Below are 120,115 nucleotides of genomic sequence, written 5' to 3'. Positions count from 1 at the left end.
AAAAAAACTATTCTTCTAGCTGTTAAAACCAAATAAAGTAGAACACTCGCACATTAAATAGCTTAGGCCAATATTCCCTACATTTAAGAGTGGGAATTTGGACACAGCCCACTGGAAGAACCCCAGAGGAACCATAGAAACCAGTCTAACCGTCAACACGGGTCCGTCTCATTTTCAGTTCAGTTGCTTCCTCATGTACTCACCTTCATAAATGATTTACATTTAGGACGCGGAGTCTGAGGCACACTTCGGGGGGAGGGGGGAGAATGCGGGAATGAAAAAAAGGGTTTTTAACAAGCTTCAGTAAACATGGTGTTTTGCATCATATACATTAAGTTTGTGGATACAATTGACTTGAAGTAGGATGTTTCTCTCAGCATATCCCTTAGTTCTGAGGAGCTCAAAGAGAGAGAGAGAGAGACCACCAGCACGGTTTGAATGATGGCTTAAGGTGGTCTGGTCGGCCATTAAAGGGTTAACTGGAGCTGGAGAAGACAAACCAGAGACACACCGAGAGTCTGCAGTTCGTCCCTGTATCGTTACTGGTGAAACACACCATAAATAAAGCTGATGTGGAGCGGTTGCTGGTCGGACAGGGATTTATTTACTGTTTTTAATTCGTGTTTTTTGGGAATAATATCCTCTCAGCCAACAGTTAACGGCTCCAGCTCGCGACTGTACTACACCAAAGCCTCGCCGTGTTTTGCGCTCTCCTCCGCGGCGAGAAGCAGTGAAGCGACCCGAGCAATGTGGAGATAAGCGGGAGAGAGAGGATTTAAACTGAGGGAAACTTTTAGGAAAGGAAAAAGGACAGGTGCTGGTCTTTTCCAGACTGGAATTGATACGTTGTTAGAACTCATGCTGTTGCTGAGAGGGTAGAAGTGTTATATTCACTGAAGAAGTCCGTTTCACCTGGACAACGTTAACGGCCAAATTGAACAGCGCGCTTTTGGATGCAACAGCGACGAGGATTTGAACCGCTCCCAGACATTGGACACTACTTTTAACGGTAAGTCCGAGGCGTTTAAAGTCCGTTCTCTGCAGGTGTGAGCTGTTTTGGAGGTGGTGTAAGGTGGTTTCTGAGGGCGGGTGTGAGCTCGCTGTGTTGGAGCTGCACCTGTTGGCGGAGTGTGGACACTGAAGGACACTGGAGTGACCAATTAAGGTGCTGCCTTTATTAACAGCCCTTAGGTTTAAATAAGGAGTGCTCTTCTGCTGTCAGTGCTACCAATACATTTAATTTAATTCCCCCTCACCCTGCTGCCAGCTAACACAATTACTGGCTTATTAATAACGCCATTGTACCGTTATCTGGGTTCCAGTGTGAATATTTGTACAGTTTAAATATATAGGTTATGTACATGGTGTATGTATACATGTGTATGAAAATACACACTGTGTCCAAAAGTGTGTAGACACCCCTTACAAGGAGTGAGTTCAGCTTCTTTAAATTACACTCGTTGCTGCGACACAGAATTTGTTGTGCACACTCAGCTTGAATGTTCTCCATTGAAAAGCATGGAATGACATGGGAGCCAAGCATTAAATCTCCATCCTTAATTCCAATCCAGAGAAATATAAAGCCCCCCTTCCTAGCACTGGGCTGTGGAGTAGAGGAACTGCAATCTCTGGAGTGATGGAGCTCCATCCAGTACCTTTTAGGGCGAGCTGAAGTTGCGAATGTGATCCAGACCTGTTTATCCAACGTCAATCCCTGACCTCACTAAGGTTTTCAGAGCTGAATGTCACTAAAATTCTCACTGAAATATTCCAGTGTCAAGTAAATACTTCTCAGAGGAGTAGAAGCTGTTGCTGCAGCAAATGGGGACCTACCTATCCATGTGCTTAATTTCAAAGGATGAGCAAGTGTCTGCAAACATTTGGTTGTATTTTGTATATATGTGTTTGTAAGTTTTTTCTTTCTATTTTTTAAAAAAGCATTAAATATAATATTGTGATATTGAGCACTAATGTGGTTTTCTAATGTTTATAACAACAGCATGTCCAAAACAAAATGTTTTTGGATACCTGCCTGTCCACACTTCCCCTTTGCTGCATAGTTTCTCTTCTAGGATTTACACAAAATGTGGCAGCATTTCGATGAGGATTTGATGGCATTCAGCCAGGAGCATTAGTGAGTTTCCGTACGGATGCTGGATGATTAGTTCTGGATCACAAACACCACCCCACTGATCTTAAAGGTATTGGATTGTGCTTTATCACTCCAGATGGAGTTGTACAGTTCTGCTGCTGTACAGCCAAATGCTGGGGGGCTTAATTGGGCATCCTGCGGCACAGCCTCTCATTTTCTTTCATTCTTTTCTAGGTGTGTGTGTGAGAACTATTGAACATTAATGGTGGGTGCACCATAATGTTACAGAGAACACTACAGATATGAAATAATTAACAGTCGATGCATATGGTCGCTGCCTAAAGAAAAATACACATCTCATAAATAGTAACTTTATAAGAGAAGGAATATACCTTCTAATTTTCAGTGGAAGTCAATGTAAAAAAAAAAAAGAATTATTCCAAGTTATTTTGGAGCATTACTGAATATATGTATAATGAATAGAATGTACATTATGAATAATGAATTGTACATAGAAGAAGCACCAATTCTCTTTTCTAATTAATGCCATCTATATTTACATTATAGTTTACAATAAATGTTTCTTCTATGTACAATGCTCTCAACCTTTATTGCTAGGGGAGGGAATATGTCTGGCTTTGAACCATCAAAAAAAGAGAAATTATATATATATAGATAGATGGATAGAGAGAGAGAGATTCTGGGTAGGCTCCGGCCCCACCGTGACCCTGAATTGGATAAGCGGTTACAGACAATGAATATATATAATATATATGAGAAAGAGGGAGAGGTAGGGAGGTGTGTTTAAGCCATCAAGAATTTATATATTATATTTATATATTTTTTTTTATCTCTTCAACAGTAAAACTCATGAAATGGAAGTTTTATGACACGCGGTCCTGATGTGTATAACACATTTCCCAAACCATTCGAACTAATGCTGCTTCCAGGTGACACTGTCCCATCGATTTCTCTTTGCTGGTGATTACAGCTCACAGCTCTAGTGGGCTTGTGTTATAGACTGCCAACGAGTGCTCTGACAATTACAGGAGTGTGCTGTGCGAGAGCTGGAAGGGGAGAGAGCCTTTGTTCACAAATCACTATGGAGCGATGTGTCTTGAGGAGCAGGAGGGCTCTGTGTGCCTCTGCTCTGAGGTGCATAGGGAGAGCTGCTAATGCTCTTGAATTCCTCTAATCAACCTGCTGCTGCTGCTGCTGTGCAGAGTGATTGGAGCATGAGCGAGTGACTGACGGAGCGCAACATAGAGGACTCTACCTTGTCCAGGCTGCTGAAATATTTACAGTGGCTTTGCGGGACACAGCTCGATGCTGCTGCTTCAGGAGTGGAGCGAGTCCAGTGGGCGGTCAGGCTGAGCTGACTGCTCGTTTCTCTGGAGCCGGAGCAGGACAGGAGGTCCGCTGTCAGATGGAGGTCACCGGCGCGGACCCCCGGACGCAGGAGGAGGACTCTGAGGGAGACAGGACTCCCGAGAGACGGGACATAGAGGATGGGGAGCTGCAGTACCCCACAGAGTGTGATCAGAATGGGTAAGAAAGAGCAAGGAGGGCAAGAACTGTGTTAGAATGTGGGCAGCAGGATGTTTGTTTAAGTGTGAGAGAGGTGGGGTGATACCCCCACTTTAAGAGGGGGTAAGCGAGGTTACTTTTTTATGCTTGAGCACTGATGCTTGATATGATGGAGGAGATTACTGTGGTTATTCTCTTTTTCATCCTGTGCTTGCTCATATCTGTAAATGTGACTGGCTCTTAATTCCCTGAACTGTCCATAATCATGCAGTTTAGAGTCCGGCTGATTCAGTTCAACTGCTGTCCTTCGGAAAGAGCCTTTTTCTAGTTCAGAGAGATGACATTGAGGGAGGATTGGACTTTTTCATTTGGATTCTCTCTGTGTTGAAGTTAATTTGTTGCTGCTTAGTTTTGTCCTTCAAAGACAATCGTATGCAGTTAAAATGAGCTTTGTGTCACTTCTTTGCAGTCATTCTGTGTTCTGTCCCTTCTGTATCACTTGAAAATGAGAACGTTTATTCAGACATGTTACTTACTGATTACTTATCGATGTTCCTTGATTAAACAATGCTAAAACAGAGAAGTTGATGCTAGCAGTAAACAATAGTTTGCCTCGAAAGGTAATTTTTTTTCTTTCTCTTCCTTAACCAAACAACTACCAAATGCCTGTGATCAGTGTGGCTTGTCTCTGTTCACTTTCCTCTTTGTTGCTAAATATTCCATTATCCCTCATGAACCACAGCATGGATCAATACGCTTTTCCATTTTTTTTTAAGAGTATACATTGGAATCACTGGCCTCCCCCTCTCAAAAGTGATTGCTACTTATACTTCTTTTACTACTGTGAACCTTGTAACTATATGCTGTATTACGCTGATGGCAGGTGGATTAGTCATGCTGTGTTCGTTATTCCCTCAGGACACCAGCTAGCTCATGGCCATGTTCCCTCACACCCTGCCTCAGTGCTCTGCTCTTTGCACCCTGTTTGTACACGAGTGCTACAGAAAAAAGCACTGAAAAACGGTCTCAGCATGCCATGCCCACAGAGTACTGTGAAAGATAAGAAATGGAAGCAGTAATGTAATCAACCAGCCAAGACAGGATGTTGTTTTTTTTTTTGTTTGTTTTTTTTTGCTGGAACTATAACACTGCTAACTGTGTTTAGCACCATGCAAACTAATGTCTGTCACACACCAGCCTCACAATGCTATTTGTTAAATTATTTCAAACAGATTTGCCGATTTGGTTTCTAACACTGAAAAATATGTTGATTGGGGTTAGAACAAATATTCACAAATGTCAATAATTGATTTGATTTGAAAATGTCACACATTGTAACAGAGATGAGAGACGAACCAGAAAGTGAATACCCATAACTGATACCCATTAGTTATACATTAATTTGTGTATTACAGGTAACGTTGTTACATGTATATTCATTAACACTGGAATTTTCTCTCCATGAATAAGCATTATAATTTTTTTCTGTAGAGCTTTAAGCAGAGTAAACCAGTGTTATTGTACAATAAATTCTTCTGTTACACAAATATTTTGCAACAATTATCTGCTAATAACAATATATTCCATTTTGATTTTTGGACGCTACCTGCACACCACAAAGAGGAGGAAAAAAACCCCACAATGATTTATGGTTTGCATTTTTACAAGTTAGTGAAAGTATAGAATTGTCAGTTTTTTTTAGCTTCACTGGTTGGTAGCTAGATGGTATGCTCTTAGCTGTGTATTTTACATATAGACGAATATCAGCACATAGCAACTAAATCCTGCTTCAGCTAGCACAACATCTAAAATAAACATGCCATCACTTAGACTCAGTTACATAGTGTGGTTTCTGCAGTGCTGAGCCCAGAGGAACAACAGTATTCCTATTACAGCTCGGTGGAACATAGCAATGATTTTGAAGCTGTAATTTTGAGGTAAAAATTTTACTTTGTGTTCCTTTTTGGAGAGTTTTTTTTCTGTTTTGGAAACAGGCTGCTTCTCAAACTGTATTTGAGGCACATGTTTTTGTGCCTAGACTGAGAATTTTGTCAAGTTTTAGAGAAGAGAAGTTTTTTATTTTAATTAACTTGGCCACACAGTGTTGTTTATTTGCTAGACGTCATATCATAAGAAAACTAAACAGCCATTTCTGCTTTGAAACCACAGCATTTCAAATGGGCAAATTCAGACAACCAGAGTTTCTTACCTCATAAAACTAAGGAACCAGTGTTGTCAACTTGGACGGGGCTTTCAAGCTGCAGTCAGACAGCGGCAGGGTGTGTGGAGGTAGAGGAGGGGACTCATTGCATATTCATAGATCTATGAATACAGTAGGAAGGCAAAGGTGTTACATCTAAACCACTTTTAAGGCTTTAGGGGATTTTTCCTTGGAAATAACTTAAGTGACTGTATTAATCATTTTGATGAACAGAGATGGATTTTTAGGGGTTTAGTCGATGACCGGAGGGAGAATTTAATAACCTGTTCATCAGCTATGAAGATACTCGACAATTCTATAAAGAGGTTGTCACGTGCTGCATTGTTAGCTTTCACAGTGATAACTTTACAGTTAGATTCTCACCGGATGCAGTTAGTTTGTTTTTTTTACAAAATTTTGAAATGGAGGAATGTGCACATGTGATTTCATGTGTACAAATCCTGAATGTTCCGTTTAATCATGTGTTGCTTTTTTGTGCCTGATTTGTTGGTTTTATGTTGAGTCCCAGATGATGATATGATTAATGATGTGTTTGTTCCCTGTGTTTTGGCCTGGGATTTGAAGCATATGGTTGCTTGTTCTTGCATGCAAAGTGATATTTTGCTAGGTATGCCATGAACCAAAATGTGTTTAAGTGCCTTTTGTCTATTAAGCTGCTGTATTTTTTATTTTTATATTTTTTTCTTTAGGTCAAATATGAGGTGCAGCCAATAGCAAATTGATTACTACTTTTGGAAAGCTCTTGGGAACCTGCAGGCATCGTGATAATTAGCTTAATTAAATGTGCCGACCCAAAGCGCTCAGCTGGGCTGTTATCATTCCAGGCCTGTGATTTATTCCCCCTTTTAAATGTTTGGACAAAACATACACAAAGTGTATTGTAGTTTATGGAGAGCACAGAGCACATTTAAAAAAAGAAAGAGGACTTGGAAGCTTGTAATGTAAAGCTTCTTTGATGTTGAAAATGAAGAGAGACTCTGTTTTGTTCTTTATGATTGAATGCCGCAAGTCCCAAGCGCTAAGGAGCTGCCAAAACAACTGTATCCAGCAACAGCAGAGCCCTTACTAAGCACAGTGGTAGCATAGAGCTACATTTTAGAGTGCAGTCTTGGTGAATGGTTCAAACAATCTGCTGATGCAGCCTGTCCATGGGGGAAAAAAAAGAAAAAGACCTCAGATATTGGCTTCACCAGTAAATATACTCACTATTAGTGAGTTAGTGTCATCATCTGCTTACTGCAATCTTCCGCAGTATCGCTCTTGAGAAAGCCAATATTCTGACACTGATTAACAAACAATTTGCAGCCCTACTGTAGGACAAACTAATAAGAGTTTGACTGGAAAAACATGCAACATAAGCATAAATAATCAAAGGATTCATTGTATTCTAGAAAAGCAGATTTTATCAATGCTGCTTTTGTTGTTCCACTTTCTACTGCTCCTGGAAAGGGTCGCCACAGCTGATTACCCGCCAACCTGGCTGATGATTTGGAAAGTAGACTTGGCACAGGTTTTTGCCCAGACACACTCCTGATGCAACCCTTCCACATCACACAGGCTTGGGACCTGCCCCAGGGAGCACAAGTGTAACCCCAGCAGCTGGTTAGCGGAACCAGATAGAATTCACTGCTCCACACAGAGAGGGATCAGTGTCGAGACTTAAACTTAGGACACACAGAGGGACCCACTGTATCGCACACTATCATTCACACCACTGTTGGATGGCCTTTAATGCAGCTAACTGCATTAATTGTTAGATGGCTAAGCATCCTCCACAATCCTCCACTCGTCACTGTATACAAGATACACTAAAACATAGCTCTGTTATCCTGACGCTACTTTAAAAATCTTAGCTTCAGTAGGTGGGTTGGTCAAACTCTGTTAAAGTACAAACTTCACGTGGGTCCTATTAAACTTTGAATACAGCTTCTGATCATATTTAAATTCTGATAAATTAATTTGACAGTGCTGACAATAGTTGTGGAAAAGAGGAATGAGCTAAGACTTGCTAGTGGAATGAAGCTGGTCCAACTTAAATGGGCAAAATGAAAATTTGTTTTTGAGTTAGTTGTTAAGCTGAATATATATATATATATATATATAATTGTGATTCTTTGAATCAATGAAACCTCAGTCTTCTTGGTCTTAGAAACACCTAAAATTAACTTTTACACTAACAAAGGACAAAATGAAACTACATTGGATACTAAACTGATGTCCAAATGCTGCTAATTTCTTATTAATGGATTTCGATTAATGAACAATTGTTGTTGTTTGTTTGTTTTTTTTACACATTGTTTACTGATGAGGCTGGTACTGTAAATCTGGTCAAGTATTTAAGCCGGCATATTTGTTTTCTAATTTCACTAGGAGCTTGTCAGTCTCTTTTTTTTTTTTTTTTTTTTTTTTTAGCAATGGTGGTGTGCTTCAAGTGCTGAAACAGACCGGCAGGGTTAACTTTTGTAGCCAGAACTGTTTTTTTTATTTATTTTATATATTTCTTTGTTAGGTCTTTTGACTTCTTTATGTTCAGTGTCTTCTTCACTAAAATGTTCAAATGACACAGTATTTTCCTTTGGTACAAGCTGCTTGATTTGCTCGGCTGGCCTCAGTGCTTAGGTTCTCCAGGTTGGCAGATTGGATGATACAGAATCATGACTACATGCACGGCAGTAAGGTTTTAAGGGGACAGTTCATGAACGCACTGTGGTGGTTATATTAACAAAATAAAAAAAGGTGAACAGAGTGAAGTGAAAAATAGATATAAACAAGGTTACATCAATTAGAAGTTGTCTCATTTTCAGTTAACTTCACAACTCAATGTTTTATCATGTTTACAAACACTTTACATGAATACTTTAGTGTATATGTATATTTGAAAGAGACTAATAACAGGAACCATATTGAGAGCATAATGAACTTTACTGAGAAATTGTTTCACTGCAGCAGTCGATGTCTCTGAACTCATGCTAATTTACAGTTGCCATTTCCGTTAGGTCCACCTGGACTCCTGTAGGTTTTGTGACCACATACTTCTTTTCGGGCAGTGGCCAGCAATTAGTTGAATGTCCTTCACTGGGCCAGTGGTCGTCTGGACTGAGTTTATTGGCTGTGTTTTACTCTTGTGATTTGGATCTGGCTGTGACCCAGTGCCCATGATGGATCTCTTCACTGTGTATAGACTCTAGTGCCAGAACATAGTGGTGTGAGTCCTCTATGCTGTGACCTCTCCTTCAGAAGACCGTTTCTGAAGACATTGATTAGTTTCCCACACTGAGTATCATCTTTGTCTTTTTATTCCAGTGAATTAACTTAACTGTACAGTTCAGCTGATTTTCCACTGACCTATGAAGGTTTTTATAGATCTCAATTGGCATGAGTTCACTGTAAACAAAATGATGGGGCAGGATATTTGCTGTTCACGTTTCTCGTTTTTCCCTGCTTGTAGTTACTGGACTAGGTGAGATTTGGTATTTTTCCTCTTGGGCTCCCTCCACAAGTCCAGAGCACTAGAAAAAATGTGTGTTAGCCATGGCGAGTCAATTGGCAGTGAATTCAAGTTCTCCCACTTTATAGTAGTCAGTGTCTCGTTCCAGTTTTCCGCTCCACCTTAAATGGTGCCGATTGTGTTTTAACAGTGATAAAGGTAAATAAAACTGAGAAAAGTCAAAAGTTCCCTGAATATAAGTAAATAAATGCCCTGAAGGTAAGGTAAAGCAGTATTTCCCTGTGCACCACTACCCCACATCAGCGGAGAGGAGGAGTCAATGACCCAGGATTCTAGGAGGATATCCATGATTTCAGAGTCCAGTTGGAGCCTTTTATCAGACCTTAGTTTTCTCAATACTGGAAAAGTCGGTCCAGCGTTGATTCTGGTCTTGTCTCCTTCTGTGTTAGTGGCTGTTTTTATGGAAGAATGGGTTTTTTTTTTCTCAGTGTAGGAACATTTGATGTACTGAAAATTTGGTAGTAGAATCTGCCGTTTTGCTTACAGAAAGTTTTGTGGGCATTGCCCTTTCTCATTGGGGAGGGCAAACAAACATGCGTAGGGCCCAGATTTCCAGAGGGCCAGCTTATCTGTTATATTATATTGAGGCTTTGGGAACAGGCTTCTTTCTCTGCTTATGATACATTTACTCCACTACACCTTTACATTGAAAAGAGTGGGTTAATGTATACAAACTCAGACAGTGCACCTTTTATACTTTGCACATAGTACATTGCAAATGTAAAAGTGGTGCTTGTTTGGTTGTCTTTATTCATTTGATGTGTCAAGTTCTTCAAGCACTTAAGACCAGGGTGTTTTAAAGGATTCCAAATCATATTAAAGTCAAATATGTGAATTTTTTTTTTGAAATTTATAATAAAATTTACGTATTGCCATTTCTGCTGTGCTGAGCCCAGAGTAACAATGACAGAGGCACTATTCTCCCTATTGCATGTCATTGGAGAATCACAATGATTTAGCTATAATTTTAAAGTACAAATATTATGTAATGTTCCTTTAAAGGCAGGATATTTAAACCATGTTAATTTGAAATATGGATGATTTTTTTAGATGTCATCATCATGCGGGAGTTGTGTTTATTGATCACTTGAAAAAGATCGTTTCTTTATAACACTGGTCAATGAATGGTATATAAGAAAAGCCATTTGAAGCTGTCAAGAGGTTTTGTTACCAGCTGAACACCAGCAGAGTTCCTGTTATCAGTGTGCATGAGGAAAGTACAGCTTTTGTGCTGCAGAGACTCTGTGGTTTAGGAGAGTGTCTTGAAAATATGAAAAGAGGTCCAGGCTGACCTCAAATGTTCTGAATAATGATGACCCATTGCTTTAAATGTGTACTATCACTGTTCTTACAGGGTCTGGAGCTCATCTGCTCTATGTAAAGACTGACTTTATAGTGTTTAGATTCCCCTGCCAGAGCAGAAGACAGTTTGTGTTCTTCTAGAGCCGAGGTCTTCAAATCCAGACCTTGGATCCAGGTTCCAGGCCATAATTTCAAAACAGCCGGCTGGTATGAAGCTATACCTGTCCAATCAGGTGCATTAGCAGTTGCAGCTATAGAATCATACCGAGTAGTCATTTTTAAATCCCAGCCTGGAACCTGGGACCATGGTCCAGATTTGAAGACCTTTGATCTAGAGTTCCAAACTGATTAAACAACATACAGACAAATGAATATACATTAAATTAACACTTAGTGTTCATTTTGATGCAGTAAGACACAAAGCAGTGCATCAACACAAAAGACACAGTTTGGTTAATGTTGCCCTCATCCCAGATCTACTGATGTTGGTACACCACAAGACACCAAACATCAGGGCACCTTAGCACAAATCATTGGAACTGTATTGGATTCTCAGAAATGATGGCTGCTCTGGCAGTGTTTGGATGGTGGTGTAGAACGCTATCCATCATGATGTTCAGCTTGGTTGAGCACATGATTTACCATTATTCATTTCCATATAACTTTGTAGTGCTTTGCAGTGACCCCTCTTTCTGTGGACCTGGGGATGAGTGGTACCCACAGTCTCAAAATATTAACACAGTATACAGTAGTATTGTGTGTGTGTGTGGGGGGGGGGGTACACTGTCAGGCTGAATGAGCTTCATATCTGTGTGTACTAAGCTGAGTGTAGGGTTTTCGGCACTGTGACTGTGCAGTTCAGCTCAGCACAGCATGACAGTGCACACCAACACACATTGAGGTCAGTGACTGGTACTGGAGGAATAGAGATAGGAAGTTAGAAAGTAAGCTGAATAAGACGGGCTCTACACTGTTTAGATGCATAGCTGGCCAGATAACAGGAACACAGCAGATGGTTTTCAAATCACACATATTTACAGAATAAAGCTGAGTATTCTAAGTATTTTGTCTTTTTTTCAGCTTCATTGCTTTCTTTTTTAACCCAAACTCAGAGCTGCGGTGGGCTACTTGGCTTTTTCATTAATGTAACATCATTAGTCAGTGAGCATCCACAGCGCCCCTCCCTTTGGATCTCTTAAATGCACATGTATGCACAAGATTTGGTACTTAAAAACACAGAACAATAATTTGACACAACACACACATCAAAATTTTGAAGTACCACCCTCATTTTGAGATTCCATTCATATTTTTATTACTGTGGTATGCAGTGTTACCATTATACCTTCAAACCCTAGTTCTCAAACCAAGCTCTGTTCATGTACACCTCACATACACTTGTCCATACGGTAAATATGGCGAGTGGTGTCTCATCTGAACATCACATTTTTGTGTCTCTGCTGCTGAATGTTCTGAAACTGTGAAGCTGCTTTGTGACAACGTCAGTTGTAAAAGGCGCTATACAAATAAATTTGATTTGATTTGATGAATGCATATGGATTTTGGAACTCTGAAATTTGCATTAGATTTTGTAAATGAGTGGTTTATACACTGCAGCTCTACTGAAATACACCTTTCTATCTCTATGTAGCTGTGTTTATTGACAAAGGCTGATCATGCCCTACATTACTTGAAGAACGGTGGCTTTTCTTTGTTTTGTTTTTCTTTTATAACACACTAATGCCTGAGCGTCTCACTCAGTTATCAGTGCTTTCAATGAAACCTTCCAAAGGTAATTGCTCAAGATTTCCCCCATAAATGTCACATGCAGATGCAACTGTTACTTCATGTTGAAACACTGGATGTTTTAGCTATCTTAGTGTCAGAAGATTATTTTTTGTCTTAATTAAGCTTAACTGAGTTCAGCATGCCACAGAGCATCTTATGATGTTAATTACTTGTTTCTGTGTTATATTTATTCTAAATAAAACTGCTTGTTACCACATGAAGTAATTAGCTAGGGTTAGTTTGTTTTTTGTTCACAGTCTGTGAAGTTTGAGTGTGTTCTCCACATGTCTGAAAGAGTTTTCTCAGATGATTGTAGATGGATTAGCTGTGCAAAATTACCCACAGCTGTGGGTGACAGGGTGGGAGAATGGTGTCCTGAGATGCCTAGGCCTGTCATGATAACCATTTGTTTGTGGTGGATATATTGTCCCAGAAATAAATTTGATAAATTATATTATTGTCATTTAAGATAAAGATAATATTGTACATAATAATGCACAATATCCAATATTATATAATAGTAAACACAATATGCAATATTGAAGTGAGCAACAATGATTGAGGAAATGTCCATAAATTGTAAGATGCATTGATAATGGAATTATTGTGACTGGCCTAGTGCCCTGCTTTAGAGTGTGTCCCGCCTTGGGCCCAATGATTCTTAGTGGACTTTGGATCCACCACCACACTGATCAGGATGAAGCAGCTATGTGAATGAATGAACTGATGAGACATTTACACTTGTGTGTCTGTGACGTATTATTTATTTTGTTTAACTAACAACAGCAGTACCAGCCAATTTTAAGCCTGAATATGTATGTTTGTGTACTGTATGTAGTTAAATGCCACTTGACAGGAAGACACTGACGTGTCAAAAGCACAGACACCAATCGGATATGTTACAGTGAAATTGTGCAAATTGTGTTTTTCTCGCTTCAAACACTGTCTGCTGTAACTAAGCTCTGGGCATTTTGCTGTGTTGTGTGCACTTGTATCATTTACATAAAATTTGATATGACTTGTAGTCTCGCAGATGTATTCTGTATCTTGCATCATTTGTTTACCAGTTCGTGATTCAGCTGAGCTCATTTGGTTCACCAAACGGCTGCTAAAAGAATTTTGATGATTGCTCAGTAAGGGTTAGTGTGTGGTTGGCAGCAGTTATTTTGGCCAGTGACCAGGAGCTGCACGACTGCCTTTCACGGACTATATGTATTAATAGTTGCAGGACACAAGCCACCCTGAAGTGCATTTTTTGAAGTTCAGGATTTGTAATTTAAGAATTGTGAAAATGCTTTGTTTAATGTTACTTCAGGAGCTTTAGAATGAAAATATGAAATAGAGAATTGCAGTATCTATGCATTGTGGATTTGTTGTAATGTTCCTGCTAAGAGTAAGCTTCACATGTAGGAGAATGTGTTGTAGGTGGTTCGCAGGGTCTGTTGCTGTTTAAAACCTGTTCAGTTATGTGTTTGCCTCTGTGATTGATGGCAGCGCATGGCAGGAAATCTTTTGTTTGGGAATTGATTGTGATGTACTGCTTTGATATTGAATGTTCTCCTGTACACAAGCCTCTTTTAAGTCCAGCTTCAGTGTAGAATTGAGTCTTGCTGGAAGAAAAAAATAGCCTAAGAGGCATTTTTTGAGAAGCATTGATGTGGGTACAAAAAACTAAACCTTGATTTTCTTTTAGTTACTATACTGCAAGTTTACTGCACCTGTCTAACTTCTGGTCTGTTGGTTTGCTTTTAGGGAGAAGATGCCCTTCCACCATGTGACGGCAGGGCTGCTCTATAAGGGGAACTTCTTGAGTCGTTCTCTGTCTGAACGCAGTGAGAGTGACCAGCTTGCTAGCATCTCTGTGGAGGAACTAGATGGTAAGCATGAGTACTGGGCATAAACTAAACCAATCCAAGGCCTTTAATATAGAGTACTGATAGTTATATTTAGTACATTACACTTAGTAAATTCACTAAAACCAATTGTCATATAGTACAGCGATTTTCAACAAAGCTGTTGTTTGAACAGCAGGAGTCTTTAGTTTCTGATTTTAAAGCATTTTTGGTAAATTAAGGGTGGGGGCTCGGTGCATGGTGTCATAAATATGGGGATCTGGAGCATCTACCAACTCAAAAGCTGTGAAATATAATGACTCTGTCTGAAACATGGGATAAAATGGGTCATTCTGGTTTTGCACAGCATCTTACATAGAGTGCAGAGACTTTAGCATTGTCCCGCCTCCTCCTCAGAGTCTCTCCAATCACAGCGCTGGACCCACGTTTATGAGAATGCACAAATTGGAAACAAGAGAACTGATTACAAATGTAGAAGAAGGAGAACCAAGCGAAAATGGATGAAAACCTGAAAACCTCACTCCTCACTCCTGGGCTCTCGCATTGAACTGAGCTGGTGCTCATTCTCCTTTAAATGAACAGATGCTTAAACTGGCCGTTCTCACCAGAACTGTTATTTGGAGGGGTCACAGAGTGTTTTAGTAAATATATTGTGGTAGTGCCTGCTCTGCATATATTGGATGATGCTGTTTAGCTGCTGTTGTGCTGCATCACTCAGATATTGTGTTCTGTGAGTTGAAGTTCAGTGTATCTTACATCCAGTACATTTTTCCCAAATAAATTGCTTTGTTTGGGTGTACTACAGAGCTTTTTCATTTGCATCCATAGTCCATTTCTGAATGCTCCTTGGGCCACATTTCTTATACCAAAATATATTTTAGAATATTTATAATTAACTACTTCAACTGCTCTTGCCTTTTGTAAGAGTTGGATTGGCTTGTGTAAATCCAAAATTGATAACCCAACATTAGTAGCTGACTTCACCTTCTCTCTAATGACATGGTTTCATCAAATCCTCACCAAAATATTCTAACAATTCATGCTAAGACTTTCCAGAACATTAGAAGCTGTTACTCTATCAAAGGGGGACATAATCCCAATAATATACTTGATTTCAGAAATGTTAGATGAGCAGATGTGCCATGAGTATGTAACATACATCTTAAAGCACTTTGCGTATTTCTAAATGGGGATATTTCACTATTAATAGCATTTAAAATCAACCTATGCACCTGGAAAAATAACAATTTCATACTGCAGGCATTTCTGAAAATGTCTCACTGCTGCAAGTTGGATAATGATACATAATGTCTTTTTATGGCACCTTTATGACACGGACCTCAATAGAGCTTAAAAGTAAACTTAACAAAACTTTGGAAGTGGATATTCCTGGATAGTCAGTCCCAGCAAGGCGTTTTTCAGACTGTAACTGAACAGTTTTTCTTTTTGCATTAAACAGCATTGGAAAATGTATTTGTGACTTGAATTGGAGAAAAGTGGTAATAATATTGATAAGAACAAATTTTTGAAGCAAATACAGTCATGTCAGTCAGTAATACATTTGTTTCTGTAATTTAGAGATATTCTTTTTATTTCCTTTCATTATTATGATGATATTGAGGGTTTATGTTCAAATATTTTTACTTCAGTAATACATTATGATTTACTGCTGGCCTGAACTTTGATTTATTCCGTACATATGTTAGCATGTTACCTCATTGATTCAATCCCAGCATCGTATTTGTTTAATGAGCAGTTTTATTATTCTGTGCTCTTGGTGTTTGGATTTTGTTTTATGATCTATTGATGAAACATTTTTTAAACGTTTTCGTATTACTCAGCATTTATTTTCACTGGAGTTGCTTTCATCAGCACAGGGTTCATGAGAGGTAATGAAACAAATGCTCCAAGGTCCAATTACCAACGTTAGGAAGGAGGACTGGGTGTCCAGGGGCACTGTGGATATATAGCACTTGTACAAGTCATTTACATAGTTGGAGATAGTTGAAACTTTTTACCAGAATGATATTGATCAAATATAAACGAGTCTTATCACAGGGGCAGTAAATAAATGATTCTTATACGATAAGCAACATTATAAACAATTCTTATGTGTGTCAGATTCTCTTATGACAAGTTGAAATTTCTAATTTATTTGCTCATTCATTCTGGGTTGTGTGAGGTCCAGAGCCTACCCAAATTCACTGCAATGCAGCAATACACTCAGGAATAGAAGAATGAATATAGACACCCCCCCCCACCCCCCAAAGATTATGGCTACATCCTTATTTCTACACCCACTGATCATCCTACAGGACCACTCTGTAGTTCTACAATTACAAACTTCCTCTATTCCATCTGTTCCTCTAAGTACATTGTAAGCCTCTTTCACCCTGTTCTTCAATGGTCAGGACCCCCAGAGGACCACCACAGAGCAGGTATGATTTGGGTGGTGGTTAATAATAATAATAAAAAATAATACTTTTAATTTATTTAGCATGTTTCTTAAACTCAAGGACACCTTCCGTAGAATAAATTGGAAAAAATATGAAGTTCAATAGTTCAAGTTCAAGAGTCTTTATTGTCATTTCAACTATATACAGAGTACACAGTGAAATGAGACATCGTTCCTCCGGGACCATGGTGCAACACAAGACATGAGTGCAACAATGAGATGATTACATGTTAACAATAAAGACAAAGGATTTAAAAGCAGAAGGTGAGAGACAAAGACTGAGAGACTGTGGCAAGGTATTCCACAATTCTGGGGCTGAAATGCTAAAGGATTTACCACCTGCTGAGGCCAATTTAAATTTAGGAATGGACAGAAGGCTGTCAGAATTGGATCAGACACAGCAGTGTTGCTGGAGTTGTAAACCCCTCACTGTCACTGCTGGACTGAGAATAGTCCACCAACCAAAAATATCCAGGCAACAGCCTCCTTGGTCCACTGATGAAGGACTAGAGGATGACGAAAAAAAACTGTGCAGCAAAAGATGAGTTACTGTCTCTGATGAGGTAGGTGTGTCTAACAGAGTGGACAGTTTTTTAAAACCTACAACAGCACTACTGTGTCTGATCCACTTGTACCAGCACAACACACCACCATGACAGTATCACTGCAGCACTGAGAATGAGCCACCACTCAAATAATTTTGCTCTGTGTTGGTCCTGTAGGGGTCCTGACCACTGAAGAACAGGGAGACAGTAGGCGAAGAAAGTTTGCACCACAACATGTGGATAACAGTCTGTAATTGCAGAACTACAAAGTGCTCCTGTATGATCAGTGGTGCAGAGAGAATGAACAGTGAGTGTAGATACGTGATGTCTATAATATTATGACTTTGTTTGTTGTTTTCCTTTAAAAAATAAACACACACTCAGACAGGAGCATCATAAAGTGTGGATCATTTAGAGGGAATAAATAGCCAGAAGTGCACATTGGCAGAAAAATCTAAATAAAGGATTCAATAATTTTAGAAATTTTGTAAAATACAAGGTAGTGTAAAGAATAGTGTTAAAAACCATCCAGTGTTATGCAAAAGTTTGGGAGCCATTGATGAATTTACTTATTTTGTTGAATTTCTAAGTGAAATAAAGTAGAGCTAATCTAAACAGACCACTATTCTGCATTTTCTGGTGATCACATGCTATTTTAAGTCTATTCACTGCAGCATTTGTTAACAGAGCAGGTGCATTTAAGGGTTTTCAATGTCAGATACGACTGTATGTCTTTAGCCTGCATTGTGTACTTAATTTGTGCTATAGAAATAAATAATTGTAAATTGTAGTCATTTATATAAAATAATAATAAATTGAACATTGATTTATAATGAGAGATGTCTAGAGAATCCCACCTCTGATGTGTAATGTCTTTGTGACTCGTCATTTTCAATGTTAATATAATTTATTCAGTATACCTTTTTAATAACTTCAGTTCTAATAGCGCCACTAATGTGGCAGTGAATTGAGAAAGCTAAACTGATTATGAATATTAGATCTGCTTGTGTTTCAGAGAACAGTGTACAGAGAGCTCTGAAGGCAATTTTGAGAAACCATTTGTTGATACTGCGGTCACAATTGCCAGGAAATGCAGATCAGTGTAGGATTAGAATCACTTTCCTTTGATCTGAACAGCACTTTTACCTTTCCGTGTTGTTACTTGTCTGCTGTGTTCCTTATTGTTTTTTTTTTTTGTTTTGTTTTTTTAATGCTATAAAGATGTGCAGTGTCACTCAGTTCTGAAAGTAGACTCGTGGCATCCAAATGTTGGAAGACAGCGTTTGTAGACAGAACAGTGTGTTTGGCAGAGGATTTGCCGGAAGCTGCAAAAAAGAGAAAAATGTGCTGCTTTTAAACAAGAGTTAGACACAAACGGCTCGACTCACTGATGCCGCTTATGTATATATTCATGAGCTGCTTGCCTCTATGTAGACAAATAAATCGAAGGCCTTTGATGTTTGTACACACTTGCGGGGACAATAACGCTGCTGTTATACTCTGCTGCTGTGTGGAATGACAATAGCGGGATTGGCTATGTCTCGCCAGATGTTCTGGAGCCGCTCTGAAGAAGAGTGTTGATGTAAATGTGCACAGTGATGATGTAGGGCCATCTGCATGACTGGCTGTGCCCTTTTATATTTGAGGTGCTTGACGTTGTGAAGTCTGGTTGAAAATGATGTTCATCTTCCACTTGACTAAGACTTGTTAAATACCTGCTGAATTAGTCTTACAGTGGTAGCTTCTTAGCATTGTGTAAGAAGTTGTTTTTTTCCTTCTGATTTATTTATATTTTTTACTAATTTAAGGGGGCATAGAGGAGACAAAGACATTCATTTGTGAATCCTAACAACCCACAAACTTCAAAATGAAACAATGCAGTCAGAAAACATGGAATTTAATGATTTTATTTTTGGTTGCCATTTATATAGAGTTCAGAGGCTTTAGAACAGTCTCACCTCCTTTTCTGAGTCTCTCCAGTCACAGCGCTCTATCTGCATTTGTGTGAGTGCGCCAAGACGAGGTAAAATGGGGCAAAATAAACCCAGACAAATTAGCTTGCTGATTAAACGTGGAGAAGACAAGTATGGAGAAGAAAGAGAACAGAGTGTAAATGTCTAAAAACTTCTGTTTTAACTTGTGGAACAGTGTAAAATATGCCCCCCTTTAAACCAAGCAAACAGATGATGTTGATTTTAACCCACAGTGTGTGCTGTCCAGAATCGACCGTAATGCATTATTCCCTTAAAGGTAGACTAGGTAGTATTTTTACCTTAAAATTACAGCTTCAAAGACATTATGGTGCTCCATGGACCTGTGTTAGGGACAATGGCTACTCCACGTTCAGCACTGCAGAAACGGCACTATAACTTTTGGCGGGGGTGGGGGGAGCTCAGGTGCAAAAATAATAAATGAGTGTTACTTTAAACTGTTTATTTCATGGTTTATATGTTTACATGATCACATGAATGTAAATGAATAACTGTGGGTTTTTTAAAGGGAAAGTTTCATTAGAGGATGTTGGGAAGTTAAACACAAATTAAAATATCAAATGTGTAAGCTGTTAAAAAATGGCTGTGATGTCTCCAACATATATTTGATATTAAATTATCTTTATATCTTGAGACCCTCAAGTATAAAAATAGGGGAAAAAAACATTTAGATACAATGTTTTCAGGATTTTAAAATGTTTGCCCTCATTTGTACTATCCATTCCCTCAGTTTAAAAGATTGTTGATATCCCAGCTCCCCCTCTATGTCCTAACTCAGTCTTCTGGTATATTAAACTGTTCACTACAATTAGTAGCTTAATTATAATAACACAATGTACTGCATCTGTGCTTACAGACCTATGTCCTACATCCCTGCATTTACAGAAAGCGGAAGCCCTGCCCAAGCAATCTGTCTTGACGTAAAATACGCTGAAGTGATGCCAGAGATAAAACTCCTTCCCACATACAAGCCAAAACCCATGCATTGAATATCCTAAAACATACAATTCAGAATTGAGGAGCAATTAATTATATATCAAGGAAATTGATAAGAAGAGAAATTGATGTACAAAACTGATGGGATTGATTTATGTTTCTAAATTTTTGTCTTTTTGTTTTGATATTTTAAGAGAAATTAATGCATGAATATTTTCTTTAAGGTTTGTTTAGTTTAGTTTGTCTTTTATTTTCTAGAATGTTAGTCTTTTTGGCGATGAGCGCTTGTCCAGCTGATTTTGCCAGGAGCACATCAGTCTGAGCACCAACTTAACCCATAAGAGCTCAGACTTGATTCACCATGAAGCCAAATTATGTGAAAAATAAAACGGACCAAAGAAACCACATGGAACAGATTTTTTCACATTTCTTGCCACATTCTGTAATTATTTTTAGCTAAAATCCCAATGTAACATAGACATCACAACAACCATTTTGTAACTTGTATTCCAACATTTTGTTCTTGAAATGGGATCAGAAAATATCGTCAAGTTACTAAAGCATTTGAATGGTTAAAAAGGCTGGAACAGACCTTTTAGAAACAAAGATATGCATATTGTCATGGCCTCTATTGTCAAGCACAACAATCTCCAATAATCTCCTGTTTTTGCTTTCTTCCTCTTGTCAATCAGAATCAGATTTTTCTCGATTGTCTAAGTCTTTAAGGATGAGCTCAACAAGATAAAGAGCTGCAGATTCTTCGATTTCAACATGTTTCTGTCTTTTATCTAATCCGCAGGAGGTATCTGTCCGAGCAGTTCTTTAGTGTGTCCTGTAAGCTTGTTTTCCAGATGCTCTTTTCTTTGACTCTCACAGATGTCCCTACATTAAAAATCTATTCACCTTTTTTTTTTCCCTCTCTCCACATTTTGGGTGCCAGTTTGCCCCGTGATAGTCACAGACTATTGTAAAACCACATCTCAGGCATCAGTAAGCTTACTTATAACGAATTCACACATTAGCTGATGGTAAGTTAGAGGCATTACTATTTTTTGGCTCTAATCCTTACCGCTGTAAATGTTTAATTTTGGCAATTCACATCAGAACCATTTAAATGGTTTGTTTAAATGTTGATGTTTTATTTATGCTGAAAGTATAGAAAAATCAGTGGAATTCCAGGTTGGGTTTGTATATATATATGTGTGTGTGTGTGTGTGTTCGTGCTGTGGGCTGGAACAAGGGTTAGCACTGATCTCACTCTTATGTAGGAAAGCTAAACAAAATCCACACTTATCTCATGGATCAGCTCTGTTTAATCCGAGTGCCTCTGTTTGATCTGTCTTCTCATATCAGAACCGCATTATGTGGTGTCATAGAGGAGGAAGCCTTCTCCTTTTTTAGTCTTGTTTGCTCTGTGTTTAGACCAGGATTCCTCTAAAGCTTCTTTGTGTCTGTGGCAGAGCGGCCCAAATTAAACTGAACTGAAAGATTGTGGTCATGTTAGCCTTTCAAAAATGTTATATTTTTTACTATGTTACATTGCGCAAACTAATGCTACTGAGCTGGGGCAGGTGTATGCAAAATCTGACACTGATCAAACGAGACATTTTGGTGATTTTTAAAGTGACCTCAACAGGAAACAACATATATAATTTCAGAAAATTTAGAGCAAAATGTGTGTGTTTTGTTAGTTTCTGAAAATGTAATACATAAATGATAAAAAGAAATTATGCATTGAAACGTGCTGAACAGAACTATGTTTCCTATGGATCCATTATTGCATTATTTTCACTTAGAAAAGAAACTACTTTTGCATCTAACTCTATAACTAACCTGCCTTCGGGTCCTTGCACTTCTGTCTTCTGTCTAGCGTTCATTTGACAGATGCAGGGTTAGCTTTTGTTCCAGTGTCTTGTAGGCATGCTGTTGAATGTGAATTGGCTTGGTTGGAAATTGTGTTAAAGAAGGAGCTGATGTAAAGGCATTACATAAAGTCTTGAAAATGTCAGATGCAGATGGTCTTAAAGACTCCCATCTCCCATCATTACTTGTAGTTGTGTGTTGGTACTGCAATCATCCTTAACTGCTCTGAAACCACTCATTATGAAATAAAGTTCATACCTATATATTAAAATAGCAATATTGATTACTAGGTGGAATGGTGGTGCAGCAGATAGTGTTTCAGATATTTATAGCCATTCTGGTTACTAACGCACATAATAGGAGCATTTTGTTAAACATGAATGAGTGAGTGAGTTCCATAGGTTGCTTCACATCTTATAACACTTAAAAATGCTCAGAGGAAACTGTACAGTAAAACGGCTCACCAGCAATTTGCTGGTGTTTTTATTTTGACGTCAACATGCTTGCGTTATGGGGATATAGTTATATTGTTCCAGACTAAATGAGCCCTTGTTTTGTACTAGCATATTTCTAATGAGATGTTTGGCAGTGAAAGTTGATGCAGCTTCACGCACTCCAGGTCTGTTCAGATAAGATTAAATACATACGGACTTGGGGGAATTTCTTATTTTATTTATTTATTTATTTGTTTTTCTTTCACCCTACAATCCATAACAGCAATCGCTGTATATTTCTACCCCTTACCCAAGAAAACTACAACCCAATTTACCTCATTTATTTATTTTTTTTAAATAACCAAACTCTCCTCTCATCTTATAATATCTGGTTATGAAATAATAGGGTGCAATATGATTCCGAGTAGGCCTTGGATCCACCACCACCCTGAACTGGATAAGTGGTTCCAGACAATGAATGAATGAGGATGAACTAAACTTATTCTGGAAGGAGATTAAATGAATACTCTATTTATTGATTTCTTGTATTTTAGACTCAAGAAAAGTAATAACATTGTATATGTTTTGCTATGAGACATATCATGTGGTCTGTCATATATGTTGGGCTTTCTGCTGACAGTCATCTAGGTGATTTCTGATTGTATGGTGGATGTTTTAAAAATTCTGTCCCATGGAAATCTAGCACCAAATGTAGGCTAGTAAAATAATTCAGTGCTTTTATATAATAACATCAATTGATAAAATTGTACCTTGCTACCAAAGACACTTGCCAGCCTTGTGAAAAAATACTTGTCATTCAGATTATGCCACAGTATTTTAGGGATGCATGAAAAAAGGCGCTGGGAGATTAAATAAATGTATAAGTCTGATATGAACCGTGTGATGGAGGCAATTTTTGAAAACCCTGTTAAGCCAGGTTTCATACAGAATGACTATAAAATACATTTAAAAATACAACATATTAATGTTCATGACTAAGTAGGAACTAAGTTGTTTTCAGCCTCCAACAGGGGAAAATAAATATCGACTTTGGATGAGTTCCTTATTTGCAAAAGAAATAGCCTATATAATTAAAAATACAGCGTTTAAACAGACATTTGTGTTTCTGTTTGTCCCTAATGCTGATTATGAGCACTTAGCACTAACCAGGCTTTGATTAAATTAAAGCTCTTTTCCCATCCTTTTAATTCTCTCACAGCAGAGGAGTTCAGGTTTAATCTGATCGTCCATTTCTTCCAAACATGAATGCTGGGGCAGTGGACATTTGAGCTCCCAGTTATCATCCCAGTTAACACATCATCAGATGACTAGATCAATTGCAGTTGTTAACTTATAACAATTCAGACTCTTAGTTTTTTGGGTACCACTTTAGAATAAGACTATACTTAAAGAGTTATACATGGTTTAAAATCTGATCATTAATTTTGTTGTTAATACATTAAAACTAATTAACGATTATTCATAACACAGATAGAATGGGCAACAGTGGCCTGTTGTTTGCCAGATAGTGAGCCCACATCCGTCTACACAGTTAAACCTCAGATCTTGCAGAATACTGGCCAACCGTTGTCTTCTCCATCAGTTAAAATTAAGCCTGATAATGTGGTGTTTACCTTGTGAAATGACTAAATTCACATTCTCAGGTTTTAGCTTAATCCTCCCTTAGATATTTTCAGTAGGTTATAAGACACTTTTATCTTTAGACAAAAAAGAGGTCACTGTCACCCTTTCTATCTGTTAACAATGATTATTAATGACCTTTAAGATATTTACAACCTAATTAATAAAGATAGATTCAGCAGGCTTTAAACCAATATTAAGAAGACTATCACCAACAAGGAATATATAAAAACAAGGAGTTTTTTATGTAACAAATTAATCTGGAGTTATGTAAATTAATCTGGAGTTATTTTTATGAATGCAGAATCTGTGTTCAGAATATTTTTCAGTCCAGGACTGGGGTTAATTCCTGTCTTGAGCATACTGTATTTTTGTAGTAACCCTTGAATTTAGGAAAGATTGATATCCACATTCATAGGTCTAAAGCAGCAGTGACCCTTTGCCTATATCAGTACAGTGGTAAGCAACATCCTATGTTACAATGGTTTCATTAGGGCCACAATAAAGAAAAAATAAGCCCACAGAAGTTTGGAAAACACATAATTTGCATGCATTAAAAAATCACTGCATAAAAATTATGCTGCAGCTGAAAATAGCAAAGTAAAATATGAGGACATAGGATCTCTCCACGTGAACCTGCCTTGTGTTTAGCAGAGACTGCAGAAGAGAAACATTTAGAGCAGATTAGCAAAATCTATAAATGCAGGAAATGTCTGCAACAAAATACTCAGTTAAAAAACATTAATTTTTAAAAGTGCAACCATTACAGAGTGATGCACACAAATCCTTCTGTGTTACTAGAATACAGAGCATATGCAGCAGGTGGAACCAGAATGCATGCACCCCCTTTAGTTTAATTTAGATTTTTGTCTCTTGCTGCAATAGAAATGTGTGTAAATGGTGAGTTTAGTGAGAAATGATAATTGGTCGATGAGTGTATACAGGATAGTTATTTATGTGTGCATTGACATCAAACAACCTCCATGTGCCACTGCTCTCTGTGTCCCTTGGACACATGTCAAGATCCCCAAAAGGAATGGTGGCCCCAGGTTCGGAACCCCTGAATCAGACAAATTACACAAAACCCTTGATTGGTCGGTCAGTTGAATTTGGTCTCGGGTGGTCAAGGGCGGCGAGGGCCGGAAGTGTGTGTGTGGTGGTGGCGATGTCGTTCCCCAGATGGCCGGCTGAAACTCATCTATCACCCAGGCCGAATTATTCAGTGTTAGGCCTGGAGCACGAGCAGCCTGCGCAGTCATGGTGTTCTTTAGCAGTGTGACACTCCGCCTCTATTTAAAAACAGCCTTGCCTGCCGCAAGCGCTTTCTCTCAGAAAGAGCTGGTTATGAAATATGTATCTGAACAACCGAGCCTTCGCCAGTGTCCCAATCAGAGAACCCTCTACCCATCAGTAGATGTGGGGAAGTCAAAACGAGGCAGCAGCCCGGTCCTCAGCAGTGTATAAATATCTTCCAAAAGAGTGGTTTTGGCTGTTCTTGGTTTGTTGCATACAAGTTCACACATTCTCTCTGAGTCTCTTTCTCTCTCTCTCTTACTCCCCCCCCCTTCTCTCTCTCATTCTGCCCATCATAGATTCTATCTGTTAGAGATAATGATAGGTATAGTAGGTCACATACACTCATCATAACATTATGACCGCACTGAGCCATAACATTATGACCGCCTCCTTGTTTCTATACTCATTCTCAATTCTATTAGCTTCACTGACCATACAGATTTGTATACTTTGTAGTTATACATTGCAGAGTGTAGTCCACCTGTTGCTCTGCATACTTTGTTTTCTCATTCTGTTCTTCAGTGCTAGGGACCACCACAGACCGGGTGTGATTTGGCTTGTGGATCATTCTCAAGGCCCCAGCGGCACCGACATTTTGGTGTGTGTTGTGCTGGTACAAATGGATCAGATACAGCAGTGTTCCTGGAAATTTTAAAGCCCTCAGTGTCACTGGTGGACTAAGAATAGTCCGCCAACCCAAAAAATATCCAACCAACAGCGTCCTGTGTGAACTGATGAAGGACTAGAGGATCACCAACACAAAATTTGCAGCAACAGATGAGCTACTGTCTCTGACTTTACATCCACAAGGTGGGCCGACAATGTGGGTGTGTCTAACAGAGTGGACAGTGAGTGGGCACAGCTTGAAGTAATCAAGGCAAGGCAAGTTTATTTATAGAGCACCTTTCATCCACAAAGGGCAATTCAAAGTGCTTTACAAAATCAGCTCATTAAGAACAAGGAGTAAAAACATGTGTTTAAGACGTTTAAAATAGTCGAGGCCGAGGCTCTGATGGGAGAAGCAGCGTGTCTGCAGCAGGAGGACTCACTACCTAGACTATGACAAAATGAGTGCGAAAGCAGAGTAGCAAATGGATTGTGTTAACTGGAGTCAGCTCTGCTCAGTGGTGTAAACCCAACCCCATAAAGTACAAGCTGGAGTGATGTGGGGGTGAGGGGGAGACAGGGATGCTGAATCGTCTGATTGTTTGTTTTGGCAGAAATTCGCGAGGCCTTCAGGGTGTTGGATCGCGATGGCAACGGCTTCATCTCCAAGCAGGAGCTTGGCATGGCCATGCGCTCCCTAGGGTACATGCCCAGTGAAGTGGAGCTGGCCATCATCATGCAGAGACTGGATATGGATGGTGAGTTTTTCTTTTGAGAACTTGTGTACACATACATATGCATGTAAGCTATATATGTAATAATAGTTGTGTCCCTCAAATGGATTATATATATGTAAATACCAAAGTGTATATATATGTAAATAGCCAAAAGTGGGATATGAAGCCCCACAGCACTGAACTGTAGAGCATTAAAACTGCATCATTTGAAGAGATACAGCTCTATCTGAGATCAGCCTGAATGCTGCTTTTAATCCAGAACTCAGCTAACATCAGTACCTCAATATGGGACTTTTCAACTGCATAGTACCTACTCTACTCGATTCGGTTCTTCTCTGCTTTTTTGCTTTTTCATTAAGTATATTTGGTACCTGGAACCAAGAACCGCAAGCTCTAGAGAGCCAAGTAGGGACTTAACATGACATGTAAACCTTGCAGAACACTGATTTGACAGAGAGATTTGACCATCACAACGAAATGCAAATTATCTGTTTGTAAATATCTACAAGTTACAGTTGAGGTCAGGTTTATTGTTATCTGAGACAAAATGTCAGCTTGTAACTACACTGTGGTCTTTTGGAGAGGTTCAAACACTTCTTGGATTAGTGGCTGAAAAAGAATCCAATGAGAGGTGGATGGTGCATCAAAGAACAGAAAAACTACACCCATATGTCTAAACTGATGAGCAGAGCTGTGCTTAATGTCACCCCCGTCATTGTCGTAGTTTCCAAAACCTGTGTTTCTTGCTAGAGATGGTGTTTTGCGACATCACCACCAACCTTATGGGGGAGCCATTTTAGTGGAAAACCTACCAGGTACCTGTGGCCATAAAGCGAGCAGAGCTGTGTTCATTCGAATAGAGTATGTAACATGACGTGGAAAAGTGGCAATAGAATTTCTTTTTGCAGATTGTCTTTGCACCTTTCAAAGGTTGGGGTATATCAGGCAGTAAGTGAACAATATATTCCTGAAGTTGATATAGGAAATTAGGAGGAATGGGCAAACCTAAGGATCTGAAAGTCTAATGTCCTATCTGGGTGATAATTTCCAAGCAGCAGGTCCAAGGGTTCCAAAGAAGGACATCTTGAATCAATTCTTGAATCATTTTGTAGTGTGATGCTCTGGGCAATGTTCTACTGGGACATAATGAGCCCTAGTGGAGGTTCCTTTGCACACACACCTGCATAAACATTGTTGCAGACCAGTCATGTATTTTCATATCAGTTGCCTCTTTCAGCAATTGTTTATGAATGGTTTGCGGAAAATGAGAAAGAGCTCAAGGTGTTGACTTGGGCTTCAGATTCCCCAGATCTCAATTTGATCAGTGTGCTGAAAGAAAAAGACTGATCCCTGGAGCCCCCACATCACAACTGCTAATGTCTTGTTGCCAGATACTACAGAACAGAACACATTTAGAGGTCTCCATGGGTCAGAGATGTTTTGGCAGCATGAGGGAACCTACATAATAGTAGACAGGTGGTTTTAATCATATGACTGGTGTATCTTTGTGGTATATGTGCATAAAGGTGCTGTTCTCACTCTGAGGCAGAATCTCAGTCAGAGCACACTTTATGATAATTTGCTTGTGATTTCTACATGCAGTTGACTGTTACCATAAAGCATCTTTATTCTTTGCTTTTCTCATTGGCGTTGTCCCTTGTAGCTAAATAGCGATATAAAGAACGGCATACAGCTAACGACTTACACAATGAGAGTGCATATTTGAGCAGGAATCACAAAAAGTGACACCTGGTCCTACAAAAGTGAAGGGAACACACTGTGACTGTAAACAATCATCTTTGTCTCCCTAAATACACAAGCCTTAAATCTGGAAATTTACACACCTCACAGAGCACTGTGCAGAAATCAAAAGACTGCTTTTCTTTTATGTATTTTCCAGTCAAAATAGTAAAGTATTACTGAACAGATTAAATAATCCACCTGCACCTGAGGAAAGTCCAAAATAAACAGAAGCTTTATAAATTATTTGAAAATATAGAGATGGTGTGACTAACAACAGCCCAAGCCCTGGTAGACCCTCGTCCCTATCAGAATAAATGTCTTCATCTATAGGAGATAATCAGAATTTGCTTTAAACAAGACCAGGCAAGCCTAGTTTTACCAACATGCCATTGGCTGCAAAGCATTTGACACACAAGGGGCATAGATATTTCAGTACTGGTGAGGCAGTCATTTATGTGAGTCCAAAATAAACACCCTTCTTATTGCTTCTTAAGTGCTTACAGAGAGTACTTTAGACTCGTGTATCACATCCTGTTTTGTCAGAAATGGCATAAAATGTGAGCTCTATTATGTTTCTTGCAGCTTGTTTCTTTACTGTTTCTTTACTGTGTTTCAATCACAGTAATATGATTTTTATATACATTTTATTATTATTTACTGCATTTGTCACTGACTGATGGCCAGTTTTAAAGTTAATTTAAAATATTGATATTGGTAATGGTGATGTCATTTTGCTTTCAGTTCTTGTCAGAGTTTTTTCTTGTCAGTGGCTTTTTTATTGTTCATATTGATATCTGAATTATATTGTACTGACTGATACGAATAAATATATTTTGATATATACCTTGGCCATATCGTTCAGCCCTATTTGCAACGTTCCATGTGACTCTGCATCAGAAAAGATGCCAGGTTTTTCTTTACAGCCTGAAAATGTAGACGATAGATTTAAATCCAGAGAGGAGAGGATATATACAAACATTTGAAGGGAATTCATATGTTGTGTTTTGTTTTGATGATGTTACATTGTGAAAAATTTAGCTTTTAACATAGTAGCATAGGATGGTCACCAGCTCCTTGTTTCTACACTCACTGTCAGTTGTCTTAGTTCCACCGATCTATTGTTTGCATATTTTGTTTGGCCTATTCACCCTGTTCTTATGGATCCTGTGGGTGGTGTCCTGTGTTCACTGATGAAAGACTAGTGGACAACCAACACACACTGTGCAGCAACAGATAAGCTTCTGTCTCCGACTATACATCTGAAAGTTGGACCTACGACAGTGGTTGTAAACTCCAGCAGCACTGCTGTGTCTGATCCACTCATACCAGCGCAGCACTGTCACTGCAGCGAACTTACATCAGCAAAAAAAAATGTCTTTTAACCCACTGCTTTTTGGCTGCATTTTAAGGACACATTGTATGTTGTGGGAAGACAAACAGCTGACAGGTTTGATCAACTCTATTGCATCAGGATCAGAAACCAAAAGTTCTCACAAAGACCAGAAACCACCCTGTCATCCATATTTGCGAAATAGAGATATCCTGCACCCTGTCTGTTTTCTAGCTTTCCTTAGTAGTTGTTTCCTTAGTAGATGTATCTGTCAATCTGCTGTGAGAACATGACTCAACACTACACAAAAAAATAGTACTGTACAAGTACATTATTGTCACTAAAAGTGTAAAGGTTTTCACAGTTCATTTGTGTTCTGTAATGGTGCATTAAATTCTCTTCTCCAAAAATGGTGAATATTTGTAAGCTGTCTTTCTAGAACTGTGTAAAATAAAATTATAACAACAAAATGTAGTTCTGTAGATGAAATGGGGCATATGAATCAACACAACTTAAAAAAATTCAATTAAAGTAGAATGTGGTACAATTATGTTCTCTCACTAAAGGTACTGTACCCTTGAGGGTGAGTATGGAAAGATATGGAGCTGTGAAGACACTATAAATGAGAAAAGGATACATGCATACATTCATTCATTCATTATCTGTAACCGCTTATCCAGTTCAGGGTCGTGGTAGGTCCGGAGCCTACCCAGAAACACTGGGCACAAAGCAGGAACACACTCTAGAGGGGGTGCCAGTCCTTCACCGGGCAACACACACACATTCACTCACACCTATGGAAACCTCTGAATGCCCAATCCACCTACCAACGTGTGTTTTTGGACCATTGGAGGAATCTGGAGCACCTGGAGGAAACCCACACAGACACAGAGAGAACACACCAAACTCACAGTCATCCGGAGTGGGACTGGAACCCACAACCTCCAGGTCCCTGGAGCTGTGTGACTGCAACACTACATGCTGCACCACCGTGCCGCTTAGAAAAGGAAACAGACAGAAACAAAAAGACGAACATTTGTAAATCAGTCAAAAAGTGCTGGTGCATTCTGATGTGGAATATCAATGCATCACTGTAATTGGTTTGTGTGAATCTGTAATTGCAACAAACTGCTAAGACTTTGTAAGCAATAAATAATATCCCTGTGAATTAGTTAGAAAGGCTGAAATCAGGTGTCTTGATAATAATTGATGCTGGAATAAAGGTAACAGTTGGATTAAATAGAAAAAAAATAGAAAATGTAATATGTTTTGCTCTTAGTGTTTTTTGCTTATGTTTACTTTAGCGTCATATTTTTTTTCTTACCTCAACTCTACCTGGGCCTCCCTTGCTTTCTGATCAGCCAGAATGCTGTTGTGAATCACAAAGGGTCAGGATGATGCTCTAATTTACAGTGTGAGTGTTTACAGCCACTATGTCGGCTGTATTACTCATAAGCGACTAGGTGAGTGTACGTTCTGGGTGTGACTTGTCATAGAAGACACGGTCTGCCTGCTGCTTCTTTGACTTTAATATAGAGAGCTGGGTCTTATTCCCACTGCTATTTACAAGTCCTGCAAGCAGAAATGTAGAGAGAAGACAGCATTTTCTCACTGTGTGTTTGACGGTGCCTTTGGAAGTTAATGGTCTGTATAATGCGAGAGTGTGAAGGCTGTGCGTGGGGGAGAAAGCTGGGGGTCAGTGGCCTCATCATTAGCAGAAGGCTACACTCGTTTACACCTGCTCTCTGTGCACCCGCAGTACCCATATTGCAACGGGCATCTATAACCTGCACCCCAGTGACATTTACAAATAAAAAATAAATAATACAGCTGCAACATCTCATTCAACACCACACAAGACTAAATCTGGTGTGGCTCATGTGGATGATTTTGTGGCTTAATCCTCAGTGAGTAACCGATGCACATTAAAATCTCATCCAGGGATGCACTGAATAATTTTAGCAAAAAAAAAAAGGGTCAGATATACTCTTTCAGATCAATATAATTACTTCACACTTAAAAATGATGCTTAATAAAGAAAATGGTTCTATGTAGTAAGAATAGAAGAACCCTTTTTGGTGCCCTAAGGAACCTTTTTCAAAAGGGTGCTACATAGAACCATCTATAGCATGTTCTCCAAAACTCCTTAATCATTTAATCAAACTTTAATCATGCAAAATGTTCCTTGAGTGTTCAGGGTACCATATAAAACCATTTTCTTTATTAAAGAACCCTTGTAGAACCATAATTTTTAAGTGTGTTCAGTGACAAATAGCAAAAATAACTGGATAAATTCTGGATAGACAGAAATAAAGGGCAAAATGTAACCAGTAAATGATATAGCTGATGTCTTAACTTAATATTCACCACATATTTATTTTGATTTTCCATTCTTCCTTAAAAGTGCAGCAGTTACATTCTTGTGCTACAAGAAATTTAAAGGTAACATTCACGATTGTAATGTAAAAACACTTTTTTTTTCCTCTAAAATTCAGAATGTTTCCTGACCATTTGCTCTCTTCAGGAGACGGATAACTGCATTACCAAAAGTGCTATAAAACTAAACAACTCCAGTTAGAAATGAGTTTATTTGATCATTCACAGTGTTTAAAAACTTACATTTAAGTTTAGTTTCAGCCAACTACATGGCTTGTTTGACGATGAAAAATAAACAACAGTAAGTGGTTGACACTTACTGTCTAGGTATATATTATTTACCTTTAATTAGGGAACATATTCGTACCATATTTTAATTGTAAATTTTATAATTGTACTGTAATACTTCGAACATACCTTTTTTCTTCTGCAAAAAAGTGTGGAAACTCACTTGTAACTCAAATTTAGTTTTCAGTACTTTCTGTCTGTCATTACCTTCATGCAGTTAGCACCCTCCCAAAGTTGGAGTCAGTTCCACCTTAAAGGATACTATGTAAGGATTGGCTTTTTGTCTCTTGAGACAAAAAAACCACCTGCTGCTGAGTGTAATTCATGTTTACAGTAAAAGCCTCATGCACACTTCTCTCACTCATACACACACGACCGGCTCTTGGAGCTTCTGTTAATACACACTCTCTGTTTCTCTCTCACAGACAAACACACACACTCACACACACACACACACACAGAATTTCTGCCGAGCCGAGGGATATTAATATCAGACACAAGCGGCTTGATGTTGAGTCAGGGAAAGTGTGTAACCGAATTAAATGATGTTGACTACATTGATAAAAATATTTCGCTCATGATTTATACTGAACCATGTTATTACAACCAACATGAACCAATCCGGCTAAATATCTCTCTCTCTCTACTAATGACCATACTGGGAATACCAAGCTAGGTAACCACCTGTGAGATTTGTGCCATAAAGTATTGCACATTTCTCGTGTGAGCCTTTTGCCCTGTGATTCAGAAGTTGCTTATTCCAATAAACCAGCAGTGGACTGGGGAAGTCACAGGCCCTATTCTCCCCATTACAGTTCTGTGGAACATCACAATCATTTAGAAGATGTAATATTAAGGTAGGGTATCTTGGTGGTCTGTCTGCGAGGAGTGTGTTCTCCCTGTGTCTGCGTGGGTTTCCTCCCATGGTTCAAAAACACTCAAAATGTGTCCATATGTGTGAGCCTGTGTGTGTGTGTGTCACCCTGTGAGGTGTATTCCCGCCTTGTGCCCAATGATTCCAGATAGGCTCCGGACCCACCGCAACCCTGATTTGTATAAGCGGTTACAGACTATGAATGAATTAATATTAAGGTAGAAAAATGACATGGTGTTCCTTTGAGTAATAAGAAAGTGCAAAATTAAATCAGTATTATCCACCTATGGAGCAGGAATCTCAGTTTATGCTTTTCAGCATTTGGAAGTCTCTCTGCTCTCTAAAAACTTTCAGATGCTGTTTGTCAGACATGGCTAATTGAATGAAGCAGAGAGAGAAAGCCTGTGCTTATCGGACTGAGACCCTTCTTTTTATTAACTTATACATTTATTAACTTAGACATTTATCCAGTGCACAGATAAACTGGAGAGGTAGCAAATGGTGAGACAACATCCTGAATTATATTAGAATTTTTCTTTTTTTATTATTATTAAAATCTTGAACATCACCTACAGTTTTTCAGTGTTTTTAATAATTTCTGCTGCTGAAGTTTATGGTACAGCTGTCCTGTCTTATCCACATAAGGCTGGCGTGACTGCAGGTTTTCATTCCACCCCAGCGGAAGCACATCACTTGATTGACTGAGCCAAAGTGATTCTATCAGGGGACACCTGCAACCACACCTGCACTTTGTGAGGAAGATTGGAGACCACTGAAGTATATACTTTTGGAATGTGAAACTTAATTAAGTGAAATACCTAAATGGAACAGCAGTCATTAAACTTAGTAATATTTGTTACATGATGAAGTTTCTGGGTTGGCTGAGACTATTGTTCTGACATTTGACTGAACATTTATCAATAATGAAAACTATTAGGCAATGCTGAGAGTTTTGGTGGTCTTCTTAGTTCTACATGCCTTTACAGAGTCCAATCATCTTTAAATCTTATGCTAATTTGTTTTCATTCAAGTCTGTGCTTAAACAAATTAAATGAAGGGTTGTGTCAGACTACTGCCCAACACTGCATCTGTTTTCTGATCATTAAAACGTGAGGTAAATGTCTCCAAACCTTTGTCAAGCCTTGTAAACGCTTTGATCTTGCCTTCATGGTCCATTCCTGCTTTTTAGATCAGCCAGGCCCTGCGGCTCATCGCACTGTCTGCGGAGATAAAGGTCTCAGTGTCTTGGTAATTGTCACTCGGAAGCTGGCGGACAGTAGGTGAATTTGACCAATCAGTGCAGTCAGATGGATGAGCTTCTCTGTGCCTGAGGAGCCGCTTACAGTGGCAGAATGAAGCTGAATTAAGTGCGGTTGACTCATTTTCTGAGAAGAGCAAGAGATGAGGCAGAAGTGACTTTGCTCAGGTCAGCGCCAGAGGAGGAGGAGGAGGATGCTGCATTGACATTTAAAAAAGCACCGTACCCCTGTTTATTTCTCTGCTCTTTACCTCTTCTGCTTATGATTCATCAGCACTGGCACACAATCAGGAGATGGAGCGAGGGCCAGCACTTGAGTTTAAGGTCCTTACTTAAGAACTGAACACTCATAATGCATGGCTGCCTGCAGGTGATGGGGAAAAAAAATAAAAAAAACAGCCTGTGTTGTTTAATGTAAGCATTTAGATTCTGTGACTAGCTGTTACAGATACAAGATGCAGAATTTTGTATATAACTGGTCATATTAGTTTTTCATATACATTTTTAAAATTCAAGCATTCTCCCACTATTTTGTCATATTATGGTAACGGTTGCGGAGGAGTATAATATGTCAATTGTCAAGATATTAATCTGTTATGTTCCTGATTGCTAAAAGTGAAATCACCATCTTTAAATTGTCTAAATCAGCGGTTCTCAAACTTTTTAGAAGAAGAACAAGAATAAACCCCTTTATTCATCACCTTAGGGAAATTGCTTCTCTGCATTTGACCCATTGTGGTAGTGAACACACAAACACTAGAGACAGTGAACACACACAAAACCAAAGCAGGGGCTGCCCAGTGAGTAGTTTGGGGGCCTCGCTCAAGGGGCACTTTAGCCATTAATTAATTGTTCCTTACCGGTCCCGGAACCGGCAACCCTCCAGCTTCTCTCACCTCAAGGCCACGGCTTCCCCCTTTTAGACCAGGTACCACCCATTATCAAACCAAAACCTCCAAGTACCACCTATAATCATAACTCAGAAGCACACACTTCACACACTCAACTTGTGCATAATACATATACGAGCATGAACCGCTTACCATTTTAGTGGATGGACTGAGCCTAGCCATGCAGTGGAAGTAACTAATACAGATCTGGCTCAGGATCCATTTTGTTATGATATTGGTCTTGGTTTTATCTGATTAGCAAATGATAAACAAAATTCTTCACCAGTGTTGTATGTCTTACTTGTATGTATGCTTTTGTAGTCCAAAAACATAGTAAGATTTGGAAACTTGGATGGCCTTTATTATGGATCTGCACTATTTCAGACCTTTAAGTTGATATTTGCCCAGATGGTTTTTTGTTAATGAAAAACACCTATTCCTTTTATTTAAACAAAATTATCCAAACTCTGAAACAGATTGTATATTAGTGAATGCAGTAAATTTTCAAATGTCATATGACATACCACCCCTGAATGCTGTGTGTAACACAGTTTGAAAGCCACTGGTCTAAATCAATACTTGTACATACTTTTGGATACAGTCTTATCCCCAAGGACAGGACAAATCGATGCAGATGCTTTTGCAGTACTTTTGCTTTGATGGATTTCATAATGAATGCAGTGACCAATAAATATAATAATAATAAATAAGATTGTATAAGAGCTTCTCTTTGAAATATGGATGTGGGCAATTCTGGCAACAAAAAAGTGCTGATTAAATGGAAATTGTTTTTAAGTCAAACATTATCAATGATAAAGGGCACTGACTAAATGTAAACATGTTTTAGATTGGCAACTATTCACATTGATGCAGCTTTGGACAGACTAGGCATGCTCCCATAGTCCACTTAGGATACTTTTCCAACAAGCTAGAAATTCTCTATACAATACGTTTTGCTATAATGGCAGCCCTGGTAAACATGAACAAAACTGATAATTATTTACTGTTTTACTCTTTATATTAAAGGAACACTAGGTAGTGTTTTTACCTTAAAATTGAAACTTTAAATCATTGTGATGATCTTGTAATAGGGACAGAGGCTTTGTTGTTAATACTCTGGGCTCAGCACTGCAGAAACTGCACTATGAGGACAGGAAATCACACCCACTCCTCCCTCCTCACCTTTGATTTCAGCACAGTTTCAAGACAGCTGAAAAAGTGAATAACCCTCTGCATCTATAGGAGGAGCCCAGGAGCAAAAGTACAAATTCATATCTAATGTTTTTTAATACAAATGCATAGTATGCTGAATGGGGTTCATGAAGACTACTGTTTTTCTTTGTTCATCGCAGGAGACGGACAGGTGGATTTTGATGAGTTCATGACGATACTGGGCCCCAAGCTCTTGTCTTCCGAAACGCGAGAAGGCTTCCTTGGACAAACAATAGACAGCATATTCTGGCAGGTAAGAATCTATAGATTAAGACTTACACCTCTTCAGAAAAATGCTTGTGTTGAGAAAAATGTAAAAATAAGCATCTACAAAGCTTTGCCTGAAGTATTTGCTGATCATGCTTGTGTATGATTGTCAACTTTAAAAGCTAGATATATGCTATTAGTGCTGAAAGGCTTATCAGGGATCTGCAGGATCTATGGATGATATAGCCACATCACTGCAGTGCTGAGAGGGTGCTCAGCATCAGTGATCAGTTATTTTGATACGGCTGGGTAATTCCTGCAGGCATGGTGAGACTTGACTGCTCAGGCCCAGTGATGGATGTGTTTAGTAGAAGCATGCTGGGATAGAATCAAGCATGCTGAGAGAGCAGAGACGCTATACTTGCAGCCACAGCTTTAGGTTCAGAGCATGATGGAGTGCTGTATGATGCTATCAGGCAAGATGAAATGCCATGGCTGCTAGGCCCAGTTGTGGAGAAAGGTGCCCCTGACCTTGGTCGAGTTGTCAGGACATGTTCAAACTGTCTTATTAAGCGACAGACCGCAGAGGACACGAAGACCATGTCCATATTCTGGCAAGAGCTTAAATTGTTATGTTTTCAACAACGTTTTAATTTGGGAAATTTAATGTAACACATAACCCTTGAACTGCCATTAGATAAGTTAGACCAATCAGAAACAACCAAACACCCATGTGCTTTTGGGGAGCGTGGGGGGGGGGGGGGGGGGGGGGATTGCTGAGCTCCTGCCCCTCGCTGCCGTTGTATGTTTAGCTGAAACTATGTGTGCTTTTAGGTCCTTTACACCTTTATTTGCTACACATGGGAAAACATGTGAATTTCTTTTTTAATTCATCCGAGAACTTACATTTACGTTTCGGTATAGCTGCTCGAGATGAGGGTGGGTACACGAGCTTTGCCTGACGTAAACAAGGACTACTGACGTGCAGACTGACCAATTAAATGTTTACAGAGAAGGTTATCGACCAATAACGGTAGCTCCACAGTCAGACCGTCCAATCAGAAGATTTTAGGCTACTTCACCACGCCCCCACCACTACCAAACGGAGGGCGGGACTAGTTTGTGAACAAAAGGCTTCTCGAAATTCTATGTAAGCTCTAGAAAAACAAAATCCCGGATGTTTGTAAAATTCCGCCCGGACATTTTTTTAAGTCTAAAAAGTAATATTCTCTTGTTTCCCTAAAGCCAGATTTAGATCATGCAATTATAAACACCATAATACTATTCCAGACAGAAATCAAAGTTTAAATGGGTGGTTGTTAATGTTCTGGCAGTTTTTGGTCCCTGTCCACCACAAAACCTGGTTTTATGACTTGAGTAATTCACTGCATATGGAATGAGGAACTTTTGGAATTTGAGCCAGAGACATACATGCTGTGTGACGTCAGCATTTTTGAAAATCTACATTTTGCCTGTAAACACGACGCCACTGACAACAGACTTTTCAAAAATCTCCACCCTTGGAGAGGTTCAAAAACCTAATAAGCTATTTTTCATGTGGTCAGGAGGCCAAAATGCAGACGAACCCCTTTGTTTTTAAAAATATCTTGATTTGGGTAGACGGGGCCTTAGATTTCTGTTCCAAAACCTCAATGTGACACATCTAGGAGACTTGCTTAAAGTCAAGCTTGGACTGATGCCAAAAAGACATTGTCATTTTCCTCATGGTGTATAGTCTTGTAAGAGTTGAAGCACAGGAACATTTTTAAACATTAATTTGAGTGATGTTATACTTTCATGTATTATATGGTGTTGTAAGCCTCGCTGTTCAGTAAATTCAATTTCTTATTAGTTTAAAGGAACAAAAATGGGTTTACTAACATTGTCATCAACATAGTTTAAATAATAATATGATTAAGCTATGTAGAAACTATAACTAAGACAAATAAAACATGAGAATACTACCTGAAAACATTGTCAATAATAAAAAAATCTATGGAAGCAAATCTGTCTCATCAGACTTTGAAATATTACCACCTTTGAATTCGTAGCACTGAATTTTTTTGCACTGAAATTATGTATCTGAATATAATTGCTCTTGAATAGAACTCGTGAATTTTCAAGAACACATTGTCACTGTTATTATTCAAGGTTAATAAATTCTGATAAAAAAATCAAGCTTAAAAACATTCACACAATATATTGTGAAGTTGCTCAAATTTGGTAGATGAAATTCAGAAACCAAAATACAAGTTACAAAAAATTCAGATACACATCCGGGATACAAAGGATGAGCAATCGGTTCATTAGGATTTTCTGTTTCACCTTAAATGCTGCACTAGTTGCATTCTGTCGCCGCTAGATGGCAACATACGAACACAGCTTCCACACCGCGGAAAAACTACACGTTTAGCTTCCTTCCACGGATATTATCTCTTTATTTTCAAAGTGTCTCAAAAATCTGAAAGTCTCACTAAAGACACAATATAACAGACTATTGATATCCTGAAGATGAAGAAATTTTACTGTGGAATTTTTGTCATGGCCCTGTGAATGTAGCATGTGATATGACAGAATATGTGGAATTTCACTGCAAAAAAAAATCAGTGCTACAAATTCAAAGATGGTAATATTTCAAAGTCTGATGAGACAGACTTGCTTCCATAAAAATCTTTCAGCAAGGACAAATCACCAAACCAATTTTACTTAGGAATGAGAATGAAAATGTATTCTGCAAGCACACACTCATTTTATCAATGACACTTTCTATTTTTGTCGTTTCCCAAAGTCTGTTTGTTTCCTGCATTTTATTTGTAATTTGAATGATCTGTTTTCTTCATCAACATACACATTCACCATTCAGGTGAGGTTATTATAGATACCATACATAAGAGTCATGCACTGACCATATACTGAGCATTCATTATTCACATGGTCTCTGGAACCCCTGCAGAGATCAAGATATAATCTCATTTTACACACGCATGGTAACCCAGAAAATTTACAGAGTTTACCCAGAGGAGCTTTATGTGTGAATGCACCTGTTATATTTTTCCAGATTTTATGTTGACTTTTTCCACCTATTGCCCTAGTAAAGGCTCAGGATAAAATCAGAGTGAGTGCATTTATGAACAGAGCCATTAATGTTCCAGAGCATCTCTGGAGTATCTCGCTGGAATTTCTCCCACATTTCTCCAGAGTTTTATTGTGATAATTGCTATATATTCCATAGCATAGCAAAAAAAAAACTGCTTCTCCGGCATCATTGATATAATTCAGAAGCCCTTTAATCAATTTAATACCACACACAATAATCCTTCACACAAGAACAAGTTCATCAAAACATTGATATGAAGATTTCCACCACAAAATTGTTCTGTGAATGTTTGTTTTTTGAACTTTGTTTGTATAATGCTCATGTGTCGGTATAGGCATGAATTATATGCTAGCTTTATTAGGCTTTTAGTTAGATTTGTTTTGGAAAAACCTACAGTTTCCTCAGTAAAACATGAACATTCTCCTACCTGTATAAACCAGATCAGTCTAACTGTATCTTATACTTTGCTTTGCCTATTTGTCATATCCTGGTCAGTCCTTAAAAGGAGATGTAGTTAAAATCTGTCATTGCATGTTGTTTGCCTTTGGAACAAGGTGTTTGGATGATTCCCACAGGGATCCAGTGCGATTAAAGCCAGCAGTTGACTCTCCTCTTTACATTTACAGCTTGGGCCATCTGACTCATTCAGTGCTCCTTTAATGCACAATAGTGCGAGTGATGACTAAGCTGTGCCCCCTCCGAGCTCTGTCTGCTTCAGCACTCAGCGCTGAGGGGCTGGTGGTGGGTGTTCTCAGCTCAGACTCTTGCTTTTCTCGCCCAAGAGCTCAGTCGCAACATCTGAGACGTCTAAAGGCTGTTCCTTTTGTCTCCTTTTGTCTCAATGGTGCAATAGGGCATGTGTCTTTCCTTTCCCACGATAACAGCCTCTGCTCTTCTGGGAAGGATTTACACTAGATATTGGAACATTGTGGTGAGGATATGACTGTATTCAGACACATAAACAGTAGTCAGGTCCAGGTTCTGATGTTTGATTGTCCCCACAGCCCAACTCTTGGCTTTGGGAAGGTTGATTTTGTGCAGATGTTCAAGAAGGTTCCATTTCATTTCCTCCATTAGTAGGAGACAGCTGTGTATGCAAAATCAAACCGCTGTGTGTACACCTACAAGTGTCTTTAATTCACCACTTATAATGGATATTTAAAATCTTTTGAGCATGTAGTTAGTAAATTATTTATTCAGGGATCAAAAATACGCAGCTACACTATCACTGTGGTGGTACAGGAACATAATATACCTTAGCTTATTCTATTAGAATTGTAGAAATTGATTTCAAATCATGTTGATTTTATACTCCCCAATTCATATTCTTTTATTTTACACAGTTCTGTAATGAAATCTTACAAATATTCACCTCTCCTTCTGGAGAAGAGAATGTAATGTGTCTTTAGGGAGTTGTACATTTAAAGATACATTTACACTCTTTGTACCTTTAGTGACCAATAATGTCCCTCTACCGTAACGTTTTCTCTTAGAGTGTAGAAATCTGACTACCTTTGGCTTGCTTGGCCAAAACACATACTCTAACATTGCTAATTTGATAAAGATAACAAATCATTTGAAGAAGAATGACAGGAAGAGAACACTTAAGAATCAAAACAGCTGGATATGGAGAGGTTTGGTATGGAATTATTACAAAATATTGCACACGAGGGCGTGCTATAGTGTGAGTTATTGACACAGATCATGCTGCAGTCCTAGGCAAGAGATATAGCATTTTTCCATTAATAGCTAGGCGTATACTTGTACATTTGTCAATATCAATTTTTTTTTTAATGTGTCACAGATGCTTTTCCAAAGTCAGTCATTCTGTAGCACTCCCTTGTGTGCTATAGCAGGAGAAATATACTGGTTTCAATAAAACATTTTATTTATTTATTTTTTGAGACAAAAACTCATTAAAAAGGCTTGATACTTTCCACAAAGAAAAATAGGTCCAAACTGGTGCTGCTACGGAAACTTTAATTGTGCTTGAAAATATGAGAAGTAGTTAGTCTACAGACATATCAGATAATAGCTTGATAACATTAGCACATGTTAAAATATCATCCATTTCCATTATCTGTAACCGCTTATCCAATTTAGGGTTGCGGGGGGTCCAGAGCCTACCTGGAAACATCGGGCGCAAGGCGGGAATACACCCTGGAGGGGACGCCAGTCCTTCACAGGGCAACACATTCACTCACACACTCACGGGGAGAACACACCAACTCCTCACAGACAGTCACCCGGAGCGGGAATCGAACCCACAACCTCCAGGCCCCTGGAGCTGTGTGACTGCGACACTACCTGCTGCGCCACCGTGCCGCCCCTTAAAATTTCATCATTAGTTCAATTAATGTCTTCATAGAAATGATAGAAATAGTCATACATCTCTTTTGTCTCTGCCTCATGGCTTAGTTTGTCCTTGCCTCTTTTGTGGATAACATTGCCATGTTTTAATGAAAAGCAATGGGTTGAACATTATATAAAGAGACAGATGTACACTTTTTCCATAAGTTAACACAGTTTCACATTACTACAGGGATCAAATAATATTTCTTTTCAGCTGCATGGTACCTACTCTACTTGACTCTGCTCTGCTTGGGGTTTCTTGCTTTTCCATTAGGCAACTTTTGTACCTGGAACAGAGTAATTTTTGTACCTGCTCACTCATGGTTCCAAGCAAACTGAGATGGCACTAAAACGCAATGGGTAGCTAAATCTTGTAGAGCACTGATTGGCCAAAGAGACTTGTCAATCATTACTTCCACTTTCGGTTTGTCACTTGCTGGAAATTATGGACACTCATTTTTAAAGTGGCCAGGTTGAGTGATGCTTTCAGATACAATTGGATTGTCATTGTTGGCCCTATTGGCATCGGCTTATTACGTTTTTTTTTTTTGTAATTATTTGTCATTGTACAATGTACAACAAAATGTGTCTTTCACATTTAACCCATTTGTGGCAGTGAACACACACACACTAGTACACCAAGGGCTGTGAACACACACCCAGAGCGGCGGGCAGCCCTTCCTGGAGCCCGGGGTGCATTTGGGGGTTCAGTGCCTTGCTCAATGGCATTTCAGCCATGGATGTTCCTGCCAGTCCTGGGGATCGAACAGACAACCTTCCAGTACCAAGCCTGGTCCTCTCGGCCAAGCACATTGCAAGGTCAGATGTAACTTGTATATTACTAAAATATGTCTTGCATTTTCTTTACTTTTATTTTCCCTAACCCAGATCACTCCGACCTGTCAGAATTAAAGCATAAATCACCTGATCGTAATTAACTCAGCTGTTAGCTTTTTCGATCATTTTTAACAAACAGAAGTTCTGAGTTCTGACTTGTGTTATAACAGAAAATATTAATGTTGGGTTATTTTAGCTGGATCAATGTCTGTCTTCTGTTGGGAGCTACTAAATACCTACAGCACAGAAAGTTTGAATGTGGCTGATAGGCTGGCAATAGCTACATGTTCTGATAGGTATTGATCACCTCAGATGAATGAGGCCAGACATCTTAAGATGACAGATTGATTTGATGCCATAAACTAGTAGTTATTGTCAAAACTAAAAACACATTGCATTCCCTAGATACAGGGGCTTGCCAGGCCCGGGCTACGGGGCTATAGGCCCGGGTCTTTTCTAAAAACAAATTTTTATTATCTGATCTGGCCCATTTATCGCTCTAATTCGGCCCACAAAAATATTCTAAATATTCTAAAGAAAAATCATTTTGTTTAGGGGCCTATGCCCGGTTGCATAAAACACCTTAGGTTTTCTCTTAAATATAAACTTAAGTGAAGGCTTTCCCTTAGTCAAGGGAATTACTTAAGTGTGTTGCATAAAACTCTTCAGACATTTTTCCCTTAACTAAGCGAGAATGATAAGGGATTTACTGTAGTGACTGAGGTTTTGTTGCAGTAAAGTTACACTGTTTCTATGACAACGACTTTATCAACAACTACACAAACATTTAACACCATTGTATAAGAGTTGCCTTTGCAGATTTAAAAAAAAAAAAGGAAAATAATGGAGAAAACAAGAAACGAATACCAAACGGGACTGAGGAGAAAAAGTGTATTCTCTTGGAACCATACAACAAATTGTTATCTTATTGGATTTAAGGATTACTGGTTACCTTATTAAGGGTTTAAGGATTATTTGAAGTAGTCATTTATTTAATATGGAAGTCTAAATAAAACAGCTTTTTTTTGGTGGTATTTTTATTAAGGTGGCGGTCAAAATATATTGGCAGTCTTTTTAAGCTGGCAGTATTTTAAGGGAGTATTGGATTGATAGTTTTACACATTTAACCTCATAGATATTAAGCAGTATATAAGCTAATGTTGCAACGATGTTATGTGACAAGCTAAATTCAAAGTTTGTTCATGAACTTTCTCCCTCTAGTTATTATTATTATTATTAATAATAATAATAATAATAATAATACATTAAATCTGTATTCTCCTCACTCAGATGGTCTAGAGGGATTTTCTCCATCTCGAAAATCTTTCCTAGGTACACAATCATTTTCAAAAACCTCAAAAAATGCAGCCATGTTCTCCATCTTCTGAGTTTTAAGGTGAGTGTTTTTTAAGGAAGTACTTAAGGGAACAGTTAAGCGGTTATGGTGATTTCCATGAAGAAAGCCTTAAGTACCACTTAAGGCATTATTTTCTGCAACACACCTAATTTTAAGGGATGTTTAAGGGAAATCTTAAGGTAAATTTTCACTTAAGTTGTTTTATGCAACCGGGCACTGAGCCTTCCCAAATTAGACCCGGGCCCACCCAGTCAGCCAGAGCTAATTATTTCTGAATGTGGCAAAATGCCCTGTGTTTTTCTATGTTTTTGTTGACATCATGCTATTTTGTGTGTATTAGTTAAGTACTCACATATTAAAGTAATCTCAAAGTAAGTTTACATGTGCAGCCAATATATTAATTTATGCAGTTTTACTAGAATTGTACTATTAAACCAAAGTCCCTCATAGTAAGATCTGAATTCTTGCTGGGACCTTACAAACATTTGGTAAAGATTTCATAGAACAACATTTCTTCTTGGGGCTAAGCCCAGGGTCTCCTCGGAGTCTAGGCACGCCCCAGTTAGATAGCTAGGTAGAGAAATGTTAGGACATGTTTCCTAATTGTGAACAGAGGCTATTATGTTTTAGGTATTTGAAGTCGAAAAACATTAGTTATACATTTTCCCGACATCCTATGGTAATATTTACATGAACAGAATGCAATAGGTAATAAACACAAGATGCCATTGGATCTAGTTTTCTTCAACAGTGTCGGAAGAAGAACACATCAGTGTCAGGAGAAGACCCTTCCAATAACCCTTCAATATGGCCCTAAAATAATACCTCAGTGTTTCAAGGATTTATTTATTATTCATTCATTCATTATCTGTAACCGCTTATCCAATTCAGGGTCATGGTGGGTCCAGAGCCTACCTGGAATCATTGGGCGCAAGGCGGGAACACACCCCGGAGGGGGCGCCAGTCCTTCACAGGGCAACACAGACATACACACACACATTCACTCACACACTCACACCTACGGACACTTTGGAGTCACCAATCCACCTACCATTCTGTGTTTTTGGACTGTGGGAGGAAACCGGAGCACCCGGAGGAAACCCACGTCGACACAGGGAGAACACACCAACTCCTCACAGACAGTCACCCGGAGCGGGAATCAAACCCACAACCTCCAGGTCCCTGGAGCTGTGTGACTGCAACACTACCTGCTGCGCCACCGTTCCGCCTTTATTTATTATTATTATCTTTATTTATTTTTATTTATTTTAATTTTTTTCTTTCTATTTGGCGATAAGAAAAACAGTTAAAAATAATATATTAATTTCAAGGACATATTGCAACAAAATAAATGCTTAAATTACAATGCATTGTTTTCAAACATTCAGTAGAAACAGACAAAAAAACATTTGCAACAGTTAGTTACTTCTGTGTCCATTGCTAAAGCTCATCCTGAAATGTTTACTCAGAAAATTAATAGATTCTAATACAAATGTTTTCAAAACTACACAAGATATTACAATAAAGTAAAAAAGAAGTTTCCTCTAACCAGTTAGGAAGTACTAGCATTTTAACTTTATTTGTTAATATACAATAACATACTATAAATATACTATATTATACATACTATATTATACTATATATAATATAAATCACCGTGACCCTGAAATGGAAAAGCGGAAAAGATGTATGTATGTATGTATGTGTGTATACTAATATAAATATAATCTCATTGTGTTGTCCTAATTTCACATATAAATTTCCATTATTAAGAGATTCAGTATTAAGAAGGGACTTCTCAGCAAATTGTGTGATTAATTAGTTACTTTTTAAAATATGCTAGATTTATTGTTGCCCAGCCCTCTGGTTTGAAAACTAAATAAACTCTACTGCATCCTGTGGGTGCTTGCTTCACCATAAATCACAGGGGGAGAGGACAAAAACTGATGAGACAAGATTGAATGAGCTTTCTGTTTATGACCAAGAACTGCTTCTCCAACTGCCTCTGCAACAGTTGCTGAATACATTAGAATGTCTTGCCATTCCATAAAGCACGGAGAAGGACCCTAATTCCTGAAGGACCAGTGGGATGAGTCTCTGCAGAGCACAGGCCTGGCCAGCGTGGCTTTAATTATATTTTATGAATGGCTTTTTGGGCTTCTTGGAGGACACCAGCGTTAAGTATTTATTTGCACCACGGCTCTGCTGTATCAGGGCCACTTCATCACAGACTGCACCAGTGCCAATGTGGGGGCACCTCTTACTTATTTATGTCAGTCGTGTATTTCAAGTCGGGTGATTTACATGCAACCATTGCAAGTTTTTTATTTTTAATGTCTCGTAAAGTATATGCACCAGTGTTTGTGAAAATTTAGATGAGTCACGTGTGCTGTAACAAACAAATTATAAGGCATAACTAAACAGACTTGGGGCCAATTAAAATCCCAGGGAACATAGCTTTAATTATAAATTTTTTTGTAAATTAAACTCATATTAAAAGAAAAAAGAAAAACCAGAGAGAGAAAAAAAGATAAACTACCACTCAAATTTGACTAAACTGGATGACCTGACCTATTAGAGCATGGGCAAGTTGTGACACAAAATTCTTTGTAGAACATTCTAAACAGTTGTTTTTCTATTTTTAATGTAAATGGATAGGCTTAGGCCTTTCACAACTGCTTCAAAAATATTTTTCATAGGAGGCGACCAATATGTGTCTTTTATGTGTTTTTATTCTTTAAGTACAAACCTCTTCTGCCTGTTTAGTCTAGTTCTAAATTTAAAAATGTTTACACTATGAAACCCGTTGGTCTCCACTGGCAGGACTGATATGTATTGCTTGAACCATGCTCCCAAAAATCATTAGAAATATGTATTTCATTTGTCTGTTTAATTACATTTAACCTGTATACTCTGAAATAACTCATTCATTCATTATCTGTAACCGCTTATCCAGTTCAGGGTCACGGTGGGTCCAGAGCCTACCTGGAATCATTGGGCGCAAGGCGGGAATACACCCTGGAGGGGGCGCCAGTCCTTCACAGGGCAACACAGACACACACACACATTCACTCACACACTCACACCTACGGACACTTTGGAGTCACCAGTCCACCTACACAACATGTGTTTTTGGACTGTGGGAGGAAACCAGAGCACCCGGAGGAAACCCACGCGAACACAGGGAGAGCACACCAAACTCCTCACAGACAGTCACCCGGAGTAGGAATCGAATCCACAACCTCCAGGACCGTGGAGCTGTGTGACTGCGACACTACCTGCTGTGCCACCGTGCCACCCTGAAATAACTCTGTATATGCCAAATACATATATAGAGCCCACTGCTTGTGTATATTAATTTAATGACGCAAAAAACCACAAGAGATTCACATGTTTGGCATAAATATCCATCCATCCATTATCCACCGCTTATCCGGGTCCGGGTTGCGGGGGAAGCAGTCGGAGCAAAGAAACCCAGACCTCCCTCTCCCCAGCCACCACCTCCAGCTCCTCCGGGGGTATGCCGAGGCGTTCCCAAGCTAGTCGAGACATGTTGTCTGGGTCTGCCCCGGGGCCTCCTCCTCATTGGACATGCCCGGAACACCTCACCAGGAAGGCGTCCAGGAGGCATCCGAACCAGAGTCCCGAACCACCTCAACTGGTGGTCGAGTCCGAGAGACTCGGAGTGGAGCAGCGGCTCCACTCCGAGTCTCTCCCGGATGTCCGAGTTCCTAACCCTGTCTCTAAGGGAGAGTCCAGACACCCTGCGGAGAAAACTCATTTCAGCCGCTTGTACCCGTGATCTCGTTCTTTCGGTCACTACCCAAAGCTTGTGACCATAGGTGAGGGTTGGGACGTAAATTGAACGGTAAATCAAGAGCTTTGCTTTTCTGGTCAACTCTCTCTTCACCACAATTGACCGGTACAGAGCCCGCATTAGTGCTGACGCTGCACCGATCCGCCTATCAGTCTCACGCTCCATCTTTCCCTCACTCGTGAACAAGACCCCAAGGTATTTAAACTCCTCCACTTGAGGCAGGAGCTTACTTCCAACTTGGAGAGAGCATTTCACCCTTTTCCAACTGAGTACCATGGACTCGGACTTGGAGGTGCTGATCCTCATCCCTACCGCTTCACACTCGGCTGCAAACTGGTCCAACAAGAGGTCCTGGCTCGATGAAGACAACAATACCACATCATCCGCAAAAAGCAGACATGGAATCCTGAGACCACCAAACTACCAAAGACCACCAAAAGTGGAGGACACCTTCCGCCACTTGGCTACTTTGTTTATACAGGGACTGGATAGCACGTAGCAAAGAGCCCAGTACCCATACTCCCCGAGCACCCCCCACAGAATAACCCCGAGGGATACGGTCGAATGCCTTCTCCAGATCCACAAAACACATGTAGACTGGTTGAGCAAACTCCCACACACCCTCCAGGATCCTAGCGAGGGTAAAGAGCTGGTCCTGTGTTCCACGACCGGGGCGGAATCCGCATTGTTCCTCCTGAATCCGAGGTTCAACTATCAGTCAGACTCTCTTTTCCAGTACACCCACATAGACCTTACCCCCTATAGTTACTTTTTAAAAAGGGGAACCACCACCCCAGTCTGCCAGTTCAGAGGCACTGCCCCCGATGTCCACACGATGTTGCAAAGACGTGTCATCCAGGACAGCCCCACAACATCCAGAACCTTGAGGAACCCGGGGTGAGCTTCATCCACGGGGCCCTACTGCCAAGGAGTTTTCCTACCACCTCGGCCACCTCAGCCCCAGTGATAGACGAGCACCATTCGGACTCAATGTCACCGTACTCCCCCGGGATGCAGTCGAAGCTCTGCTGGATGTAGGAGTTGAAGATCTTTCTGACAGGTTCCTCTGCCAAACATTCCCAGCAAACCCTCAGCACGTTTGGGCCTGCCAGGTCTGCCCCGCATCCTCCCCCACCATCTGATCCAACTCACCACCAGGTGGTGACCAGTTGAAAGCTCTGCACCTCTCTTCACCCGAGTGTCCAGAACATATGGCCGCAGGTCCGATGATACAACTATAAAGTCAATCATCGAAATGCAGCCTAAGTTATCCTGATGCCAGGTGTACCTGTGGACACCCTTATGCTTGAACATCGGTTTCGTATTGGACAATTACCCTCTCGTCCATTGGGGTTTACAGGCGCTAAGCCAGGGGGCTATGAGTAAACCCACTCCTGCCTTACGCCTCTCACCCTGGGCAACTCCAGAGTGAAAGAGCATCCTGCCCCTCTCTAGGAGATTGGTTCCAGAGCCCATACTATGTGTCGAGGTGAGCCCAACTATATCTAGCCAGTACCTCTCAACCTCACGCACCAGCTCAGGTCCTTTTCCCACCAGAGAGGTTATGTTCCATGTTCCAAGAGCCAGTTTCAGTAACCAAGGATCAGAACGCCAGGGCCCCCGACCCCGGCTGCCACCCGATCCAGATGTCTCTGTTCTTGCTCTCTTCATCTGGGTCTTTATGGATCACTCTTTGTCTGGTCACTATTTGCATTGGGAGACCCTACCAGGGGCTATTGCCCTCGACAACATAGCTCCTAGGCTCACGCAGGCACGCAAACCCCTCCACCACGTTAAGGTGGTGATCCAGGGAGGGGTAAATATCTATAATACATAAATATCTATACCTTTAAATAAATCAGAACAATGTTATGATGGTGATAGTAGTGTATTTCTTTTAACGATCATAACTGCCTTTGCACATCTTTCCACAATGCATAATTATGCCTAGTGGAAAGGTGCATTAAGTAACGGTGGTTCCTCCCTCATATAAAACAGGGATTTTCATAGTTATTATGAATATACACTGAATGACTATTGGATTAGGAACACCTACCTGTATCTAGCCAATAGTGTCCTGTGTCCACCGATGAAGGACAAGAGGACAACCAACACAAACTGCAGCAACAGATGAAGTCAGTGGAGCTGATAAAATGGACAGTGAGTGTAGATACAAGGTAGGTGTTCTTTATCCAGTGATCATTCCGTGTAAAACAAGGAGTAAAATCACTTTTAGGAACAGCACATTGAAAATTTCAGTGAGTTTAATTTGAATTTCCTTTTTATAATTTTAGGCCCTAATTACTGCCTTACTGTATTCAAATTATCTGTGATTGCGTTGTGTGTAATCTAGCTCTTACTGTGGTTTTAAATATGCTAATCAGATCTTCCAGAACAGAAGCCAGGCATTTACCAGTGACTGCTGGAGTGAGCATTTCCTTGTTGAACTAATTCCTCCTCCTTTCTGGTGTACGACAGCAAGAGAAAACAGCGTTTTGGAGACATCAAACCGGCCTCTGCTGCGGTGCACAGCATGAAACCTTGCTAAGTACCAGCTTGATAGAATTCACCACTTCTCACTCTCAGGTCACAGCAGTCTTCCCAGAATCCTCAGCATCCCAGCAGATCTGCACAGGACTGAGCTCTTCACCACACAAATAGGGTAGCAGGCGCAGATAAGCAAGCTAATGCACATCTCTGTGTTTTAATTTCTGCCACACGTCAGGCTTTATTAATGGCTCCCAGAGTGGGGGAGCACACTGAGCCTGGCTAATAAGATGGTGATTCAGTAAAGGAGGATTTTTTTTGTTGACGGAGGGATAATGATGGATCCGCAAGGCCTCCCTCAATGGGACATGATGAGAAAATTAGGGGCACTGTAGATGCTGATTATCTGTTCCCTCAAGCTGCACTTCAAAGCGCCATGACACCACTGCTCACTGTGTCTGGAGCAATATGTCTTGCTGACAGTTTGAACGTTTGAAATCCAATGGCACAGGCATTAACCTTGATATGTTCTCATGCATCACAACTGTTGGCCCAGGTGGTGGGAGAGTGACAGAGTTTTTCTAAATAAGGATTGAGTCATATTCTTTTGAAAAATAAGCTGTGCAATGAAGTCTGCAGCACAAGTGAAACAGAAGGACCTTCAACACAAACTTAGTTCTTAAAACAGATGTGTTTTTTCTGATTCTGAATATTATATAATTTACCACAAAAGTAAAGTGAAGAAAATGTTGTGTATGCATATAAACAGCAAACGTTAACAATTATAAATTAAATACGTTTCCTATTTTTTTTTCCTCCATTCCATCATTGGTATGGAAACATTGATATATTTTTGCTGTAGATGGAACTGACTCTAAATTTAGGAGAGGGCTAACTGCATGAAAGAAACACAGACTGAAGAGGCTACAAAACTAAACAACTTGAGTTACAAATGAGTTTCTTTGGTAATTCAAATGAATAAAATTTACAAGTTAAATATTAGCCACCTACAAAAAAACAGTTGTTTTTTTCTCTCAAACATACAGTTCCACCATAAAAGATGTGACACTTCTTAATGCAAACAAACCAGAGAACAGTGTTTTCCCACAATTGTAGACATTGCCTTTATAGTGTCACAGTCAATAACAAAACAAATAAAAAATACATGCTATGCTGAGTCTGTGGTATAGTCTGCTTGGGTTAGAGCCCTCACTGGCTGTTGAGCTCCTTATGGCTTTTTTTTTTAAACATTCCTCATACTGAACTGGGTGCTTCTGCTTTTGTTGTTAAAGGCTGCTTTCAAATTACATATTACTGTGGTTTTTACATCTGATATTTTGCAACCAAACCAGAAATTACATAATGAACATATGCCATATTGTATGCAACTACATGACATCATTATGTATACACAGTTCAGACTATATCTATTATAGTGATATGGATTTTGTTATTGTTTGTTTGTTTGTTTTAAAAATTATTTTAATACTTTCTCGAACAATACAATATAGTGGAGCAGACACATGTCCCCTTTTGCCCTGGATGTGAAAAGTGCCCTTTTTGCTGGAGCCCAGTTTATTTCTTCATTCATCAATAATTAAAAATAAATTTACCCTCTCTGTCATCAATTTCCCCAAAAGTGTTTTGATATCTGACAGGCATTTGAGTTCTTTTGTCCCCTACCTGATTCGAGGCGCACACGAACACCAATTCTCAGGTTTGAAATGTGATGTTAACATCAGGCCTGAAAGACCATAGAGCCAAGTGAGGGTTATGGTTTCACTGCTATCTGCCGTGTTTGTTTACATGTAGTTCACTAGGAACTCCTGTGAGGTTTTGAGGACCGGAGCTGCCTGTCAGGTGTGACAAATCTGAGTGTCAGGGCGAATCATGCAGTGTGGGAACTTTGAAGACAACAGTATAATCTGTGAAAAATGTCATTATGTGTGAGGTATCACACACTTTCAACATCAGTTAGGATTTTTTTAAATCTTTAGTGTGGGCCAGGCAATAAAATGACCATTGAAATTTACCCTGGTGCTAATTGACTCGTAACCATTTGTGCAATGGTTACTTGAAATAACAATCAGCTCTTATAGATTAGTACTAGATAGTTAGGTTGCTTAATGCAGTTGGGCTTCCAATGAAAAAGATTCACTCCAAAATACAGTTAATAAAAAGAAAAGATTTTTAAAGGGAGGGAGTGAAACACTGCTGAGATATTCTGCTATGTTTGATTAACATTTGTTTTTTATTCCTATTAAAAATTAAAGAGATTTGTACAATTTGTGTCTTTGTACAATTATGATTTCTCAAAGATGCAGTAGATTCCAAAAGCCTGTTTTTTGGGGGTGGGTTTTTCTCTTCTTTCTGAAGTTGAATATATTGATGACATCAAAGTAACAAGGACAAAAATCCCAAGAACTATATTTACTGTATTAAGATCTTCTTTCTTGCATATTTCCCTGTAGTTTACATACTATAGAGACATCACTGAAATCCTGTATTGTTTTCCCTAAATGATTATTTAGCTTTCAACACTGACAGTACCAACAGTGTATTTATTAGACTGATCATTCTGACAGTGTGGAGTGAATGTGGTAAAGTATATGGATGCTATTTTTGGCCAGACTGCCCTATACAGGAAATTTCAAGTAGAGACCTGACATGTAGGTGGAATGACTGATTAGAACATGCCAGATAGAGTGACAAGGAGCAGCAGGGGGCAGATGATTATGGTCCTGCTCCTCCATCTCAGCATTTCATACTTATATCCTCAGACACTTTTCTAAGTCTTTTATTCTACATGTTCAGTCAAGAAGTGGTTACTTTTCTGAACAAAAGCTAAGCTGCAGACAGTTTCAGACTTTATAAATGTACATACTACATTTGTCCTTAATTGAGCCCAGGATCAGATCCTATACAGTGTTATGGTTAGCTGCAGACTAGTGCAAATAGAGAAATGATTAGGAGAAAATTGGGCTAGCTGGCCTACCAGGTTTAACCAATGTGTGGGAATCTGGCTGTACTTTTAGATAACGACTTTTCATTTTAATTTTACAGTTCTATATATTGTATGTTCCATTTTGTATGTACAGTTTCATTTGAGGATGCAGTAGCCGAAAGCATTCGAAAGCTGAAGAATGCTGACATGGTGGCTGAGGTGAGGGAACGTGGGTGGCAGGCACATGTTAGACCAGTGGAGAGAGGGTTAGGGGATTTGTAGCCACATCCCTGCTTGTGCAGTTCGGCATCAGGGGCTGGAAACTAAGGGCAGCTGTGAAGGATTTATCAGAAACAGATGAAAGGTCTAGTCAGTGGTTGTGTATACGGAGAACACAGACTAGTTACAGAAATGCACTGTAGAGGTGCTGTTGTGGTGGTTAGAGATGTAGCCTGTAAAGAACACATGAAACTGGTTGCACTGAGCATGCATTAATGGTGCCAATGGGGCTCGGTATAGCCTTAGTCACCAGGGAGGTCAGTGTGGATTTATGGTTGTTGATGGAAAAGGGTAAGGTAGGATTGTAAAGCTGTCTTGGAGGGGGGTGGGTCTGGGATGCCAGACTTCACTGTTGGGCCTTCTGGAGATGTCATGGGCTTAATTCAGCGAAACACTGATGAGGGGAGGTGCCTGCCTGATGACCCCTATGAAGAGCTAGTGATGCAGTGGGTGGTATGGGTACACATGTGATGGACTCAATGAGTAACCGTAGATGTTAAGGGTAGTTGGTTGCTGGTCAGATCATAAACGGCCACAGCAACCTTAGGGTGTAGCTGTATGATTGGAACAATACAAATTACGTGGCTGCTGGTAGGAAGAGAGAGATTTGTCTGTACACGTTTTACCTCTTTTTCTTTTAAAACACTCTGTAAATAACTTTGAACTTAATTTGTCTTTGAAAGGTGTTGCACAGATATAGATTATTATTATTACAATAATCCCAAGGAGCTGCACGATGGTGCAGCAGGTAGTGTCGCAGTCACACAGCTCATGGGACCTGGACTCTGTGGGTTCAAACTCGAGGTGACTGTCCGTGAGGAGTTTGGTGTGTTCTCCCCGTATCTGCATGGGTTTCCTTTCACAGTCCAAAAACACATGTTAGTAGGTGGATTGGCGACTCAAAAAGTGTCCATAGGTGTGAATGTGTGTCACCTTGTGAAAGACTGGTGTCCCCATCAGGGTGTGTTCATGCTTTGCGCCCAGTGATTCCGAGTAGGCTCTGGACCCACTGCGACCCTGAACTGGATAAGAGGTTGAAGACAATGAATGAATAAATGAATAATCCAGAGTAAACACATCTTCTATTAGACAGCATTAGCTGCAGTCTGTGTCTGCTTTAATGTGTCTCAGAGGAAGAACAGCTAGCCCTCACCTTCCCAGCTTGGCAGCACTGTGAGATGGAGTAAATGTAACTGCCTAACTAAACAATCATATTAGGGAGAAATTACGTATTAAAAAAAAATCCACAATGGTTATATATACACCAATCAACCAAAACATTATGACCACATCCTAGTTTCTACACTCACTGTCCATTCTCTCAGCTCCACTGACCATACAGGAGAATTTTTTGTAGTTCTACAGTTAGTTAGATTGTAGGCCATATGGTGCTCTGCATACTTCTCGTGTTCTTCAATTATCTGGACCACCACAGACCATATATGATGGTGGTGGATCATCTTCAGGACTGCAGTGACATTAAAGTGGTGGTGGTGGTGCTGTTAGTGTGTGTTGAGCTTGTATGAATGGAGGCGACACAGCAGTGCTTCTGGAGTTTTTTAATCCCTCAAACTCCAACCAACCAAAAATATCCAGTCAGCAGCATGCTGTGGACAGTGTCCAGTTTCCACTGACGAAGGACTAGATGAAAGTCTATTTTAAGTAGACATATTGTGCTGTATAATACACGTTATTTTTTTGTGTGTGTTTATGTAGTTTTTGTAATGTGAATTACACAATGTGCAGCTGTATTATCTACAGAATTACAAATCTCAATCAGTATTATAGAATATTATAGCACATAGGACAGTCCAAGAACGTTGAATGCTGTCCAGAAGCTATAATTTAGGGGTGATTGCAATAGATAATGCTGCCATTGGCTTGTCCTCTGAATTAAAACATTTTGTTAGTTAGTGTCCTTTGCTGACATTCTTTCTCGCTGAAGTCCTAGCAGCCCTATCCATCATATTACCTTGCTTTCAGCCGAGTGGAACCCAATGATGTGTATCTATGAAGGTTGTTGACAGAAAGTGCAGACCCCCCACAGCAGTGATGTGTGGCTCTTGCCTTGTTCGAGGTTGGCCACGTGATTGTCTCTAAAGCACCGTCTCAGTGCCAGCCGCTCTTTGAATCAATGGTCCTCCCTGAAGTTTACGGACATGAAAAGGCCAGAGCTCATTTGAAGTGAACCGTTCAAAGCAGTGCAACATCAGTAAAGATGTGTGAGGTGAAGTTAAGACCAGATAAGGGACATTATTATACTCCTGAGTTAGATGCTTTCCTTTGACTCATACATTGGTGTCAGTTCAGTCCCAGAGGCCTTCCTGTTGAACTTGTCAGCTGTGCAACTTTTCATGAACTGATGCACAGATTGTCAGCTGTCCTCTACACCATTGTTTCTTCTTTTTCTGGAACACGCAGCACAGCAGAATTTCTACACCTCTTCCCCAATAAGTCTGATTCAGCTCATTAAGCAAAAAGTTGTAGAACATGGCTGGTAGTCTGAGCTTCTACCAGCAGCAGGATTAAGAATGTTCTAATAATAATAATAACAATAATTATTATTATTTTAAATATTATAATTCAACACTGAACAAGCTTCCACACAGAATTGTTCCACCATCTGTTGTAAAGCCTTTCTTGAGCAGTACATGCTGTTATCCCAGCAACAGTGGAATTCCTGATTAATACCCTTCATTTCATGCTGGACGTTCTAATTGGTTAAAATAGTAAAGAATGTGTGGATTTCTTCATCTACAGCACACATACTCATTAAAATATTCTGAGGATTTTGGAGAAATTTCTAAATGCAAGGTACCACTCCCTAAACCAATATGCAAATGCAGGCCCAAGGTGACACTGAATTAAAAACAGACATGATTCTATAGTGGAAACACTGCATTGGCTCGGACACACTTCCCAAAATCACTGTCTGTGAACAGTTCATTGTTGCATCCATAAATTGGAAGTTAAATCTCACATATGCAAGAAAAAAACATTTATAAGCAGAATCCAAAAACCTCTTTTAACATGGACTGAGGTGAAGTGGAATAGTGTCCTGTGGTTTGATAAACAAAAATTAGAAATTCTTTTTAATGAGGAAAGGGACCAGCTGCCTTGTTTTAAGTGCATAATTCAAAGTCCATGTTGGTTTAGGTGTGCATTACTGCACATGGTGTGGGTGACTTTCATATTTGTGAAGGAACCATATATACATGTTTTGGAGCTACCGCCATCCAGACCCTGCTGCTATCCAGCTATGCCATCTTTTTCATAGAAGGCCTTGTTTGTTTTAGTAAGACAAAGCCCATCCTCATTCTGCATAGATTACAACAGCATGTCTTTTTAGCAATAGAGTCCAGGATGTTTTTGGAAGTTGCTTGGAAGTTTTTCTATGTTTAAACTGTGGTTCTTGTACACAACATTATACGGGACTTCATCAGTGTAGGGTCCACAACATTAAAGGATAAGCACCAGCTATATGAAAGTGTCAAACAAATAAATGTTTGACACAAGGTTTGCCCAAACCCCCCCCCCCCCCCCAGCGGTGTTCGGAACTCTATTAGGCGTCTTGTGACATATGGTGGACAACAACTCTAGAAGTTGCACTTAATTTAATGCAAAATGAGGACAAAGTGTGTTGTTTTTGGCTGCAATAATTCAATGTACAGTGGGACATCTGTGCACAAATGTCCCAAAGATCCCAAAATATCCAGAAAATTGTCTAAATTTGTCAACTTTAAACAGGCACTTTGGAAAGGACCATCCGCTCACTCCGTTATCTGTAGTGCTCATTTCACTGGTGCTTTTCCAACAATATGGACATGTAAGGAGACCAACGAAAGGTGCTCAAGAGCCTCTGTATACATGGAGGTAAACAGGGTAAGTACACTTACTTCACCTGTTTTAGTTGGTGTTAGTTAATGTTAGCCTGACTTGCTAAACTTGGTGGCTCAGATTATAGTCGGCTACGTAGTTGCATTACGGAAGTTTATAGTGTCGGATGAATTCGAGTTCGACTTCGATCACATTTACAATAATAACAGTACCTCTAAATTTGAGTTTAGCTTATTCCTAGGCTATTGTCATGAATAATGTTTGTTATTTAGCTATCACTAGCTAGATACTATCATAATAATCAGTCATAACGGTGTTTTACTGTGGCGTTGTTCAGCTGTTGTCCACCAGTGACGTCACGGTTGCGTTCAAGAATTTCCGTAGCGAGCTCGGGTTTTTCCGTCAATTTAATAAAATTGTCAGTTTTAAAGCGAATTAAGCATGCTATTTTCATTTTAATTCATACTTATATATGTCAGTAACTAAACTAATGTGAAATATTCATGGAGGTCCATTAAGTGGTGCTTAGCCTTTAACGAAGCTGTGACTAACTAGGTCACTAATTGTTAATTGACGAACCCTGAGCTAGATAACATCTCAGCAAAGATCAGTGACATTAGAAAGCGTTGTTTCCACATAAATCCAGCTTTCAGCAGATCTGATCACAGCTGTATAGCCTGAGGTAGATCAGGGCACATTATTCAAGTGGCAGTAGTCTAGTAGTAGGTAATGTCATTTTGCATTTTCCCCCTTCTTTTAACCATTCCTTTGGAAATGTGGACGCCCCCATAGTACAATTAGCATTCTGCTGTCGCTTGTCATGAGCTGGAGAGTGAGGCGTCAGTCATTACGTGTCAGTGTGTGCCCACTGAGACTGGTAGTCATCAGGGGAAGGTGAGTCACTGGATCCTTCAACCCTCAGCCGTTTCAACAGTCCACTCTGAGCTACTTTACCCCAGTTCTTAGAGAAAACAACAGCACAGACATGAGAACGCTAACTGGTAACACCACTGTAATATAACAGACGACACAGTCACTTTGCTCTGAGCAGCTTTTGGAAGGTCGAAGGGCCAGTGTTTTAACATCTGCAAATTTTTTTTTCTTTTGATATAAAACTAGGCTTTGAGGGATCTTTTTAATTTATCTTAAGCTCATAGCAAGAAAGCAGATTTAGTCTACCTGCTAAAAACAATGCAACAGGGGTATATAATTTGTGGTGGCATGAGGGCTAAGGCCTAGTACTTTTAAATATCTCATCTAAAGCAATCAGGGATGTTTAACCATGAAAGCTTACTTTTGACACTCATGATTTAGCTATGCTTGTCAAAGTCCAAGGACAGAACAGAAAATGGAAGAGCTAAAACAGTAACAGCCTCTGACATTTTGTAGTCTCTGTATTTTTGTTCATTAACGATAACAGTTCCAAAAAAGATAACCAACCACATGCAGCATTTATGAGACTTTGCAGAGTAGAGTTTCCTACATTATTGTGCAAAAGTCAACCTTCATTTATTTAATTTCCAGTTAAAATGGCTGCTGAGTATAAGTTATTCATTTTTCAGAAGATGTTTTCGAAGAGATATTCCTGAGGATGTAAGATAACCCGCTTGCATAAGCAGGAGAAAAGGGAATAAAGTGAACAAGCAGAACTTTTCAACTTTTATAAAAGATTTATCAACCACTTGGTAGGGCACTAAAAACTGAAAATTCAGTCTTTACTTTTTTATTTGTGTCTGAAAAAATACGTTTTTTCCCCTCCATATTTCCACTGAGAGAAATATGTCATCAACAACAACATTTTAACAAATGAACCTGCTGATGTTCTCATAAATATTGAGTGCCCACCCCAGAGCCCAGACCTCAGTATCACTAAATGTGATTGAGATCAGCATACTAAACGGTACATTAAATACAGTCAAAAGTTTTAAAATATACCCCTGCAATTTTTCAAAAACAAGCTCTGCAAATTTCAAAATTCTCACATTTCTGCAATTCTCTTACTCACTGTTTTCTGATTGGAGATTTTAAATCCCTCAAACCCCACTAACCAAAGATATCCAGTCAGCAGCATGCTGTGGGCATGACGTCCACTGACGAAGGACTAGATGAAAGTCTATTTTAAGTAGACATATTGTGCTGTATAATACACATTACTTTTTTTGTGTGTATTATTTGTGTGTTTATTTAGTTTTTGTAATGTGAATTACACTTTGTGCAGCTGTATTATCTACAGAATTACAAATGTCAATCAGTATTATAGAATTTTATAGCATATAGGACTTTTTTTTTTGCACCACTAGACCTGTAACTGAGTGAAGAGAAATAAGAAATTTATTTAATGTCTGATGTATAATTGTTACGGTCAGCTTCTACCCACGACCTGCACAAAAAATAAATGTTCCACATGTCCACTGGCCGACTGTTAGGTCAATTTTTAACACAGTCTCTACTGACCCCACAGCTGAAGAGGACACAAGGGAAAAGGAAAAACCAAGCTGTTCTCCAGCCACTACATCAAATCTGCATGGTTCATGCAATATTCATTATATTTTATTAGTTAAAAATGATGAACAGTGGGAAGCTTGGCACAAAAAGAACCGGCATTAAAGATTAATGCATGTTATTTATGAGAATCAAATTTGGTGTCTCTGGTGTTGGGGCACAGGGAGGCAGGGAGCATGAAGTCTTTGAGAGCAGTTAGGACCAGGTTTATGTAGTGTGTCCTCTGCTGTAGGACAGAGAAGACAGAAACGCTGAGCTGACAGTGTATGGCCTTAATTGTATTACTTAATCACTGGAATTCTTGTAAAAGCAGGAAACAAATTAGCTGGCAAATTAACATGCTCCGACGCTGCCAATTCTGCCGAGGTGAGATTTCACACTTCCTGGGTTAACTAGGGAATAGAGGACTTTTAGAGTGCATTTCAAGACATGTAGCCATCATTCTGCCCTGGAAATGGAGTGAGTAAAATGTACTGTTAAATACCACATACATTAGAACTTCAATATTCTTATCATTTCTATGGATAATGATGTTATAGTACACACTAATACTACAATATTTGAAATCACATTTCAAAAGGTCATTCCAAAGTTTTAAATTATATAAATTAGTCTTAAATAAATTAATTAAATGAAAAGATTATGCTCATAATGTGCAATTTATTATAGCTTTCAAGCAATTAATAAGAATCTATGAAAGTGTAGATGTATTTGGAAAAGGAATGAATCTACAATGACTTCATGGCATTAACATGTTGTAATAAACCGAACATCCAAAAGTCCTGATCAAATATTATTATTGTACAAACCCCATTTCCAAAAAAGTTTGGATATTTTGCTAAATGTAACTAAAAATAAAATGCAATGATGTGCAAATAATTTAAATTGATTGTTTTTAGTTTTTTGAAAAATAGATTTCCACATTGAATTTAATGCCAGCAACATGTGCCAAAAAAATAGGCATGGGGCAGGTTTACCACTGTGCATCTATACCACTGTTTACCACTGTGCATCTATACCACTGGTTACCACTGTGCATCACTTCTTGTATTAAAAACACCCTGTAAGCATTTGGGAACTGAGGAGACCAGTTGCTATAGTTTTGAAAGTAAACTGTTTTCACATTCTTGCTTGTTATAGTGTTTTTTGTTTCATAACGCACCAATTGTTGTTAATGGGTGACAGGTCTAGAACTAGTTTAGGGTCCAGTTGTGCCAGCTTAATGCAAGTTTACGAGCTACTAAAATTCAATTGATTGCATAAAGTACCAATTTTAAAGAATCTAGGTTATAGTTTAAATTTTACACATACCCTACAGTAGGTGCAAGTAAGAAATTCATTTAAATGAAGTGAAGTGTTTAATGCTCTCTCCCTCTTTCTTGCATGTACTCAAAGGACCATGTGTGCATGTCTGTGTGTGAAACGTTTATTCTCAGATTGACGTGAGTGTGATAGAAACTTCTCTAAATTAACAATTAGGGACAGTAAGCCTTGTCCTTAATCAGTTGAGAATTTCCTCTGTTTATAAACTACAACAGAGATTTCGGGACACGGCATTAAAAAAAAATGATTCCGAGAATAATGTCAGAATTCTGAGAATAATCTCGGAATAATTCAGAGAAAAATCTCGGAATAATTAAGTAAAAAAGGTCTGTATAATTCCGGGAATATAGTCAGAATATTTAGAGAAACACTGTTTGGGTTAATATTAATTAATTATTCATTATAATGTGTAGACAGACAGACTCTCAGTCTGTGTGCCATGAGTGAGTTGTGAAAGAAGCAGTCAGTGAAGTTAACAGCATTATTTATTAAACGCATCCACACGACATGACGACCCCGTCAGTGCAGCCCCTGACTGTGATGAATAAGGCTTTAGTTTATCGTATGAGTCTGAGCCGTAACGTGATGGAGCCTTGTGAGCATGCAGGAGTTCAGCTCGCTCTGGATCTAGCATTTTCGTGATCATTATTTGTATCCTGTGAAACTACATGCCCTCTTCTGAATAAAGGGGTTCGTGCACAAATTCAGGGTTTAAATACTAATCACAATTTGGTCCTGATGTGGCAGAAAGTTTATTCCTGAAATCTATACCATAGTATGACTTAAGCAACACACTGCATTCCACAATTACAGTGTCTGCCCCATTATACGCAGCAAATTATTCAGAGAATATTCTCAGAATTCTGACTTTATATTCTGAATCATATTTGTATTTTTTTTCAGTGCGGTGGCCCTAAAACTCCATTGTAATAAACAGAAACACTGTTGTTAATACCCTTCTTTATTATTATTGCCCTTTGGTGTAATTATGTTTCTGGTGTTTATGAACATCAGCAAGAGCAAAAATTAAACGGCCTGGCAAATTTTAAGCCACTAGCAATTCCAGCAGCCAATAACCCCAACTGATATACAGTGCCTTGCAAAAGTATTTTTTTTGTGTGTTCCATTGGCTCACAACCTGGAAGTAAAATGGACTGTTTGAGGAATTGCGTCATTTCATTTACAGAACTTGTCTACAATTTCAATGATGTGAATTTTTTTTCACTGTGAAGCAAAAAACAAGTAGGACAAAATAACAGAAAACTGAAAAAAAAGATGTCTGGGCTTTGACTAGGCCATTCCAACATATTTAAATGTCTCCCCTTAAAACACTATGATGTTGCTTTAGAAATGTGCTTAGGGTCATTGTCTTGCTGGAAGATAAACCTCTGTCCCAGTTTCAAATCATTGACAGGCTGAAACATGTTTTGCTCAGAAATACCCCTTTTAGCACAATCCACCTTTCCCTCAATTCTGTCCAGTTTCCCAGTCCCTGCTGCTGCGAAACATCCCCACAGTATGATGCTGCTGCCACCATGTTTCGCTTTGGGGATGGTGTTCTTAGGGTGATAATATAAGTGGGGTTTGTACCAGACATAGTGTTTTCTTTGGTGGGCCAAAAGTTACATGCCTATTGACTCGACTACACACAATGCCGATTGACTCGACACAGAGCCAACGCCGTAGGCTACGCAAGAGCCCTACGCCATTGTGAGCATTTGTACTTCTGTGTTCTGCTCTGCAATTACACCGCCACACCACTAGGGCTGAATCTTGAACATCTTCCTCTACTATTATAAATATTTAAAGTGCACTCTTTAGGGGGTAGGCTGTTATTTGGGACAGAGCATGTACATGAGGCGCCAGGAAAGAAACAAATACAAAGTCGGCACAAATTTCCCACATGGTCCCGCTTCTCAATATTTTCTCCCAGAGACATTAACAATTTCTGTCCATCTACTGACCATGCACATTCATTGCATTACATTTTTGGAGTGTAGGTCACACACATGTCACACACACTCAAAGCATTCTTTCTTAATTTAAGTAAAGGCTTTTTTTCTGGCCACATGAAGCCTAGTTCTGTGGGGTGTATGGCTTTTTGTGGCCATAAGGACAGACTGCACTGGAACTCTACAGCTCCTTCAGGGATACCTTTGGCCTCTGTGCTGACTCTCTGATTAATTCCTTCCTTGCACGGTCCATGAGTTGTGGCCCTCTTGGCAGGTTTGTTGTGGTACCATGTTCTTTCCAGTTGATGATAATGGATTTGATGGTGCCAGGGGATATTTAGATTTTTATTTTTATAACCCAAGCCTGATTTGTATTTCTCAACAAGAAATACAATACTACTATATATACTTTTATACTATATGATTTTATACTTATATATATATGCACAGTGGTTAGACAATGAAACTGAAACACCTGTCATTTTAGTGTGAGAGGTTTCATGGCTAAATTGGACCAGCCTGGTGGCCAATCTTCTTTAATTGCACATTGCACCAGTAAGACTATGTGCATCCAATGGATCAAACATTGTATCCTGAAGGTGGTGCCGTGTATCAGGATGACAATGCACCAATACATACCGCAAGCCTGGTGAAAGATTGGTTTGATGAACATGAAAGTGAAGTTGAACATCTCCCATAGCCTGCACAGTCACCAGCTCTAAATATTATTGAGCCACTTTGGGGTGTTTTGGAGGAGCGAGTCAGGAAACGTTTTTCTCCACCAGCATCACGTAGTGACCTGTCCACTATCCTGCAAGAAGAATGGCTTAAAACCCCTCTGACCACTGTGGAGGACTTGTAAATGTCATTCCCAAGATGAATTGACGCTGTATTGGCCGCAAAAAGAGGCCCTACACCATACTAATAAATTATTGTTTATATACCAGGTGTTTCAGTTTCATTGTCAAACCCCTGTATATATATATATATATATATATATATACACACACACACACACACTGTACACATCAAAAGTTTGGACACATCTCATTAGTCATTGTTGGAATAGAGCTATTCACTGTATAGAACTGTGTACCAACCCTACCTCTGCACAACCCAATTTATGGTCTCAAACTCATTAAGAAGGCGATATATTATTCGAATATTCACCTCTTCTTCTGGAGAAGAGAATGTAATGTACCTTTAGGGAACACAACTGGACTCTAAAACCATTTTAAAGGTACATTTAAACAGGTTGTACATTTAGTACCAATAATGTACCTCTAACTTTTTTTCTGACAGTGTACCATGCAGTGGATAAGCACTTTGGTTTCTCAGTGTTAGTTTCACAGATTTTTAAAGTTATACAGTCATTTATTCTGTGATCAGGCAATTTTGACCTTTTTTGATCTTCTCATGCATGCTGTGTATTGGTTTAGCATAGTGCATAATGCTGCTCTTAGCTCCTGGCTCAGACAAGCTCTCTTCTCCAGGAGAGGTGAATATTTAGAAGCTTTCATTATAGAACTGTGTAAAATAAAAGAACAAAATAAAGGTCCTGGAGATGAACAGGGGCATAGGAAATCAAAATAATTATATAACTTACAATTATAATAGAAAATAAACAGTTGTAACATTGACGGTGCTACCACACTGGCAGGTTTTCTGACAGTGTAGATTAGAGTAAATTTACAATTATTTGCAGACCCTTTCCACTCTGTGCTAGTAATATTCACTTTAGTTCTGTGTGTCAAGGGAAATGAGGAGTTTGTTAGAAGAGCTTGGCTAGTAACATGACTGCTTGCATTAAATTAAAATCCTCTTCTTTCTTGTTTCTGCATAAATCAGTAAGAACAAAAAACAAAAGCTCCAGCGCCAGCAAATTACTCAGGCTGCAGTTCGGCACTTCTTGCATGTAACAAAAGGTTTTTTAATTGAGTGCTCTCCATGCTTCTCAAGGATCCCTGAAGCAGAGAGATCATGGAGTCCACGAGCCTCTTCGGCACTCAGTCAGATCATGTATATGCAGCTTTGTTTACAAAATGACAGAGTGAAAGCAGAACACAGCTCCATCCATGTGCTGAGGGCTTTATAGCACCTCTAGCCCATGCTTGGCTTTGACCATAGTGACTTGAAACTCATGTGCATTTTCTCTAGTGTACCACATACACACATTCTTGTCTGGAATGGCCGAATGCACTGCAAAAATAACTACTAATATAATTTGTTATTACTGCACACGAATATCACTTGAATTCAACGAATGTTCTTACTGGAATGTTTCATCACATGTGGCAGGCTTGAAAAGACCAGTCTATTAAGAGAAACCTGAGCAGTGACGTAGTAAAGCAAAAGAAACAAGACAAAGTCTAAAGTGGAAATTCAAGTACATACCAGTGTAGTGGACAAATATGTAAGCAAGTGAACACCAAAAGTATTCTACAGTGGTGTAAACGTGCAGATGTCTAGTTTGTCAAAATATCCCACTTCAGTAAATAATATCCGTGTAGTAGAATTTGTCAAAAACTCTAATAATAGTAGCACATTATTTGCCATAAATAGCCCATATAATTAGTGAATATAAATAATGTAACGTGCATCCACGGTGGACACAGGTGTACGATTGTACATTCACAGCTTGTATCACTGTAGAAAAGCATGAAATGAATTGGGAAGTTGGAGCTTAAAGCATCCCAGCTTAGGGCCTTGGAGTAGCGGACCTCTTGAAAAACTCTTAAATGAAACAGCTTCAGGCAAAATTGCCTTGGGCAAAAGGCATCAGGTTGAGGTAAACAGCTACAGCAGCCACTTCACAAACCTGTTCATGTTTTTAGTTTAATTACAGTTTCTTGGACAGATCACTGAGAGTACAGTACAACCAAGGGCTTAACTTTTATTGATTGTACTTTTATTTGATAAAGATAATTTTGAATTTTGTGGATGCTTTTTAAAGACTCAACCCAGAGTGGCAGAAATCATCAGTTTCTGTGTAATTCATTTGTTTCTGTGGTTACTTTTGGTTGCATACATATGTGTCGTTAGTCACGTGCACCACTAAAATCACAATGGTGAAAATTCTATTTAATTCCGGATTACTGAGCAGTGCAACAATACATGACATGCAAACTCGTTACAGGAACTTAATTTCCCACAATGCCCAAGCATCTTTTCAAAAACTAGAGCAGTTAACACTTCAAGTTTTTCTTTGTGCTTTTTTACATGGAGTAATGGACATTCCAAAATGTGTATGATCATAGCTAAACATAGCACAAAAAAAGGCAGAGAGAATTTGGCAAATTTTTCTTGGATGCAACCCACATACTCAGCTCTACTGCTCATCCCACAAATGCATGTTCCTTACAAATGTGGCACCGTTGAAAAGGGAAATTACCAAACTTTCCAATGGTATAAGATTTGTTGCCAAGAAGCATTGTTACAAATAAATCTATCAAACACAAATTTCCTTAGTTTCTATGCTATGTTTATTTGTTTTGGTTATAGTCAGTTATACAATATAACGTACCAAAAGTTTTTAATACAACACTAAAACTGCCTGACATTCCCTGACAACAAAGAATATGTAAGAACATGTAACATCACCCAATAAAACTTCTAATGAGCATGTTCATTTTAAAGACATTTATGAATTGCTCAATTCTAGGCAATATCATGTTAAATTAGGAAGTGCAGAAAGGAAAATAATTATACATTTCCCTAACATTTAAGGAATTATTAATTCCTTATTATTATTATTATTATTATGGATTGGCGACTCGAAAGTGTCCGTAGGTGTGAGTGTGTGAGTGAATGTGTGTGTGTTGCCCTATGAAGGACTGGCGTCCCCTCCAGGGTGTATTCCCGCCTTGCCCCCAATGATTCCAGGTAGGCTCTGGACCCCCCGCGACCCTAAATTGGATAAGCGGAATGGATAATGGATGGAATGGATGGATATTATTATTATTATTATTACATTTAAGCTTGGAAAATAAATAATATGATGTGAAGTGTCCAATCACATGGACGTGTCTGTCTGCATGCTTGTGGGATTTTGACCAAATACATGACCTCCAAGGCATTAGCTAAACAGTTCTTTTTTTTTTACAAACCCTACATCTCTGTTGGACCTTAAGAGGCCATCTGTTCAACCCCAGCCTGACTCCGTTTGCACCAGTCGAGTAGTGTAAGACAGACAAAAATGTACTTGAATATCCATTCACCTCAAGCAAAAGTACAACCACAGAGAGGCATTTCAAGACTTCTTGGCATCAGATGTTTGTGTGGCTCAGGTACTGCAAATTCAACTGCCGAACTGACTCATTTTCTTTCTGTCTTTCTCTCACGTAGAAATAAGGATTTTCCACTAGGCTGCTATAGTAGTAAAGTGTCAGTGCTGTTGTAGTAATATTCAGCCTGTTTTTTGTCATTTTTGCATGGCCAAGCAAATTCTACACTACTACCTGTTGCGCCAACATACTGCCCTGTCTTCATTATATACATGAAGTAATTAATACGTTTTCATATTTTATGTACTCTTGACACAAGAATAAACAAACCTATATAACACCCCAGTCATGCCATAAACAAACAGAAAAATAATAAATAATACAGTAAAACTGCCAGAATGTTTCCAAAAAGTACAGTGACAACTATTTAGGCCATATCACCAAATGGAATTCCTCCATAGGCTGTACATGATACATGAAAGGATACCACTGTATCTGAAATGGGGAACGCAGAAAGCAGGAATTGATTGGTGAATTGCTGAATAGTTCCTTTAGAAATACATGTAGAGTAATGCGGTAGTCTACAAGCCATCTGGGTCGATGGCAGATGAGGCTCAGTGAATTTACATTCATGGGATGGCAGGACTGTCTTCAGTGTCATGGACAGCATGCATATGAAAGCAGTGGAGCAGATTTTAATTTCAGATATGGAAATGGGGCCATATGGGGACACTCACTGGACAGAAATACCCTAAACTCAAAGACAGGCAGACACATACTGGGATTAGGCATTTCAGCTATACAGAAGCAGTGTGAGTGTGAAACTTGCAGATCCAGTGACTGTCCCAGAAGAATTTGTGTACTGATTGGCTTTAATGACTCTTTAGCTTTGTTCTTGTAGTTTAAAGAGAGGTTCCCTCTTGCTGATGGGTTCATGATTCATATTTATTAATAGCTGATGGTTTGGCTGCTTGCTGGTTAGAGTGTATGCTCTTTGAACATAGTGTGAGCTGCAATAACTTAAGGAGCTTAGCATTGCCTAAAGCAACTCAAGTCTTTGAGCCCTTTGAAAAACTTCTATTTTTTTTCCCTGACACTTTTGGGTGCAAAAAGGGTTCTTGCAAATTTGTGGTGTTGTGTCCACTACAGTTGGTGCTTAAACCTTAGAGGCTGATTTACATTATATTTATAACAAACATATGGATAGCTGTGTTTCATTCATCGCATGAATTATGTTGTGTTTGGGCGGTTCAGTATATATGAGCATAATTAAGCTCCGTTGACAAAGATTTTGCATAAACCTAGCATGTTTAAGATCATAGTAAATTCAGGCTCCTGCAGATGGCATTTCATGAGGATGATCGGGTTATGAATAGCTGCAGGGTGAGTGACAGAAGTCTTAGGTTTGGAAAAGGTTTTAAAGTGCAGTGAATATCTCATTCAGTTTGTGGAAAATAGATAACAAAGCATTTTAATGATTGGCAAAAAAGGAATGATTGCATTTGGGTGTGCCATATACCACAATGTGAAGGAAGTAGCTGCCTTTGCCATTGTAAGGAAGTGTACAGTGTTACGCTGCGCTGTGTATGTGTGTGTTTTCTCTCTCTCACTATCTCTGTAAATGTATAGGTTCTGCAATCTGTTCCATTCCATGTTCCAGTTCGTGTATTTGTTCACCGTCCAGAGTCCGGTCCACCATCCAGTCCACCATCCAGTCCATGTGTTGTCTGTCATCACTTCGTCTACGTCATCTCGGCGGGAGTCATAAATACGTGTCTGTGTACGATGTTAGAGCTCTTTGTTTTGTGCTGTGATTTGTATTGTGTATATTGAATTCTGTTTGCCTGGTTTTGACTTTGATCCATTCCAATTTCGACTACGAGTTTGTTTTTGCCCTTTTGAACACTGATGCTAGATCTATCTTTTGTAAATTTTGTGTATATATTTCACCAGAGTAGGGTTGGCTGCCGTTTGTTTTGGGAGTGGGTTTTGTGTGTGTTTTTGTGTATAGACAGGGAGGAAGGTAAGGTGTTGTCTTTTGTTTCCTTTTGTTTACACTTAGGTAAGTTAGAGCTGTTTGTGGGTCAGTTAGGAGGGGTGTTTGTTTGTTGTTTTTGTCGGCTAAAGGCCAGCCTGAAGTTCACTGGTGTTTGGTTTCATTGTACATATCACATTTACAATATATATTCTATTCATTATTCATTCTGTGTTTCCGTTTGTGTCCTTTTTGTTTCACCATTTACATCTGCTACAGTTATTCCCTTCATATATATTAATTTCAACCCATTCCTCATTCTGTTACGGCTCAACCCTAGACTGGGTCGTAACAACAGTCATATGGATCAACCAGCAGTGGCAAAAATTCCATTCTACAGAAAATACTCCTGAGAATTGTGGCCAAAAACAAAACTGATGTACAGGGACCACTGATGTGTTTCATGGCTTCCATACAAGAATTGCTTCTAGAAGTCAATGCAGGTTCTCCACAGCTAATTTCTGAAAGAACACTCCACATAGAATTGCATACCATGAACATAGGAAGCAGAGTGGCATGCAAGAGGCTTTTTCTCACTTGTGCCCCCAAATTTGCGGACAAAAAGACACAAAATTGGACTGTTCATTGAAAATGTACCTGTGTGTGAATGATGTAGGGTATCATGTTCATTGTATACCTCAAGAAACCTTCAATGAGGACTGTGTGCAATGTATGGTTTAATTTGGAGGAAGTGCTGTGATGTTCTGGGGGTGTTTTAATATTGTGAAAATGTGTTCTTTACTTGGGGTCATGGTAAATTTGAACCACAATGCCTGGTTTTGCCTTTTGCTTATCATCTTACTGAGGAACATAACATTCCTATCCCTGAATTCCAAGATGATAATACTTGGGTTCACAAGGCAGCAATTGTAACTGATTGGCATGGTAATGACGAAGGTATTCAGGAGCATTCACACATCTGGACTGGCCTGCAAAATCTCCAAACCTGAATCCGCTTAAAAATCTGAGGGACTACCTGGAGCAATAAATAAAAGTGCAGGAATTGCATCCATGAAATCTGGCCAAATAATTAATGTAAGCGTGGCTGAGCTTTGATGGGCTGAGCTTGTTAATACCATAGCAAATCAAATTGCAGTTGTTATTCATGCTTGTGGAAGTATTGCACACTATTAGATATGTTGCATATACTATATGGCCAAAAGTTTGCACTGGTCTTTCAACATTTCTTTTGAAATCAGGCGGATTAAGAGGGATTTTGCCCCATTTGCTGCACATTTTCTAGTCCTCAAGGAAGGAATTGGACATTAGGCAGTACCCCTACTGAATTTGGTTACTTACTGGGTGAGCTGGTAAGCACTGAGCTAAAAGAAAATCTGCAGTAGGTATCAACCTCACACAACATTGATCTGTCCAACTCAATCATAAACTGTTCTGCAGTCATTTTAAATGTCATAAAACAAGGAAAGTGTCAGTTACCCCTTTTTTCCCCTCAAAGTAAGGGACTTCATAAAGATTCATGGGAATTCATGTTCAGAACAGGCTATGAGCTGCTTTAGCATAGAAAGGTCACTCAGATTTGCAGTCCAGACTCAGCAGTGAGGCCGGATTTGGCAACTAAATAACAAAGGAAAAGGGCAGAGGAGCACAGGGGGAGAGAGGAACAGAGGCAGTGGACACCCCTGTGAGTGAGCACAGCTGCAGACTATTTGATATGACAGCACTGTCAGCTCATACATTTGACACAAGCCATGTGCCCTGGTCAGTCTTCACACAGTGAGAGAGAAATAACTTCTGTGACAGAGATATGGGCTAATAGCTAATGCCCAGCTTATGCTGTATGGATTTGACATAATCTTTCCACTGCTGACTAATATTCTGAATCATGGCTATTTTGGATCTGAACTGGATACTCTGTCAGCGCAAGGGGTAAATTATGCCTCAAAATACATTTAACAAGCTGCCAGACTTGCCAGTTAATTTACCATGTCTTACAGTATGAGCAATGTTATGACCTTATTTGAGTAGGATAGCATCTCTGCTGTTGACTTTCATAATTACAGCTATGTGTAGAGAGATTACTCTCACTTGTCACACATATTAGACTAGATTTTGATTAAACTTTTATCATCAACTCCCTGCTAATGTGTGATCAGTGAACAGTTTGTACACAATGTTCATTGTCATATTACATTAATAAATATTAACTGAATCCTTCTAATCACAGAGAAGTTGTTCTGTTTGTATCACGGTTGACCAAAAAATAAGAGAATGAGAATAAGAGAACATGCATGCAAGTAAATTTATTTAAAACAATTAATAAAAATAAGAAACAATGCATAATCTGAAAAAAAACTAAGCTGGAAATAGAATAAACAAACTAAGATAAAGTCCACAAAACTAGGCAGAAAAACATAAACCAACTGTGAACCAATGTGAGGTGAAGCAAACATATGTACAAGATCAGACAAAGCAACACTGAAAGCAACGGTGTGTGTGTGTGTATATATATATATATATATATATATATTCTAACTTGTTCTCCACAAGTTAGAAGGTTCTGGCTGCAGACATGCACTCTCTGCCTCACATGCACTGCCAGCATATGCATCACATCAGTGCACTCTCTGCCACGGAAACAGAATTACGTTGTGTCTGTTGAGGAATACATTTGTGCTTGATGTGCATGGCCGGTGTGAGACTACACTGATTAATGCAGTGTATCGTCCGATGTGAAATTAGCTTTATGATCAAAAGTTTGTAATATTTGTCTAACGTTTTGTAACTTCAGAATTTTGTTTTTGCCACAGTATTTATTTTAATGCAAGTTACATTTTATTTAGGGTTTATCTATTTATTAATTTTTGTTTTTAATTTTAATATTAAAAAAAAAAAGTTTTCAGAAATGTGGTCTAATAAACCGAAAAATTTGACTGACCCCAAGATGTATTACTTTTTAACTTCATATTTGTACAAAATTAAATACATCTTCAGTAACCAAAATTTGATACAAGGACAGGAAATCTACACAGAATAAAAACTCATCTTTGTCCCGTATTACATTCAGTAATGATAGTACAAGTTCAAGAAAAGACATGAGCTTAACAAAACAAAACTGCTTTACTGCTAAGAGCTTCAGCTTGTAGAGATACATAGAGGACATGCTGAACCGGGCACGTTCCAACTTACAGAGAGACAGGGACTATGTCTACTAAACGCACCATATACCATTATTCTACACTCATAATAATGGGGTGAAATAGTGAATATGGGACCCTAAAAAATATAAACAAACCTTCCACGATGATAAGGTCTGTTTTATTAGCAGAAACAGCAAGCTATTGCTCAGCTGCATGTAGTACATTTAGTGGAAGCTGTCATCATATGTAGCACCAGAAATAGCTACACTAATGTTATGGTCATCATATATAGCACCAGAACTTTAGATTACACTGCATTAAGATATCCCTTGACTCGTAAAGCAGAAACAGCTAAACAGTATCTTTCCGCTGTGCCGTTTCTGTCATTGTGGCAGAGTGTGCATGTGATGTCATGGAGGCAGAGATTGCATCTGGCAGGATGTTCATTTCTGCAGCTAGGCTTTATTGCCACAAGTTACATACTGCAGTTTTCGCAGTGCATAGCCCAGAGTAGTACAAACAGAAGCTCTATACTTCATATTGTAGGTTAGTGGAGCTTCACAGTGATTTTGAAGCTGTAAGTTTAAGGTAGAAATATTACGTAATGTTCCTTTAATGTAATTTGATGGATAAAATAATTTAGTTAAATTCAGTCAAAAACATTTTATGGCTTTGGAAATTTACAGTCATTAAAAATATGACTCAATAAGTGTTACATACTACAACATTATTTGTGCCAAAAATCACTTCTGATTTTCTGCCCTACCTGGAAATGGGGAATGGATGAAACCTTTGCTTTGATTTAGTTTACTATATCCCATTGTGTGTCATTGTATGTGTCATCCAAGAAACTGCAGCCTGTAAGGACTTGCTATGAGTCACATCAAACAAACTTTCCACTGCTCTTAATAAAGTGTCCCTAACAAAAACTCAAAGGAGAAGAAATGAATATCTTCAGTGAATTACAAAGTTTTGACTTGAAAATGTGCAGTATATGTTATACTGACACAAGCTCCTGATTTAGTGGCTGATTTTGGCTCTCATCTCTGAGATGCTTGAATGCTTTTAAATGTTTGAAAAATAAAATATTAAGGGTTTTACTCTACATTGGCTATTGTTGAGTTCTCTAAAACAACGCCATGACCACACAACGTACCCTGTCCCTTCTAGAATGAAAGTGGTTATCATTAGCATATCAATTCAGAAAATGACTTGTTTTTTTGGACTGAGAAGTAAATAACAGGGTACAACACAAATGCAAAGTCTGAATTAAAATGGTATTATTATGTGCAGTCATTACTGTAGTGCTATTCCTATGCTGCTTTTATGGGCTAAATGCAGCTTTAAACAAATAGAAACCTCATAGAAACCTTTGGTCTGTTGGGTACAATGAGGCTTTACATGCAGCAAATTTGGGGTTTAATGGCAGTAAAAAAACAACTTGAAATGGTTGGCAAGAATGTAGTTAGGATGCTAGCTTTCACAGCAGCTAATTTTGCTGAAACTGATTAAAATGTCCCTAATTCACAAATCTAATTTTTGTTTAATGTGGAAAAATGGATTTGAAAAATGCTACACAAACTACAGGCTAATCAAATTATTCAGGTCAATCAGACTTTCTGTAATAAACAGCTCCTTATTCAAGGCCAGATAAAATCTGATTTTAGGTTTTTATAGGGACTTAATTGAATGCAAATAAGTACTAAGCTGCTAAACACTGAACGTGATTTGCACTCAAACCCTTCAGACTTTAGGATTGGCTCAAACTTGCATGAAGTGACAGATTTACATGGGCAGCCAAACACGTCATGTCAGTAATATCATATGTCACCTTGTGGATGAGTTAACCTTGTCAGAGTGGGCACCCTGAATTTGTACATAGTTTCCAAGACTATTAAAGGATTTTTGACTTCACGCTGGCTAGAAGCATGTGATTGCTGGGTTAACACATGACTGAGGAGTTGTGCAGTGTGAAGAATTGTTACAAAGCAGGGGTTTTACACAAAATGAGGCTGGGATCCATTTTGCTCTTCCTTTCTATGAAGGTGGACAAGGCACATTGTCCTTTTGCTTGTCTGCGTGCCGATATTTACTCTTTACATCTACTCTTTATTCTGTTTCTTTGTCCTCCCTCACTGCAGGGTTATTAGCACATGCCATGCTAATACCCTCTCTTTTATTAACATGCTGCTCTCTGACATGTTGGTGAGCCTTGATAATGGAGTCATAAATTGTAGCCTTGAGGGCGTAAAAAAAAGGGGGGGGGGTGATTGGTCCTGTTGCATAATGCAGGCTGTTAAGAGATTGGGATCAATATTGTTGCTGAGCTGTTGCTTGAACAACAAGGGCATGTGGTTCGTTCTGATCCTGGGCTTAGCCAGGCAGCCTGGCACATCGTAACTCTGTCGCACTCGGGGCTTCTTTTCATTGGGAGCTCCGTCAGATTAAAGTGCTTCTCGTCCATAAATTCACCAGACATGCCTGTACAATTTATATGTGTGCAGTGCATGCTAGAAAATTGTCTGGTAGGTTAAATAATTCGTTGGCATATTGCTTTTTATGTGGTGTCCTTCAGTAGGCCTTTATGTCTGGTATGTCAGGCTGAAAAAGCCATACCCCTACAGAGTCAGTAATCCCTGTGATTTAATGCACTTTATTGAATATGATTTTATTTGTACTGCACTTTCAGAAACTTTTAGAGTAAATTACAGACAGCAATAACAGGGATTTCTGAAGGTAGTCTGGCAGAGAAACTAGCTGCACTAATCATAATTGTAATGCATTTTCTTGCATTACGCACGGTATATGGGCTAGATGAGAATTTTGCTTGGGTAAAGAGAAGAGCTGCCTATCAAAATTCAGTATTTTTATATCAAATTACCAAACTACAAATGTCCATATAATTCAACACTAAACTCATTAGCAAATGACGTGCAACAAGGAACAAAAAGAATCTACTGATCTGTATTAACGCATGCACAGCTAAAATTCCCAAAAAACAAAATACCACACGAATACACAACAATTAAATATTACCGTCACCGGTAATAGGATCCCACACATACACAGGGAGAACACACCCCCAACCCCTCACAGATAGTGACCCACAGTCGGAGATGTGCAGCATGGTGCATGACCAAGTTATCAAAAATCATAGGTTTTTAAGGGAAAGTTCTTTCTATATTTGGTTGCAGATTTCAAGAAAACAATTACATTTTTTAATGATATGATAAAATGTGATCAGGGTTAATAACTAAGAAGGCAAAACATGTTTAAAAAACATGATTTTTATCTTGGGTATCTTTAGAAGGCAAGATATGAACAGGGAACACATTGTTCTTTTGGGTGGCACTAGTAATTTAGCCCTTTTTGCTCTTCATTTGGCCTTTCATGAGTTGACTGAGGTGAGGTGCTATGGGCCTCCAGAGCATTAGTTTCTCTTTACCAAGACTTAGTGTTGGCTCAGGTCTCAAAATACTTGATTCATTTCAGCATACACAGAGGCACCTGCCAAACAAAACTGAGATTAGAGAAGCCTGTTCTAAAGTTTGATGTATAGGTCACTATGGCTACTGTTGTTAAATTTTATGGTAAACAATATGATATTAACCACATAATTAAAAACTACTCGACTGTTACACTTATATCCACTATTTATCTCAAATGCAGAACAATACTTTTATGCTTTTACCTGCTATATTGCAGGAGTGTGTTAAAATGCCATCAGGCATGCCCCCTTAAATTCTGTTCTGGATGGCTGCTTGTGGTAATGGTGGAGCTGTGACTCAGGGTGGTCTGCTAAATGGCTTCAGGAAATGGAAAAGCAGTCTCTCTGAGGACCAGAGCTCAGAGATTTGCCTGGAGAATGATGGAGGGTGTGTTTTCTTCAGGTGCTCATTGCTGTTTTGTATTCCTGTCAAAGTGTCTGCTCAGAGATGTTCATCATTGTCTAAGTATCCTGGACCAATAACCAGCACAAGAACAGTGGCTTAAGCCTAATTGAACTGAATTCTGAATATAGCATCCACAGGCCCTGTGAAGTCCAGGCACCAAGAAGTGGCCATAACTTACACTTTATTATATTTCATATCTCGTCCTCCAGAGTGGAGCTTGAGGATGTCCAGGGAATAAAGTCATGCAATGGTCAGACAAGGTCAGACTGCTGGCAAACTGGACTCAGAGGTTTGTAGGTATAAACTGGCCTGATGAGTTGATTTATGACTTAAAAGAAGTGCTGCTGCAGGATGAAACTGAAAGCAGGCCACCCAGTCAAGGGTAAAGATTTCATTTCAGTGTGCGTTTATGTAGTTAGAGAGTGGCAACACTGTACATTATTTTACAACATGATAAAAAAGAAACTGCAGGAGAGTTCATATAGTGCAGTGTGTTTTATGAATTCTGATTTATGAAATACTTTTTGTATAATTATTTAATTGTTCACATGCACTCACTCCCTCATGCTCTCATGTAAATCGTGCTACAGGGGTATAAATCCCCCCAGGCATTGAGCGGTGAAGCTTTGGAAATGTGTTCTCTGGAGTGATGGATCACCATTCACATACCACTGGGAAGAGACTGTGGCTGAATGCAATCAAATTCTCAAACACTGTTCCAATATCTAGTCTAAGCTTTCCTAGTAGAAGCAGTTAAAAGGGAGAAAGCAGGAGGCTGTTAATGCAGTGTTAATTTTAGCAGTTAATTTTTTGATCTAGTTTTAGTCTTATCTTTTGATTACAATGTGTATTAAATTTAGTCTAATTTTAGTCATTTGAATAGTTTAAGTCTAGTTTTAGTCAATTTAATAAAAAATAGTTGTAGTCATTTATTTTGAAAGGTTTTCATAATTTTCATAAATGACTGGCCTCTCTCATTGCCCTGGCAACAGTAAACCGATGGAGAATTTTCCTCTTTTCCTTGTGACTTCCTGTTTCCATATCAGAAATAACAGATTCATTTATCTGCCTTTCACATTTTCATTAAGGTTTTATTAGTTGAAGTCTTCAAATTTTTTTCATTGTTGCTTAGATTTTCGTTGTAAAGAATGTATATAAAATATATTTCATCAACAAGGGTAGCCTCAAAACCTTGATTTTAATTAAAAATGTTTAAGAGTGTCTCCCTTCTTTTTACAGTTATTGTATGAAGATACAATATTCACTTTTGACACTGTTATCATTTACAAGCACAGGCTGAGGCTCATAGCTGTGGTCAGGTTGTGATATGATTATGGTTAGGCTGCAGGGCAATTGGCCACAGCTTCTGTGCACTACAGCAGCAGTGTCCATTAGCACATTGGTAATTGGTGTTTAACAGATTTATACTCAGCAGGAAGCATGTGTCGATACACCCCACGCTGTTTTACAGTAACAGCTCAGTACAGACTGACACACTGTAACCTTAATCCCACTACTCACAATACACAGAATTGTCAATGTGCCATCACAGTGCATTAGCCTGAATATCTTGCCATGTTGAAAGTTGCCATGCTGATATTTTTAGAACAATTGGTGTCATACTTTCTTAGATTTCCAATCACCAAAATGTCATTCTTGGAACCAAAATTGAAATATACACCATTATTCCTAATAAATAATTCTGTTTAATAAGAAAACATACTACTTTATGAAAATTATTTTGAGTGCCCTGAAATCCGTAGTACTGACATCAATCTGGATATAACTTTCATTTTTCTGCATCAGAAAATAATTAATGCACATAATTTAATAGAAGCCTCCACATCTGCATATTATATTTTGTTCACAGCTTCAAAGTAAGTCGGTATTAAAGTGCAAGAACTTCAATATATTTTACCATTTACTGTGTATAATATTGTAAAAAGATTGAGGTAATTCAGAGAAAGCTCTCTCTGTATATGGTGAAACTTTTGAAGTGCATGACATTTGAGCCCTCAAATGGCTTGGCATGAGAAACGGTTATTCTATCACAATAAATACAGCCAAATATCTGATTGGAAACTCTTTGGAAAAACTTTGCAACATAACACACTCCACTGCTACATCAAAAAATAAATGCAAAAAATGCATCTCAGACAATAGAAACATGTGCTTTGTTCAGAGTAGTCCATGTTTCAGCTTGACATAGGATGGAGGATTCCATGCTAATGGTGAAAAGGACCATCCAGTCTGTTGTCTGGGATAGGTGCAAAAGCCAGCATCTCTCATGATTATACGGGTTGCAATGGGTGACATGCCTACGTGAGAGGTTTCAATTAATGTGGAGAAACTGCCTTCAGTTTAAACTCTCTTTCTCTCTCTCTCTCTCTCTCTCTCTCTCTCTCAAATATCACTTTTTTTTTTACCAGAAGAGAGAGAAATCTTCTCAAATACACTTCTGGAAAGCATATATTAGCTCAGCGCACATAGCTTGTGGCTGGCACATTAATATGCATGTATTCTTTTAAATTGTTCAATGTTCAAACTAAAAATGCATGAGGCAGGTTTTTTGTGTTGAAAAACAAATCAAGTAGTGACTATTAATTAATTCATTGTCTGTAACCACTCATCCAGCCTGCCCGCATTTAGTGGGCACAAGGTCGGACACACCCTGGAGGGCGCACCAGTCCTTCGCAGGGCGACACACACTCAAACATTCACACCTATGGACACGTTTGAGGAGCCAATCCACTTATCAATGTGTGTTTTGGCCCTAAACTGAATATTGGAAATCATGAAATCCTGCTTAGTTAGTCCCGAAATATAAAGCAAGCTATCAGAAAGTAAAATTGATCCTGGCTCATATGCACTCATGATGGTAAGGGCTATAATGCAGTATGTGTTGGTGAGTGTGTGGTGTTTTGTCGCCAAGTGCAAACTTTGCAGCAAGATAATAGTTTTTCTGAATTCTGTTGTAGTACTAGAGGTGGATTTTCTCGCTTTGTTAGTGCAGTCAGTGCAGTGGAGCAGAAGGGTAAAATCTTTTTAGCTTTGTTCTAAAGCCTCAGCTTTATTTAGCCCCGTAGATTGTGATTGTATAGACAGTTCACTTCACTTATGACCGTGCTCTCCATATGTTAAAACAAAGGACACAGAACAGATCATAGACCAGACAGCCCCCTGCCACGCTCTGCACCCCCCCCGCACACATTCACCTTTACAAAGCTTAGTCACTGCCTCTAGTTCTGCTGTTAAGGCTTGAAGGTCATTGTGACTTTGGATCCAGATATATAAATGCACTCCACAGTTTCCAAGAAGAAAAAGCACAAGGCTGAAAAGAAAATGCAATTTATCTAGCCACGAGACCACCGACTGAGTTTGCTGACCACCCCCCACTGTTCCACACTGAACCACGGGTGCAATAATGTCACTGGAGTTATGGCACTTCTCTAGCCATGGGTCAGTCAAAGGTCACATCAGTGCCATCGAGGTTTGCTCCAGTTCCCCTGAAGTCCCTCGCCAGCTCTCAACACAGAGCCAAGCTGCTCAGCACTGCGTTCACAATTTGACAATTTTGCTGTATTTGTTGCAACATTTGATGAAGGAAAATGATTACTATACACCCTAGAAATATGACACTGAACTGTGTCTAACTAGTATTGCCCTAGTATTACAATTATACAGCAATAATTTATTAACAAAGCTTTGTGCTTTGTCCATATTGAAGGTGAGGTGTTACAAAGGTACTTGAGACCTTAAGCATGAACAATTTTTTTCTCTTTGCCTCTTTTTGTCTTTGGCATAGGGATGGAGGGAAAATCTCAGTTGAATATTTGTTGCTTTACCAGCAGCTGAATGAATTCCTCGTCATGCTAATTGTTTTGTCTTTGGCAATTTTGTTTTCTTGTCAAGCCTAGGAAATGGCAGTAATATTTCAGTGCTGTAAAAGTGAATTACACTCTGCAACTCTATTATAAATATTATATGATAATATATTATTTATATAAAATGCTGTGCAAAGTCTTACAACACCTGTCATTTATTTCGGTCATATCGCTTTCAGAAGAAAACGTTATGACTGATAGTGGCACAGAAGCCACAACAACTGAATATAATGTTGCACAGCTCCAAAGTTTAGTTTTGAGGCTGTAACAATGAATGTGACAACAATTTGTTGTTGTTTTTGTATGTATTATTTGTTTTGCTTTAAAGCTTTATCTATGCCTGAAATAACATATGCCATTTTATTGGATAAATAAAAATATTCAAGTCATAAAGATCTTCTTTAGCTGCTCACCAAGGAGTGCATACACCAATATTGGTTACATCCAAATAAATAAATAAATAAATAAATAAACAATATAAAAACCCATGGAGAGTTTCACTTTATTGGGTGAATTGTAGCCACATGTATCAATTTTTTGTCATTAAGTACTGGGCGCTGAGACAACAGTCCAATAAGCCAAGTGGTTAGTTGCACACAGAAATCTGGTGTGATTTGGTATGCAAGATACCATCAGATATGCCCTTGTTCAAAATAATGATAAAAAAAAATCACAGTTTGTAGCTTACCTGTAGTAGTTTGTTGTTTTGGACACTCCTGAAGTGATGTTGAGCAAGTTTGTCTTTATGAGAACACCAGCAACTAAATTTAATACAGCTTTTTCGGTTTCCATTCTCAGTAATGACTAGACTTATTTTTTTTTTTTTTTTTTTTTTTTTTTTTTTTTTTTTTTTACTTATGCAGGCAGATGATTTTGTATCTCTTCTCCTCAGAAATATCTTAATTTATGCTTTAATATATAAAGAAATATATTAATTTAACATTAATACTTTTCCACTAACTTTCACAGAACTGTACAAATTATAATTTCTCCAATAAGTCTTTTTTCGGTCCTTGCTGGAGCAGCGTGACCCGTGGCTCCTCATGAAGCTGCTTGACAGAATGCTCAATATATTCCAAGCTACATCAAAGCAAAGTGGGACTACCTTGCAGAATCTAAAGCTTTAGAGAGCATTGATATTTATTATTATTTTCCTTTTAGTACAAAATTCTAAATACATTATTTTATATTGTTGTTGGGTTTTTTTTTCACTGTGTTTCTGTAATGTCAAAAAGCCTGAAGAATTGTAGGAGGTATAGCTTTGACTGGTATTTTATGTAAAGCATGGTAAAGTCACATTTACTTACTTTACACTTTAAATAAAATCATGTTCAAGCTTTAAGCAATGATAACTCTTCATTTCTACACTTTCACTTTCTTTCATTTCCTTCATTTCTACGCTTGCAAAAAGTGTAACAAAATGATAACTTAGTGACGTTGCACATGCTGTGGCTGTAACAATTTATAGCCTTTATAATAAGTTAGACATTGATTAGACACTGAATCTTTTGGTACAATACTGAGCAGAATGACTTCCTCTGTCTGCCCCAATTTTCTTTCCGTTGTTGAGAAATTGAAATGAAAAAGAAAATTTCATTTGGCAGCCTCTGTAGTAGTGCCTACTTTCCTGCTTGTAAGAGGCTTGATGATGTGGAGTGTTAACTTGTCACCAGCAGCATCGCTTTCTCTGTGTTTCTGAAATGACTGTTTATCCTTTAACCTGACAGATTTGTAAATAAGGCGTTACGCTGATCTTCCGCTGCTGTAATTACCTCTCTCTGAAATATCAATTTGTATGATGGATGATGCTTCTGCGATTTAATAAATACAGAACATATACAGATCCATACAAGTGACAGAAAAACACTAGGCAAAATATTGGACATGGGGTTAGAAGGAAATGGACAGATGCTTATAATTTCTCAATGTGTCATGGGCAAATGCCTCAGCCAGTGACTTCAGTTCCATTAATTAATGCCTATTTTCACAAATTATCCTCTGATATTGTGCTGCTTGTCCTCCCATCCAGTGAATAGCTACTGCTCTTCTGGAATATTATAGATTAGATGCTGAAACATTGGTGTGAGGATTTGATGGCATTTAGCTATGTACCGGTGTTGGATGTTTGCATTTGTATCACAAATGCCACTCTCAACACATGCATGAGGTATTTGATGGAGATCCATTACTCCAGAGCCAAGTACTCAGGGGCTTTATTACCCTTTAGATCACACTTAGCATTGAGCATGACTACTTTTGGCTCATGGGCAGCTGCTGTGCAAAATCTTGCAGCTTCAGTTTTGTTCATGTGTCTGTTATCTTCCTTAAATATAATATAACACAGTTTTAAATATAATACAGTTTTAAAACAGCGGAGAGAGATGCCTGAGAGAGAGAGAGCACGACGAAGCACAAATGAATCTGCATCAATTTCTTTAAAACAAACTATAGTATTTACATTTTTCAAGCATGTTGTTATTTATTTTCTTCGTATAAAACAGTCCTAACACCTTTCAAACGTCACTATGTTTCACTTTCTTTGTATTTAAATGAAAAAGTAAAAAAATATATGGCCTTTACTCCCTTTAATCTATACATTGGCATCTGTACTTCTATATTTTTTTCAGAAATGATTAGCTGTTACCTGTTCAGAAGAAAATTAGCCAGCTCTGCCTCTGTTCTGTAGTGTTGCTGCTTCTAAGCTGCCTCCACTTTTCAAACACAGGGCCAATATTTCCTCTCATTTTACTCCCTCTGGACATGGAGATATTTAGAAGGGCAATGGGGCTTTGGGTCCGGTAAAATATAACATTAACTCTGTTCACTTGGTCATTTCATGGCTGCAAGACTATATATACTGATAATGTACTATATTATATATACTAATATACTGCTTTAGCAATGCTGTGAGAGGCAGTAGTGTTTTAGCTTTGACTGTTTCTTTAATCTATGATCACACACACTGGACATTTTATTATAAATATCCTACAAATTTCTCCTTTAATTTCAGTGACAGTTTGAAGGTACCGCCAATATTTGTTTAAAAATATACAATCATGCAAAATCATCAGAATTTTCTGTCCAAAATGCAGACGGTGTACAGAATCAGTTTTGCATAATACATTCAGAGGAAGAAATCGCAGCTTGCAAACATTTTGGCAGCATGTAAAAGTCTTTAATTTATTTAGATTTTTGTAATTGTCCCCACTGCAGTGTAGCAAATATAATTATTCTCCAGCTATTGACTCAGTCTGCTATATACACAGTGACTTGTCCTGCAATGGTGAAATCTCTGGAAGACAAGTTTTTATTATACAATTTTTTTTCCTCCTCCTGTTTTGCAGTTCGACATGCAGCGGATAACATTGGAAGAACTCAAGCACATCCTGTTCCATGCCTTCCGGGACCATCTCACAATGAAGGACATTGAAAACATTATCATCAATGAGGAGGAGAGTCTGAATGAGAATTCTGGCAACTGCCAAACAGAGTTTGAGGGAGGTGAGTTTATATGCACACCCCTTCAAGCTACCTCGAACTCCAGCCCAAACCCTCTTGGACACTTCTCTGAACGTGGTCTACGATAGTAAATTAGGACTTAGCTCCCCATCCTACCATTTCTTTAATATAGTCAAAAAGTAAGTCATTATTATGAAAATTTCAATCACAATCATGAGAATTATTTTATTACTATTTTTATTTTTTGAACTTATTAATGCAGAAGATTTTAACACATTCCCACATTTTTGGGGTATGACAACAGAACCATTTTTGTGACCAGGACAATCTTAATGCTTTGAAGGGGCTGAACAGATTGATGTGCAAGAAGAGAAAAAATAAATAGAAAAATTCAGTTTTACAGAATTCCTTTATAAGAAAATTTGGTAAGGGGCACCTTTGTTGGTAAATAAGATGATAATATTTAAAGCTGTAAAAAAAAAACAATAACAAAATCAGCTCAGATTATTTTACTTCTCCTTTTCCATTGTGACTCCATTGAGATTTTTCTTCCATTCCTTTTCGATATGCCTGCTACAAAAAAGTGATCTTGTGATTGAAACAACCAGCTACCATCTTACTATGTATCACTGGTGGTGTCCTGCTTTGTTTTTCTTCTTGTTGAATCCTTCCACCTCATGGAGAATCCCCAGCATGCTAAAATCTTTGGTACCACATTCATGGCCTGTGTCAGAACACTACAGCTTGAAACAGACTATTCCCAAACCTTTCCAGGTTATTAAAACAGGAGGAAAAAAATGAAAGAAGCCTGCCTGTGCAGCTTCTTTCCATATTTACGAGAGTCACTCCCTCCCTCACAGGGCCAGTCGTGTCAAGCTGAAGGTCCCTCTAGTCTACAGTCACACAAGAATTTACTACAGTACATAAAGACTTGCTGAAGCAGTTTAATGAAGAGTTCATTCAAAAAGTTTTCAAAAACCTTCATGTAATAAATATTAATAATATAAACTTTAGGCTTAAGGACATTTTACCTGGAAAATTTTAAATATTTTCTTCTTACAGTGGGAGGGAATAGAGCTCAAACTTGCCCAAAAACACTACCACAGCTCTAAGGATATTCGTAACCTCGTTCATAGACAAATGAAGACAGCAAGTAAATATTGACACTGATTTTAAAATGAGCTGGTTTGTGTACATTTCCTGAAAAGTCACACTGTCCAATGTGTGTTCCTGCCATGTGCTCAATAATTCTGCATAGGCTCCAACATTCCAAATGATGTTTTATTATTATTAATGTTATTAAAAGTATTTGAATGTAAATTGTATTTAAAATTGAATACATTTATTGATATACTGACAGGCTTTACATGTCTCAGAGGAAGCGTGTGCTTGTCTTGCTGGTTGGCAAGGTGTGATCAGTGGATAGCTAACAAATCTTACCTAGCTAATGGAACTGGAAAAAAAGTTAGGGATATAGTTATTTAAAAAAATGCAGTTGAATTAATAAATATATTTTGCAGCAACACAGTGGCACAAAAGGTAATGTTGCAGTCACACAGTTCCAGTGTCCTGGGGTTGTGGGTTGAAACCCTGCTCCGGGTGACTGACTGTGAGGAGTTTGGTGTGTTCCTCTGGGTGCTCCGGTTTCCTCACACGGTCCAAAAACACAGGTTTGAAGGTGGATTGGCGACTCATAAGTGTCCATAGGTGTGAGTGAGTGTGTGTCACCCAGCAATGGACAGGAGCACCCTCCAGGGTGTGTTCCCACCTCACACCCAGTGAGTACAGGTAGGCTCGGGATCCACCGTAACCCAGAACTGGAAAAGAAGTTACAGACAGTTACAGACAGATGTATACTATGCACTTTGTTAAATATTTTAAAGGATTATTTAAATTAATTCTGTACCTTAAAATAACAGTTTCAAAATAGTTGTGATGCTCCACTTCCCTGTAATAGGGAGAATAGAGCCTGTGTTGTTGCTACTATGGGCTCAGCACTGCAGAGGCTGCATTATGTAGGCCTGCCTTTTGAAGGAAACCTATATTGCAATAGAGCACATCCTTACAAAAATATATGAAATTCAGTTACAGACAGATATTAAGTGTGCAGGTATTCTTTTAGGATTGTTTAGTGATGAAGGCAATGTTTACTTCTTATTCTCCAGCGACTAATTCAAATTTTTCATTGAATCCTAAAAGGTAAAGCAGATACATTCTGTCATTCTGTAACTGCTGCATTGAAAACAGTGGAAAGGACATTTGAATAAAAGTCCAGATACTGCTTTGTAGTGTTTGACTGGCTTAAAAATGGTTATTTAAGCATTATGGGATTATATTCTGATATCTGATATCGGCCAGTTGTGTCAGAGAACATCAGACTTGGCTCAAAAGATGTTGATCCACCCATCACTAGTAGATTAGTATAACTGAAGGAGTTTTGGTATAAGTTGTATAAAATTATTTTCTATAAACCGTTTCTTTAAAGCTACAGTAGAGGTGTTGGTTCTTTAAGAGAGTAGACAGTCTGGGTTGTGCTGCTAGTTGCTGTAACACGATTCAGCACAGAGGGTCAACTGTTAAATGTATCAGAGACATCCTTCCATACCCGCCCTGTATAGAAACTCTCCAACTTGCAAGCAACAGCAGATGTCCTCGACCCTAATGGCGCACACTCACACACCTTCTGCTGGAAGCCTGGTGCCAGCTTCAATCATTCATGATCCACCTGCACCTGGACCAAGCAGAAGCCCTGCTAACACATACGGCCGCAAACAAAAAGGCTTTAGCTCTTTACTGAGACCAAGTGACTATCTCTCTACAGAAACCCGTTCTATAATTTTTAGGCTGGGGTGTATGGTAATGGAGTACATCTGGATATAATGGTACCTTCAGTCTGTTTCAGGACAAAAGAACAGTAATTGGATTAGAGAGACATTATTAAAAAATTAAAAAAAGGTGTGTTTTGCAAAAATCTGTCTAACAGAGAGTAATATTGACTCAGGTAAAATAAGAGATTTTTAACACATAAAACCAAAAATTCCAGGAGAGAATTTGAACTCAATGTATTTTTCTTTTTATTTTAAGATTTTAATCTTTGTCATTATCTACTGGGGAGTTCTGCTTTGTTTTCCGAAGCCTTTTCTCTGCTCAGGGGTAATCATGTCTATATTTATGTACAAGTATGTCATCTTTATTATTATTTATTATTTATCCATTATTCCACTTAGGTTTGTCCTCAAAGTGAACAGTGAGATACTTCTTAGTTCTAGATCAACTCTACCGCAGCACACGGTGTTAGATGTGGCTAGGTCTAGATTTTTTTCAACAGCTCACACACACACACACACAGAGATACATACAGACTGCAGAGTACCTGCGTTCTTATTATTATGCCTCCTCCGTAATCAGGCCATGGATTTGCTGGAGGCACATAGACTTGCTGACTTGTTGCTTTGTGTCCAAGGAGGACTGGAGTGTTAGAAAATGATCACAGGTTGAGGCTGCCCTGCAATCTGTGTAATATCCACTGCTGTGTTCTCAGCCCAGGACCCTGGGTGACCCTCAATACTCATGCAGCACTGCCCAAAGCCACAAGTGTTCTATGTGGACTTCCATTTTTTTTTGTACTCAACCTGTATGGTATCACATCAATGTCAAAATTAGAGGGTGCTTGATGGAAAATATAAATAGATAGATTTAGATAGAACAATGAAATGCAGTTAGCACCTACCAGAAGGGTAAATAGTAGCACAGTGCAAAATGGAGGGTAGTGCAAGTGTTTTTGTGCACTTGAGAGGATTTTTCACATCTGCATTTTGAAATAGGAGGGTATTTGACAGGGGTGGGGTGGGATCAGGGTCGCTTCTCTCAGTGAATGTTAATGGCTGATGTCTCCTGGTTCTGTGACTGCACGCCTCATACGCTGTATCCCATCTACTAGGAGAAACCTTTACAGTTCACAGCACTGCTGTTTTCCCCAGGACAGCACCAGAGCCATAGATAAACAGTAGGGATAGGGTCAAAATCCACTGTTTACTGTAGGTTCAGATCATAGTACCATGTGATAGTTAGACTCTCTGAATCATTTGCCAAGAGTCAATACCTACATCCAGATGCACAAAGAATCGATTCATTTGCGCGACTACTCCTGTTCTTTAGCTACATTTACTTTGTGTTTCGCCTGGTCTCACTGTACAGAGATCATACTCTGAAAAAAAATTATTTTGGACATTAGGTCATCTTCTATTTTCCATTTTCTCCATTTCAAAATGAAAGACAAATGTCCACAGTACTCATCCTCTGTGTGTTATTCTTTAGAAGTCTTCTATATGGTCTAATGAGGCAGGCACTCACAGAACTAGACACAACTAGGAGATATCAGCCAATAGCATTAATTGAGAGAAAGGCCATGACACCACCCCCAAACTGTCAAATTCCCTCCTATTCCAAACCCTCACAGGGAAAATCCTCTTGCGCGCAGAAAGAGCCAGAGGGAAAAGAGCTGTGTGCATAAAGGAAACTTTAAATTCGAGAGGGTAGAAACCATTTGAGAATTAATTTTCCACCTGGTCTTTTGACATTGATGTGTCAGTTGATAATGGAACTGAAGAGGACCACCAAACCTCTATGAGCCTCTATGTAGAAACAATATTTTAGAGAAACAAATCTGTTATTAATGTAAGTTGGAACACTAATGTAAAAAAGAAAACAAAGAATTAATATATGAATGAGTGACAGAGAGAGAGAGAGAGAGAGAGAGAGAGAGAGAGAGAGAGAGAGAGAGAACTTAAAACTTAATTGTACACCTAATATTCTAGCATGGTGTAAGTGGAATGCTTAAAAGTATAAAGTGCTTTAAACAATCCTGGCACTTATGCAGGATTCAATCAGCAATGTTTATGGTAATAATATGGTGTAAAGTTTAAGTGTGCATATGTCACCTATAACTGCATGAATTCTATAAACCCAAGTAGAGTGTAGGAAGAGATGATGTTGCTCTGACTCCTGACTGACCTTTCTGTCTGCTCTTGTCTTGTCTTTTTTTGTGCTGTGTCCATATGCAGTGCACCCCAAAAAGAAGAACCGGCAGACATGTGTACGCAAGAGTCTGATCTGTGCTTTTGCCATGGCCTTCATCATCAGCGTCATGCTCATCGCAGCCAATCAGATGCTGCGCAACGGCATGGAGTAGCTGAAGCACTGTGAGCAGGGCGAGGGGCGGAGCCTGCATGTGCATGTCCGTCTGTGACGTCATTTCCTTTTGCCTAAAATAAACAACCGCCACAGAAACGAACCAGAACTCGAACCTGCGAAAACATTAGATCAAAGGAAACCAAACACCTCGGTGAAAGAACAGAGGAAAAGGTCTTTTTTTTCCACCAGTGTTTTGTTTTTCTTCTGTTGACTCGAGTGACAGCCAGCAGGGGGCTGTAGTTCTCTAAGCCCCCTCCACCTCACTGGCAGGGACTTTAAAGGGCTGACTATGCTTTTCTCTCCTTTCTTTTCCCCTCTTGTGCCACCTCTGTTTCCTTAATGCAATAACATACAGGAGTCTGCAAGCGCCTCTTCAACCCGTCATCTCCATGGCTCCAGTTTTCAGCAGGGATTCGTTGATGAGCTGCTCTCAGGCACCGAATGGGATGGAGAGCCGCTGTAATTGGGCTGATCATAACATGCTTAGCAGAGAGGAACTTCAACATCTGCACCATAGCCTGTTTATTTGCTTTTACGTGTTTTTTGGACATGACATGGAAATATGAGAGGCCACAGCAGGAGCAATGTCTCTGTTCTACTTTAACGGCATTTAACTGGACACATCTTCAAGAGTTCAGGATGTTAACACAGATCATGTCTGGTCTCAGTGGTCCTCTGCCCTGTGTATTTTTGTGTTTTCTCTGCTCCAATACAAGTTGTGATTGTATTTTAATAACCCTGTTTAAGAAAAGGTTAGATATTTTTTGTGATTTAATGGTTAGACAAATTTAGATTTTGAGAATAAAGAGAATATAGACAGTAATTTAAGAATAAAATACATTTTTGAGAAGAATTCAGTTTTTCGCTAAAGTCACGATTTAGAGAATAAGGTCAGTATTTTGAAAACAAAAGGCCATTATTTCCAGTAAAAACAAAACAAAAAACTGTTAACTAAGAGTAAGAACTGAATCCTTCACTCTGTACTTGAACACATAAAGAGTGCTGCCGCTTTTTTGCACGTTTTAGCCACAGTACTTTCAATTTTACTGGAAATCAAGGCACTTACTTTTTTTTTACTTATTAATTATTGAAATATGAGGACTATTAAAAAATCTTTAAAAACAAATTTATTATTGAAATGTATTCGAAATATTATCATAATCTAAAGCTTTTCTTCTATAAATATTCATCAATTTTCCATGCCTCGTCTGAGTTGGAGGCGAATTAGAAGAGCAGAGGCAACAGTAAAATATGCAGAGGCTAGGACTGAAGCATTGTGCTTAGGCAGGGTTTTTCAGCTCAGTGCTTATGACCAGCCTGATGGGTCATAATTGTGTTCTACCCTTACCATGCACACCTGAATCATACCATGATACCAAGAAACAATGAATACTTGGTGCAGGAGTAGAGGAAGCTAACGCTTCATATTCTGATGGTTTCTTTGGTACATTTACATAGCTAAAGGTTCTATTCCACGAACGAAAACAATGCAGACATTAATTTCTCTGTAAGTTAGTCTTTGAGGGAGCCTGAGCTGAAGAAGATTGCTATCCATTTTTAAGACTGTATCTGATGGGCCTGAGATGGTCCATGGCTGCCTTCACAGTACTAGCTTCATCGCTCAAGTCCCTTTCTTTGCTCAGATCATAAAAAAATGACCCACATGCTCACATCAGTATTAGTAATGACCTTCGTTTGATCTATAAACCTCATGAGCAAGAAACAACAAACATCTCAGTGTATCTCAGTGTACTCTGGAGGGCAGCAATGAACAGCTCACCATCAGCTGAACATGATGAGACTGAGAAGAAAAAAGATCAGTTTGTGGACATTGATGACAGTGATATGTGCAGAAAGTACACTAAGATCTAACTGGAAAAGATTCAGTTTGGGGTTCCATGCAGCTCTGAACGCATCTGATCTGTGTCACAGCGTAAAGTATTATGCCACTTCATCCTGATAATGTGTAATTCTTCATGAAATGCATCTGCATGGCCACTCTGTCCCTCGATGCTTCCTGATCAAAGTGTCTCAGTGTCATTGCCCCTGCTCAGTTGCTGTGGCATGCTCCCTCATCTTGCCGCTTCTTTTCTTCTCCTTTCATTGCAAACCCTTAGTAACCATTACAGTGAGCTTTCCTTCTAAAATCATTGTCCCGATATTGCACACTTTAGAGTGTCCCGCTGCTTTTTAGACTTGTCTTTAGCTGAACTGCATAGGCAGTCCACGACTGTGATGGTGTCTTGAAATCAAGTCTTAAGAACCGTATTTGCGTATTTGACCACCTTCTGTGTATTTTTTTTTCTGTCTGTGGTGATAACCCAGTTCCACTGCAGAGTTGAACTGTGCATTTGAAGGCATGATCTGGACATGGCCGTAGTATTGTCTCTTAAGCCACAAGCTTCTTTGACACTCTGAGGTCGTGGAATGCTGTGTCTTGCCTAAGGACTCACTGGTAGAGTGGAGTGAGATTACAAAGGCGGGGTCAAACCCTGTGCTGTTAATCACTGTGCTATACCAACCACAATAAAGCATCAAGCATCCAACGGCTGCTCCTGCTCTGTGCCTGACGCAGCTTAGTGAGGGTTATTTTCACCAGAAAGTCAGTCTTCTTTTGGCTCCTGTATAAGAACCCCATGACTCCACGTTTTCCACCTGCGTTTTTCGTAAGGACTGCTCTCCCTGAATGCATGTGATCTTGTAGAACTGTAAATAGACGTCCACGTTAGGCAGATTCCGTATATGCATGACGGTCTCTAGGTGGATACACTCTGCACAGACAGCGTCAGGGGGCACAGAGGAGGCGGCTGAACCCAATACCAGTGTGCCAGCAGCTCCTCCAGCAGCCTCCCACTAAAGCCATATTCGTCTGTACAGATGTGCTGCAGAACACAAGCCGTGCATTTTCTACTCCTTTAACAGCAAGAACTAAACTACTGCTTGTGGAGACACTGTTTACCCCTTTTGCACTGAAATGCTAATCCTAATGTACTGAGAGAGACTGAGAATGAGTGTGCTCTACAATACAATGGCTCCACCTGGTGGTCTACATATGAGAACATGGCGTTTGTCTTCACACCGTCTTTGTCCTAACCAGAATATAACATTAGCTCGTAGCACTTGATTATATTGAAGACCAGGGGGTTAACAAGACACTGTACCATACGTGTTTGAAAATATTATTTGATGATAACTGTGGGATACATGTAGATACATTATATTTCAAATATAGATTTTTTTTTCATTAGCTGATGAATAGCTTGATTAATCTTTACATTTCAAAAGCTTCTTTTCCCTGGACCAAAGTTTTACAGGCATCCTTTTATGTTTGTGTGAAAATCTAGAAGACATTGTTAAATTATTAGGAGATGCTGGAACTCTGAGCCAGTGATGATGATAATAATAATAATAATAATATTAAAGCTAATAAATATGAAAATATATTGGGATCCTATGAGGAATGTTTGTGGAGTAGCATGGTGGTGCAATGGCTTGATAGAATCACTTTATTTACACAAATAATCACACAGTCGGCACACCTACACACAGACCCACAAAACTTTGCATGCAGAGTATCTAACCACATAGAATAGAGATGACAAATTCTTATAAGATGACCTAGATGATACTGTAAATATTAAACCCTGTATAGAATAATGCATTTATGCAATAAAAGATTTTTATAGTACTTATCTGGATGTCCTCTTCATTGGTGCTCTTGTTGTTGAACCACTGTAAAGGAACATTAACAGCGCTACCACTCTGGGAACTGAAAAAGCCATTACTGGTTTATTTAAAGTATATGTCGTCTGGGATTGTGGTCTGTTGGGGTTTGGGTCTGGGTTTGAGTGTATAATGCATGTGTATATTCTGTGTAAGTGAGCTTGGGTAGTAATTAATCATCAGCAATTATAGGATCATAAACAATATTATTGTGATTCATATTCGTTTATGACACATTCTAAATCCTTTCCTTTATTAGTAATAATACCATTACAATATCAAATGGACTAGCTGCTAATTTGGTGACACTTTATTTGGATAGTCTGCTATTAGACCCTCTACAATCAACATATATCTATAAAATCAACAACCTGTCAGGAGACAGTCATGAATCAGTTGAATCAATTGATTCACAACAACATGTGAATGACTCTATAGATAACAATTCATTTGGATAGCCCGGTCTGAAGTTATATATGTTTAGTAGATATGCTCTAGATGGTTTGTTGACTGACTCTATACAGTCTCTATCTCATGTATCATTTGCATATCTCCTAGAATTCTTTACAAGACTGAAGACATATGATCCAGTCTTTCAAATGTGTCATTGTAATTGTTTCATTCATTCATTGTCTGAAATTGCTTATCCAGGTCAGGGTCGCGGTGCGTCCGGAGCCTACCTAGAATCACTGGGCGCAAGGCAGGAACACACCCTGGAGAGGGCACCAGTCCTTTAATTGCATGTAAAAATTCCATTGCCATGTCAAACTTGCATGTTAAATTTATATATATATTTACAATCATTCTGAACTATGGTTACTTCTTACATAAACATATATATATATATATATTAAAGAAACATAATATAATTTAATAATTAACCATAGATCAGAATGATTGTAAATATCAACATCAATACATTGAAATGATCACAAAAATACATTCTTTTAAGTTTTAGCCTGAGGCTGAGGATAATGAAATTAGTTTTACAGATGTCCATTCATTCATTCATTCATTCATTCATATTCTGTAACTGTTTAATCTAGTTCAGGGTCATGGTGGGTCCGGAGCCTACATGGAATTACTGGGCTCAAGGGGGGACACACGAATGGACACTTTTGAGCAGCCAGTCCACCTACCAACGTGTTTTTGGACTGTGGGAGGTAACTGTAGCACCCAGAGGTAACCCATGAGGACATGGGGAGAACACACAAATGTATATCTCATCCTATAATTAAATATATATATATATATATATATATATATATATACTCTTAAGACAATTGTGTCAGACTTTTATAAGTATGTAAACCTGGTCACCAGTAGTAAATTTATATATCATGCGCATTCAGATACTTCCCTTTAAATTGATTATTTTCAGTAACCCTAAGTGCTGCAGTATTCTGTTTATCCTGTTTGCATGCAGAGGAAATTTAACAGTTCTAAACGTTACCAATAGGTACCAGTGCAGTGCTGTCTTGTCAAAAAGTCTTTTGTGATTTTGATTTATCTATCTAACTTTTGGGATTCTATAATAGAAGACATCCACGCATGTCTGATGGAATATTAAAGAACGGGTGCCCCTTGCAAGTGTGTGGAGCTGGTTCAGATCCTGCAACAGTGAAGACTGAGAGCAGCTTCATTAACATGCACAGGCCATGGCCTCGTACCCTAGCTGATTTTTAGCATGACTGAAGGAAGGATTGTGATGGGGGGAGTGGGTGGGTGCTCTGCTGCTCCAATCTCCTCCTCCTCCTCCTCCTCACTGTCAGCATCACAGGAACACTGTGCTGCCTTCACACTCTTAATCATCAGAGACCAAAACTCCCAGTACACACATTTCCCTCTCACAACTGAAACACACACACACACACACAAGTCGAGACCTTTTCCAATTCATCTCTACTCTTCTTGGTGAATGTCAGAAAAGCTATTAGAGGATAAAATCCTAATAAATCATCCAACATCAGTCTCTGATTTCACTAATGTTCTTGGAACTGAATGCAATCAAATCCTTGTAGAAATCTTGCAACATGTATGCTGTTATTGCAGAGAAGAGGGACAATCTATCAATGAATTCCCTTTATTTCAGACAAACTCTTGGATGAGCAGGTGTCTAAATATGTGTGTTTCAATTATGCATGTTCATTATTAAGTATTTGCATATGTTCAATTAGCCTTCACTAGCAGTGAAGTTCATAGTTTTATTGAAACCAGAGAATCTTAAAATGGAAGACGGTATGAGGAATTTCCATCATCAAAGCCTTTGAACATGAGCAACAGCAGTAAAATCTGTAGTAACGTTTACAGTACATCATTCATTTACACACACCTTATAACACTCACTCTAAAGTTCAAAAATATCTTTCATAATATATCTTCATTACAGCAGTTTTCTGGCCTGCGTTTGTCTTTAGAGTGGCCCAGAGAAATATTAAAACAATTTAAAGCAACACTAAGTAGTATATTTTTTACATTAAAATCACAGCTTCAAAATCATTGTGATTCTTCACTGTCCTGTAACAGGGAGAATAGAGCCTCTGCTGTTGCTACTCTGGGCTCAGCACTGCAGAAACTGCACTATGTAACTTTTGGAGGAGGATGGTACAACAACCCACCCTCTCTGTTAATTTCAGGACTGTGCTGTAAAAGTGAATTACACTCTATAACAATAGGGGGAGCCCCAGAGCAAAAAAGATCTAATCTTACCTAGTGTTCCTTTAACAATCAGATAATTCAGGACGCAGGTCTTTACTGTACAGTTATTTCCCATGTGCATATCAACAGATCATGCTACCAAGTGCTACTTTACATATAGAAAATGTAATAAATAAGAACCTTAAGAACATGTTTTATCCATGGCCTTTTTTGTAAAGAAAAACATCCACAACATTTAAAATTTAAAAATATTAATCTACACATTCACCATTATAAATACCTATGAATAAGTATCTTCTCCTGGAATGATGAATGATTTCCAACATAGAATTCTTTGAACAGCCTAAAGGAGCCACGGGCTTCCAAAATAATCAACATATTTAAATTTAAATACAAGATGGAGGCCATTTACAATGCAAAAAAAAAAAAATCCTGTAAATGATTCACACAAAATCTGCCCACAGAAAGCATTACTATTCAATCGTATCATGAATCATTAGCCAGTATGAAGCCAGCATTCTGTTCCAGAGTCACTTAGCAGCACCATACGCAGTGTGAACCATTGGATTTTGCATCGAACATGGCTCTCCCCCTTCTCTCAGCGGTGATTGATGTGCCCTATACAGTCGCGTGTTAAAGTTTGGGAAACACTGGTCAAATGACTTTTTGTTGAAGAAGTGAACACCTGAATGGAACAAACTTCAAAACGACATGTTTCTACAAACTTTAAATTTAGAAGAATTACCTATTTTTTACTCAACTTTATATTAGAATTAATCTAAAAAATGTGTGGCATATACAAAAATCCTATAAAATCTCTAGTTTATTTAATCCTTTACAGCATAAAAAACTGTGACCCTTCAAACCTTTCAGGGAGTTTCATCATGCATCTGACTGGATATTTAAACTAAAGATAAATGATTTCTCTTTTGCAAAGCAAAACCCCCACATCATTGCAAATGACAAAAAAAGACTACAAAATTGGAAGAATTTCCTTGCAAAATAAATAAATAAATAAAATAGTAATAATAAAAAATTCCCTGGCTCACTGTGCAGTGCTGTGAGACAACTTTACCTGCAACCTCATCACAAAAATCACAGCCTGCGTGTAGTCTGTATGCAAAGGCAAGTGCTTTGAAATGTAATACTTTGGCTAAAAAGGTTAAGGGTGGGGTTTATCAATTATGCTTTGGAATTGGGTGGTGGCCAGAAGCCAAATAAATGTGGGGATGGAGTTGAAGAAAGTAAACTCCAAAGTCAAAGTCACTAATAAAACAGAACAAGAAGTTGGATATTAGACAATGATCCAAATACATACATCAAAACCAACCTTGAATTCTGTCAAAAAACTAAAGATTAAGAATTGGCCTTTGTAGAATAATTTGAAAATCTGTCTGTAGCTTTCAAAATATGATGTGCTTTGCAAGATGACCTTGAATATGTATTTTTCTGAACTTCTAATGTTTTGCTAGGAAAGGTAGGAAAAAAATCAAGAAGAGAAACACTGGCAACAAGAGATGTGAGTTCAGTCAAAGAGGGTCTTGCAGTATACTGACAGAAAGAGTATACAGCTGTATGTACATGCCACATGTTACATTTAGTGATTTCCAGTATGTTGTATTAAGCAAATAAATATTAGTTGTGTGCAAACGTATCTGAAAAGGCATGGAATAATTTCATGGTAGAATATTTCACACAGAAAAAACAAACAAACAAACAAAAACCAGGGGTACCCAAACTTTTGCATACAACTGTATATGACAGAAATCTGCAGTAGAGTTTTCCTTTTGAAAAGCACAGAACTGTCTTGTTTTGGTTTGGGGCAGTCATAACTGGTTTGGCAGAGGGCCGTGTGTGGAGCACTCCTCGCATCCTCCAGAGCAATGCTTCATGCACTCTCCTCTGCCCAGACCAACTCATTCCGAATCAGCTCTGCTCCACTGGAGTCCAGAACACAGAGCAGCGCGCTGATCCACAAAATGGACTCGTTTTCAAGTAATCCGGACAGTTCCCGGCAGGACTCCCGTCTTCCCGTATGTGTCGTTCTTTTGTGATTGGTGCTGACTCACTGTCCCCTGTGCTGCCTCATTGTGTTCCTAATGTTCCACCTCTGACCTGTGCATGGTCGTAGAACCAGTGCGTAGCCGAAGTACACGTTGGCCTGCACCACCTCTAGACAGCGCCCTGTGGCACGGTTCACGATAGCTTCATTCTGCAAGTTAGAGTCTTTTCATTATCAGGTCTTACTAAGTGTAAAATCATTCATTTCTTGTGTTTCCCAGAAAATGTAAAATACAGAATAAGACATTATTATTATTGAAGAAAACCATAATAAATAATGTGGTGAATGATTCCAAACACCCTCAGTCCAGCAGTGACCATTGCTCCTGCAGTCAGTCCAGCTTCTACACATAACACAGCTCATGCAGCTAAGGAACATGCTTTGAAACACTGATTTCCAGGACTCCAATGAGAGTAATGTGCATTTTTGTAAAATGTCTTTCATTACCTGTGCAAAGTTCCATGTTTTCTGGAGTAGATTGGACACCTTCTCGCAGTTGACGAGCTGAGGGAAGCTGCTGACTCTGTCGTCAACCACGCAGCGCGTGTCCTCCCCGGTGCTGCCCAGTGCCCCAAGGAACAGGTAGCCCTCCTTAGTGTATCGACCCAGCTACAAAATAAACAGTGTTAGAGAAATTACTCTGTTCTAACACTAAAGCTGTGGTTCTCAATCCCAGTCCTGAGGTACCTTTGGTAATTTTGGAATTTTCTTATTTTACCTTATCTATCTATTTATTTATTTATTTAATAAAACAAGATTACGATGAAATAGACTTGTTTAGACTGTAATTGAAAGTCAGGTTCCAGATCATATATTCTGCAACCAAAACCTGAAAGCTGAAGTTCTTTACGCCCTAAACAAAGGACTTTATTTTTTTTAATTTAAGTGTGCTCTAAAATGTAATCATGTATGAAACAAAAGGAAAAACACACACAAAAAAGCTGTGTAGCTTTGGTTTGAGGATGGAGAAACCCTGGTTTAAGCTCCTGATCTCAGAGTGTCTTACACAAGCATATCCATGTCAAACGATACAGTACTAGAATCCAGTCTCAGCTGAATATTAAAATTCTAAACGGAGAAACGAGGATCTTTTGTTCTTCTCCTGACCATTTTGATATTTTGTTGCTTAGCTACCGCTGATAAAAAGAATGCGCCAAAAAATTGTGTCATGAAGGAAAGTCCCCACAGGCGTAACCCATTTTTCCGACTGCAGCGAGAGGGAGAGAGGGGGTTTGTTTGGAGCAGTGTAGTGAAAGTGTGAGGTTACCTGAGGGCCCCAGCCATGACAGGGGTGCAGGGTTGCTGTGTGATTCTCCTTCACGCCCTGGTCCACACACAGATGGGTCACATTGATGTTGCGAATCTGCCGCACAGATAGAGACACACATGAGTAAGTGAGCACACAGGTTGAGTGTTATTTCTGCTAGGAAGCCTATTAATCCCCCAGGACTCTTAACATCATCTGAGTGTTGTTCTTTTTAATTTTTCCCCAGGCAGGCTGACACGGTCCAAAAAAACAACAACAAAAAAAACAAAAAGGCTTCTGTAAAACCATATGCCCAATTAATTATTGTTGCTTCCCTAAGATCTCTATCCTGAAGTGTGACAGCTCAATAATTAAAAACCACATGCTGAGCTGTTTTGTGTCTGACTCACTTCTCCGTAAAATAGAGTGCTGTTGTATCTCCTCATCTCAGGGTAGATGTTGTCCAGGTACCACTCAAACTTCTTACACTGGAGGTTTTTCCTTAGTGCCACACGTTCTGATATGTCGCCATAATCAATGCCATGGTTCTACACACAAAGAAAGAAAATATGGACTGTAGTAATAAACATACTGTAAATATTCAGATGGATATTGTAGTAGGGGAGGGTGGTATGTTACATATATTATATAAAGAAATGTATGTACTACAGGAGTATCATTTAAAATCTAACTACAGTGTATTATCATATACGTTCTGACAGTATCCACAATGTACCGAAGTTCAATGTAACATATCATTTTAATACAGATGACCTTAAACAAAAATTTAAATAAAAATGACTCATTCAGAAATATGGATTAAACCTGGAAATTTAGAAACCATTGAGCAAATTCAAACAATAAAATAAATCTAAAATATTATAAAAAAGCAACAAAGCAACTCATTCTATTTAAAATTAATCTTACTTCAATTTTCTGGAAATAAGTTATATGTAAATAGTGAGTGAACTCAAAGCCAAATTAAGCTTCACTATACTTTGCACTACACTAACACTATAGTTGGTGTTTTTATTTTTTTAATCATTATGAAAATCCAGAATACTGATGCCATGGATGCTGGGCATGTGAAAGACTTTCTTGTGAGGACTTTGCTTTCTGTATAATTAAAGGAGATGTCTGATTTCTAAATGATATCAAACCTAACATAAACACTTAGGTTGTTGCTCTTCTTGATCTTCCACATTAACATACAGTACTGTGCAAACGTTTTAGGTACCCTATTTTTTTGAGTAAAAATTCTGTTATAGATATTTATTTTATGAATTCTGCATTATTGAGTATTAAACATTTTATATTTACTTTACCAATAATAATAATAATAATAATAATAATAATAATTGTATGTCTATAAATAATGAAACTTATTAAAAAAGAAGTTACGTTCAATTAAAAATAAAACATAATGAAGGTTCCTGAGTTTTGAAAAAAGAAATGTGACAATCCAACTTCTTAAAAGAACTGTGGCAGATTCTCCAAGACACTCAGTAAAACTACCATCTAATTTCTGTATAAAACTGTTTAAACTATACCTAGGATTAATATTTAAGAAAAAAAAAGCAAATTGTTGTCACATTATAATACTGACTTTCTTTCGTGTATTAATGTTTACTGCGCATTGTTTTCTTTATCTTTCAAGTAATAAAAAATTAGTTCCATTATTTTTAAAGTCATCTATAAGTTTCAACATTTTCTGCATGTGCCTAAAACGTTTGCACAGTACTCTGTATCATTCTGAACATTTATTATATAATGTGCAGGATTCAGGAGAACTAGGGCTCAAACTATTTATAATCCCCATTTAGGCCTGTTTGATTTGTTCAGTGTTTCAGAACTGAAAATGCGATAACAGACCACTGTCAGTCATTTTATTTTTTCAGCAGCTGAAATTTTGGTACATCCCTTCAATTTATCATAAAAATTATAAAATATAATCTTCCCACCACTGCCTTGACACAGTGTTTGTTGTTTTCCTCACCTCCATTGGAATGTTCCAGGCTAGGTACACATTGGACTTGTACTCGTCCATCCAAACCTCCGCTACTCGCAGTGCATTGCGCCTGGTGTGGAAGGCGATATTGCTGTGGTAGGGCTTTTTTGTCCTGGCAATGTGGGCCACCCTGGAGCAAGGCAGGACCTCCATACTGCCTCCACACAGCCAAACCTTGCATTCATATACACACAAACACACACATGCATGCACAAAGACACACAAACTATTAGTCATGTCCCATGCTGTTCCGTTCTTTGTGTTCTGCCAAACGGATGCAACTTGGATTTTAAAGCTTGGCAGCAGTAGTCAGTGCTCTACATAAAACAGAGAGACGTGGTCGGCACACTAACCCTGATTCCAAGCTCTATATTCTCTCCACCATACACATCCATCCCTGAGTCCAACAGCCCCAACTCTCCAAAGTACTCCCGGTTGGCCACAAATGAGCAGCCTATCATTGCAGGCGTCCTGAAATACACAGATTTCACTATTAATATCCATGTTCTGGTATATTTTCTTACACTATTACAAACGAGTGTACACTACAAGCCATTGTACAGAAGAAAAATGTGATTGTTACACTTCAGAACTATTTTATATTTAAGGGGGTTGGGGTTACTGAGAGCTATCTGATAATTCTAAATAAAACTTTAACTGAGTAAGAAATATTTAAATGATGAATAAAATTGCCAAACCATCATACAGCATGTTTGGGGACTATTAGTATAACCAAGCAATATTTATCTAAATATTCCACTTGTCTGCTTTGATGTCATTGTATATGGGGAAAAGTCATTTAATTACTAATTATGTAATTCCCCTGAATTTTTTATGAAGAAATAAAGTGATAATTAAATTTATATTGGCCAGCCTTAGATTAAAGCTTCAGAAATTACTCTGTATTAAAACCACTGGGAGAAAAATAAATTAAGAATCAGCAAGCTGTACACTCAAGACATTTAGTCAAACTTTTTTTTGTGATGCCAGAGACAGTCCTGCATTTCATATCTTTAGAGGGGGGAAGAGTGGGGGGGGCGCTGGGGGGTTGGGGGTAGATTATGTTTATTTGTATAAATCAATATTCCCTTCTGAACTTTTATCATACAGTGTGGATTGTCATGGGGTGGTTGCAATTAATACTGCTAATAATACATGCAAAAAAAATAAAAAGAATTTCATGTTGAAACCCATAAATCACTCCCGTTAATATATCAAGCTTGTTTTAGACTAATTAATCAGCAGTGACCAGAGTAGCCTCCTAACAATCTGTCGAGTTTATGTTTTACGCTATCTGTTCATTATTTTGGAGAAACTCCTTATAAGTGAATCCAGCTACTTTAGGCTGCACAGCTTAAAGAATTAATCTGAAAGCATGAAATAAATTGCTCTGGTGTAACTGTGTTTTCTGAAGTGATCAAGCTCTTTGGGATGACTTTGGGTCACTTTTTTTAATTCAGTCTTCCAACATCAGTACCTGATTTAACTAATCTCGTGGGTGATTGCCATCAAATCCTCATAAAAATAAATACATATTGCTACATATTTTAAATGTTTTTAAAGACACCATATTTTCTCCAAATCCTGGGTGTCTGGTCTTGGAGATTTTCCTGGATTTGTACCTGATGGGGGCAGAGGTGTCTCCTTCATCCCACCACTGTTTGGGAGGACTGATGTACATACACCACAGCTCCCAGTTGAAACCATGACCCGAATTCTCATAGCGCTCCAGCTCAAAGGTGTCATCTTTAATGTTGTCTATTGAGGGCAGGATGATCCTCTTGGGGTCCTCCTTGATCCTGGACAGAACTGGTTCAGCCCTCGTGTAAGAGAGAGAGTGAGACAGCAGCGATTATTAGCTCACTCTTTTCACTAGAATCATAAAATTGACCCCTCTAACCACCTCTGCTGATTATGAGAACAGCGTGTTAGGAGGGCTCATGACATGGGAAAAGAATGTTTAAAGCTGTGTATGTGGGTAGCAAGCATTTTTTATGCATTAAATTCAAGAATTTGTAGTTGCTTTCTATTACTTGGTTTGGCTTCTCAACCAGTTAAATCAGGTGGATTTCCATTCTAAATTCATGCAAAAGCAAAACCTTGTTTGCTTTATACTCTTCTTCTTCTGTCACTTTAGCAACCAGCAAAGCAACCAGTCTATTTTCTGCAGCTTAGATTTCAGATACAGAATAGAAGAAAATATTTTATTGCTTGTGTTTACATAGCAAACCCAACACTTATATTTTCCTTGCTGTGGGCCTTTAAACAATTTTCTTGGTTTCCTTCAGGTAATAAGTTAACATGTACACAAAGACGTAGAGTCTCCAGAGCCTGTGGGAAAAGTTCAGAGAGCTTCTGCTACTAAAGCTTCTTACCAGGCAGGGGTGAACTCCACATGGGCATCGAAAAAGCCTGTCACCTCTCCTGTGGCCACCTTCCAGCCCTCAATACGAGCACGGATCAGGCCCTCCCTCTTCTGATTGCGCACAATTTTGACAAGACCAGGGTAGCGTTTGTTGACATACTCTTCCAGCGGCGCCTTCAGTTGTTCTGTCACACACACACACAAACAGAATCAGAAGGAAAACAGAAGGTAAATTCCTATTCATGCCATGAGAATTCTCTGCTTAAGCTACACCAGAGGGAACAGGTTTCTTGCTGCCATTTTTCCAGCACTTTGATCTGTGCTGAAGGGATATGCACCTCCCCCATCAGAAAAGACTTTCCTCAGAAAAGGTTTGTGGTTTGTTTCTTTTGCATCAGGCCACCTTCTCCAGGCTGAGTGTTAGTCCCACTCTCCATGCATGGCTGGCATTATGAGGGCAGAGAGGCCTGTTTTTGCTTGTTTGCTGGCCGGCTCATCTCAACAAAAGCAATTGCTTCTCCACACTTTGATGGATTGTTGGCCCTCTGCCACTGGCTCATGCCTAGAGAGTGCTGGAAATGGAACTGTCTCTCGAAGGAAGACTAGTGCTTGCAGTGTGATGGATTAGACATGGACACTGCTATTCACAACAAGAGCAGCGAACAACAAAGACACCTCTCCCAGTTATCAGCCTTGACATTGAAAGTAAAGAAAAATGCACTGGTGGGCTAGGTCTCATTGAGGCTAATAGTAAAAGAAAATCTCATACCTTCCATGCCCCATCTAACAGAAGGAGACACAGCATAACTATGTAAACCAGGTACATTATATGTCCAGATGTTTGTAGAGAAGATCTTATTGAAAGAATGTTCCTCAAGCACAGAGGAACAGGCTCCCAATTAATAATGATGATTTCATAAGATATTGGTAGAGCTGTGTTCACCAAGTTGAGCAGAGAATTTTATTTTAAAACTTGTTAGGGTTTTATTATATATTATTGTAAATTTAAACATCTAAAATGTATTAGTTTTTACTTATAAAAACCATCAGTATCCAATTATCCAATAATAATTTCTATATAACAAAATTTCAATCCAGATGTAATGGATTAAACTAAGATGATGTTAAACAAAACCATGGCAATCGTTTTATTTCAGCAAACTAATATTGTAAACATTACAACTTTTCATCTCTGAGATGGTATCAACTGAATATTTAGAATCTGCATTTTCAATAGTGCCAAGTAAAGAATAAACAATTTGTGTTTAAATGTTTTCACTATTATCAGTGATCAATCATTGATAATCATTGCTTATCATTATAATCTGCTTATCATTATCACTCTCTTTCACAGAAATGCTCTCACCATCATCACTGTTGTCATCCACCAGGATAATCTCTTTCAGGAGGTGGGCTGGAGTGTGATTGACAGCTGAGTGGACAGAGCGCAAAATGACCGATAGTGCCTCATTGACAAAGATGAAGATAAGGGAGATCTGCGGCAGGTCTCTGGGATACAACACCTTTTTACACCTAGAGGAACACACCCCACCCCAAAAAGACTTGCTTCATTATAACAATAGCATCACAAACTGTAGAGACAGTGCTGGAGAGTATCAGAAAGCCTTTCTTGTGGTAACAAAGGGAAAAAGAAACCCTCTCCTGCTCTGTTGGATCACACACTTTTGCGCTAACAATTGCCAAAGTTATAGAGGGGGTGTTGTAAAGTCTATTTATATACGCTGCCTGAAGAGCGCTTGTTTTGGTCTGTGTTGTCAGTGACCACCCCTGTGCAGGGATTTGTGTTAGCCCTCTCAGCCTGGCTATGAGGCTCAGACATGCCAAAGACACCGCAGGAGATGTCTGGCTTATATATGAGGAAAAACACATATTATCTGGGGCATGTGCCACGTGAGAATTCAGCAAAGCATTCCGGGATTGATAAATGGGCAAAAATTTAACTCCCTTTATTGAAGGGACTGTACTTCTTGTACTGTCTTTGTGTACAAGAAAATGTATAAATATTATATAAGACCTGTAGGCCAATGCAGATATTTGGTATTTTCCATGCCAGGAGTTGCAAGAGAAATTGGGACTAAATCCATTTTTATTAGAGTTACTTTTACAAGTTTTGTTATCTGCATCATGATGAGTGATGGCAAGAGGAAAAGGTATCCTTCCAGTCAAAAGTGTAAGAGGTCAGTCCTGCTCTCTTGGGCTCCCGTCCACAGATGGATTATATAGAGATTTTAGTGCAGTAGCACATTGTTGCCTACATAATCTGATTTACAGGAGTACAGTATTGACTATCTATATAAAATACCAGCTTGAATTATCATTAACCTTTACTGCATTTTGCAGACACCTATGCAGAATGACATAAAATGTGCCTTGCCTATATTGACAAAGAACTCTCCAGTACAAATAAGTTCAAAATACTCCAATTCTAAGACACTATTAGATACAGAAGTAAATGCTTAAACCTAGAAAGGAAGAAATACAAGAAAAACACAACAAGTGCAAAACCAAACAGCGATTAATGATGTTACCTGATAAAGAATAGCATGGCTGTGCAATAAAGCTAAATTACTCTTAATTTAAAGGTACACTAGGTAAGATTTGATATTTTGCTCCTGTGCTCCCCTAGAGCTGCAGAGTGTAATTAATTTTTACAGAACTGACCTGAAATCAAAAGTTACAGTTTCTGCAGTGCTGAGGCAGGTATACCAACAACCGTGGCTTTATTCTCCTTATTAAGTCTATGAAGTCACAATCCTGTGTCTAACTGTCCTGTTGTGTGAGTGAATGAGTTTGTATGTGTGAGTGAATGTGTGTGCGCCCATATATGGATTGGCACTCTGTCCTGGGTGAAATCCTAGTGCCCGATGCAGTCCTCCAGGTGGACGGTCGTTCATGGTCGAGAGTACGCTGTGCGCGTTTGGCTGCCACTTCTTGCCAGTGTGTGGATTGAGTGTTCTGTGCGTTCTGAGCAGTGTGGATTGTAAAGCGTCCTTGGGTATCTAGAAAGGCGCTATATAAGTGTAACAACAGACAATTATTTTAAAGAGTGATTATGTGATTATTACAGGTATGTTTAAAAAAATAAGAGTAAGGACTAATATAAAAAGTAGATTTATATCTGTCAAAGGGGTAAACTGGTGGAATAGCTGTGATAAGGAAATAACAATGTGTAGCTCACTTTGCAATTTAAAAGAATTTTTAAAAATAAAGGAGTAGACACTTATAGACACTTAAAGATGAGAAATAATTTTTATATGTATGATATGTTTTTCTTTCAGTGAACATGACTGTATTGTTAAAAAGGACTAGTTAAAAAGGATAGGCAAAATAAGCCAAAGCTTATTTTTATTATATAATAATGATGTACAATTGAATAAGTCTTTACCCATGTTATAATCAATATATAGGCTATTTATCCTACTCAGAACTGCGAGGGAGTGTCACCCATGGTACCCATGGCATTGTAAACAACCTGTCCCTGGCAATAAAGTCGATGGGACTGGAGCATTATTTTGGGGAACTCGCTCTCCCTGTTGTAATTTTAATGCTGTCCAAGTGCATGGGTTTTATCATAAGGGAGATGTGAAAAATGTTTAATTACAGACGTTCCCCTGATAAACTCCTCCAATCCCAAATGGGATGTAAAAGCTTAATGTGCACGAAATGCCTTTGTCAATGTGAGCACATATCTTCTGATACCAGAATGAAGGCAACATTTTTAATTGACCATAAACATCACTAATGTAAATCAGTAGCAGCACTGACTAGCGTTATCCATCTCAGTTTAGTATTGTGAGTGAATGTTAAGTTACAAGTGGTCAGCAAATACAAACTTTGGTCTTTTACATGCAGGAACACTCACTTGCTGGGGCGATAATCCGGGATAGACCTGTCCAGAGATATCCTGTCGCTCAGGAATGCATTGTAGCCATATTTCTCCCGTAGATATTTGGCTTCCTTTTCCTCTGCAGGGTTCAGTGTGGCAGGCAGGCCACCTTTGCCCCTGCCTCCGAAGCCCTCAATAAGTCCAAGAGACTTGGACAAACCTATTGAACACATGGAGAGAACCTAATCTCCTTCTCCAAACTCATCAAAATTCACAAAATTAATCATAAACAAGAGTAGCTGGATGTCCAGTTAATGTATAGCTTTTCTCATTACACAGTTTCCATACTCAATTCACCTGGTTCCATTCAGTAGGTGTAGTAGATGTGTTTGAGCAGGGGAACCCCAAACTGTGTTGGAGTGGTATGTGAATGTTATGCACCCCTTGTGCTGATTTTATAGCCCTATACCCTGCAAACACACATAATTTCCGTGTCAGATAAACGTGCAGCATTTGGCTTGCTGTACCAAGCCCACCGAGCCTCCTATTTCCCCCTTCTCCAGCTGAACAGCTATAGGAACGCCTGGCATTTGGGGCTGCATTCGGCTGTTGTTGTGCCTGCTTCCCGCTCCGATTGCTCTAAACTCGGTGGCGTGTTCCGGTCTTTCCGGCTCCAGATCCGTGCGCGGCCTCTGCTCACTCCTGCTTCTCTTCTCACTGCAAACGGCCTCCTGAGTTGCGCTACTTTGTTGAAATGTGCTGCCATACAGTACTTTCATACGTACAGTTGTTTAAATAACACAGTAGGTGAGATAAATGTAGTTTATCAGAAAATGCTGCCTACAGAAGTATAAGCAGGAGATATGCACCACCCAAATCCCCTTATTAAAGAAATTATAAGATTATTACGGTGAAAAGAAATGGTTTTATTTAAAAAAATATATTTTTTTTAGATTTAATTTATGGTGTACAGTTTTGGTACACTCAAGCAAAATCTTAGTAAACTAAGAATGTGTATAAAAAATGGATTTAACAGGGAAAAACAAATGAAAAGATTATAATTTTGGGTCTGAGAATGTGCGAAGCACATTTCAACAAGGTAGCACAACTCAACAGAAAACAGGTGCAGCCTTGAGCCTCCCATTTCTTCTTTTTCCAGTGAAACAGCTATGGGACTGCCTCGTGTTTGGGGAACGCGATCAGCCGTTGTTATGCCTACCTCCCTACTGCTCCCACTGCTAAAACTTTTAAGCGCACCTGCTCCCACACTGACTGTTCTCCTGTTTCACCTCTCGCAGTGACATGCGTGAAACCCTGCCTCTACGTCCGCAAACGGCACATGGCCTCAAGCCTCCCATTTTCTCCTCTCCGGCTGAACAGCCTCTGTGTTCCAGTAACATGCTCAGAAACAATGGTGTCCCCTTCCTCATTCAGCTAATGAGTGAAACCCCATTGCAAGTGTACAGAGCCCCTGCGCAGCAATGTAATGACGTCATGACATCCACACTTCCAACTCAACACTCCCTGCTTGAGCATTCCTCATCTTCCTATTAATCTTCCTGGTTGTGACTGAGCTGGATGGCATTAGCCTCAATGTCTTATTGTCCTTGCTGTCTCGCCTTAGAGGGCTTCTTTTGAAATTCATATTTTAACCTAAGGTGAATTAGAAAGTGGCTTGTAATCTGCAATATTTCTGCACATTACCAGGGCACTAGTTCACCTACAGTGCTCAACAAGATAACTGCATTTGAAAATATTGAAACAGAAACAGGCAACATGTTTAAGCTTTCATTTTGAATCAGCGCCTCCTTCCCTCAGAAAACGGCCTTGATTGACAGCATTGCATCCATTTAGACAGAGCTCCTCTTGTTCTCTTCTCTCCTATCCCACCTTCCTCCTCTCTTCTGCCTCTTCTCATTCCAACCACTCCCTATATCCTCCTCTCTCTATCTTTCTCTACTTATCATCCTACCCCTCCCTTTATCATCTCAACCTCTCCCTTTATCCTCCTCTCTCTATCTGTCTCTACTCATCATCCCAACCCCCTCCCTATATCATCCCAACACCCCCACCCACCCCCTTTATCATCCCAACCCCCCCACCCACCCCCTTTATCATCCCACCCCCCCACCCACCCCCTTTATCATCCCACTCTCTACCCCGTGACAGCCGCCGCTCCATGCCTCAAGCTTTCTAGCTTGCATCCCTACACAGGTGCTTCTGTGGGCCTGCCTCCTGCCCAGAACTCTCACTGCATGACTTCCTTGATGATGATTTGCTCTCATCTTATTATGCCACCCCTCCCTTTATCATCGAACCCTCTCCTCCTGCAGAAGCTGCCACTCCATGCCACAAACTTTCCAGCTTGCACAGGTGCTGCTGCAGGCCTGCCTCCTGCCCTCATCCTACCAGCCGTGCCATACTCAGCCTCTAATTTTACAACCCTCACGTTCTCTTTTCAGGTGCCATTACGGACCCTCATCCTGACCCTTCTGCTACTGTGCTTCTCCCAACCTCCAGCTTCCAGTTCATGCTTTCTTTTTTCAGATGCTGCTGTGGATCATTGTCCTGGATCCTCCCCACTGTTGATGTGCTGTTCACACTCACCAGATTTCTAGCTCATGCGCTCTTTTCAGGTGCCCCCCCACCCCGTCCTTTTTTGCTGCTGCACTTCTCTCAGTCTTTGACTTTACAGGTCATCCTCTTTTCAGGTCCTGCCATAGACTTTTCATACACCTGCCATTCAAAGTGCTTTGCAGAAAAAAAATGGTAAATTAAAAAAACATTTTAAATAAAAGCAAGAAAAAAATCATAAAATTAAAACAATTAAAATGATTAAATGATAAAAATTATTAAATCAGTTTACAATTATACAATAAAAGAAAAGAACTAAAAAGGTGCCATTACCCCTGACATGAGTGAGGTGTTTATAATGTGGAGTAAGTCTGGTGCTATATAGTGAAACACACTCTTTAAAAATTTGGTTGGTAGTGTGTCAAGACTGCAAGCGGATGGTTTGAGATGACTTACTGTGTCAATTAGAATTTCATTAATAACTCATTTTAGCTAAGGTGTCTTTATTAGGTGATGTAGAGGGTACAGACTCGTTGTTGCATATAGATGTACTAATTGCTTGTCTGATATTCTGGAATTTAGTGTTAAAAAAGAACGCAAACTCATTACATCCCTCAGTTGATACTGATTCAGGGGCCATTGGTGTGGGTGAGTTAGTAAGTCTGTTGACCACGGTGAAGAGGATTTTGCTGTTGTTAATGTTGTTGATGATGATGCTACAGAAATAGGATTGTCATGTTTTGCATATTGTCATGTTGTATTCACGTAGCCTATGTTTGTAGATTTCTTTGTGAATATGAAGACTTGTTTTATGCCATCTTCGTTCTGCATTGCAACATTCCCTCTTTTGGATTTGATAAAAAGAAGCATTTCTCCATGGTGCTTTCTGTTTGCAAGACACAGCCTTCCCTCTAACTGGTGCAATCTCATCCATAACACTGATGGTTTTTGAATTAAAACTGTTCAGCAGATCATCCACAGAATTGGATTGTTCACCTGGTGTAGTCCACATTTTGCTCATGAAAAGTGTAGCTGTGCAGTCTTTTATAATCCTTTTCTTGACACAAAGCCTTCTGCCCGTGATGGCTGAGGCCCACATATCAAAGAACACACAGTAGTGATCTGACAACGCGACATCCTTCACAGTGGCCAATATGTTGAGACTCTTTGAGATAACGACATCCAGCGTGTGACCATGACAATGTTTACTCCCTGTAACATGCTGTGAAAGGCCAAAACAGTCCAATATGGCGTGTAGTTCCTTGGCAAAACAGTCCTTGGGATTGTCAATATGTATGTTAAAGACACCAGCAATAACAAAATGGTCAAAATCAGTAAAAATAAAAGACAGCATCTCTGTAAATTCATCAATAAAATTAGCACGGTACTTCGGAGGCCTGTAGACAGTTACTAGTAATGTCTGTGGTGTCCCTTTCAGAACTGCACAGAGGTACACAAATGTTGTAAAGTCATCAAATGATAACTGCTTGCACCAAAAAGGACCATGGAAGAGCAGAGCAGCTCGACATTCACCTTTCTACTGGCACGAGATTTTAAAAATGAAATTTTGGAGGGGCCGACTCCATTAAGATAGTTGCAGCACTACATTAATTTAGCCAAGTCTCAGTTAAAAGTATAAAATCAAGCCCATGTGCTGTAATAAAATCATTAAAGTTTGATTTGTTTGTGAGAGATCTGATATTTAAAAGAGCTAACTTTGTAACTCATGGACTTTGCCACAGAAACTGTCACACATTTTATATGCGGTAGATTGGCTACATGCACATCTAACCTGAACTCCCTGTTCTTTCTTTCTCTGATAAGTACTAGAATGGGAGAGATTACAGGCACCCAGGGTCCAAGCTTGTTTTGAAAACATGTACTGCTGACATTATCACTGCAGCAGCCAGGACCAGAAAGACATCACTTTTCCTTGCCCTTATCAGCTGACGAAGCTGTGTTGTTTTCCTGCTGGTGGTTGGGCTGTGAGCGAAGCTGCCCTTACTGGGGTCGAGGAGCTTGTCTCTTACTTTGAGGTTCTCAAGGTGGTGATGGAGTGTGATTTTTCTTAGGGGACAGTCTGGGGGACTGTAGTGGGGTGTGGCTGTAGATGAGGGTGGAGTAGTAGCTGGGGTGGTTTTTCTCTGCACCTGAGGGCTGGCTGAGGGTTGGCTCACCAGCTTCTCTATGGCTGCTGGGAGGTTCAGGTGGGGTGACGTGGAGGAAGAAATAGAGGACATAGAGGATTCCTCTTGGATTTTTGTTGTCTCTGACAGCTGATAGAACTGGTTGTTGCCACTCAAGTCCAATGTCTGTTGCTCCGTCAGGTCGTCCTCAGTAGTTCTTGGATGTCGGTGCTGATGTGCCATCACCAAGGGAAGTGGATAAATTGCACACTGAGAAAATGAGGTTGTCTGTCAGAAGTTAAACACACCGCTTGTTTGTATGCAGTCCATCTCTCCTAAAAAGTTCTCTCTTCCCAGAGAGAGCAAGACTGGGCTGGAATTAGTGTTGCCAATCATCCAGCAAAATAAAGAATCGTCCCATATTTGGACACTAAAAGATGCATTCCGTTTTATTCCCAATTTTTGAAGTCACACTGTTATGGCGATGGTTTCAGACAGAAACATGCAACTTTCTCTCAGCCAGAGCAAGGGGCATATACCCCACGGCTCCTAAATGCACTTCTCATTGTTCGTCATCTTAATTTAGCCAATCAGCAGCCAATGGAGTCACAGTCCCTCCTACAGAGGGTTGTTTTGCTGCGGCACTGAAGGCAGCGGGTCAGTGCTGAAAAACTGGGAATTTAAAGCTCTGCTTTTAGATAGAAATCATGCAGGTGAAGTCACCAGTCATGTTTTCCAAATATACTGTTGTGATTGTATTGGCCTCTTTGACCTCTACACCAAAAAAATAAAAGGGAAATTAAAATCATGTTCTTGCTCCTATCGAAAATGTATTGTATCGTAGAGCAAAAACAGCAATGTATATTGTATTGTGAAATTTGTGTATTGCTGCACCCCTAATATATACCCTGCAAACTCACTTCATTTCCGCTTCAGACAAACCTGCTCCCACCTCCACCCCTTCTCTGCCCTTTACTTGTTTTCATCTATCCAACAGGGGTCCAGCTTCAGACGCATTCATAAGCCACCCTGAATTCCTCCCTAAAAACTTCTGACTTCACCTCCCCGTTTCAGCCTCTATGGGCGTGGCCTGTACTAACAAAGTATATGCTATGTATAGGCAACATTCATGAACGCTAACATTGAAAGCACCAAATTTTAACCATCTAAATCAAGAATGCATGGGTCTTTTTACATGTACAACATTATCCCCAAGAACAGGATAAATCTGTGTTTTTTTTCAGTCCTTCTTCCTTGTTGGAACTCATAATGAATGCAGTGATTAATAAATTCTTTTTGTCTGCCATTTTCAAACTTCATTTTTAGGTTATTATTTCTTGAATAAAATGCCAATCTTCATTCTCCCCAACAGTTACCATAAGATCGGCATTGAGAATGTTTGCATTTTTAAAAACGATTTCTTGGGCAAAAAACTGCTTTACATATATTTATAAAACAAATTCTGTTTGCTCATTTTTTTATTACAGAAAACAATCTGAACTAAAATGTCGAATTTATCCTTTTTCTCCTCTGTCATGTTACCTGTCACAATAGCCATATTTTGTGATCTATATTTTCCATATTTTCTATATTGTTCCAGATAAATTTGCAATAAATTATATTGTTGTCATTTTTGGACAATTTTATGACACTGATATAAAAGTAATAGCATAATAATGCATTTCAACCCATTTAAAGTCCAGTGAACTTTTAGCAGAAACTTACTTATTAAGAATATTCAGACATTCATTGTCTGTAACCACTTATTCAGTTCAGGGTCGCGGCGGGTTCAGAGCCTACCCAGAATCATTGTGCGCAAGGCAGGAATACACCCTGGAGGGAGCATGAGTCCTTCTTAGGGCAACACACGCACTCATTCACTCACACACTCACACCTACGGATACTTTTTAGTCACCACTCCACCTACCAACGTGTGTTTTTGGACCGTAGGAGGAAACCGGAGGACCCAGTGGAAACCCACGCGGACACAGGGAGAACACACCACATTCCTCACAGACAGTAACCTGGAGAAAACCCACGCAGACACAGGGAGAACACACCACACTCCTCACAGACAGTCACCCGGAGAAAACCCACGCAGACACAGGGAGAACATACCACACTCACAGACAGTCACCCGGAGGAAACCCACACAGACACAGAGAGAACACTCCACACTCCTCACAGACAGTCACCCGGAGGAAAGCCACGCAGACACGGGGAGAACACAACACACTCCTCACAGACAGTCACCCGGAGGAAACCCACGCAGACACAGAGAGAACACACCACACTCCTCACAGCCAGTCACCCGGAGGAAACCCACGCAGACACAGAGAGAACACACCACACTCCTCACAGATAGTCACCTGGAGGAAACCCACGCAGACACAGGGAGAACACACCACACTCCTCACAGACAGTCACCCGGAGAAAACCCACGCAGACACAGGGAGAACACACCACACTCCTCACAGATAGTCACCTGGAGGAAACCCACGCAGACACAGGGAGAACACACCACACTCCTCACAGAAAGTCACCTGGAGGAAACCCACGCAGACACAGGGAAAACAAACCACACTCCTCACAGACAGTCATCCGGAGGAAACCCACGCAGACAGAGAGAACACACCACACTCTTCACAGACAGTCACCCGGAGCGGAAACCCACGCAGGCAAGGGGAGAACACAACACACTCCTCACAGACAGTCACCCGGAGCGGAAACCCACGCAGACACGGGGAGAACACACCACACTCCTCACAGATAGTCACCTGGAGGAAACCCACGCAGACACAGGGAGAACACACCACACTCCTCACAGACAGTCACCCGGAGAAAACCCACGCAGACACAGGGAGAACACACCACACTCCTCACAGGTAGTGACCTGGAGGAAACCCACGCAGACACAGGGAGAACACACCACACTCCTCACAGAAAGTCACCTGGAGGAAACCCACGCAGACACAGAGAGAACACACCACACTCTTCACAGACAGTCACCCGGAGCGGAAACCCACGTAGGCAAGGGGAGAACACACCACATTCCTCACAGACAGTCACCCGGAGCGGAAACCCACGCAGACACGGGGAGAACACACCACACTCCTCACAGATAGTCACCTGGAGGAAACCCACGCAGACACAGGGAGAACACACCACACTCCTCACAGAAAGTCACCTGGAGGAAACCCACGCAGACACAGGGAGAACACACCACACTCCTCACAAACAGTCACCCGGAGCGGGAATCCGAACCCACAACACAAACACGGGGAGAAAATTACCTCTAACTGCTCACTGACAGAAACTGGAAATGCGCCACGTTTTATGGGCTACTTCCCATAATGTGTCAAATTTATCAGTTAAGGTTAACTGTCATATTAAAGAGGTGGGATCAGTTTCTTTTCAAAAGACCAGGGTTACCTACACTTTCATATACCGCTGTCCATGATGGACTGAGAAAGCTGAAAAATGGAGACCCTGCAACTACTTCCTTCAAGCCTGACTGCTTTAACCATGTTGCTGATGTGTGTAATTACAGTCAGAGAGAGGGAAAAAGAAAGAGTTACCATTAAGCTGTCTGTAGACAACATCTTCCAGAGAGCCCAATCTCTTCAGCAAGACCTCGTGAGAGATGCTAGTGTCCACAGCAGATCCGTTCACACGCATGTGTCCTCTCGCATCAGTGGGTGCCTGATGACCACTGCTTCTGCTCGTCCGCACATTACACTTGCCCCAAAAAGTGAGGAAACCTGCCACGGCAAAGGCGTTTAGCACCAGCAAGATCTTCCATCTCCTCATCAGAAAAGCCATCAAAGATGTTGGTGTCCGGAACCCAATAAGACGTATCTTGACACAAAAAAGAGAAAATTATCTCTGATTTCTTGTTTATTAGTTGATGTGTATGTGGACTTGTGTCTCTTAAAGTTGAGAGATATGTGAACAGAGCTGGACAGTTTTGTCCAGACCAATGTTATGATTGCAATTTAAGTGCTATAATTCCTGATAAAATCAGAATGAAGCAAAAAGGTAAGCACATCTTTTGTTTTCAAGTATCAGCATGGAACATTGAACGTAATTTGCCAGACTACTGGATCACGAGTTCTGCTTTGTTAGGTTAAATATTGCAGCACTGAATAATGAAAGAAAAATATAAAAATTAGGTATGTACACTCTAGAGTAGATGAGTTGTAACTCACCATACTCAATGCCATCCATTGGGGGTATAAATCCCCCATAAATGGTCTGTAGAACAGTGGAAATGTTCTCTGAAATGATGGCGCCTCGTCCAAGATATTTGGGACACATCGAAGAGGCTACTGTTTTATCCAGTATCTGTACTTGACCTACCTCATGGCTGAATGCCATCAAAACTTCACAGCAAATTCAGATATGCCAACAATGTGTCAATCGACCACTTATGAAGGTAATTTATCAGTATTTTTGTATATTATATTTCACTGTTACAAAATGTTTTTCTAATATGCTAAGTGCATGTTTCATTACAAAGAAAGAGTAAATATTTGGATAAAGTACAGTATGTGAAACTCTGTGATATCATTGTATTTATATTTTTAATAGTATTTATTTCACTCCAGTCATAATTGTCAAAGCATTCTGATATTATTCTCCACAAATTACATTTTTATTTACAAATGACTACATCTTTATTGTCAGAATCTGGCATTTTTGCCCTTAAAACGCCACTATAGGTTTCTTTTTGTTATAACTTATTAGACCTCAGCTAATAAAAACCACAGCCAAATATCGTTATAAATGTTGTGTATTGCGAACAAATCCTGATGTATCGCGATGTTATGTTCTCTCATTATACCGCCGAGCTCTGAAGTAACCTACCTGACTTCAGAGACTTAATCCATTCAGTTTATGAATCCTCTGTCGTTTCTTACCATTTCGTGACGACGACACGCATTTCTGCTGCTAGAATGAGACGAGGCTCTCGTTGAGCTTTCCTCGGTGCCCAGACACTTGTTTCACATGATAAAACAGGTAAAATACAAACTGCGGAGGGAGAATGTCGAGGTCTGCGGAGGAGAGGAGCTCAGAGGTCACATCTCCGGTGCTGCTGGCGGCGGGGAACTGATGCTTGGAGGCTGGAGGAAGAGAGACAGAGAGGGGGAGAAATGTTCCGGAGAATATGCAGACAGCTGCAGAAACAGCATCAGTCAACCACCAGAAATAAACACAGAAAAACGGAGAACGCTTAATACGAGTCCACACAGTCCTCCTCCGTCGAGAAGAGGGAGCATGTTTCCCCCTGCGAGGCGTTTTCTTCCTCTGATATTGCCTCGTTAAACCTTGTTTTTTTCCCGCCGGTTTTCCGTCAAGCCACGCCCCTACAACGCGAGGATTGGCGTGTAGAGTTGTGTGCAAAAGTTTGGGGACTAGAGAGTACATTTTTTTACCACTTCCAGTGTAACCCTAATCTTTAAGTTACTGCAGTGTTCCAAAAACAGTCTCAATCAGACAAATTCAGACAGCCAAGGTTTCTTTCATCATAAACCTAAAGAATGAATCCCATCAGCTTATAGGGAGGGGCCTTCAAGCTGCTGGCGAGTGGCAGAGGTGGAAGTGGAGTCATTCATTGTCTGTAAGCGCTTATCCAGTTTAGGGTCACAGAGGTTCCAGAGCCTACCCGGAATCATTGGGCGCAAGGCAGGAACACACCCTGGAGGGGGCGCCAGTGCTTCATAGGGCAACACTCACTTGCACATTCACTCACACCTACAGACATTTTTTGAGTCACCAATCCACCTACCAACACGTGTTTTTGGACCATGGGAGAAAACCCACACAGACACAAGGAGAACACACCAAACTCCTCACAGACAGTCACCAAGCGGGATTGAACCTACAGAGTCCAGGTCCCTGGAGCTGTGTGACTGTGACACTAACCTGCTGCACCACCGTGCTGCCCACTTTTGAACATATGAGAATTAATTGATGACCGGAATCATCATCTGCACATTTAAATGCAGTTACTGTTAATATTATTAAGTGTATGTAATATTCCTTTGTTCATCCATCTTCTGTAACACTTTCATCCTTGTCAGGGAGGATCCAGAGTCCACCTGGAGAGAGTATAAGTGTATCATAGGGAACCCATTCACCCTGAACTTACCCACATACACACCTGAGAATGTTTTTTTTTTTTCACAGCAAATCCACCTACATGTTTTATTTGTTTTATTTATTTATTTTTTGAACTGTGGGAGGGAGAACATACCAATCTCCTCACAGAGAGTGACCTGAGGAGCTGTGTGTCACAACACCATCATAAAACACACACACACACACACACACATATATATATGTGTGTGTGTGTGTGTGTGTGTGTGTGTGTGTGTGCGTGTGTGGAGCATGAACAATACAATTTGCAGAAAAGATCCAACATCATATTTAAGAGGTAGAAGCCTCGCCCGCTATGCTCTTATTGGCCAGTAGGTCACACTCACAAAACAGTCAACCAATAGTATAACGAACAGCCACTCTCTAGTACAGGGGGCGGGGCGTGTCGTAAGACAGGTGTGAAAAAAAATCACACGGGCATCCTACGATTGGAGAGTGTGAAAGAGCGACCCGAAACATGACATGTATACTGTGAACAAAATATAAGAACTGCTGCCTTTTATTGAACAGTTATAGCCAGTGCTAAACCCCCAAATGTCTTTATTTTCAGTTACAATCCAGAGGGAATCACTGGTGTCATCAACCGCAGTCCTGGCAGCACTGCGTTTACACTGATGAGATGTTTGCATGGATGCAATCTAAATCAGATTAAAAAGGGGTTTTACAGCACAGCAGAGCCCTCTTAGTTCATTTAAAGATTTACAGAAAAGCAGATGTCCAGCACCTTATCTTCTCTGAATCATTTAATCCTTTTTAGGGCACCTGTAGCCTAAACCAATCAGTAATGAATTAACCCCTCTCAGCAGAACAGAAACTGAGCAGTGTTAAATGGGGTAGGTGGTGCATGACAACAGATGGGATATTTTCTGCAATTGTACACCTGTAGAGTGGAATTATATGATAAGTGGACCTCATAAAATGGTTAGCGAGTGGAAGTGGATGTAGTGGATGTGGGGTTTTAAAGGCTAGATAAAAGGTTTGATTCCTGCTCTTATAGCTGTGGTACATTTGATTATCAGTCCGAGAGGCTGCTCAATTTCCAGCTGGACTGGCCATTGCAGAAATATATTATAGTATATTGTGAATATATCTTTTAAAGCTTGTATGATATTACAAGAAAGAAGATGAAACTGCAGTGTGGAATCATATTTCTTAGCCAGTGGTATATCTGATACTAAAATTATATAGCATTTGATCTATCACATTATGAATTTGTTTTTAAGCTTCACCTTAGCATCCTGGGAAAACAAAACCAAACAAACAAACTGTATTTGGTTCTCTCAGCTTGCAGGTATGCGCACAAATGATGTGAAGTCTGCAGAGGCATAGCTGTCACCCTTTGTTTGTGCTATTAATGGCTGAGTGGGTTTTTGAGGAAGCTTTCCTCTCTGTTGCACCTTTAAATTCCATGAATGTGGGAGAAATAGGTCACCCACATAGTCCAAGGAGTGGAAGCGGCAGACTGCAAAGACTAGTAAAGCTCTTGCCACCTACTTCAGTTCCTCTCCTCCACAGCATACAAGTAAAACATGGGCCAACAGCTATATCCATCAACTACAGTAAAGCATAGATTGGTTGTGTAATGTTTAGGTACAGGAACCTGCAGCATTTAGACACTGAATGTTAGTGGAAGTGTCATAGTTTATTAAACATAGTTTATTAAAAAACAAACTTTTTTTTTTTACATTTTACAAAAGTTACAATGAAAGTGATCCCATGTCTATCAATTATGGGTAGGGCAGTAACATTTAATAATTAATAAGTTGTGTACATATAGAGGGCAGTGTTCAGTAATGTTTGTGAA

General features: G+C 39.3%; 2 protein-coding genes and 1 long non-coding RNA gene across 6 annotated transcripts; 1 reads left to right on the top strand and 2 right to left on the bottom strand.

The window, feature by feature from the left end:
• Positions 1-352: 352 nt before the first annotated feature.
• On the top strand, positions 353-93,179 carry caln1 (calneuron 1). Of its 3 annotated transcripts, XM_066662511.1 has the most exons (8): positions 353-1,009; positions 2,061-2,201; positions 2,955-3,640; positions 14,191-14,315; positions 26,673-26,816; positions 36,907-37,019; positions 84,235-84,391; positions 89,413-93,179. In XM_066662511.1, the coding sequence occupies exons 3-8, from the start codon at positions 3,519-3,521 to the stop codon at positions 89,538-89,540; spliced, it is 789 nt and encodes a 262-aa protein (XP_066518608.1). In that variant the 5' UTR covers positions 353-1,009; positions 2,061-2,201; positions 2,955-3,518; the 3' UTR covers positions 89,541-93,179. The 3 variants fall into 3 exon arrangements, with proteins under 3 accessions (XP_066518608.1, XP_066518607.1, XP_066518609.1); XM_066662510.1 differs by lacking the exon at positions 2,061-2,201; XM_066662512.1 differs by lacking the exons at positions 2,061-2,201; positions 2,955-3,640.
• Positions 85,651-89,544, bottom strand: LOC136689624 (uncharacterized). 2 transcript variants are annotated; one of them, XR_010801729.1, is made up of 5 exons: positions 89,363-89,456; positions 88,915-88,983; positions 87,723-87,981; positions 86,256-86,388; positions 85,651-86,166 (listed from the first exon to the last, which is right to left on the bottom strand). It is a non-coding gene; the product is annotated as an uncharacterized lncRNA (long non-coding RNA). The 2 variants fall into 2 exon arrangements; XR_010801730.1 differs by lacking the exons at positions 87,723-87,981; positions 88,915-88,983 and having other exon boundaries at positions 89,363-89,544.
• A 2,171-nt stretch (positions 93,180-95,350) lies between the features above and the next one.
• On the bottom strand, positions 95,351-117,427 carry galnt17 (polypeptide N-acetylgalactosaminyltransferase 17). Its single transcript, XM_066678062.1, has 12 exons — positions 117,072-117,427; positions 115,731-116,010; positions 107,488-107,671; positions 104,971-105,137; positions 103,615-103,789; positions 102,862-103,059; positions 101,593-101,710; positions 101,228-101,413; positions 99,642-99,779; positions 99,253-99,348; positions 98,433-98,594; positions 95,351-98,135 (listed from the first exon to the last, which is right to left on the bottom strand). The coding sequence occupies exons 1-12, from the start codon at positions 117,072-117,074 to the stop codon at positions 97,989-97,991; spliced, it is 1,854 nt and encodes a 617-aa protein (XP_066534159.1). The 5' UTR covers positions 117,075-117,427; the 3' UTR covers positions 95,351-97,988.
• Positions 117,428-120,115: the final 2,688 nt, after the last annotated feature.

Source organism: Hoplias malabaricus, chromosome 1, assembly GCF_029633855.1.
Source record: "Hoplias malabaricus isolate fHopMal1 chromosome 1, fHopMal1.hap1, whole genome shotgun sequence".
Taxonomy (NCBI): Eukaryota; Metazoa; Chordata; class Actinopteri; order Characiformes; family Erythrinidae; genus Hoplias; species Hoplias malabaricus.
The sequence above is the reverse complement of the archived record's forward strand: the minus strand, read 5'-3'. Positions and strand labels throughout refer to the sequence as shown.

What these genes read in the sequence shown, in the direction of transcription:
- caln1 (XM_066662510.1), top strand. Translation starts at nt 3,519, where the DNA reads ATGGAGGTCACCGGCGCGGACCCCCGGACGCAGGAGGAGGACTCTGAG. An exon ending in ACAGAGTGTGATCAGAATGG is followed by an intron (nt 3,641 to 14,190) that starts GTAAGAAAGAGC and finishes GTTTGCTTTTAG; the next exon opens with GGAGAAGATGCCCTTCCACC. An exon ending in TAGACAGCATATTCTGGCAG is followed by an intron (nt 37,020 to 84,234) that starts GTAAGAATCTAT and finishes CCTGTTTTGCAG; the next exon opens with TTCGACATGCAGCGGATAAC.
- galnt17 (XM_066678062.1), bottom strand. An exon ending in TGTCTACAGACAGCTTAATG is followed by an intron (nt 107,672 to 115,730) that starts GTAACTCTTTCT and finishes TGTGTTCAATAG; the next exon opens with GTTTGTCCAAGTCTCTTGGA. An exon ending in GTCATGGCTGGGGCCCTCAG is followed by an intron (nt 98,595 to 99,252) that starts GTAACCTCACAC and finishes TTTATTTTGTAG; the next exon opens with CTGGGTCGATACACTAAGGA.